The sequence below is a fragment of the Uloborus diversus genome, chromosome 7, assembly GCF_026930045.1.
Source record: "Uloborus diversus isolate 005 chromosome 7, Udiv.v.3.1, whole genome shotgun sequence".
Taxonomy (NCBI): domain Eukaryota; kingdom Metazoa; phylum Arthropoda; class Arachnida; order Araneae; family Uloboridae; genus Uloborus; species Uloborus diversus.
In genome coordinates, this window is record NC_072737.1 from 82,514,640 (window position 1) to 82,638,757 (window position 124,118).

At 33.4% G+C, this 124,118-nt stretch overlaps 1 protein-coding gene across 3 annotated transcripts; it reads right to left on the bottom strand.

Moving 5' to 3' along the window:
- Positions 1 to 38,199: 38,199 nt before the first annotated feature.
- On the bottom strand, positions 38,200 to 121,640 carry LOC129225610 (nucleolysin TIAR-like). 3 transcript variants are annotated; one of them, XM_054860076.1, is made up of 11 exons: positions 121,141 to 121,640; positions 89,067 to 89,124; positions 58,747 to 58,834; positions 58,565 to 58,640; positions 50,601 to 50,709; positions 50,362 to 50,472; positions 50,197 to 50,281; positions 48,839 to 48,965; positions 48,006 to 48,163; positions 47,348 to 47,443; positions 38,200 to 38,593 (listed from the first exon to the last, which is right to left on the bottom strand). In XM_054860076.1, exons 1-11 carry the CDS (start codon positions 121,468 to 121,470, stop codon positions 38,590 to 38,592), a joined length of 1,242 nt encoding a protein of 413 aa, XP_054716051.1. In that variant the 5' UTR covers positions 121,471 to 121,640; the 3' UTR covers positions 38,200 to 38,589. The 3 variants fall into 3 exon arrangements, with proteins under 3 accessions (XP_054716051.1, XP_054716050.1, XP_054716049.1); XM_054860075.1 differs by lacking the exon at positions 47,348 to 47,443 and having other exon boundaries at positions 50,362 to 50,457; positions 121,141 to 121,614; XM_054860074.1 differs by lacking the exon at positions 47,348 to 47,443 and having other exon boundaries at positions 121,141 to 121,614.
- Between the last annotated feature and the right edge of the window lie 2,478 nt (positions 121,641 to 124,118).

Genomic DNA, 124,118 nt, shown 5'->3' on the forward strand with positions numbered 1-124,118 from the left:
TGGTACGTAGACTCCTAGTGGGGTCTAATTGTGCACCTCCTTTTTGGTGTCATTCGGGTCTTTCTAAAGGGGTCTTTTGCCCCTTTTTGGGGGGAAATCATTGTTAATTTCAATGGATACTCAAGTGGTGTTATAATTTGGAGGAAACTTGGAGATATATCGCCAGTCTTTTGGTCGCCAAGTTTTGTCGCCAAGTTAGCGACAAATTTGGCGATTTTTTTTTTAATCTGGTTTCAATTTGGTCACAGGTGGTGATATTTAGAGAGTAAACTATTGAATCACATTAAAATTGCCAATAATGGGAAAATTACATTAAAATTGGAGTAAAAGGAACTCATGTGAGGCACACATCAACTAGTTCTCTTAATTATCTTTCAATAATAAAGTTTCATTTATGTTAGTATACAAAGCTGATGTACACTAACTATACTATTACAAATGATAAACTGGATAAGTTTTGGTAAGTGAAGTACTAATAAACACTATAACTCTTTATGATGTAATTCATTTATTAATTGATTTATGTGATTGCAACAGATAGTTGAAACTTTAAGAATATTTAAAGACTCCCTTCCAGAACTTAAAGTACACAACTTTAGTTGTCATCGTAGTGCCCTAACCACCATGCGACCCACTTATTTATTTTAGTTGGCCTTTGCCCTTTTTCTACGAAAATATTTTAATTTAGCATTTAGATAAAAATAAGCCTCTTCTTACTGATTTAATGCTTTAAGTAATTCTACTTATGAGCCAGACCATGGGAAAAGCCATTTTATCCCGCACGTGACAGATGAAAAAAAAAATGACAATAAAAGTTTTCGCCTAAGAATCATGTACTTTAAGGACTTCTTACTCAACAAAATTTTGTCCAATACCTATATGAATTATAGCTTATTAATGAAATATATTAGATGTTACACGCAGGACAAATTGTCCGTTTTCTCGTGGAGTGATCCTTAAAGTTTTTATTAAACTTACGTCAGCAGTACCTGACATCTTCATTTCTTTTTGAACGACTCTTCATGAATTTGCAGTGAACCTGGACATTGATAAATTTATATAGCAACAACAAGCAGTGCGAATCATCACATTGACTTCTGGATTCAAATGAAATGGCATTGAACTAGTATATTACACTTATTTCAAGAAACGTTTTTGAATAAAATTGAATAAAATAACACTTCTTACCCTTCTGGAATGTCCATGACTAGCTCTCACATTCCTAAAGTAAACTTTGATTGGCCCTCGAGAAACTAAGAAAGTTCGAACCGAAATATGTTCTCGATGTATACAAAGGATAGAAGACACAACAGGTATTAGTTGGTTTTATTGCAGTTTAAACCAACCGTTTTGAGAAAAGCCTTTAATAACATCAGAACCTATTTTGATCTCTATTATAGGTTCTGTTGCACTATTTGTGATTAAAATAGCAATAATGCGACTAAAAACACCGCTAGATAAATGTTCAAACTTTTTCGAACATAAATAAAAACTATTTACCGATATTAAGCAGGTTTAATGCATTTTCTGCCACCAATAATTTAATACATTTTCTACTTCTAGGAAGAGGCTGTCCATAAATGATAATACTATTTCTGTTCATCATTTTTAGCCCTCTCCTACGCCCTTTTAGTCACAAGTCACGCTATTTTTCAAACATATTCTCGTAAAAAAAGTGTGATGTCACTCTTCTTGCTACCCTCTCTCTCACAACTTCGCAAACGCCCCTCCCCCTCAAATCGAAACATCATTTGTGGACAGCCCCAAAAGTGACGCTTATTTTTCACTGCAAATATTTTACACATTACCCCGTTCATAACATAACCCTCAACAACGGCTAGGAAATTCAAAACAACTAAACCTTACTCAGAACTAGACAGGAACTATTCGAAGGAAACTCCACGCAAATTTCCCGGAAATTGCAACCTGAATACGCAGGGCGAATACATCAGAATGAATCTAATTTCATTGTGAAGATCTATTTACTGTATCATCAATTCCAGAACTCGGCCAAGATTGCGAACTAAATTTAGCCATTTCCAGAAATCCTCTTTCAGGCAGAAGATACTCCAGAACGGCTGCAACTGAACGTCTCTTTCGAAAGTTACCTTTAATTATTTCGATTGGGGCGTAAGATTATTTCAAGAGCTATGCTCTTCATTTGCAGAGTTCGTAAAAAATATTCGAAGTTTTAATCTGGTAATAATGAGCTACAATTTTGCTGAATAACCATCAGGAAAGATCGTCACAGAAATGTGTCACTTTTATTTATAAATTAATGTGTCTTTGAGCAATCACATTGCTTATTGTTCTCATTTGACTGTTTTGAAATCCTATGATTTTATTTTCCCCCTGCCTCCTTCTGCAGCACTACCGACGACCGGCCTCACGATGCTATAGCGAAAACCGTCTCCGGGTTGCGTCCATAATCTACACACACGCGCATACATACACACACATATACACACATACGCACGCATACATATACACACACATATACACGCATGCATATACACACATACACACGCATACATAAACACACACACATACACATGCATAGATATACACCTACACACACATACACCCCAACACGCACACACACATATGAACGCATACATACACACCTGCACGCACATACACACCAACACACACTCATATACACACACACATGCACACGCATACATATACAGCTACACACATACACACCAACACACACACATATACACACACACTCATGCCTGCACACACAGACACAAACACGCCTACATACACACACACTCGTGATTGCGAAAAACATAATTTGAATTCAAAGTGTCAAAATTCAAATTATTATTTTTTTTATAGAAAGAACTTTTGAAATGTGTTCTGAAAGAAAATGGAAAAAAAATATATCAAAGTAAAAACACACACACACACTGCAAAAAAAAAAAAAAAAAAAGATGAACATAATTCATTCTTTTGTGAATACTCGGCGTTGAATAATAATATCTCAGTATATAACTTTAATATACTTTGGATCTACGCAAGTACGCAGAAAATTAATTAACAGAATATAATGGCTTTGAATGCGAAACATACCAGAACTATTCAGAAACTTTCAGAATTTGTTTAGTATAGGTTATAAACAGTTCACAAAAGAAATGTTGATTTTATGTTCCTCGAACTACTTTCCTCCTATCTGTTATATATACGCTCTTTTCACTGGATTTCCATCTAAAAAAAAGCATTGAAATGTTTTTTTTTTTTTTTTTTTTTGAAGCGTATTCAATTTATATATTTTAAAGTATATTTTGAAGCGAATTTGTGTGTGTGGAAGTTTTTTTGTACACATACTATTATCTTGTTAAATCTTTAGTCGGTGGGTCATGTAGTTAATGAAAATTATATTTAGGGCTTTTTTTTCTTTAATATTTTAAGAGTATTAATTTTCAGACGCCAAAGGTTCCTTTTTAATTGATTTATACAAATGTTGCTTTCCCAAATAAAACGTTAACTATGATAATAATTTATAACGATAATAAAACGTTAACAAGCTAATTCTACGCCAAACAGTCGTGCAACGCTAATGTGCTTAATTGCTAAAATATATAAAGTATAGTTTCTAAGAAAATTAAGAAAATTAAGTCAAAAACATCAAAGCACATTATTGAATTTTTCTTTATTCGTAGCCAAAAGCATTTATGGAATTGCTTCATCACTGTTAATATAATTTCTCATTGCTTTAAAAAATATCGTCTTTTAAAAAGCTTTTTGCTTTCAGCTCTGCAAAGCAAGAGCGGGATAAAACTTTTGAAGTGAATTTTATTTTGACTGAAAAGCATCAGCAGAAACTCTTTTCTTCGGTACACGTTGTAAGAAGAGTTGCTTTCAAACTTTCAAATCACTACATTGCCTAAAGCATTGTATTGATTTTTGTAATAAAAACATTCACAGTCGTAAAAAAAAGTTGGATAGCTGAGTCAACGCTGCAAACTGAAATGGAAAGGAAAACGTATTACTGTATTCTTTTTTCAGGGGTATCTTAAATGAAAATTGATTAATAGTTTAGAAAAAATGAGAGTTGTTCATGTAAATGAGTCATTTTTAAGGCTTCTTCATTCATAAAGAGGAGTAGCATCATAATGTATGTTTATTAGTAACAATTAACGTATCATTTCTGATATACAATGCTTTTAAACAAAAGAATTTAGGCTAATTATCAATTTGTGTGAAGCAAATTGTACCCAGGAAAAAAGTAGAACGTTCATTTCAAAGCCTAAAATGTTTTGGTTTTCATCAATGCGTTAAAAACTTTCTTCTTGTTCAGATTTCACACAGGTCTAGGTTTTTTCTAACAATTAACTATTAGACGATTTTTCTTTTTTCACATTAGCTTTTTGCACAACTACAAAGTTATTGTTTTCATATGCATCATTTATACTGCGAGAACTCGAGCGGGGTTGGAAAGACCCCAGCCACTTTTTTTTTTCCTATGCATTTGAATTTCATGGGCCAAATCCAGTTGACTTTGTGTCCTTGGTTGATACTTGAGTGGGTCTGGAGTTCTCTTATTTCCTTTAGATTTCTGTTGGCCATAAATAGTGTCACACTGTTTTTCAACTTTTTTGCCCCCCGCCTCCTTCTTTTTCTCCCTTTGTCTCAAAGTGCCATACTTCACCATACCCTTGTCACATGTCACGCTATTTTTCATACACATATTCTTATTAAAAATAAGTTATGTCACACTTCTTGTTACCCCTATCCCGTGTCACAAACTCTCACAATTTCCTGAATCCCCTCCCCCCCTCAAAGTGTGATCATTTGTGGACAGCGCCTTTTGAAATCAAGCGTGCCATGTGACAAAGGGAATTTAATGCGAAATGTGACGCTTCGATAAAGGGGGTCAAAAATGTTGAAAAAAAGGTGTGATATCATTTATGGGCAGCCCCTCAGAAAACTTCAAAATTAATCCAGGTTTTTGAGGCTTTTCGCGATTTAAACATCAATTTCAAAGCACTTTTAAGTTCTACAAATAATACACTTCTACATTATTGGCACTTCTAATGCACTGTAGGAGGCACTGTGGCACCTGGCCAATGGCAGATACAAGAGGTAAAACTAAGACCGACACAATTACATCTGTTCAATGAGACATTGTCCGCTCAAAATGTAAATGTTTTGCCTCATTGGCTAATTCCTTAAATCACGGCAAGGTGGCGTATCCAAGCTCTGGTTCCACGAACTAAATAATGAGAAACATTCCTTACAATAAATCACCAGCAATCTTTGTCGAAGAATACAATCTTTTCACAGGTTCATAAATTTGCATATTCATTTTACCACTTTCTTAATTCAATCTTTCGTGACAAATTCAAATTGAATGAAAGCTTCTAATTCTTACGAGCCCCCTGTCTCGAGTATTTAAATAGACCGCGCAGATTACATTTTAATGTTGAACACGCCTTGATGAATGCGTAGGAACTGTCATTAGCACGCATTCTTTGTTCCGCAATTCACCAAGAAATTTACCGAGAGATCGCAGTGATTTCAAACAAAAGGACCACTAACAGATCCTTGAATCTTCAAAGCATTCCAACATGTGATGCACAATAGCTGGAGCTTTTGTCGAAAGCCAGATGTAAATGTCCGGAAAGATGTGTAACAGGGACCTGAATAATGGCCAAGTGTCCTTCACAGCTTAGTTAATTCAGTTGTGAACGGGTATTTGCCCCATTATAATACTCAGGCTCTGCGAGGCTTGTTGGCGAAATTACACCATATATCTTTACGCGCTTTATTCAATACAAAGTTCAGCAATATTCCCGCCATGTATTTTATACAATAGATATTAGAGTGTTTAATCAGTAATTCATATGAAATACGAAGTTACTGTACTGTGTATTCAATCTGAGTGGACTGCAGAGTGCGTCTGTTTTGATCTGATCATTCACCGAACTTAAACAGAGAAATTAATGAACTTATTAGGGATGAAATTATTTAGTTAGGTTTAGTTTTCAGTGATGCGTCCAGAACTAAAATAAAGTTTTCAAAATAGAAAGATATATAAACCAATTAAAGAAATTATTGGAATTTGTTACTGGCGAGTTGAAGGTTTTGCAATCGAGGATTTGCAGTTGTGGAAAATAGTTTTATTATTTTCTTTTTACCCGATTGCGCGTGCGGACGCAAAGGAGGGTAATGTGTTAATGAGTCTATGCATATAGTATGTTTGTTATGTCGTAGTAGAGGGTCAACGCCTTGGCAAATTTTGGTGATCCTTACGTCAATCGATTTGTCTTAACCTTGGGGGTGTCACTAAACACATGACAATAATTTTCAAACGTTCTTTTTTCACTTTTCAATTTCCTATCCTACAGTCTATAATTACAGCCTATAATTTTCCTATTCTACAGTCTATAGTACAGTCTCATGTTTGTAAAAGTTATTCTGAAATTTATGCAAAACTATCTTTCCAGATTTTTGATTCACACAACATACATGTATATCGTTCAAAAATATCACAGAACAAAGGGTTCTCAAACTTTTCCTATTCGGGGGACCCTTTGAAGAATTAGAATTTTTTCACGGCACCCTAGTCTGTTTCTATTATATGTAGTATATAGATACCATGGACCTTTTGCGGCACCTTTTGCCTCTCCTTCCGGCACCTACGAGTTCCGTGGCACCTACTTTAGGAACCTCCGCTATAAAAATCTTCCATTATATGTACATAGAGGCATCATAAACTATAATAAATTATCCAGGGCTGCGGAGTCAGAAACTAAAAGAACCGTCTCCGGGAATTTTGCAGCCTTCGATTCCGTCTCCGGAAGTTTTGCATCTTTCGATTCCGTCTACTTTACCCCAAAACCAGTCCCACTCCGACTCCAACTTTGACTCTGCAAGCACTGGCAGAGTTTCGGACTTTGAAGGAGAATGACCGGCTTTGACTCGAACTCTTGAAATTCTAAGCCTTTGACTCGCAACTCCAACTCCTTTATCCCAAAATCGGTCCAATTCGGACTCTTTGACTCCGCTTCCCATTTCGCAGCCTATGCAGTGAAAAATGTGCGCAGCTGGGAAGTTGAATAAAGTTAAACAATTAAGATAACTTACCTTTTTCAAAAAACACAAAGTGGAAATTCATTTTGAAAGTTGCAGAGTATAAAAAAGAACAATGTATTTCACAATAAAACGTGTATTGAAATATTTTGTTTCATTTTCGGCAGTGAATTTGTATGTTCAAAAAAAAAACTGGTAAATGTTTCTTTTGCCCCATTCATAGGGCAAATCGAAGAAATAAATTATTCTTCTTTCTGTTTGATTATTAAAAATGTTTTTCATCAAATGAATGAATAAATAAACAAGTAAATGAATAAATCACCAAAAAATAAAGGAACAAATGAATAAATAAATAAATTAATATATGAGAAAAATAAATGAGTGAATTAAATGGTGAATGAATAAGAAAAGAAGTGAATGATAGATGAATGAATAAATGAATTAATAAATGAAGCAGTGTTAACCGATGAATCAATTAATGAATAAGTAAATGATATTATAAAGGAATACATGAGTAAAGGAAATGAATTATTATTTCACTTTACCCCGCGTGCACTTGACAAATTGAATTTAATATTAGGCATGCTTGATTCAAATGTTAACTAAATAAGTACTGCACTATAAGTACATCAAAAGATCTCAATTCATATTTGAAATATTATTACAATAACTTTTTAATTCTGGGAATAACTATTTTTTTAAACCACATCATATTACAGTATGTGCAGCGAATTTTCAAAATGACTTGTAAATAATTTTTCTTCTAGAATCAACAAGATGTTTAGGAACATAGTAAAATTATTGCTAGATAGGTGGCGCTGAAAACTGTGAAAATATTTCTTCATTTCACTTTGGCCCGTTTTTTCACTTTCAGCCCACATTCTCCACAAAATAAAAATTGTATGAAAAATAATTAAAAGAAATAAAATGAGTAGTGGGAAAAGTTCCATTTTCGACCATCTGCACTTTTTTTTCCAAAAAGAAGCAGAGAAACAAAAACAACCGTAAATAACGTTTGCGAAAAAAAATCAAGTAGATAAGAGTAGGTTCACCGTTTACAAAATAATAATAATAATAATTAAAGAGCTGTACACAAAACAGCGACAAAATTGTTGTAATGTGGACAAAAGAAAAAGAGCATTAGTTGAGGCAAACATAACCTAGTAGCGTAGTGAAGGAGATTGTACGTAGATTCTAATCACAGCATTACGACGCCAGTGATTAGGGTAGCCTCAACTATAGTTAATGATTCGAATTGATTAATGTTTTTCAAACATTCATAAATTCAATTTTTATTAACTTAAATTACAATTTATATTCAAAACTAATTCCACCCCAAGCAGAAAAATTCACTCTTTGGATTGGCACAAAATTTTAAACACACAAGAATGTTTTTACTCCAATTTTTGTGAGAGAATGTAAATATTCATTCAGCTAATATCTCCGTTAGTTACAGTTCCTTAAAGATGGGACAACACTAAATGAAGTCCTCAGAAAAAATTACAGCCCTTATGATACCAGGATTAACTCGTAACTCCCGACCGTTCTCAAGGAGATAGTAAACAAACATGCATACGCTCGCTTGTTTAAAAGGCGGTTTTGCAAAAGTTATGGACGTCACTTCCAGGTACTAAAACAACAACAAACTATCTTTGATTGCTCACAAAATCAATTAAACTCAAACACACACACACGCAGAAATTCTTAAAATCTAAGTTTTAAGTGGAAAGATATTTTTTTTTCTTCTTATAGGAAGCAATAAGCATAGATATACTCGTATAACAAAAGCTATTGTTGGATTAAGAGAAAAATTTAGTTTAAATTATATTTTGCTGAAACAAACAATGAGCCACTTCCTTTCGACAAGCACGAGTATTACTACTTGAACAGGAACAGTTAAATTCGCTTTATTTGCCGAGCAGCATCAACCAATGGGAAACGAATCCATTAGTTCCCTTTAATTGAATGAATTTTAACAAGGGGACTACATCCAGTAATTGATTCAATTTCAAAATGATAAGGAAGCTAACTAAAATTCATCAGAATTTACTGCTATCATATTGAATCAAAAGGCTTCAGACTGTCTTTTTATTTTGCATTTATGAATAATCTCTTTTCTACTTATTAGGGAAAATTCATGCGTCATTGATCACATAATTACGTTCACATTGGATTTGTTTATAGAAAATGATTATTTGCACACATCTTAATACTCTGAAATTTTATTGCTTTCTAGCTTCGTATACGTTTTGAAGCTTTTACTTTTAATTCCATCTCTCGCATTTTGTTTTACTATTTATTCGTAAGTTTTCATTTGTGTTTGAAAATGTTTTCTTGTTCGACGTCTTAATCACAAACACAATTGAAGCTTGATATCGAAGTGACTGAAGTTCGCTTTTGTTAATAACAAGAAACTAATAATACTAATTTTGATAATTCATCATAACTACTAATTTTGATAATTCATTATTAATGTATGAAATTTTAACCTTTCGTGTTTCAGGTCTGAAAAAAATTCACTCTCAAGTAGGAAAAAATTTGTAGCCCTTTAAATTAAAAATAAACGTCGAGTTTCAAACGGAAAAAACACATGCTTGGAAAGTGAAAAATATAACATAAGGAACGTCCATTAATGATGTCACACTTTTTCAGACTTTTCGTCTTCCCTCCCCTTTTTGTCTCAGAGTGTTAACTTCACTTAACCCCCTTCCGTCCCCTTGTCGCATCTCACTCTGGTTTTCATAAACATATCGTTACAAAAACTCTTCTAGTTATCCCCTCCCCCTGATTACAAACTGTCAAAATTTCATGAACCTCTCCCCAGTCAAAGTGTGACATCACTTGTGGAGGACTCCTAATCCTAAAAGCATTTATGCAGTAAGTTACCGCCCTACAGCCAGGGCTAAGGCAGAAATATATGAAATACACTGCCAGCTCAGTCAATTCCAGCCGAGGACTGCAGTTTCATGCTTATAAGCACTCGGCATAGGAGTGACTGAGCTGGGGGTGGAAAAAGCATTCCCAAAAAGCATTATCCAAAATGGTTTTACAAATACAGTTTAGATAAATGTTTAGAAAATTAAATATACTGCAAATAATATGCATGGTGTATAAGATGGAGACGTTCTTTGCGGTCAGTAATAGCTCTCAAATGAAGCCATTCTGCGAAAAGAACCACCTATATATTATTATTTTCTTCTTCTCTACATACACTGGTGTGCAAAAATTAAGGACGAAGTCGAAAAATTAGCATATCAGCTGAACGAAGAGGCAGAGCGGACAGAAAGACCAATCAGGAGATCAAGTAAGGTGATGTACGGTAGCACATGCGCAGATATGCCGGCAGACGTAATGAGGGAGTGTCTGAGTAGTATAAAGCATGTTGTCGGTGTAAGATCAGTATTTCTGGCAAAGAGATTGCACGCCGTATAGCAGTTAAAATCATACCGAGTTGCTGCCTCAGCGAGAAATGACGAATAATCAATTTGTTAGACGACATCTGGATGCTTTTACCCGAGGTCGAATCATTGGGAAGTTGGAGGAAGGCCGCAGTGTGACAAGTGTGGCTGCAGAATTCGGAATTGCTCACAGCATCGTTTCACGACTTTGGAGACAATTTCAAACTACAGGAACAGCTATCCGGGGGTTCAGTAGTGGTCGTCCACGAGGAACCACACCCGCAGATGATCGGTATATTGTCTTACAGGCCAGAAGAAACAGGCGGCAGAGTTAAAGTCAGAAAACGAAATTTTTGTCAATTTTTTTTATAGTCTGTGAAAATTTCGAGGGGTTCTGCCCCCCCCCCCCCGCTGGCTACGGCATTGTACTTTATATAATCCAACTCAATCATTTTGAAACAACTGCGACATATTTATAAAATGAACTCCTTTTCAATTAAAGAAACTTGATCTAATAGAGAGAATCCTTTGTTTTTCCGTCTGGTTTTAACTCTTTTCTACTTCAATTTCTGCCATCAATTTCCATGTCAAAAAGGCTGCCTTTACAGCATCCATATGCTTCCTTTACTAAATTAATGTTTTTACTACTGAAAGATGAATAGCGATAACGTGGACATGTCTACAGTAGATCCACCGTCATGTGTCCACACCAGCCCCATGGAACCATTTATTTCTTTTGGCACTGAATAACGCTAGTAAATACCGTGCAGAACAAAAGTGAGTGTTCAAAACAAAACAAAAAAAAAAAAAGGAAAAAGATTGACTGACTTTATTCTTCAACAGATTATGAAACAAAGAATTTCGTTTTTACCATAAAAACCATGTTTCATAAATTGCTAATAACATAGCATTTGAAATGTATTCTTATTCAACTGCACACAGAAATATATATCAGTGTTTTAAATCTACAAAAATTTAAAAAGAAATTTGAACTGAAAAATATTGGAATTATATAAATCGTTAGATGAATGAAAATTTGATTAAATTAACGTTTCCATTTCCGTCATTTTTTAAATTCCTGTTAGATTTCTCTAAACGTAAAAGTTTGCTAATAGGGGAAAAAGTTTTATAAATTCCTACTGAACTATGAAGTATTCTTATTCAACAGCACAAATCAACAGAAATTTATTAAGTTAACTGGAAAATAATAGAATTATTCGAGTTGTTGATGATTGAACAAGTCGATCAAATGAAAATAACTATTTGGGTTGTTTCCTATTTTTCAAAAATATAGTTTTCTAAAAGAGCATGGTCGAAAATATGGGGGAGTTACTTTTTTTTCTTAATTTTGACTCATTTTCTCTCTCAAAAAAGTAATTTTAAAAGACGTTCAGTCGCTGTTTTCATTTTCGCTGGTGAAGTCACAAATGAACAAGTTGCTAGAACAAAGTTTCAGGACATTGCCAAATTTCGCTAAATTCATCTTTTATTTAACTAACAATTCTCGTTTCTCAAAAATTGCTCGTAGTAGAAATCACCAAAAGACGATATCTTGCCAGAAAAGACAACCATACGATCTGATTCAAGACGGCTATCTTCACGAGTGACGTCACACGATGACCCATCTTGTTTTAAAAATATTATGCATAATAAAAATAACGAAAATAAATGTTGGGAAAATAAAAGTATTTTCTGGCTCCATGTTATTTTTGTTTGCTTATTCTATCAACTTCAATAATTAAAAGTGGTACTTTTGATTGAAGGAAATATACCTATTGTCGAAATCATTTTTTTAGTTCATTTCAAATTTATATATCTTTCTCGAAACACAAGAATTTGCTTATTGGGAGAAAAGCCTGTTTAAATCAATGTTAGTGAGTACTTCCGTATCATTTTCAGAAATAAAGTTATTAAACTTCAAAGTTAAATCGTCCTCCTTGACAATTCCTCAGTTCGTAATATGTGTCAGAACTACTGCAATAAATCGGAATTAGAGAGGCATTAGCAGAGACGGCCATAGCTTTGAAGCGTTTCAGCTTCACCTGCACGGAAACAGGCTTTTGTGAGCGGCTGAATGTAAATGTTCTGAAACCTGTCAGAATGTAAGCATGAAGGATGGTGGAACATCATTCGGAACTCGGCTAATTCAGTTCCATCAAACAGGGTCTTGTTTGCCGAAATTATGGCTGATGTCTTGCAGGGTATTGTTACGCTATAGAAACTTCAATGTTCTCATCGTCCCGTATGCTCTGTCAAGCTATTATTAGACTAGATTGTATTTGGAGAGGGGGGGATCCTGAATGCTTTTGATTTCTGAAATGTACAACCAGGACACCAGAATGCCTCCCCCCCCCCTCGTGTCGCTGGTATTCAAAAGGATACACACCCTTGGCTAGTTTTCCGAGTTTTTTAGAGGGTAATCACTCTCAGCGCTATAAATAAATGGTTACTAGACCAAAACCAGGCAGATAAATTTAAAAGATTTTATTTTCTGCACGTTGATATTTATAAGTTACATTAGTTGGAAGAAACTCTTTGAACGAGGAATAATATTTAAATTGACTAGAACTTTTCCGGTTACGATCTTGTTGTAAAGATCTTTACAAAAGCTAACCCAATACTAGTTTTGCATGTTAATGTTACAAAGGATAAAGTAATTACTCTAAATAAATCTTCACCGTTAATTATTTTAAAACTTTCTTGGTTATCTTTTCTCCGATTTAAGTATCCCGGCCGCGACACCGGTATTTTGTCTGAAAACCGGGACCGTCCAGGGAGGTCATTCCAAACATTTTCTACTTTCGAGTTCGAGACGTTACGTCAGAGCCGATCACGTGACGAGAAATCTCGCAAAGTGGTATTCTGAGGGAAAAAAAATTCTTATTGCGATGTGGCGACGAGTCCAAGTTCCAGCCGCGATGGGGGAGGAAGAGTTTTTCGCCGATTTTGGCGGCGTGGGGGGAGGGGAGGAGGCACGTGATTTCTTCGAACCAATGGTCTTTAGGCGCAGATACTTTTTGTTTTGCTCCATCCATTGTTTTGCAAGATAAGGCGCGAATTTTGACGATTGGCACGCTAATGGCTCATGCTTCAAAGAATACGTTTTACGTTGCAAAGAATCACATCGAAATAATTTTAGATTTTCTAGAAGCAAATCCAGAATTCATAAAAATAAATTCACCGAAAATTTTACAAAATAGTACACAAAGGAAAAATGAGCCGAGGGCTCCGGTGCAAAAAGCATAGTCAAATGGCAAAAGGTAAGTAATATTTTATGCATACGAGTATTTCAATATTACAGTGTCTAAAACAAAAATCGAAGAGGGGAAAAAAGCCAATACATACATGAGAAAAAAATTAACCGTGCATTTTGTTGATTTATAATATAAAACCATCTGTAATAGTAAGAACGTCTTGTATGAAATATATTTTTCCCGAGAAACTATAATCAAAATAATGATAATAATAATAACTTTAGAAAAAATCATGATATCAAAAAATAAATAAATAAATAAATAAATAAATAAATAATAAAAAAATCCTAACTGTCATAAATGCAGACGAAGAAATATAAATAGTCCGTAATCGGGGATTGTATATTATGTTGTCGTGTCTCGTGTCGAATGCGAAAGGTTTAGCTGCATCCAAAAGTCTTGATGAAAAAATCTGCTAATTCAAATTGAATATAAAACACTAAAATGCAGGGGGGGGGTCTAGGCTATGGCGCTGACTGCGCTATTGAAATTTTTAGGGGATGGTGGTGATGTTTTGAGGGGTATTTGTTTATTGGGGGGGGGCTCTTGCTTTTGTAGGGGGAGTCTTCGCGATATTTGGGGGGAGGGGCAACCCTGCAACATGTAAAAGGTTTGTTGGGCTAATTGAGCTTTTGGGGATGAGAGCAGTCATAACAGAATATACAATCTTCCATATTAGGATTGGTTATGTAAAAACCAACCGTTCCCCCCGCTCAGTTGTAACTTGTAATTATAGCAACTATCTCAGTATCAAAGACATATTCCACAGGTTTTTTCTCTTTTCCTTTAAAATTATAATTTAATAAGCATATGCTTAAATAAAAAGTTTTATTTCTTCATTATTCCTGTTTTCAAATTCCATTTTTTCTAGGTATTGTTTTCCAAGACCCAATCTTAAGATATCTTCAAAACAGTACTGTTCTAGATTTTCTTTTTCAAAACAAGCAACTTGTAACTATGATTACATAATTTCATCTTTATCTTCAAGATTAAAAAGTCAAAACAGCAATCTTTTGGTTATAAGAGCAGTTTAAAATAAATAAATACTCTGCTTCTGTAAATGTATATTGAAAAATATTCGTAAAGGGAGTAAGATTTTTTAATCATCATTTCACTTCAGCTGATAAAGAACTTTAAACGTTCAACCCAAAGGAAAGATTCTAAATTGAAGAAGAAATGAAAAAAGGAGCAATCGGATCGAAATGGAAAATCAAATTTTGGAAACAATTCACCAGAAATTACCAGGCTTTGTACATTTTTGTTATTAGTTAATCAATATCAAATTTCAATAAAGAAAAATAAATTTTCTTACAAATTAAATTCAGTTGAAATTGAATAATGACAGTAGGTAACAAATAAAGAATTTAGGGAAAAAAAGGGGGAGGAGGATTTTACAGCAAAAGAAGACAGAAAAAAAATTGCATTCGTCAGTGGTGTACCTAGCATGGGTGACAGACGGGGCGGTAATTTGTGATGTGAACCCCCCCCCCCCTTAAACGCAAAGGGGGATTGTATATTCTGTGTAAACTTGAAATTCATACAATTTTCAGAAACAAATAGTACTTTTATGAAACAACTAAATTTTAAGTGGGATAATGTACAAATGACAAATAAAAATTATGAACGCTTTTTATATAATTTGCCCTAGACGCATTTGTGCAGGCCGTCAAGCGGTCAAAACCAGTAAAGGGCAGTAGAAAATTCATAGCTCCTTAATTTTTTCAAATGCATTATTTCTTGAAAATGAAAGTCCCTGATCCCCCCCCCCCCCACCCAACGTATTTCCTAAGTGATGGATTTGGTTAAAAGAAAACGAAATCCATGGAAATAAACAACCTTAGCCGAGAATGCATTTTTATTCATAAACTGACATCTTTTACATTGAAAAAGGAGCTCTTAATGTCTCCAAAACACGTGTCTGCAATTTAATTCGGATATTTGTGCATTATAATGTTGTGAAAGTGGGTTTAAGTCTTTTAACCATTGAAAACTTGTTGTAAAGCGAGAAATGTTGCATATATACCTATTTTATGTTTGCAGTTATAACTCTCCCCCCCCCCCCTCTCTAACCCCTGCACCATTTTTGGGGTTGGCCACATCCTAATTCGCTTCCTTCGTACCAATATCCAATTGTAGAAAAACCAACTCCCGTAGTTTTATTACGAAAATTTCACCAAAAACCACTTTGCCCCCCCCCCATCCCTTCTTCCCTGCAAAATGTTTTTGCAAAACTCCCGTTTTAGTGTCACAAAAATTGAACGGAAAACCACTTGCCCCTCAGTGCAGATATGACCCACCCCCCCTTTTCCCTGCACCATTTTCAGGGTTGGCAATATCCTAATTCGTTTTCCTCGTGCCAATACCTTTCAGAAAAACCAACTCCCGTAATTTTATCACAAAAATTCCACTAAAAACCATTTGCACCCCCTCCCCCTCGGCACCATGTTCGGTGTTCGCAACATTCAAATTAGTTTTTCTGAAATGTATTGGCAAGCGGAAAACTAACTCCCGTTTTTGCGTTACGAAAATTGAACGGAAAACCACTCCCCCTCTGTACAGTAACGACCCCCCCCCCCTCCTTGCCCCCTGCACCATTTTCGGCGTCGGCAAAATCCAAATTCCTAATTTGTTATCCTCCTGCCAATAAATACCTGTCAGAAACCTTACTCCCGCAATTGTATCACAAATTGAATAGAAAACCACTTGCTCCCCCCCCCCCGGTGCAGTTTTAACCCCCCCCCCCCCTTCCTGAACCATTTCCAAGACTAGCATCATCCAAATTCGTTTTCCTCGATCCAATACCTTTCAGAAAAACAAACTCCCATAATTGTATCACAAAAATCGCATAATCTCACCTACTTCGGGGCAGTCGAGATTTCGCTCGCAAGTAAAGGCGCGAAAAGTCACTTTTTCCCCTTCTGTTGGAGCTTAGAATACGAACTTGCGAGATTTATACTGCGAGACTGCGATTTTCCCTATAGCGCCATCTAGTGAGACGATCAGAACTAATCTCGCAAGGTGAATTTCGAGCTTGGAATAAGCACCCAGATCACCTGGACGTCTGATAAGCCTATCTTTACACCAGTTCATATTTTTAACCCCTGACTCAAAAAGGAAAGGTTATAAGTGTGACTTGTCTGTGCATTTGTGTTTATGTACATATGTGTACCTGTCTCTAGCAATGTAGCTCCTAAAGAGAGAAACAGAATTTGATATATATATATATATATATATATATATATATATATATATATATATATATATATATATATATATATATATATATATATATATATATATATATATATATATATTATGTCGATTTGTTCGAGAGTGTTCTTAGCTGGGTCTCTTCTTTGTAAACTTTAACTTCGAAAGAGATTAAATAAAAACCGAGTTAGTATTTGCTCGCAATTTTAGCAGTGAAAATACACTCGTACATTTAAAATATTAGTATCAATCGAAAGAACGAATTTTTCTACGTTTGATGGAATTTGTTTAGAGTTTTTTCAAGTTATATAGAATTCAACCTTTTTTTTTTTTTTTTTGACAGATTTTAAGTATTTCTAAACGTTCATTCACGCGATTGGTAACGCTTTCATTGTTGATTGACAAGGAGAGAAAACTCAATGATGTAAAAATTTTATCTGATGCTAATTTCTATTTGTAACAAATAAAACAATTGCAATTGATTTTGGGGTGTCCCCTACTTTTCGCCGGCACGAACTCCCCCCCCCCCCCCCCCTCCCTTACCTGTAATTCAGTTTCAATCTTGCCTTTTGATATATTTAGGAGATGGAAGATTTTAAATGTCGGCGGAAAGTAGGGTAAACCGATTTTAGTATAACGCTTTTAAAAGGATTTTCAATTTATCCTCTTGATTCTACTTTTGCGACTAACAAATTTTACTAATTATCTTTTGCTTTTCTTCTTTTCTATGTCATTCAAGTTTTGTATGTGTTCTGACCGGCGAAATGTAGCTTAAATCATCGGCAATCAGATTTTCTTTTTAGTTTTCAATATAGTATTAGTTCTTTCTTAGAATACAGTGGAACCTCGATTAACTGAAGTGATCGGGACAAGAACACCTTCCGTAAATCGAAATTTTCAGGTAAAAGAAGGATACTTAAAAAGGCTACTCATAGACCGCTGAAGTTTCAACACTGCATTTAAACGGGTACGTATTTGCATAATAACTGCTAAATGTGATGTTTAATTAAGTTCATAAAATTATAAACAATAAATTTCTTTAATAAATATCACACACGCCAAAACATACAATGTAAATTTAACAAGACATAATATACAGTAGTACCTCTTTTAAGGGACACTTCTAATTAAGAGACAATTTTCCTGGTCCCAGTACTTTTGAATTGGGACCTTCATGTATTTGCCTCTGATTGTCTTGACCAATTTGTATCCATTTTACGATGAGGTTGTGTCTCTAATTAACCAGACATTCACTTAAATAGCTTAACCAAAACTTTATTCAAACAAAATGCTCGTGCAATCTTACACCGACAGGACACACACATTTTGAACAAAAACAACTATACAGAAAACAAAATCAGCTTCCTTTACGCTGCGAAGCAGCGCCACTTAATCAAAATTTACATCTTTCGCAATACTGATTAAGAGACAGTTCCTGAGAAAATTGTAAAAATACTACAAAATATTGGATTTCCTGGAATTCAAGATTCATTTTCCGTTTAAAATTCAACTGGTGACAAGTTGGACATCAGCATGAACGTGTTGTAAAATTCTTGCTGAAATTTGCATGAATGCTAGTTAAAAAGCTTGTTTGGGGAAAAAAACGAAATTTCAGGTGCTCCTTATAGACATGTATTGAATTGCACATTTGTTAGCGGTTGGATTTTAGAAACTGTACCATTGGTATAAAGGTACTATTTTACTCAAATGCTTAAATGGAAGAATTTGATTTTTAACATTTAGAATGTTTGACATGTTATATTAAGAAAAATACTAATACGCAGCTTCAAAATTTCCAATAGCATCTTTTTATTTTTTTACCGCGAAGCTGAATTTAATTCGAAACATAAGACGTTAAATGAGTTTAACTCTATTTTTGAAAAGTTTTCCCGATATTCAATGAGTAAAATACTTGCAAATGCGTTAAAAATATCTCTGCCCATGTACGTTTTTATGAATGCAGCGAAATCCTGTTACAACGAATGCCAATACATTGAAATATACTTTTCAAAGAAATACATTTTCAGTTCCAATTTATTATTAGAGCACACTCCCGATTATCCGCTTGATGAAAATCGCCGATACCTCGAAAAAAACTTAAAATGTGGTGCAATTAAGAAGAAAAAAAAGTATTTTTAAAAAAAATTACTGTATGGTACATAAAATGTGATACAAACGTACAAAGAGTGAAAACATATACAGTATCGACATTGAAAATTAATTGCATTTTATGCAGCAAAGTATACGAAAGCAAAAAAGAACGTGTACAATAACGCCAGGTAAGCTAATTTATTCCGCCATACTATACCAAACTATTCTGAAGGACATGCAAAACAAAAGCAACAAACTTTAAAATTTACGAATTTTTGAAAAAATGTTTCACTTGTGTTTGTATTTTGCACTCGCACATAATCGGGAGTCTACTGTTTTTCATTATCTGAATTCTATTACAACGGAACTCCCGTGAAACCGAACAAAATTTGTAGATCCTTGAAATCTGTTGTAACGGGATTATATTATATAATACAGGGGTGCCCCCCTCTAAGAGCAAAGGCGCATTCCCCCCTAAATATCGCGAAGACCTACCCCCAACGAGAAAAATACCCATCAAAACAATCCCGCTACAAATTTCAATGGCGCAATCTGCGCCATGACCTCCCCCCCCCTCCAGGTGGGTACCCCAGTATAATATTTTGTAATTTTAAATTTGTCCGCATGTCCATAGGTTAATGCATTTCTTTCCGTTGCTCATCCCAAAAGTAAGAAGCTGTCTCATTGGCACAGCTATTGGTAGCATTCGAAACCATCTCTGCTCGAATCGATACGAAATCTAAATTAGCGGATGCGGGAGGTAGTAGCGGTGCATTTCAGAGAAACTCCGAACTATTAGCGGGAGGCCCAGTATCTGTGGTGAAGCACACATTAGGGCGTGATTAATTCAATTGTGAAGGATTACTCCTTCCGTCATCAATACTTGCCTCACTCGAATTGGGGGAACTTACTGCTGACGGTTTTCTGCCTTTTATTATGTGCATTCGTTTGATGATTCTGGAACGGGAAATTTTCTTTGAGAAAATTGCTGTACACCGATGACAAATTTTGAAACAGCCACAATAACAGAAAACATCTTATAAATAGTATATTTCTAGTATATAGTAAAATATGACGCATTTCCGCACCTATCTCTAACTATCACCTAATAGCAGTAAATTGTGGATAATTTTCTTAAAATTGGTACAAAATCATTTTACTTTCAATATTTTCATTTCAAATAACATGTTTATTGCATACTAGTGGTACCCGCACAGCTTTGCTCGTAGTAGAAAATTAAAAGGTCATTTGGTTCGCCTGTATATTTACAAATAATGGGTGACGAATTTCTATCAAATTTGATATGTTCATTTGCTTGTCCATGTTACGGTTCCACGTTAAGATAATTTTGTAATTTACTCGTTCACGTTGTGATAATTTACTTGAAACCAGTCATTTAACGAGAGTGTTCGAATTGCCGCCCGTTGTGGTTCAAGCACAGCTGATAACACTGGTCAATGAAATCTAAAACGTTCCTAATCGCTTTGATTGGTATTTGGATTTATTCCTTCTCAATGGCTGCACTCAACTCATTGTCTGTAACAAGTTTTGTGCTGTAAGCATTATGCTTGACATGCCCCTACAGAAAAAAAAAAGACCATTGGGGTCAAATCCACCAACCATAGGGGGAGTTTGGAGGTTGATTGTCCTGTGAAAATTTTGCATGGTTCGACTCACAAAATTCAATTCTCTCGTCAAGATCATCTTCACAAAGATTGTGTACAGATCCAGGAATAAAATGGTTCTGGTACACACGGTTCAAAATAGGCGATAGACCTTCAACTGTCTCATGAGTTGCTTGGCGACAGGGCTGTGGAGTCGGATTCAGATTGATTTTGGTAGTTAAGGAGTGAATTTGGTAGTTAAAGGCCTGTAGTCGAAGACTTTAAATTCCAAGAGTCACAGTTCCTCATTTTTCCACAAAGTCCGCAACTCTGCAAGTGCTTTCGCAGTTGAAGTCAGACTGATTTTGAAGTAAAAGAGTCAGAGTCGAAGGCTCTGAAATTCCCGGAGTCGGAGTTGGTCATTTTCACTTCGATTCCGCAACCCTTCTTGCCGAACAGATTTTCTCGGATATTGAAGGAGCATTTCAATGACTTTTCATTCTCGTGTGATGCTGTGCATTATTGTTGTCATCCGAAATGGTGCTCAACGACATTTTCAACAGTTCATTCTTCTTTAAACTTAATTCAACAGACGAATAACTGTGAGTTTCTTTGATCCATCTCATTAAAACTCTTTTCTAAACTATTTTTTACTTCCCTCACGTTCTCAGTATTCCAGCAGCACTAACGAGTGAATTTTCTTTTGTCAAAGTTTAAGTCATAGATGTAGTATTAACTAGATACACAACGAGAAACCGGTTCCATGAGCAACGAGCATTCTACTATCATCATCATCATTGGCTCGATAATCCATTGTGGGTTCTGGCTGTATCCATAAGTTGGATCTAACTTTCGTTTGACTGCTCCAATTTGGGGAATTAACAGTTTTCAAGGTTCTTTCCAAACAAGCCAGCATCGAATTTTTGGTCTTCCTCTCTGACGTTTGCCAGTTGGTCTTGCATTTAGGATCTTAAGTGTTATGGATTCAGGGGACATTCGAATTACATGTCCTGCCCATCCACACGGGCAAATGTCCGAAAAGCGCATGCGTGCGGTTTGGCGCAGGCTCGCAAACAACCTTGTGCCGTAACTTGATGGGATGCAAATAGCGTTGCATTCACGTTGGCTACAATTTTACCCTTCTATTTCAAGTTTCGCTCGTTCAATAACGGCCAACGGCTTTCGCTATATGGAGTTGTGCATCTAGTTATACTACATCCATGAGTTAAGTCTGATTTTGGCCATTATTTTAAGCCCTTGGGAAAACGGACAAAAACTGGCTGTTAAAACAATCCAAGATGGTACATATTTTTTGAGACATTTTGTAGTTGCAAAATACGCATAAATCTCATAAATAATATGTTACGCATTTAAATCTCCTTAATGACCAAAACGTTTCCAGAACGTCGTTAACAACTAATAGAATCAGTTAGAGCAAAAAATCAATTGCAGTGGAATTCTGTAAGCAAAATCTTTTTTTTTTTAATTCCAATTCTTCAAAAAACACTTAAGGTAACAAAAATCTAAAAGTCACCCTTAAATTAGCACGATGGTTTGACAGTGCACACGAAAGAAATTATTATAAAATGATTTTGAAAAAAAAACAAAAAAAAAAATGTGTATATATATATATATATATATATATATATATATATATATATATATATATATATATATATATATATATATATATATAAACGATTGCATTTAATTAGTGATTAATACTTTCATCAGCAAAACACAATAAATTAAAAAGCATTGATCGGCGAATAATTTTGTAGCTGATTTTTGGAAAGAAAATTAATCTATAATTGGATTTTATATTTAAAAAAAAGTCTTATATACTCATTAAAAAGTATTTTTCTGTCCGAATTGAACTGCCATTAGCAGAAACTTTTTTTTCCTCATCGTTTTGTAATAAAAATGTCCCGTGCACATGTGTTTTTTTCTTTTCTAATTTTATTTTATTTTTTTTATATGCATAATTAAGAAAAAAAATGATACCTAAAATGATTTTTAAAGCTAGTTTTCCAAAAGAAGAAAATATCAAAAATAGCAAAGAACTTTATCTCCATTTAAAAACTTTAACAAAAAACGTAGATCTTTAATTAATTGCTTAATTAAGTAGCTTAAAAAATGCAAATTGATCGCATGTACATTGAAATTCAAATAACACCCCCCCCCTATCACCTTCCTGGTTTTTGTCATTCATTTCTATTTTAATTAAAGTGTCCAAAACTTAGACTCGAAATGAAAAGAAATAAAGATTACCAAGATCAACAAAAGATATGAGATATTTTTTAATTCCTGGAAATTACACCATTGTGCGAATTGATGGAATCAAGCCATTTATTTCACAAAATTACCTTTATTTACATCATTTAGTTATAAAATCGAAATCACCACTTAGTATGCCCCCTCCCTTTTTGTCCAGCACCATTTTTACTGGGCATAGAGTCAACTAGAGTTTTGCACTTTTCTTTGAATTATTGATCTCTAAACCATGTTTTTAGCAAAGCACAAATCATTTTTTCTTTTGTTGTGCAATCAGATTTTCACTCATTGTCACAATGGCTTGCTTCTTCTGTGGAGAAATAGCCATGGCTAACAAAAAGATACAAAATGGCCGGATTGAGAAGAAAAAAAAGAAAAGATGTAGAAATTTATAACACTTAAACAGAACACAATATTTATGACAAAAGAACATGACGTTAAAGCGCTTAATCAACTGGTAGGTTAAACAGCTAGTTGTTATGAACAAGATTAAACAACCTAAAAAATTCGAAAATTAAAAATTCCCAACTTGATTCCATTAACTCGCACAAGGGTGTAAACGAATTGAATTCTAGAGGGCAGTGATTCTCAACTCGTGTTCCGCAAGCAATTTTCATGTGGTCCACGAACAACAATTGAAACTCAATCTCTATCATTTCTTTAATTGGCATTAAAATTATCAAGGAAAACTTTTGGATACATCTCATCAGTTCACGCAATATAATTGTTGTGAAAATATTAATTCTATCATATGTCTTCTTACGTCATACGCTATCTGTCATATGCTTCCAGAATTTGGATGTGATCTTCAGTATTGAAAATGTTGAGAACCACTGTTCTAGTGAAAAGAAATTACAGATTTAACCAAGGTTGGCCAGTTTTTGACTGTTGGAGATTTTATCTGTGTTGAATCGCAGTTTTTACTGCCACGACGAAAAACCCTTTGTGACATGGTTTTTGACATTATTGTCAAAAACCTAAATTTCTGTCTAAAATTTGACTGAAATTTACTTTAATAATAAAACTATCATAACAAATGATTCTTAGTATTTTATTTAAATTTTGATTTCATACACTAAAGGTTTTTGAACTTTTTGGACTAAAGGTTTCAAACTTTTTGACTGTTTCAGATTTTTTGCGCTATAAAAAAATCCAAAACATAATGGGTCATTACACGAAAAAGTAGCCATTTCGCCCCGCATGTGACAGTTCATATATTTCATTAAATAGTACTAATTTTATAAGGTAGTGACGAAATTTTTGCTTAAGAAATCACACACGTTAATAATTTGTTAAGCAACAAAATTTTGTTCATTACGATTTTAAAGTATTACATTTGACGAAATATATGAAGCACATCACGTGCGGGACGAAATGGTCGATTTCCGTGGAATGGCCCAATGCTGGTTCAAAAAGCTGCTTGCTGTAGAATGAAAGAGGCGAATAAAGGAACTACTATTAGAAAAAGAATAAAAAGTATTAAAAATAGTGTTATATCCTCATATAAATAATAGCCGATGATAAAGTAACCCGCGTGTTTCAATAGTGAAATTCGCGCCAGGGCATGGTAATTTGATAGTATGTTTTGGTAATGTTTAACATGCAGGGAAATGTTTTATCGTGACAAGGCTGAACTCGATCAGGTAACTTAACTGTTTTACTAGTAATATTGTCATTTTAGTAGAATAAAGAAACGTAAAAATGGTCAACAATGACGGCTATCTACTGGAGTTAATCCACTGAATTAGGGTTAAACTGTCAAATTTAACTTAAACTACCAAAATATCACCAAACAGGCAATCGCTGCATTCAAATGTACGTAGAAGCAAATTTTCACCCGTCGACGGGCGACTTTCTAATTAAATAATAATAATGACTGTATATCTTTTAAATTTTTCGAAGCTGAAAGTGCAAGGCATTGCATTTATCTTGTTTAGTTTGCTCACTTACACACTTAGGTAAAAAAAATTACATCTTTAGTTAACATTTACTCCGACTCTAAACATTTTTCCCCCCAAAGCATGCAGTAATGAAACACCATTTTTAAAGCCTTTTGTACATCAAGTCTATTTCTAAGTTCGGAATGGATCAATCCAAAACCAGAGAAGAGTCTCTTAATTGATGCTGAACAGCAGAGGCTATATTGGTTTTTCTGAAACCTTCCAAATGAAATGTAACTTCCAGGAAATGTCACATATTCAGCTTCAAAAGCGATTAGATGGTTGCATTTCAAGCAAATGTTAGTTTATTTAGGAACAGAGAATATTTATATTATGTAGTAAGGTTACAACCCTAGGCTTAGGGTTGTAACCTTACTACAAAATACCATGCCTTACCATCAATCTTATGAGTTGAACCGCACCATTGCTGCGGTCACTCATCTGGTGTGCTAATTCTACATATGCTACCAGTTTGTTTGGCTCTCTTGGTTCCCTTAAGAGGATTTTCGCCACCAGCTCATGTGATTCCTGTTCCGGGCTGATGAGTGCTAAAAAGCACGAAACTGCAGTCCTCGGATGGAATAACTGAGCTGGTGGTGTATTTTAAGAATATTTATATTAGTTCACAGAAGTTAATTTCAAATGATTTTTAAAAAAGCATCATTCAAAATATTTAGATAATAATCAACTATTAACTGTTAATTAACTTAGTTTTACTTTTACTCATAAGAAAAAGATACATTGCATAAATCCTGACACAAAAGGTATTTTAGACTGATCAAATTACTTGTAACTAATTGCTTTAGTTATTAAAAAGTTTATAACACTTTGAAAACTATATTTAAGTTTTAATATCCGTAACTATTTTTACAGCATAACAAATTACCTTAAAGGAAAATTTATAAATTGATTTTAGCTAAACTAATTAATTTAATTTTTAATTGAAGTTATTGATGTAATGTCTAAACTATAGCTATAAATAATTTTCGAGCATGTTTGTAAATATTATTAATTTTTTGTATTTATAACAATTATGAATAATCACTGTTTTGACAATATGTCAGTATTTGACAGTTTTCAACATATTTTTGGCACTTTTGAAACAGGTTTTTGCCGTCAAAAACCCAACCCTGGATTTAACCCACTCACTTAAGCAAATTGGTGAAAAAATCTAACGTAATATGGAAGAAATTTGAACGAAAATTTATACCTATTATTCTTAAAATAATAGCTTGTAAAAACATCTTATTTTATTGACTGTCACTTTTAATAATATATCATATAGCAGTGATATGAAAAGTCTTTTAGCTTGTTTAGCTTTGTAGAACTCTTTCTTGCAAATCGCAATCATATATCTTAGAGCCGCTGTATAGATAGGCCAGCGCATCAGCTTAAGTTTAGCCACTTTGGATCGGATTTTTCATTGTTGCGCTGCTGGGGTTACCACATCAAAGTTTCGGATTTCGCCAAATTTGCCGAAAATAATATTTTATTTTATAACAATTCACGTGCCGCTAATAATTGCTCACAGTGAACAGTCACCAAACGCAATAACTCGCCAGCAAAGACAACCACTTAAACACGCGCTCCGATCCAAAAAGGCTAATCTTAAGCTGATGCGTCGACTCGTATGTATAGAGGCCTTAATATATCTAAAAACAATCATTTAACAAGCTTTGTCAAAAGGCAATCATAACATCTTACTATTACCAACAATTAGTTACCGAAAATTATTGGTTCAAAACTACTATTTGGAAGTTCACCGCCTTATCCCTTAGAGATTGTCGTGTATCCCAAGGGATATGCGTACCATCGGTTGAGAACCACTGCTCTAGACATAGTCTAGGAAAATAATGACAACAACAACTATAATAATGATTAGAATAACAATAGTAATTGCAACGAAAACAACATCATTAATAATAACAATAAATGTTCTCCGCTTTTATCAGAAAACAACATATAAAATTACATCCCATTAATTTTACGCATTTCTCTAGAATGCTAAATAAAAAAAAATAATGTAATTCGATCAAGAATCAGAGAGTATAAAAGTACTAGTTATTTTTCAGAAGCATTGAACAAATAAAATAAAGCAGCAAAATAAATTAAATTCTACGGAAAAGAAATCTGGGAAATAAATTATTAATCTCCATACAAGAAAAACTCGATTAATTCCACGAATATTCTACAGAAATGATGGAATTTCGTTCATGAAGTAAATTTTAGATTTCGAAAAAAAAAAAAAAAAATGAAATGCATGTAAATAGCATGATTAAAGTAAGCTGTTACGGAATCATGTTAAAGCCCTCTTCAAAGGGAGATTTTTAATATAAAATGATTTTTAATGCAGTATTTTTTCATCCTAACTTTATAATTTGAAAGATATTTTGCTGCTTAAAATGCATAAAGCATTAAAATTTATGCAAAGAATTGATAAGAATAGAAAATGAATTTATTTAATAGAGTAAGTGTAATGAATAGATATTTCAAAACTCCTGATCAAATATTCTCAAAGTAATGAATTTTCTAAATCTAAGCGGAAATAAAGCAACGTTTATTACAAATAGATTCTTTTTAAGAAACGGTTTTAAGTGGTTTATTCTTAGAACATTTCCCATTTAACTTCATGGAAAAAAGAAATACAAAGAGATAAAGACAGTAGAAATATTCTCGTAGGTAAAAGGAATTGTGGTTCTAGAACAAGCACTGAGAGAACTGAATTATTTTTGCGACGGTTAATTTAATCAGAAGTGAAATTCTATATCTCTGTATTATCTCATATTTAGTCATAAAACTCAACTAACGTTGAAGAAAATTAAATGTAAAGAAGGAAAAATTTATTTAGACTCAAATCAAATTCATGTGTGATGTTTTATTTACAGCTAGGCTGAATTAATTTCAGAGAAAACAATTTTGTATGCTCTTGATGCAAATTCGTTCGCATTTAATTGGCAACACTAAAAGTTAAAACTTTATTCAATTCATGGAAAGAAAAAAAAAAAAAAGGAGCTACACGGTGTACTTTAGATCTTTCAATGTTTCCTGCAATGCTCAACAAGACGATCAGAGTTGTGATTTGACTACAAACTAATTAATAAGGGGTCACAGTACCTTTCAAAACATTTTTTTTTTAAATTTAAATAAATTTTATATTTCTTTGAAACCATAACATGCATACTTATTTCGTAATCAATAATTTATTTTCAAAATTAAAAAATATTGCCTACTTTTTTAAGAATTAAAAAAATTGAGAAATTTTCAATTTTTTAAAATCCCTAAGGCTGTTTTATTTTTGCACTAATTTAAAAAAGATTTTTGCTAAACGATCATTATAATCATCTCTAAAAATCTGTGCATTCATTTGCTTATAAGTTTATTGGAAAATTTTCGGTCATTAATTATGTAAAAAAATCAAAGTTTTTTTTTTTTAAAGGTTTAACATGCTCTAAACATTTGAGTAATTTATGAAATGCTTATCCAATGCACACTTTTGTCAAATATGTTATCCCAATTGCAAAAACAGGGTTCATACCCTTTAGGCAAAAAAAAATTCAAGCACTTTTCAAGTACTTTTCAAGGCAAAAAATTTTGTTTTCAAGGCAATATCATAAATTTGTACTAAAAATATTGTATGCAGATTTCATTTAGTACAAACACATAGAAATAAGGCAATAATACAAAAAAGTATAGGAAAACAAAACTGTTCTTTCTACAACAAGAGACGCTTTGATGAAAGACCTACTGCGTTGAAAGTCTTTCTGAAAATGTTTGAAAAGTTCGGTCATAAAGAGAAGCAGATACCAAGAGGTTTAATTTTGAGGTTTTTCAAAGGTTGCAGCAGTCAGAGGTTTGTATATTTTCTAGAATCAGCAAATTAATACTTAAAAAAAAAACCCTTTCATAAGTGCTTTTAACTTTAATGGGAAGAAACTAAAATACCCAAGTTCAATGGCATTGCCAGAGAGGAGTTTTTGAAGTCACTCCCCCCCCCCCCCCGGTTTCAACATTTATTTCCAGTACCATACAGTGGTTTATTACAATATAAGGGTGGTTAGGACAAAAACACTACCCAGAAAGTTATTTCAGTTTGCACTATTAAGTTCTAAAAATATTAGGTTTGCAAATCATTTATAAGTATGCAAATCAATTATTCGTATGTATTTATTAGCTGTTCAGCCAATAAGGCATTTCAACTGTCCTCGAGTACATTTTAAAATTAGGAAGTAAGAAAAGTTTATGAAAATCCACAGTCCAGTCTCTACACCTCAAAATATACAAAAGCAGCTTAAGCAGTGATAAATACTCTGAATGCAAACTTGAGCCTATTCAGCTTTCATTGATTAACTTGCAATAGACAATAAATGTGCAAGTTCAGATTTATAGAGCCATATTTCGGAATCGAAAAGATTTAAAAGAAGTTGACATGTATTATGACAAAAGTAGTTTTATTTTGGGAAAAAAAAGGTTATTGTTGAAATTAGAATTTAAATTTAGAAAGGCAATAATATTCAGGTGTAATTGTGATTTGTGAGTTCATAAAAAATTACCCGAAAGTTTCAAAGAGCAAAATGGGGCGGGGGGGGGGAATAATTTTTAAAACTAAGACCCCTATTACTTGAATATACATATGTACAACAATAACTTTTGCTATGCATACAATTCATAAAATAGTTTATTAAGTCAAAATATTCTGCATAGAAATACCATGCCCAGTGCCTGTTGATAACCAGCAACAGGCACTGGGCCTAGCTAGGCTGGTACTGGTCAATTTATTAGATCCAAATGAAGATGAAAGACCCTCCTTAAGCTATCTACCCCTTTGCTGATTAAAGCCTCTTTCAGTAAGCTCCAAGTACCCGCAGTAAAGTAGTAATTTTGAACATTTGAGGAAAAGGGGAAAATTGGAGATATAAGGAGGTAAAAGCATAAAAACGAACACTACTGGATTTCAAGTGAATAATCATAACACAACCACCCCTGTTATACACCTTATTTATTTTAGAAGACATAAAAAAATGATGTACTTATAAATAAAATTATATAAATCAACTTTATATTTAAAATACAAACTTTAAGTTAATTTGTTAGGTGCTCAACTGCTGAAATTTAAATTTAAAAAAAAAAATCTGTTATGACCAAAAATTAGGTAAAGATAATCATTCAAAATTGCAAAAATAAATAAGCAAATAATTAAACAAGACCAAGGTAATAAATTCTTTAACTCTTTAGTTATTAAAATAAAAAAATAAAATAAGCTAATCTGATGTAGCAGTGTCAAAATACCTACTAATTGCCAAAAATATAAAAATATTTACAAAATGCAAAAGGATTGAAATCTCAAACAAGGGAAGCAAATTTTCGCGAATTAAGTTTAATGTTGTCATGTTTCCCATAAAATAAACTTATATTTTACTGAAATTGAACATAAAATATGCTAATCTACGGTAGCAAATATGAAAATAACATCCGATTAGTGAATATATTTAAATATTTGCAAGATGCAAAAAGATTGAAATTTCAAACACGAGAAGCAATTTTTCGCAAAGTCTGAGTTCGTTCGACGTGGCATGTTTCCCATGAAATAAATTTATTTGTTTTTCATTAAAATTAAACAAAAAATATACTAATCTAAGGTAGCATATGCGAAACTAACATTTGATTAGCCAAAATATTTAAATATTTGCAAAAAGATTGAAATTTCAAACACAAGAGCAATTTTCCACGAAACCCGAGTAAGTTCAATGTTGTCATGGTTTCGAAATTAATTTCTTTGTTAATTAATGAAATTAAACAAAAAATAAACTAATCTAAGGTACCATATGTCAAAATATCTTTCGGTTGTAAAAAACATCAAAATATTTACAAGATGCAAAAGGATTGAAATCCCAAACACGAAAGCAATTTTTCGCGATGTTGCATACTGAACACATGTTCAGAAAATTGCATTGGTGAAATACTTTTTTAAAACTTCCAAGCACAATTCGTTGATTTTTGAGAGAATTTAAGCACTAAGAAACTTTTTCAAGGTTTTAAAACTTTTTCAAGGTTTTCAAGCACTTGAAAATGAACTTTCTTTTTTCAAGCACTTTTCAAGGCTTTCCAAGGGCGTACGAACCCTGAAAAAGTATTACTTTAAAGCTGTATCTTCAATAGAAAAAAAATCCTTAGGGATTCTAATGACATGAAAACACAAAAAAACCATCATCGAGAAAAAGCAATTTAAAGTTTTACTTTTGCATAAGAACACATAGCGAGCATGGCCTAAAACCTCTCATAACTTTTTAAATATTTGAACTAAAGCAATGAAACTTTTCCCATGTTCAGAATAGTTTTTAGATTTGAAATAAGCAATAAAAAAATTTTTTTTGATCGTTTCATCACTTTTGAGGTACTGTAACCCATTAAAATATCCATTAAAATTGCAAACTGAATTTCTCAAAGTGTGTTTTCAAATTTTCTCCATGATAATTTATTCCGAATATTGAGCAAGTTAGCAGGCATCCTGATTGTTTTATTTATTTGTTATTTTTCATTTTATTTATTTATTTTTTTGTTTTGCTCTTTGAAGATGGACGATCTCAAAACGACTGCATGCGACCTAAACGTATGCAAGTGTTTTTGTGACCTTGTCAGGGGTGCCCACCTAGGGAGCGACTGAGCCATTGAAATTTTTAGGGGGGTGATTAAAGGGTATTTTCTCTTTTTTGGGGGGGTGCGCCCTTGCTCTTAGAGGGCGGGCACTCCTGCCTAAGTATGGGCACAACAGAGGGGGACGGGTGACGACTCCCCTAGGGCTCTCCAGGTCTATCATTTAGGGGGGCAGGAGGGGGCAGTTGACCCCCCCCCCCCATCACCGGCTTTGAGAAATCAACGAATTTACCCAAGCAGGTGCAGCTTTTGTTGTTCTTCAATAAAATATGCATTAAATACATAAACTTTGCTTCCCCCCGCTTGGTAGACAGTGTGAAATTTTCGGAAGCAATGAGGGGCTCGACCCCCCCCCCCCTTTCTGTAAAAGTTCTTTAAATACGCATACAAAAATCGTTAAAAAGAAGGTTTTTTTTTTTTTTTTTAAATAATTTTTCAGTTTTAAGAATGTAATGTCATTATAAAATTTTCGGAAATTTCGGATCCTAAACACCTGTGGAATGCCGTCAATTTTTGAATTGGATACACATTTTGAAACTGATGGTGAAAAAAAGGAAGGGAAAATATTTCAGTTTTAAACAGAAATGAAAACTTCATGTCAAATTGGGGGTAGGAAGGAAGGGGGTCTTAAAATGCTCCTGACCTTGTATGTACCATGTGATTTGAGAATTTCTCATTGCAAAGCGGGCTAAATTTCAGAACAGCAGATGATGGGTTATGATTAATTTCCAGAGGAGAGAAATGACTTCTTCCATCATAAACAGCTGGACATCAAGGAAGATCGTTAGTGAAACTCACGAACCAAGGTCAACATGATAGATGTGCGTATTCCCAGGATTCCCTGCAGCTGGCAGAAGTATGGAATACGAAGAACGCAGTGAATAACATAACGAAAATAAAATAAATATTACTCTAAATGTGTTTATAGTTCATTTTTCGATGGAATCTGCCAAACACTTTGAGGGAGAATTTAAAATTGAAACATATATGCGTTTCAACTAAAGAGGGGTGCAAGTGAACTCAAGTAAAATTTTCTGAAGACAATGCGAAATTTTCGGAAGCTCGACCCCTACCTCTACATCGCAAAAACTTTTCAAATATGCATGCCAAAATCATTTTAAAAAACCATTTGAAATGTTTTTTTTTAATATAATTTTTAGAATGTAGCCAGATCAAAATTTTCGGAAATGACAACGCACATTTTTCAGATCACAAACAGCCCTGCAACTAAAGAAAAGGAGTATTTGGCATAATTTGCAGTCGGTGTCATGCGATTATTATTTCAAAATCGATGTTGATGCATAGAAAAATAACAGACACATTTAGTTCGGTCGCCCTGCAATATATAAAATATAGTACCAATAAAAAAAGTACGGTTCTTTTGGGACTTTCTCCTGCCGTGTTTCCCCGAAAATACGACCGAATGAAAAAAAAGAAGCCCCAGCACGGTTTTTATGAATACTGCTTATAATTCTCATAGTAGAATTTTTGCAGCACTCTGCGACGGTAATTAAAAGACCAAAAATAGTCAGCAGGGTAGACTAGCATTAGATTAGTCGTAACAATGGCTATGAATTTGCAAAAAGGAATGATATTGAAAATAAGATGTTAAATTTAAAAGTTGCGAGTAAAACGAAGACTTGATACAAAAGCTTAAACAGCTTCACATACGTACATAGAGGACTGCGTACAAAACGCCTTGCCAGGAAAGAGATTTACAACACCAGAGAAAGAAACAACACCCGCGACCACGAAGACGAAGTTTCTACCACAGAACCCCCTAAACGAAGACTAAAAGGTTTCAAAATAAAATGGAAAAATGAGGCACAAGTAGCTGCAGGACCAAGTGATTGTGACCCCTTAGCCACTGAGGACTTTTGCATAGATTTGGGCACGCTTCTTTCTTTTTTTTCCCCCCTTTCACGTTGAACTGTATTTTTCTGCTTAAATTTGAGAAATTCTTACACAAAAAGTAAAAAAAAAAAAAAAAAAAAAAAAGACTTCAAATTCAGAAATAGTCTGCAGATTTCCTCAAAAATCTATAACGTGTATCGCCTTCTTGTTCCTGTACTTGTCTTATAGTGCAACTCCTACCCCAAAAATAAGCCCTAGTTAAGATCGTCTATTAAAAGTGCTTTGCTCCTATATGACCAGGCGCAAATGTATCTGCACATTTGAAACGAAATAAGCGGATGTGCTAGTGGCAAACTGAAATTTAAAGTTTTTTTTTTTTTTTTTTTCAATATGTCGCGGTGCAAACATGCAGGGTAGTGTACAAGGGGGAGGGGGGGGGGGAGAACACCTGTTAGCCCGTTCATCGAGTCTGCAAGGGGACCCAGGTTTCAAGAATAATTCATAACTCGTAAACTTCTCTTTATATTAAAAAAAAAAGCGGGAGTTATTTGCGTTTTTAGCTCGAATTTTTTTAGGCTTAGCTGAAATTTAGGCACTACTTTCTTCAATAAATCTGTCAGTAAAAAGTGAAGGAATTGTCCCAGTTTTCTTTTTGACACCACTGGAAAGAGCGTTTTTTTTTTAACTCCAGATCTAACTCGACCTATGGTCGAAAAACTTACCTTTCATCTCCAAAGGAAAAAAAGTTATAAGCCGTTTTAATCAAATTCGAAAAATCTCATATCTATTCAAATGATTGATGTTTTATTTGGCGTTACCATAGTTACGTCTTTTAGAGATTCGTTTTTTCCATCTTTCTTAATCCCAAATTTTAAGGGTTTCGATTTTAACGGAAAATCTTAGGCTCAACTCAATTCAAGCCCCGAGTGAAAGAGCAAAATATATTACTAGAGACCACGAATGTGAAAGCGACTTTTCAAACGTGCAAAACTGCAGTTTTGGAATGTCCAGAAGCCCCTTAGCCCTTACGGCTCTGCAAGTTGGTACAAATTATTTGAAATCCGGGGAAGGGGTGCTTTTGTTCCAAAGGGAACTCATAATGCGTTTTTAATCTGTTTCTTTTTAATTGACGATTTAAATCTTTGCGAATCAAATAAGACTGCGAAGCAATCTTCGGGGGTTGGTGAGTGCCTGCGAAAAAGAATGAAGACTTGAGATTTTCTAATTTATCCCTTTTTTCCTCTATTTACTTTAAGTACAGGATGCTTTGCATCCCAAATTTTTTTGAGAATATTTGAACACTTAGAAGGCGGCCCTCCCGTTCCCTCGTGAATGTTTGTGTTTGTACGATTTGACTACACAGGGATTAAAGATTTAATAATTTAATTGTTATGGGCAAGAAGTTTTTGCCTATTTTTAAGATCCTTAGTGCAAAAGTAAATAGGAATTTTTGCCTAGGAGTTCCGGGCTGCTAAGATCAAATCCTTTGCAAATATCTGGATTGGAGCTACTTTCCATCAGTCTCGTCTCATTAACAAGCCCAGCAATCTTAAACTCCAGACCCTACTTCTTGGTATTTGATCTTTCAAGTTTCTACTCTTAAGTAGAGAATTCAAAAGCGCTTTTTAACACTTGTAGAAGCATAAAACCACTATTTTCCTATACATGGTGCTTGACATCAGTTAAAGAATTAATTGTCTGCAGCGCCATCATCTATCTCCCTCTAAGAACTGACGAGGATTTTCAACATACAACAACCCAAGTTCTCAACACTACTGATATAACTTTTCGAAGCGAGTTAAGGTTTAGCGAGAAAGGGGGGGGGGGTAATCTTTGGCCCCTATTACTTGAGTGCACCTATGCCATAGTATTAAATAGTTCAATAGTCAGAGTCAAAATAGTGTGTGTACATTTGATTAAAATTTTAATGGGTTACAAAGTTACTTTTGAGCTGATGTTATACAAAATTATCTTGACATTTGTCCATCTTAAGGGATAGGTGTCCATCTTAAGGCTATTGCAGGTATATTTGATGAGTATTATATAATTTTTTAAAAATTGCGGAGGTAGGGAGATAAAAGCATAACAAAAAAAAACATAATTCCGGTATTTTTGGACAGAAAAATACCGGAAATACGTCCGAAAATACTGGAAATTCGGTAAAATACCGGAACACAATCACCCCTGCGTCACACTAATCATGCCTTTCCGCCCTAGGTTTAGAACAAAATGACTCTCCCACTCCAACCAGAATTAAGAGTTTTTTTCTTTCAAACAATATTTAAATCCTATTCTCACCCGAAGGAAAAAGAACTTGATGAAAATACGCATTACAAATTAAAAAAAAAAAAAACCGCTATGAAGAGCAACTCTTTCAAGAGAACCAAACTAACTTGTACCCATGGAGTCTTATCTCCATGCTTGTACCGAATTTCACAGCTACAGGGGCTAATGATATCGTAGCAGAACGGCAGTTTTGTCCGTTTGAAAAGTCTTTTTTAAATTTGTACTCTTCAGTTACATTCAGAGCTGCTACGAAAAAATCGTAGTTTCTATGAATTACAGCTTCAAACTACGACGCTGCGAAAACGGGTCCAAAAATTAAGATTTTCTGTTTTTTTAATTTGTAATCCCAAGAACGCAAAAACAACTGCATGAAAACTAAGCCGCTAAGTTCAGCAAAACAAACTTCTACACCTGTGTTCGAAAGTTGCATGGATCGGTTTTTAGATCGCGATGCTGATCCAATCATTGAATCTTCGGCAAAAAGGGGAAAAACTGTCAAAAACTCCTTGAAGTATGTAATTTTTTTTATACCTTATTAATATTTTCTGTACGATATTTAAAATTTGTTAAGTATCGTTTTTGTTGTTTATACTGTTGAAAATTCCATCGCTTTAAATCTGCGGCAGCGCCCCCCCCCCCCCTACTGCAAACTGCTGCTACGATTTTGGATTTTCAAAAGTTGGCAGCTCTGGTTACATTTAACACCACGACTGGAATAATTTTAGCCAAGGATTTTCGCTATGAGAACCCTTATATATCATACTCAAATAAATTGAGACTTGCCATAAAACCGTTAAGGTGTATGAGAAATCTTTCATCCTCTAAATAGGCAATTTCATTGAAATTTTAATAAAAAAAAATAAACAAAATTTATTCTATAGGGTATCTTGCACGTGGGACAGTCAAAGACATCCTTTCAATTTCATTGATGTTTTTTTTTTAATTCACAGAGATAAAACAATCATTAAATAAAAACAAAATAACCCAACTTAAACTAGCATAGATCAAAATACCTGAAAAATGCGCAGGATGCAAAGGGATCGAAACTTTCGGCAAGAGGAAAATGGTTGTTTTAACCCCCATCTTATGCTTATTTTTGTCTTTCAATCGCAATGAGATGGGCGGTTTTGGTTGATAAAATCGCGCTTTCGGCGATTTTAATATCAGAATGAATTTGCGATTGAAAATTGCAGCTTTTCCGCAGTGAGTTATGCCAATTGGGGCAAACACAGCCCATCTCTGGACTATACTTATGAAATTTAAGAGCCCCCACCCCCATAACTACCTTATGTTACCTAAATATACAAATAGCGTTCTTACAACTTCAGCTGTGAAAAAAAAACATGTGATGAGCACAACTCCCACCCCTAAATTCTCCTAATACAATCGAACCCTGATAAGCAAACCCGGGATATAACGATCCCCCGGTTGTAACGAATTTTCCAAGTGGTCCGAACTGAAAACCTATGCCATTAATGCAATTTCAAATGCTTGTAACGATCCACGAGCACTAGATAGTCGGCTATAGCAATTCAAAAACTGCTAAAATTTCAAGATTTTCTTATCAATTGTTCTTTTAGTAAACAGTCCTACAACGACCCTCACTCAAACCATATTCCTCACCTATTGCTCCTTTAATTATAATAACCATTTGTCCAAAGGGTCCTTTTTCAAGCTCCTCAATTTTCATTTGGTTTTAGATCTGGTTGTTGGTTGTGTTTTCTGGAACGAGGAGGACATTCACGTGTTTTCCGCTGACTTTTGATTTTATTGTTGATAATTCTGTGAACTCAGCAGTAACCTGCAGGTAAACGAAAAGCTTTTTCTGCAGAGGAAAAAGTTCCAATTTATTCCGAAATTAGAAAATGGCGAAAGCCACTGCATAATTTACATCGAATTCTCCCTTTGTAAGTCTACAGGAGCGAATGCTAATCTGGTAGAATCGTAATTATATCATTATTTACGAAAAAAAAACCCTATACTTTATAGTCTACTAATTATTGAATACAAAAAGGGGTTGGTACTAATATTAGACTTTGTTGCCTGTTCGTTATAGCTGGGTTTGACTGTATAGTCAAAATTTGAGTTTTTAATATTCACTTTTCCTTGAGAATCCCTCCTCTCCTATACATCATTAAAAATGGCAAGTCTGCAGTTAGAAATTCAGGAGAAACCCCCTAATCCCTACATTCAAGCTTAAAATCTCGCGCATTTCTGCATTTTAAAATACCAGTTTCGGGCATTTTTCTAAGCAGGAAACCATCTTAGTCCTCAGTGTAAAATATAACAAATATAACATGACAGTTTTTCTCCATCATCCACAGATTTTCTGCGACATACACTTAATGAAGTTTCCAAGTATTGTTAAAATTCATATGAATGATCAACACCAAGGAAATAATCCAAAATTAAATGATTCATTTTTCTTCTGCATCTGGTATTAAGAAATAGAAACATCCCTTTTAAACTGTACAGCGATAGTTGGCAAGCATTTCTTTATTTGAACAGGGGTTGGAGAACTAGATCCTGCAAAGATGCCTTCTTTAACTTAGCAGAGTGTAAAAAAAGGTAAAGAAAAAGACTTGACACACTTACATATCAGATACATTAATTTTTATTAATATCTATGAGCCAGAATTGATGAGAAACTACATCGCTTTACAGTCTACACCAATGAAAAATTTTCATACATTAAAATTAAAATATTTTTGTTTCTTTAACTTTTCATTTTCTCTTTTTTCCCTTTCGAACTCTTCTGCGATATGGAGTTTTTTGATGTATTATATGATGTAGCTTGCTTAGTAATAATGCTGTTTAACAGTCTCACAGGAAGAAAGGAACAAATATACACATATTTAATGAATGTTTACATGTTGAATGCAAATCAGGCCATAAAAGAAATATTTGGTGTAGGACACATTCGCTGCAAGGATAATTGCTATTTCAAAAGTCAATCTACATCATATAATATGGCTGGCATTTCAAATCACCTATAAATGAAAAATAACACATTATAAGCATGTATATCAATGCACAAGAAAATATTACGTACTGTAATGACAAAAGACATAAACCCTTTTCTAAGTTTAAAACACAAACATGCTGACAGCAGGATACTGAGTCCCAGTAGGCTTGAGACTTGAAAGTTGAAGGTAGCAATAATGTTTGTAAAAAGAGGTTTTTATTGGTAAAACCAAATGGACCAGTTGTCAAAATTAATAAACATAGTAAACTCAATGGGCCATGCAGGGCATAGCATGAAGGGTAAATAACATGAAATTTATATGACAGATACTCTACACTTAATAATTTAAAAAGCTTAAGTACAAATAGTGATTAATGGGCAGCACGAAAGCAAAAGAAAAAAAAAAGTTCTTGGTCACGATTATACCAGGGAATGATGAAAGCCTTTGACATCCCAGATCCCATAATTGCAAAAACATAACCACCTTTCATGTAAGACACCCCATACGCATGTTGGCAATCACACATAATACATAAATTTCAGCGATTGGTGATCAGTTGTAGCTTGGTTTTCTTGCACACTTCTTTACAGCCTTTGTCAATTTAGCGAATGGAAATTTATAGTAAATGATCGGTTCTCGAGAAAATCCACAACATTATCATAGTTCAAGCTTTGGGGTAGACTAGGACAGTTTGCAATGTTATCAAAAGAAAAAGGTTAAAACTTCTTTCAACTTTTTATTGCTAATTTTAAGATCAGTGATAACATAAAATACTATTTCTACACAATTAAAATTTATAAAATAAATTTTGAACATAAGGGACACATTAGCAAAAAAAAAAAAAAAAAAAAAATATTTTGAGCGTGTTTTGAGATTATGAACTGATCTTTCACACCAACAGTTTAAGAAAGAATTTTTAAGGGGAAAATATACTAAATTCTTTGAATGCAGATTTGCCGAATGTGAGAAAAATAAAATTCAGAACAAAAAAGCATTACTTGGTGAATTTGCATCTGGTTTGGGAAACACCAGTGTGTCCATATCTTCCGATAGCTTTTGGAATTTTTTGTTTCTTCAACTTAGCATACATGACAAGAAAAATAAAAAAAGAAAATTAATTTGAATTCTGAAATTTTGAATTCAAATTATGTTTTTCGCAATCACGAACTGAGACAGGACCCTACTCATTGGAGTTACTGTTTCTAGAAACGGCTCCTGTCCCCCCCCCCAAGTCTGCCTCTCCTCCTGGGCGGTTACTTGTGCATAGTTGTGTGTGTGCGTAGACCTGTGGTATGCACGTAGGCGTGTGTGAGTGTATGTGTGTGAACTTGCGTGTGTGCAGGACATGGACGCCTCCGACCAGGAGAAGCGGATAGCTCAAAACCGGAGCAGCCGCGCCGCGCCGCCAGCAGAGGACGGTGGGCGGTGGTGCAGCAAAGGCTTCTGGTCCAAGTTGAAAAAGGCACGGACACCAAAAACGGTCAAATGAGAACAATAAGCAATCGTGATTGCTCAATAAGTGAAACAAAACATTTTTTTCTGAAACAGTTTTATTACTTCAGGAAACAAAATATATTATAATTAAACAAAATTTATGTAAACAAAAGAACAGATCCATCTTTTTTTTCTGCTTGCTTTTCGTACCAATTTCGTAAAAAGCAAAATATTTTGCAAGGTTTTTTTTTTTTTTTGAAAAATAAAGAAAAAAAAAATTATATATGGTGCTTTTTTTTTTTTACTATAATACCGAAAAACCCCTTTGGTCGTTAAGACCATTTTGAGTGAGAATAACTTTAAAAACTTGGGAGATATGATTTAGAAGTGTTTTTTCATGTGAGTTTATTGAACTAAAAAGTTGTGAAAGTGTTGTTATTACAAACAAAAGTTTGAGAATGGACCCTTTTTAAACCCATTAATGCCGGTTTCGAAAAAAACAATAACTGTGATAATTTTATTAGTATTTATTTATTTTATGTCCAGTAAGTGCATTATATACAAATTTAATTTTTCCCGTTAAATTTTCTATTTTTATTTTTATGGTAGATTTTTCTACCAACCGGCGTTTGTATGGTGTGAGCACATTTTGTTTGCAAATTTTACATTTATTGTTTGATTGCAATAATTGCATTGATTACCACTTATAATTATTTATAATTGTAGAATATTACTTACACTTACATAAAAAGAGTTTTCAAATTACAATTTCATTTATTTCAAAAGAAAAAAGAAATGTGTTCATTTTGTAAAATAAAATTTTATGAAATATGAACTTGAAAAAATTGATACTAAAAATGTAGTAAAATTTCGAATTGAATATATTTTTAACCGAATATTTATGCATCACAATCTTCTCGGAATGAATAGCGAATCTTCTTTTCAAAAAGTCTGGAACATTCGCCATTCTTTTACAGCACTTTGCAGAAATTGCCCCCCCCCCCCCCAAAAAAAGTGACCTCCATATATTTTTTTTTTTTTGCAACAATTTCTAATACCGTATTCTTCTACGGATCAAAAAGGTCTATCCGACAGATGCACTTGCTATGTGTTTCAATAACTACGATATTGGAATAATAAAATTATTTTTCTCAAAAGCATCTCATTTACTGCTTGATTCACATCATGTCCTGAATACTTTATTGCTTGTAATTGCTACTGCAGTACTGCCGTTCCATTTTACAGCATCATCTTTATTGCAGCATTACCACATGCTGTTCTTGGTTGATTGTGTGTGTATTTCTGCATTTCCTTTCTTGAACCCAATGGAACATACATTTGTATACTCTTTCAATGTATAAGTTGAAAGAATATCATTTAGCACAGGAATAAAAGTAAAAAATTGCCCATAATGGCATGCGTTTCCTCTGGTACTTAGGTTCTTATTATTTTTCCATACTATACCAATATACTATACAAATACTATACCAATACTAATATTTTATGCTATACCAATTCGTCTAGGTGACGCAATATGTCCGTATTACGAGAATAACACCCACATCTTATATTCAAATCTAATCGAATTTCCTCTTATCAGCTTTTTGCGTCTATGACGTCCATAATAAATTAACAACACTACTAAAATACTTAAAAACTCTTTTAAAAATATCACTTATTTGTACAAATGTTAGATGAAACACTTCATTTGCCCGAAGCAAGACAGTGACTACATATTCGCCGGTTGGTACAATTTTCTACCATTGAAAGTAAAAGTGAATTCATAACACGAAACAAAGGTAAAAACAACGTTTTAAAAGTATATCTGAATCAAATACACTGTTACAATTATGGTACAATTTTTAAACCTTATTGAAATTACTAAAATACATGCAAAACTTGCATTTTACTTTTTGACGGAAGACGAATGCTTTTGGAGTTATGATTTATTCAAGTTTTAAGCCTACTGTTACGACCGTTTTTAACAAAGATACAGTAAACATATTTTTTTCCCTTTTTGTGATTATTTACTATGTAAAATGTACAGCTATTGGGGAGATAGCATCATGTGAGGACGAATTATAATTTTTTTCCCGGTTGGTATATTTTTGTACCAACCGGCATGAATGGGTTAAGATACAGAGCTCTAAGAAAGGGCCACAAAGCAGCTCCAATCTGTGTTGGTATCTCCCTCAAGAAAGATTTGAAAATTTGTTCCACATAACAAATAGTAACTCCTTTGAGAGAACAGTTTTGAGTATGCAAGTTTTTTCACACCCTTTTTAGTTTGTTTGGGTTTTTTTTTTTGGGGGGGGGGGGGGGGAATAAATCATTTTGATAAACTTAGGAAGGCATAGTCGACACCAGAAAGTGGCACCGTTGACAGCCAAATGCAATTCAGGACTCAATATAACTGTTTCAAAACACACAGTTCCAACAGATCCAGTGGGCTGCCAGGAACAGCACAGCTGTTGTCTCAGTCTTGCATCTTTATAGATCAGAAGGGTCATATTGTGTTGGAATGGTCAGAGAAGCATAATGATGAATACCAGTTAATGTCCTGGTTACTTGACTCACCAAATCTAATCCGACAGAGGACATTTGGGCTTTGAAATAAATGCAGCCCTATGAACAAAATCTACCCTATGAGAATATTTCTCTGCTTTGACATTTAGAACAACCTATCTTCAAACACCGATCAAGAACTGGTGACAAAGCAATTTGCAGCTGTTTTGAAGGAAAAAGACGATGCAACACGTTATTGAATAGATGGTAATACTGTTCTTCCTTGTGTTAGGGTTACTACAAATGATTCATTTGTCTTCAAAATGCAATATATACATCAGTACTGCACATAAAACTATACGGAATACATGAAAACAACCAGTCATCACTGCTGCATTAATGCTGTTCACCATCTTTTTCAAACGCTTTCCTCCCAAGTACTGTAAGAACAGATGAACATAATGTTGTAGTACACACACACACGCAAAATGCTCTACTTGTTTTGTTGCCATCTTAAAAATACAGTAAAATCCCTCTAATGCGGACACTAACGGAACAAATTTTTTTGTCCGCAATAGAGAGGTGTCGTTAGGAGGGGTTTTCCAAATCTTGATGAGTATGCATTTATTTTTTTGTATTCCCCTCATTGTTGTGTGTGCAATACTTTTAGATACATAGTGTTTCAAAAAGGAATGAATCATTTGTAATAAAACCTATACGTTAAAAGAATAGTTAAATATTTCAAAAAAAAAAAATAATAATAATAATAATAAAATAAGAGTTTGCTTAAGGATGGGGTTTTTACTCCAACACCTTCTGACAGAAGTATACTCATATAAACACGCAAACACACAGCACCCTAGCTTATCATAATGCAGCCAACCCCCATTATACCACTCTTATGGACGTATTTCCTCTGCCTCCTAAAGAATTAAAGGTAATAAAATTCTTATTTAAGTCAAAATAATCAACTGTTAAAAACTTTTTAAAAGGAAAATAACTTTTTTTTGCAATTTATAAAACAGGAATGTTTTGTTTTCAATTAATCTGAAAAATCTGCAGTTTGAGTTTTAACTAAATTACTATTTCACCATCTGATTTTTTTTTTAGAATTAATATTTCTCAATCTTACATGATGCTCTGTAATACTAAAAAGTGGAATTCGTAAGATAATTTTTTTTTGTTTCTAATTCAAAAGCCGTCCTGATATAACAGTAAACTAAGTTTATTGAAGATGCACTTAACGATCACTTGAATAAAACAACTGAAACTAATAAAAATAATGATGATTATTTTTAATAAACTTTTTCTATTGATAAGCGTGATATAAAGAGAAGTGACAGTAAACACACAAATATTTATCAGACTTGATAAAAGAAAATTATTTTCTCTACTTTGTGGTAATCCAAAAATATCCCACGTGAGGGGGGAATGAGCAGGTTTATAAAATAGTGAGTTAGTAACAAAGGGAAGAAAGTAAAAAAAAGTAAGACATTACACATTTAGGTTGAAACGAAAAATTTCATAACAAGATTAAATGTAATATAAGGTGACATGAGACAGGGTGAAGGGACGATAACTTGGTGAAAAAGTGGGGAGGGGGTCCAAATACGCTGAAATGAAAGTGACATTATTTATGAAGTTCTATTAACACAAGAGAAAGACGAATCTTTTCCAACTAAGGAAGATTATACAGTGAAACCTCATTGACTTAAACATGATCAAAACAAATTATTGCTAGAAAAAAATTGCCTTTATGATTCATCTTAAAACTATTGTGTTCACAAATAACAAGTTTCTTGCTTTTCCGTCACTGGTAAAGACAAATTAATTTTAATGACTTCTTTGGGTTCGTCTGAAAGAGGTTTAACTGTCTTCACACTGTCAATTAAATTTTTATCGTGTTAATTTAATGTAAATTAATTCAAAAATTCACTACAAATTGTACACAAAACTTTTGCACAAATTATATGTAATAAAAAAAGGTACATCACACTTTCTGGAGAAATTGTATGAATGTATTTTTTAAAAAAGAAACTTAATTTGGGCAGGTTAAAATAGGGACCAGTCTACTTTGAGAATTCTTTTACCGCAATATAGTTTGACTCTTGCAAACAACAATACAAGTGCATAATTACTGAATTATTTAAACAAATAGGGTTTTGAGAAAGTTAAATCAAATATTTCGTTGCTGTACACATTCATGAGAAAAATAGCCTGAAATGTCGAACTTGACCATATTATGTTTTGATCTCTTTGATGCACCAAAAATAGTAATTGAAGCCATAATAATTTTACCCAAGTATGTACATTACTTCAGCTTTAAGATCTAATATTGACACTTTTCCTCATAAGGACTATTGATAATCAAATACAGTTTATTAAACACAATCAATCTTTCTAATTACTCTGAAATGTTGCAGCTGAGAACTTTCAAAATTATGATATAGAAAATAATACATTTAAAACAGCAATACAAATATCAATATTCATAAAAAAATATTTTTTAAATTGCATGAGAGCAATTGAATAATCCATGAATAAATTGCCTAACAAATGTTTAAAAGAAACAAAAAAGTTTAAAATACATTTTCAATTATAATTTAAATTGCTATACAAATATGACTTTTAGCACAAAAACAGCAACCGTAAAAAGACATTTAACATGAATAAACAAATGCAAAATAAAACAAAATAAATAAATGTAAAAAAACTTCAAGCACAGGATATTTAATTTGAATTGCAGGCAGAGAGTTTAAAGGTAGGGAGAAAATGTGCAAGAAGCCATCGATGAGACAATTAAAAATGAAAGGAAAACTATTTCTAATGGGAATAGAAGCAAATCTTTTTTTTTTCGTTATCAAAAATGCAAGCACATTATGCAAAAACAAAATTCTACAAAATAATTTTACTGGAAAAACTAAAATATGGCCATGAGAAAAACTGAAAAATTCAAAAAGACGCCCACCTCGAACATTCAATAAATAGTAGGAAAGTCAAGACTCAAGACGAAGAGACAAAGGAATTTTTTACCTTAAATTATGCAAAAGTAATAAATGCATGCATACAAAACAACGGTTAAAGGTAAATTAGTGATAGATGGGGAAAAAAGGAACTACTTTATTCTTTTTCTCCCCCTACAAACTTCCATCGTGTAAAATTCTGAAAATAAGACTTTTTTTTTTAACATTACTAAACTCTCCCAAAATAGTATCCTTACTGATTCCAAGTTGTCTACTTGAGTCAAAAAATTTCACAGAATTTCAGCAAAACAAAATAACTCTTAAGTTTATATTCTAAAGCTAAAAACTTGTTAAATAGTCTGTTGAAAACAGCAGAGCGTAATTCAGCTTTTTTTTTTTAAATAAAAATCACTCTCTCTCGCAAAAAATCAAAATGAAATTAAATGATAGAATATTAAAATTCAAAAATGCAAATTTAATTAGATTTTCCAACATGAAAGTGCAAATACATGAGAAAATTCCAACTTCTACTAGAGGAAAAAATAATTATTTTTTCATTCCCTTTTTAGAGCAAAGATAAACCAAAACTAGGCGAACATATTGCATTGAAAATATGGTCTATTATCATGCTACATGTAAAAGCCGAAAATTATCCAGTTGACTAGGAAAGAATGAACATGTAAAATTCAAGTATCAAAATTTTATCTTCCCCTTTTAAGTTAATTACATAGAGTTTATGTTTCTATAGTATTCTGAAAGGTTAAAAAATAATTTTTTCAGTTTGCAAAATGGTGAATGAGAAGTGATCAATCGTCTACTGCAGGACAAAAAATGGAATAAATTCATGAGTATTAAATCTAACAATAAATGCTGTTTTTCATCTTGATCCCCTGCTTTATATCTTAAATGCAAACGTCACAGGAAGTGTTAACACAAGTGCAGAATAATTTTAAAGGATTTTCCATAACCCATATCTACTTTGTAATGAGAGAAAGATGTCAAAATAGTCAATTTTTTTAAATCTTATTTCTCAAAACATTGTCTAAAGTGCAAGGGTTCAAACTCCTGACCATCCAATTTTGAGAAACAAATACGTATAAGTCAGGTTTATAAAAAATAAATGAAAAAAGTTTTTTTTAAAAAAAGGCTTTCTTTATAAAATAAAGCAGAAAATTTCCACCGAGAAATATAATAGTTGGAACATAACATTATCACTTCTGCAGTTAGAACTGTTTCCTTTAAGCTTTCTTGTACCAAACATGCTTTCAAGAAAACAAGATACAAATGTTGTGAAGTAACACAGGAGTTTTGATCATATCCACTTTTATCCCTAACACTTTAAATTGCTTTAAAAAGCAGCACAGATGTAAAGAAAAACTTTCAAATAAGACTGAATTTATATCCGAGCAAAGAAAACTGGAAGAGTACGAGAAAAATCTAGAAGTTCTTAAGAAATATAAACAAGTTATATGTTCAGGAAATACACTAGAAGAGGGGAAACAACCATGACTAACACATGCTAAATTGGATCATAATTAGATACAAATAAATGGAATAAATTTTCAAAAAATAGTACCTTTCGCTCTTTGAATTGCAACTGTTACAAGATCCAAGAGTTTTTCAAAGCAGACAGTATAAGTAAAAGAAAGTGAGGTTCATTTGAAAATTATTAACAATTACGGTTAGTGGCTGCTTACACAGAATTTAAAGGGCTGCATCTTTGAACTCTCTGCCTTTTAAGGACCACTAGGCCAGAGGCAAAGGCAGAAAAGAAAAATGAGAAAGCATTAACTACAGTAAAACCTTGTTATCAAATGCCTGTCATTTTTCCTTTATAAAAATTCGTTTACATCTTGCGCTTGAAGTCCGAATTTACCTGTAAGTTGATGTTTTTGTTTCTCCCCGCACAACATATGGTGCGGCAGTTTCCCTTATAGGCTGTTTAGGTTGCTCATCGCGTCTTCTCATAGGGCTATGTAGCAAAAAAGTTAATAAATCAAAAACTATGAATGCGAATTTTTATTTAACTCAATTCGAGTTAAACAAGATAAAGTTTTCAAACAGCAGAATATAGCCGAAGCACAAGTGAGCCAATCAATTTAAAACTGACACAAAAGTGTCTATTTTTTTAGAAATGTATTTTTTTTTTAAATTTTTGCTGCAATTTTCAAAAATATAAAGTCAAGGTTTTACAGTAGTAGTAGGACATTAACTTTAATGACTTCTTTTAAAATAATCAATGATTGAGACTTACATTTAAAGCAACAAAATGTCCGACTTTTAAAAAACATAAGTAGAATATAAAATGAAATTAATAGCTTACTTGCATTCTTCAGCATAAACAATAGAAAAGGATTAATTTTGATCTAACTAATATATAAGATTACGAGACAATTAAGCTTAAAATAAAAAGCATTTCCAAAAAAAAAAATCTTATACTTAAAAGATATCAAATCACGAACATCTACATGCTTAGTTTGATTTTTTTTTTAATACACAAAATAACCAAACAAAATAATACATCAAAAACTTACCCAAAACCTTGTCCATAGTACTGTCCATAAGGATATTGCATACTCTGCATGAATTGGCCAGCTTGCATTTGAGGATAGCCTTGTGGATACCAATAGCTCATTTGTTGGTAAGGATAAGTGTATTGTGCAGCTATGTTTTGAAATGCTTCATGATTGTCCTAAAAACAATGTTCACTTTGTAAAATATAATAAATAACCACAAAAGTATAAATTTTGAAATCAAACCTATGTGGAACATCAAATTAAGGAAGATCATAAAACAAGAATGCCAGTGACAAATGTAGAGGGAGGAATGGATAAAAAGGATGAAATAGAATTTTAAGCTTGGTATCACATTTACTATAAACACACATTAATATTAAGCCTTTCAGTAACTACTTCACTTTTTTTTGATGTTGAATTTTAATTAAATCAAAAATATTCTTTAAAACTGAAAAGGAAATTTAACTTAAAGCTACAATTCAACATCTGGCACTAAAAAAGGTTTAGATAGTCAATACAGAATAACTTTTATAGGAAAATATAATACACCAGGATAGGAAACATCAATTTTCCATTGCCTATATACACATTTAATACGAAATCCCCGACTCTAACAACTTAAGATTTCCAATAATTTTCTTGACCTACAATTTCACTTATTTTCAAGGTTCGAGGGAACTCGGAAGAAAGCTTTGATGCTTTAGAAAGTCTTTTTATTTTTTAAAGCAAGGGAGAAGTGTACTCCTTTTAGATTTTTCTACATTGAATAAATTTTATATTTGCTACCATTAATAATAATACTGTTAAAAACCTTCAATCGGAAGACATTCTAGGATTTAATATAAAAATACCTGTTGCTGCTGCTGGTTATTAGGATCACCAGCTTCTTTCCCCCAAGAACATTTCACTGTTTGTCCATTTATTTCTGTATTATGAGAAGCTACTATTGCATGTGTTGCGGCTTCTTTTGTAGCAAACCTGAAAAGTAAAGTGAAAATGGAATTGAAAAATACAAAGTAAAACTGGGGGAGGGGGGGGGGGAAATGCACACACACAATGCTCTGATTTTGCAATTTATTTAGGAAGAGGGACATTTGATAAGCTTTGCATGATGATTATGAAGCACAAAAGGAAAATTTGGAAATTGTGAAGAAAATATTTAAGTTAAAACATAAATTTAATTATAATCTCTGAAACCCTTAAAAAATCCTTTAAAACAGGGTTGTTAACTTTTTTTTTTTTTTTTGGAAAAGCCCAGCTCACCTTGGTTTCTGATGAAATACCCATTTTTTCCCCCCAGAGGGGTTAACTTGAGAACCCGAAGTTTTCAGAGTTTTCTCAAGGACTTTTTAAAATCTTGATTTCTATTTGAATATTGTAAAAAACAATTCATAGAACTGCAGCTAATTTAATCAGTTTTTCAATTAAAATATAAGTACAAAATATCAAAGTGTGCTTTGTTATCTCAAAATACATTATATGATCTACTTTCCAACAGCTTGTTTTTCACAATGCGGTTCTTCAACAATTTATGATGAAGTTATAAAATTTTCTTGACTTCAGAAGTTAGGAGGAAAAAAAAATAGAGCAGTATAAAACCAATAGTATTAAATCACATAATAAATCTTGCACACAAAACACTAGGAGTATGTTATAATTATATAAGTTAAAATTAAAGAACTGCATAGAAATTTTGTACTGTGTAATTATCACACAGGTTGGCTATTATTGTATTCTAAATATATTTAAGTAACCTTGTACTTAAGTATTTTGCTATTAATAAAAAGATCCTGTGCCACAGAATAGTTTACACATGAGCACAAAAAAAAAAAAAAAAAAAAAAAAAAAAAAAAAAGCTTAAATATAATGAAATACAAAACACATCTTTAGGTATATTCAAAGTTTATCCACAAAAGAGCTAAATTAATCAAAAATATTGATGAGGATTTCAACTCTTGGTGTCAAGTATTGCAAATTAGAATATGCCTTTTGTATCTGATCTTCAAAACAATTCAATTTTCTTGTTTAAAATTTAAACAGCCCTATTTAATAACTACCTGTTTGATATGCAATGGAAAACTAAGAATATTATTAATAAAATATGAAATAAAAATTTTCAATATTTTTCATAGATTATTTGCCTTCTTTTGGAAACAATGAAATAAAACTGAATGTTCTGAGAAAAATAAGAAAAAGGGCAAAAACTTACCTAATAAATGCATAGCCTTTATCTTTAAATACTCTTATTTCTTGAATTGCTCCAAAAGCACTAAATGTTTTTTGCATTAAATCATCTGCAAATGAATTTCAAATTTATCATAGAATCAAGTTAGGAACTAAAAAAATGTAAATGCGCAAAAACATTTTAACTTACCAGTTAGTCCTTGAGCTATTCCTCCACAATATACAGTACAATTTGTTGGGCTTGACTGGTTATATACTTCATCAAATTGAAGTGGTTTGGCAGAAGCTTTAAAAAGATGAACTAAAATTTAAAAATAGTTCATCGAATGAAACTTATTAGGTGTATTTTTCAACATAGCACATGCATTTAAAAATAATAAAATAGAAACAAAAATGAATAACATATCAATTCAGATTGATTTTACTTACATTCATTTTGAGACCTATTGGCTGGTGGTTTTCGGGTGGCCCAATTTGTTCGAATAGCCCGACTACCTAACCATTGCCCATTCATTGTGGTAATAGCATTTTCAGCATCCTGAAATTAAAATAGTTTTAATTATTTTGAAATCTAATCATTTCTTATCAAAAAAAAAAAAAAAAGCAAATTAAAAAATTATAAATTAATAACTGATACAAAATCCTGCTGAATTAGTACCATTGGTTTTATACTAAGTATTACAGTGAAATACATTTAACATGAAATGATTAACTGGTCAGTTTTTCCAGAATAGTAGAGAATACAAGACTACAAAAATACATTGCTATTTTTCCGAATTTTGTTTTTCTTTTAACATGTTCTGAAAAAATGATTATTTCTTTTGCTCAATGAAAGAAAATTGCAGCAACAACTAAAAAGATTAGCCGATTTGAACACTGTAAACTATAATTTTCCCTGATATTAGGAGAATATTTTAAAATCGCCCTATAATTAACCATTTAAAAAAAATTTCCTTGAGAATTTATTTTTTCCAGATTGTGTTACCACCCTGTATTAGTAGTTAATCTAGAAATCGAAATAAAATTTGACAACATTGAAAATATTGATGAGTTTTCCTTTTTTTTTTCAGACTTGAATCTTTCAACACAAATTAATATTTTGATCCCTTAGTTTCCAGTTAAACATATTTCATTATACATAGGAAAACTAATACTACCCTGTCTTCCTATAATTTTCTACCCACTTTCACTCCGAAATAGACATGTGTGAATGCAAACACACATTTGCAAAACTTTATTCAAACTAGGGCCAAAATTTTAACCTTCAAACAAAACTGAGATAACTTGACTTCAAACAAAAAAAATGTGTTAATTGAATGATCAAGATAGTGCAGCAATAGACATCAGATAAATAACAAATAATCAATAAAGTTTCATATTAGGCACGTTTGCCTTCTTTTCAATGTTATATTCATTTTTAAAAGTTTCTCGAAAAAGCTTAGAAATAGTAAATTAACAGCTAAAAGACTCCCCCCCCCCCCTTTAAAAAAAAGTCTTTTAAAAATCTTTACGATTGAGACAGATTTTAGACTTATCACATATAGTATAACCTTGAATTAACAATAGTCAAGGGACTGGAAAATTTATCAACGAATCAAGGAACTTGTTAAATCAAGGAGCATAGACATTCAATGCAGGCAATCCAGACCAGTGAAATGTATCATTAAATCCAGGAAATCATTAAATCGGGTATCGTTAAATCAAGCTATACTGTAATTCAAATAAATAAAAAAACAATAAAGCATGCATTTGTATTGTAAGTACAGTATAACCCTGATTTAACGACATGGGAGGGACTGGAAAAAGTCATCGGTAAATCAAGGACATGGTTATATCGAGGAGCATATACAGTAAAACCTCTTTAATGCAGACACTAACAGGACAAATTGTTTTGTCTACAATAGAGGGGTGTCCACAGGACAGCGGTTTAATAATGTTATTTACCTTGGAATTGGGGAATTAAAAATTGTCCGCATAAGAAGGGAGTCCGTGCAGTTAAATCTGGACCAGTGAAATGTTATCATTGAATAGAGGGAATTGTTAAATTGGATATCGTTAAATCAAAGTTAAACTGTATATATTTATCATATGAGGCAGTGAGAAGCAAAGGGATGTAAGTGGCAAAATGAAAAATTTGGAGATAACAGGTACAAATAGTAGGGGAACCTCTCCTCTGTCTTAGGGCAAGAGATAGTATTAGTAGCCCCGTTAGGTGCTGCTATACAGCATGATTTAGAAAAAAAATTCGATGAAAGCCTACGTAAGACGTTATCTTTATATATTGTTACAAATTCTGTAAATAGTAATTATTGTAGTAACGTAACCTGTAAATAGTTTCCCGTAATGAATATACAGCCCCTATACATTCGGCTGAAGTATACGATCCCCCTATTTCTTTTTTTTCATTGATAAAATTTGATAACGGTCTACGCATTTCGAGAAACGTTTCGAATCTTGTGGAATATTCGAGAGCTCTCTTTTCGGCGTTTATAAAAAGCGTCCCGCATGATAAAAGTTTGTTTTGATTGAGAATTCGAACTGAGAGTGTATTAGCTCTGTTTATTGCGAGGCATTTCGCTGTGTTGTTTTTCGTATTTGGAAGTAAATACGTGTGTAACCGTTGAGTTTACGGTGTTGAGTGATATTTGTTTAATTGCTGATGATTAATTTAGCAGTTGTTAACGATTTCTCCTGTACATAGTGTAAATAAAGCTCCTGTGTTTTTATCAAGAACTGTGTCGTCCTTTCTAGAAAGATGGAAGTCGGGCCGGATCCGTTACAATATGTTTTACTCAAAACTTTGAAATGTTCACTTACATCCGTTTGCTTCTCACTGCCTCATACGTATTTTAAAGCATCACAAATTTCATATTAAAAATGCTCAAAGCATTATTAGATAAAAATACAGTAATCTCTCAATTATATATCACCTTTTCTATGTTTTATGCTTCATAGCACAATTATTTTCTAAAATGATACACTAAAATATTTTTTTCCAAGAACAATGCGATTTATCTTTTTTTTAATGCATTATAAAGTCAAGAGTATCTTCCAGTTATGCATGCTTTTCAATGCACTTATTTTTCAAAAACAATTTGTAGAGGACAACGTCAGTATTCCCAAACAATACTGGTTGGGCCTAGTCAATACGGAAAGGTCACTAAAAACCATGTAAAATTAAGTATTTTCGCTAAATATGTGTTGAAAGTAATTCAGAATCTGATCTCTGATCATCAATGAAATAAATGCATGCATAAATAGTTGAGAGAATAAGGATTCAAAAGTGTCATTAAAAAAAAATAAAAGAAATCAAAATTGTAGTATATTTTTAAATTACAGAATAACAAAAAGAGATGAATTTTGAAGAACTAGGAAAGACTTCAGAACAAAGAATACAATTTTTAAACAAAGATAATAAACTACCAAATTTTCTACATTTAACCTCTACAGCTTTTTTAATCTGAAAGAAATGAATATGTATCTCTTTAGAAATTTTTTTATGGTTTGCAATTTTGAGTCAACATACAAACAAGAGATTACAGTATTTTCTATCATCCACATTATATATATATATATATGTCACTAACAATGTTATAGAACATACAGAGCAGTCCAGAAAAAATGCATATGCTATTCAGTAGACCACAGAAGAATTATACAGCATGCCCCTGTTTAACCTGCAAGACCTCTATTTTGGTAACTGCTAATCCCAAGATACATTCTTTCAATTGCAAAACAGGTCAAAATGAGATGCAGAGTTAAGATATTGAAACTTTATAGTAATTACATAAAGTGACAAAATAGGAACTAATTTTTTATATAGCCCAAATCCCTAAAGTTACATTAAAGAAAATCAAATATGCATGTTTCAACACTCAAAGCTGGATAATGATAAGAAATTCTCTTCATGACTTGAGCCACACTTTTCTTCGTTTGTGATGTCATTTTCTTTGAATTTTTGAAAATTACAAGAATACTTAAATTGTTATTTTTGACCCAGAAAAGTTATTTTGTCCTTTTGAGTGCATTATGAAAAGTGTTTAGTATTTTTATTTTTTTTTAATTCTGTTATTTTATTCTTTTTAGTGTAAATGTATTTCAGAAATAGAATAATGTTATTATCATGAAACTTTGCCTTATTTTTTCATATAAACACTCCGGACTAAATAGAAAAAACCTATATACAGGTCTAAAACTTAATTAAAGCAGTTGGTACTAAAAAAGAATCCTTGTTCCTCTCAATAATTTATTTGTTTGCTAATTTAATCAAAACCATTTAAATATTAAAGGTTTCCCAAACAAATTTATGTTTCAAAACATACAAGTTACTTGTGATAAAGATCCTAATCCGTCTCTTTACTTAGACCTGTTATTAAATTAATGGAATAGATGCAAGCAATGACAATGAGTACAATTCGTGCTTGCTTCAGAGAAGTTTTGTTTCAAAATTTTCATTATGATTACTACTAACATAATTGTTGCAAGGCAACAAAACTTGTAACAATTAGTTTATATTTAATGGGGATATTACATGAAATTTGCTTTTTTTCATCCTAACAGAAATAATAATTTAAGTTTAAAATTTTTCAGCATTAAGTTGCACCTTAAGTTAAGGCAAATCATTTAGTGAAATCCTGTAGTCTTTAAGTGGTCTAGTTGCTGAGATATAAGCAAAAGCAAGCCTCAGTTTTTTCCGTAACAATCGGTCAAGTATAATTAAAGAGCTTAAAAAAATAATTAAAAAAAATCATTACCCCATGTGCCCACATTTGTGGGCCGTATGTTGGGCACTACTGTTTTCCAGTATTAGAATTCCCCTATTTCTGTATTCTAACCCCTAATTAAAGACCCTCATTTTCTAAAACCTTCATCAAGTTGAGATGAACTCTGATGAATTCCGTAATAAAGTTTTTATGAAGAATGAACTTGAATCAGGCCTGTGTCTAGATTTTCATTAAGGGAGGGGTTTTAAAGCTTCTAAATCCTTACTCAGGAAGGGGGAGGGGATTTAAATTCTTCACAAACTTCATGTTTTTTACTTGAAATACTGAACTAACTATGGCATTTCAATACCTGAAGGACTGCTGTGACCCCTGCCCGCCCTCCAAGAATAATTCTGGCTGCAAAAGTGACAGCAGCATACTTTATTTCACAACTTCTTTTTAATCAAACCCTGTTTGTTTCTTTTAAAAAAAACTATGATTTTTTCAATTAAATTTATTTGTTTACTATGTGGCATATTGCAATTTGTATGAAAAACTGTCTACAGATTCTTTTATGATGCAGCATGTATATCAGGTTTTATTTTCTGAAATAATGCTTGATAAGCGGAAACAATAAAGAGCTTATCGCAGATGCATATCACATTGAAATATTCTTCCACAAAAGTTTTTCCAGAATTTTATTCTAGTTGGTAAAGCTCTAAGAGTCCTAAATTGCAGAAAGACTTCAGAGAAAATTTTTTGTAAGAAAACTAAATTTTAAAATTGAAAAATTCATAAAATTCTAATATACATTTTCTTTTTTGGCTTATCATTTTAGCCACAATAAGAGGGGTTTAACCCCTAAAACTCCCTATCCCCCCTCGGACACGGCCCTGAATTGAATTGCGTTTTTATAGTGTGTGGAATCAAGAAATTGTAGATTTGCTACTACAGAATATAAAATTAGACAAGTGTTGAAAAATAATGGTAAATTCAAAATGAGCGATGTCCAATCACATTGCAAAACTAGTATGTTGTGGCCATCACGAAACTTTCTTCTATATTTTTCTTTTTTATCTGATCCCTCCCCATGCTTGATGAGGAAGCAATATTCCAAAAAAAAAAAAAATTACATATGCAAAAACTTGACGACCATCCCAATGTCTGAATTATTGCAAAAGCAAAGCAAAGAGCGAAAATTGAAAGTTATTTTAAAAGCCTTGCTTGAATAAATTACAAATATTTCACTTGTTAACAAACATAAGATGGCAACAGTTAAAAATTTTAAATCATTGAGAAAATATTTCCGATCATTTCCATACAATTAAAATCACGAGAAATATGCAGACGACAATCTATTACGATTTATCTTTCTTATTGTTGCATTAATAAAGCTATTTTTATTCGCAAAAAAAAAAAAAATCAACACCTCTTGGAGCGATTGGCGTCAAAATTGAACCAAAGCCTGTTTACATATGGATTCACATATATTCCAAATTTCAACCAGAACGCAGCATTACTTCTTGAGATAGGGCACTCACAATGGAAAAAAAGAACGGGTGATTGCGCAACCCCCTTTTTAGCTGTTGACACAAAAATAAAATCAGTTCTTATACCCACTAAGGGCTACTTGCCGATAAATTTTTCTTTCATTCCGTTCATTATTTCTTGAGATACAGCAGTCACAATGGACGACAAAAAACGTTCTATAGCTCAACCCCCGTCTGACTTATTGACACCAAAATTGAATCAGCACCTGTTCCTGTTAATGGCAACATATGGACCAATTTTTGTTTGATTCCGCCAGTTACTTCCTGAGGAATAGCAAGCACGCGTAACTCAAAAAACGTCCCACTGGTCCACACCCCTTGGAGGGATTCGCGCCAAAAACCAATGGGCACAAGTTCACATAGCGGCACATATGTGTACCAAATTTCGTTCGATTTCATGCGGTAGTTTTTGCTATAGAGCGGCCACAAAAAACTGGTCACACACAGATGTGACACACACATACACATACATACAGACACACAGACAGACATTTTCCAAAAATAGTCGAAATGGACTCAGCAAACCTCAAAACCTGTATGAATCCGTCAAAATTCGAAATTCGAAAATTTGCACGAATCCAATACTTTCTTCTATATATTAGATATAGAAGAAAGTAAAAAGACGAGAGGCTGCTACAGAAGTGGATGCAATGAGATTTCAAAATTCAGATTTGTTTCGGTGATCGTTCAATTTTTCAGTTTTCAAAGCTTTTATGTGCAATACTATTAAATCACTTAAGATTTCCAATGCTCTTTTCGTTACTATTACTTTCTCTTTGCCCAAGACATTTTTTCATGACTTTAAATAGATTTTCATGACTTTGAATTTTTCATGACTTTTCCAGGTCTGAATTTTACTTATTTTTTCACAAGTTTCCAGGATTTTCATGACTCGAGCAAACCCTGCGAAGTGCAACATCTCCTTTCATTTTTCAATAGCACTTAAAAGGTTAAATATATGCTGCTTTTTTGTTGCAATAGTTACCAAAATCCTTGTTCTTTTGGTAGAGCGATATTTTACCATCTCACTTTCAGCACAGTCCCTCAAAGTTTTGAGCTTGAATTTTGATCTTTTTTTTCTTCCTGCTTATGTTTGTGATTTTCCAAAATGTAACTTGAAAAGGGGCTAGATGAAATATTAGATTGTGTTTTTAGTTTTTTTTTTTCACATCAAACTTGTAATATCTTAACTCTGCACCTTCTTTTGCCCAGTTTTGCAATTGGAAGTATGTATCTAAGACAACAAGTTAAGTAAATATGAGGTATTGCAGATTAAATGTGGACATGCTGTATGGAAAGATTGTATAGGCAATTCCAGGGCACAGACATTCTGTAGAATGTACAGCATGAGATACCAACTTTCTATAAAGGTCGAAGCATTTTAAAGAAAGCTAGATTTGGTATGCTGCTGAACCATTTATATATACAGTTGCGCCCATTTACAGCAAGTCAAAGGGAAAAAAATGAAAATTTTGTTACTGCCATAATCTCCTTACAAAAAGTAATTAATACGTAGTAAAACGTGAAAGAAAACTGAAGCTATTATGTTATAGAGTCATAAATGCATTATGTACAGCTTTGCTAGAAGCAGGCTCGACTGTACATTAATCAAAAGCAAGTATACAAGGTTTCCAAAAAATGTATACACAAAAGATTAACAAAATTGAAAATAAATATACATTGTAGTTTCATCTTAATAAACTACACTAGGTCTAGAAATGTCATGGATGCAGTCAATATATTGTTCATAGTTAAAACTATTTAGAAGAAATGATAGTTATATGCAAAACAAGTTAATAAAAAAAAAGTACTAGGTTATAAAAGAAAATGAACTGAAAAAAAAAAAAACTAACAGTTAATTTGGATGTAGTATGTTATAAAAAGCCAATCCTATTAGTTATTTGCAATTAAAAAAAAAGGCTTTAAAAAATCCAACTTCTAAAATTTTAATAATTTTGAACAAAGCTTTATTTCTCTCTTAATTTCATCAAAATTTTGAAAAATGTTGCAAATAACCTTTGCAGTCATGGTTAAAAAAAAAAAAAAACACCATGAGCTAAGGTACAAGTGAAATGGCTTGTATACCCTAACTCAACGCAGCTGCAAGCTTGGCTACTGGCTACTCTCTTAGAACACGTACCCCTTTTTTAACAAATGAAACAAACCCATAGCCTTTCGACTTGAGCGTCTGTGGATCTCTTACAACTCTGCAATCCCTGAAAATAAAATAAAAAATAATTGTAAATAATAAAAAAAAATAAAACATTTAAATACATTTTTTTTTAATGTATCAAAAAGGAGGTTATAGTACACAATACTTACGATACTTCTCCAAATGGTCCAAAGGCGTCTCTTAATTGTGCAGTTTCAATTTCAGGACTAAGATCTCCAACAAAAATATGATAATGTTCTGAAATAAAACATGGTTTTTAAGAACTGATATAGGAAAATAAAACTTAATACCCTTCTAGTAGCAGGACTACAGCCACTCAATGTTGAATGCTGTATAGCTTGACAAGAGAGATGACAAATGATATCATTTGTAATAGAACTTAATATAATATTCAAATAATAGAAGTAGTATTATAAATAATATTCAAATAATAGACTTTGAAATAGAACACGCCTGTGCACTTTCTGGTTGGTTCTACTTATTACAAATGATACAGTATGTGATATTTCCGCTTCGAGGTCATCCACCATATCTCTGTGGAAAGCTTTAGAACAACACGAGTGTACCAAGGCTTGCCACCAGGAGAGTTAATAAATCATTTTATAAAAATTGTAAGAAATAATATCACTTGCTGGTTATAACAGGACTAGAAAAATCCTGCATAAACTTTTACATGCTCAGCTTTTTTTTTTAATTGTATAATAATAAAAATATTTGAGTTTGTTGTCTAGGATTAATCACACAAAAAATTAATTTCACAGCTTTATATCTGAATCAAAAATTATTTCAATATACAAAATAAAAAAGTTTAAATAAATAGTACATAATAAGTCATTAAATTAAAAATTTTCAATATAAAAATTGTAATAATTATGCCCAGCTGGGCATGTAAGGGTTAAAGATTCATGCCCGATCGGAATTTTTACGTGCCCCGGGCATGTTGGGCAATATAATTTTCAAGCCCTGGGTTACAAATCATGAAAATCACTAATGTAGATGCATATAAATTACCACAAGCAATCAAACATTTTCTTGTAACCAAACAACAAGTTTGTATAGCCACTTGTAGATAAAAGCAAACTCCTTGAGATTTTGCAGCTGAAAATTTCTGAAATTCACTGTACTCATGGGTGCAAGTTTAGCGATGTGTTGTTCAATGCAGAAAATGGAGTATTTTGCAGTTAATTTTGAAAGCAAACGTTACAAAAAGGAGGAAAATGAGATGTAATGAATATTTTTATGTTAAAATACGTCCGATTTTTATTCTTTAACACCAAAAGAGTTCACTTTTGCGATCGCGATTTTTGTCAAACGTTCGATTTAGTTGTTACGATTTTTTTCACTTGTCGCTTTTATTTTGATTTTATATCAATACAATTAGCCATATTACATTATTTTTAAAAATCAGTATTAATTAGGGACTATCGAAAAAAATCGCAAATACGGCGATAGCACTTACTCCTTAGTCGGCCGCGTGCGCGTTTACTGTTGTTACATTTAGTCTTTAATTTCACAGCCAGACAATGTAAAATTGTAGCAGAATGTTTAAGTATTGACTTCTTTAGCATCTGCTTAAAACGGATGGACTAAAATCAGGAAAATATTCACGTTTCCAAGGGTTCCCCCCCCCCCTAAGAATTGTGCTCGCGAGTGTATACGGTATGTCAGTTTTGGAATTTGTCCTTTGAGTTTTAACTTTTGATTTTTGTACCAGTATGAACCCAGTTTTAAGCAGTATTCATGTGCCCCCCCCCCTCCCCCCCATGTGTGTCTCCTACGCACTTTTACCTTGCTACCTAAATCGTAGTTCCGAAAACTTTAAACACCTGCTCTGAAGGTGGGGTGGGGCGTGGCCCCCGGGAACTTAGGAGGCCAGCCGGCTTCGCTTCTCCCTACTGTATGGTGGGGGGAGTCTAGGGGGCTTTCCCAGGGAGATTTTCCCGGAAAAGAACTTCCAAAAACCTTCCTCTATGTCCCCCACAAATGCCCTAAATTCGCGCTTTTAAAGCTTCAGTTTCTAAAATCTTTCTAGGAACAGTACTCCCATTACCAAAACATCAGAAAGGATGTCTAAAAGTCTTAAAGATTTCAATTTCAGAAACTTTTCGGAAGAAGATACCGACCCCCATCCCCGTCCGCCTTCAGTCATTCAAAGATAGCCAAAAACATCCGCCTTCAGTCATCCAAAGATAGCCAAAAACAAAGTTCTTAAAGCTTCAGAAACTGAAGTTTTTCGGGCGTGGTGACGGACAAGCCCCCCCCCCCCCATGTTTACCAAAGACAGTAAGTTTGTGTTTTTGATTTTTTTTTATAGAAAAATTTTGCTAAACACAATCAATTTCGAAAATTTTTCGAGCGAGACCCCTGAATCCAACTCGCCCAAGGAGGCCTGAAAGCATTTCAACACTTCAGCAAGGAGAATTTTTCGAGGGCGAACCACCCCGAACTATTTTTCCTAAGTTAGCGAAATTTATCTTAAACTAGCAACATCTGCACGTCGTTGCTCGTGCTAAGAGTTTAAAGGAAGTCCGTTGAATAAAAAAATCTACGCCCTCCCCCCTTCCGATGTGAAATGATCATTTTTCTTTAACTAAAATGCGTACACACCTTTTCAAAAAAAAAAAAAAAAACTATTAGAGTCTCTTTGGATTTTTTACTATTTTCCAAAACACACAAAAAAATAGCCGCCTGCTTCGACCACCTGGTTCGTCTTTCTACGCAAGCAGCCCCAAAGGAGGGAGGGGGGGGGGGGGGAGGTGTACTCTCAATGTCTATTTTGTCGGAAAATAACAAAAAGTTCGTCCACTTTTGTGCGAATGTTCTATTTTTACAAAGTCGGGGGGGGGGGGGGGGGGGATCATTGATTTCACGTTGAAGTTCCGTAATTGTGGGCCTATATATTTCTTACTGACCTACTGACCATCTACCTATCTCGACCTCTATTTATCTATCGATATATCTATACGATCTATGCATATCTACATCTGATGGTAATAAACAATATTTTTCTATGTATATAAACAAAGATCATGCAAAAAACCGCGCGCTTTATTTAAATACTATTGGGCCAAAAAACGGTTTCCCGTAGTGTGCAAAAGATTTAAAAAAAAAAATCACTGCTTTTATTGAATCAAATGCGCACATATGTAACCTTAAATAACAGTATAACGTCGGGGGGGGGGGGGGGTGAATCAAATTCCTAAATGGAAATAAAAAAAAGCAAAAGTAAGCGCTGCAGTTTAATTCACGTGCCCATGACGCTATTTCAATGACGTAATGACGGCAAATAGGGGCAATATAGGGCGGCAAATAGGGGGTTCAAGAGGGGGCGGTCGGACCCCCAAATTTTTTGAGCAGAATGATAGAAAATGGGTGAATTCAATTTATGTGAGTCGCAAATCAATGTTCATTTAAAAAAAATCTCGCTGGTTCTCAGTAACTATTTGATGAAACTCGACTTATTTTCAGACTGGAAAAAGTGTTTTTCGTTATTTGTATGATGACTTAGACATTCATGAAGTCTTTTCAGAACACAAAAAACTGATAGAGAACCATGGTTAATTTTAACTAAAGAAGACATTTCCTCATATAGGCTAAATATTTTATACTTCTGTGCCCAGTATGGTGTGTCCAATATGAGAGGCTCTTGCAAAGTGGTGTGGTTGCAAGGTTTTTGCAAGAAAATTCCTTGATATTTTACATTCATATTTACGCTCATTTTTTAAGTGTATATTTATTTAATGAGTGTTCATCGCTTTCTTCTGCTAGAAACACGTTTCAGCTGCTCAGTGCATTATATGCTTTCATAGAAACTTCTTAAAAATGTATGTGATTATTGAAAAAAATATATATATCAACAAATACCTTTTATTGGGCTCTATAATTATGCAATCTCGAAGTGACACAAGATGCTCTTCAAGAGTTAAAACCATAAGAACATTTCTTTATAACTTCAAAGCAGTGATTTGACGACTGGAAGAATGATTGCGTAACGATTCTTTCAATGGTGAAAAACCTCATGCCCTTTTTCATGTATGACTTCGTTTGAATTTTTATTCAATTTGTTTGTATTGAAGAAAGTTTTTGAGAAATGTTTTACTCTATCAAAACATCTTGAATCCGCTACGCTTAATTTTCGGACTATTCAAAACACAGTTCAATCTACAATTGATCTGTGCACCATACTACTCTAGTTCAATCTACAATTAAAACTGAAAATGGATTTTACATAGATGTATACTTCAATCAATCGTGAAACTTTTCGAAAAAATTCTTCCTCCAAGCCACTTTTAAAAAGGCGCAAAAAAAAAGAAAAAAAAAAAAAAAAAAGGACAAAAATCCACATGATGATGTGAAGTCAAACATTGATTTTTCAATATTTTGTATGAAGTAATAGATTCAGTTTCGAATGAAATTAACACAAGATTTGATGATAATTATTTTTCTGTATGGTTGGCTCGATTTTTTGACCACTTCCTGTTAGCTAATGTATGTTTGGAACCGCACTGTGGTAATACATCAAGAAACTCGACCCCCCAAATGAAATGCTGAAATGTCGCCCCTGGTAATGACCATCTTAAATTGAAGATTGACAAAACTTCGGCTATGCTTGGAAGTAGTGCCATGCTCCGCATAAAAAAAAATTGTAAAAAAAAATATTGCGTATTTTTGAAGCCTTTTTTTTTTCTTTTGTGTGTATGAAGAAGGTGAAATGGGTTTACTATTACATAGTTAAATTTCAGAAAAGAGGCCTTTATACTTCTTTGCGAGATGAGTTTAGAAAACATTTAACTCAGGAAAAAAAAAAATGCGAAAAGAAGCTGTTTTTCAACAATTCATTAAAAATACAAAAATTGCTCGATCTGCAAATACTTTTTTTTTTCATCATACAGTGTAACCTGTGTATAACGATAACCTGTCTATAACACTTTTTTTTTTTTTGGCCCCAGCAAAATGTCAGCATGAATAATCAAACTGTCTATGACGATAACCTGTCTATTACAATACTTTTTTTAGGTCTAACAGTATCGTTGTAGACAGGTTTTACTGTACTTAATAAGAAATTTATTACATTTTAGAAGAAAAAATATTTATCTGGAGCAATAGGTTCGGGATCTGTAGGTAAAAAGTAATAAAAACTGCTAAAAATTGCAGAAAACATTGAATAACTTTTTTCTAATTAAAATATCAACGCCTATAGCCTTCCTCAATAAAAGGATGAAAGGACTACTCAGCACAAAATAATTTTTCAATTCGAACTAGTAGTTTCTGAGATTAGCGCATTCAAACTCTTCAGCTTTATATTATGTATTAGTATAGATTTGCGGTTAGCGACTACAGTTTCAGAAATGTTTATACTAGTCGTCTTCCCCCGACCCCCTCACACCTTTAGAACACCAAAGACAACCTTAAGACGTCAATACTAAAATTTATCGGAAAAACCTACAAATAATATTTTTCCAAGTTCTCCAAAGATTGCCGAAAACAGTTCTCAATGCTACAGATTTGAAAATTTTTCGAAGACAGTTTTGGAATTTCGCCTAAAGAGAGCCCCCCCCCCCCCTTCCCGACATTACCAAAGATAGCCTAAAAGCTATTAAGACTTCAGTTACAAACATTTTTCGGGATAGGGACCGGCCCACCCTCTCTTACGTAATCTAAATTTAGTTTGAAATCGAGTTTTTAAGACTAACCAGCCGGAAACCCTTTCTCATAAATTCAAAGTTTGCCTAGTGTTTTTAAGACTCCAATTTACGAATTTTTTTTACCCTCCCTTCCACCATGTTTTTAAATCACTCAAGAAGTTTCCAAGGATTTACAAAGGAAAAATCCCGAACCACCCCTAAACTTCAAAAACGCTCATCGCAAGAGCAGTTTTTTTTTTCTTCTTTCGCAAGTCTGTACTGCCTCCCCCCTCCCCCATCGTTTCCTTATTCCCCCTGTTTCCATTCTAGCGAGTCTTAGATTGAAAGACACCACAAATTTACTGTAACGTGTCAAAAATACAGGAACAGTTGCCCATCTTTGTTTCAAACCGGCTTGAGCTTTTCCTTGTCTCTTTACATTAATTCCGATTTTAATCGAATCTTCAAAATCTCTAGACAGATCCTATTTTTTCCGGTCTGTGGCCGCTTTTTTCCGCATAAAGGCATTACATTAGTGTAAACAATTCATCTCGTCAGCAATCACACTCAGCGTAGTATATGATTTTCATTTATGCGTAAGGTTCACAAAGAAAAAAAAAACCGCAAATGAATAAGAACAAGAAGTTCTGTCTAGAACTAGACGAGCCTACTTTCCCGTATACCCATACTACTTTCTAGTACTTGATCAATATTCTCAAAAATAGCTAAAATCGTAAATTTTTTCAAACATATTTTTAAAACACTTTAAGCTGATTTCTAGGAATAAAATATTCCTCACTCATCTAAAAAAATTAAATGCGTAAAAAAAAATAGCAGCAACTTTTAAACAAAGCAGCTAATACACTTTTTTTCCATTAAAAAAATCTTTAACAGCTTTCAAAACGAAAAAATAATAATTAAAATTAATAAGCTCATTAAAATAAATACATCATATCAAAAAAAAAAAAAATCGTTTCTTTTTACCCTGTAGCTAAAAACAATTTTTTAAATGAATTAATGCACTTACCAAAATAAATAAAAAAAAATTAAATGTCAACTTAAAGAAATAATTTTCATTGTCAAAAAAAAAAAAAAAAAAAAAATCGTCTGCGCATATCTTTATGTAGAAACATAAATGACTTCGAGTTTATTCGCCAAAAACTGAATACCTAAATTAAAACTTTAGCGTAAAAATAAAACAAGTCAAATCAATAATAATTATTTCACAGTCAAAACCATAGCTGCGGAGTCGGAGTCAATCTCATTTTGAGGTAAAGGAGTCGAGTCGAATATCTAAGAATCGGAGTCAGTCATTTGTCCTCCGTGTATAAATTTTTGCCAAAGCTACGAAGTCTGAGTCGAAGTCGGGGAGACGGAGTCCGAATAAGTGTCGGGCATAGGAGTCGGAGTCAAGTGCCCCTAAATTCTCGGAGTCAAAGTCTGTAGTTTGGCGTCAAGAGCTATTTCCAACAAAATTTGTTTGAAAAAAATCCGTCTTCAAGCACGGAATCTACATTGACTCTCAGATTCCCCGTAGGCGCTAATGTTAAGGGATTTGAACTGTTCAAAATTGAACGAAAATTGTTCAAATCAAAAAGATATTTTATATACAAGTTTTTCATCAAAAGCTTTTTCCTACAAAGTTTGTTCGAAGCAAATTCGCCTCACAGTTCGGAATTGCCTTGAATTTCCCCGTAGGCGCTAATGTTAAGTTTTTTTGAACTGTTCAAAATTTAACAAAGAATAGTTCAAATTAAAAAGTGAAATATGGGAATGAGGTGTCCTCGCCGAGATCTTTCGAACAAAAAAAAGTTTGTTCGAATCGGACTATTCATTCAAAAGTTATTAGGGGGGGGGGAGACAGACAGACAGACATTTTCCCCCATCTCAATACCCTACTTTCCAATTTTTAATTTTTCAATATTTATTTTAATTATTTTATTTATTTTCGACTTTTTTTTGTTTTTTGCGATATTTTTAAGATGCATTAAGCCTTCTTTCATGCTTTTTTTCTTCTTTTTCTGACTTTTACTGGGAAAGTAGGCTAAAAAGGGAAAATGTGATCGAAAACAGCGAGAAAAAAAGTTTCAAATAGACACAAAAGGAGATTAATTGAAGGGCTCGGGCTGGGGTGCAAGTGGACTCAAGTCAAATCTTCTGAAAACAGTGTGAAACATTTGGAAGCTCGATTCCCCGACCCTCCCCCGTAACAACTCTTCAAATATGCATACAAAAATCACTGAAAAAAAAATCATGAATTAATTTTTTTTTTTAGACAATTTTTCAGTTTTAGAATGTTGCCAGAGCAAAATTTTTGGAAACGGCAACCCTAAATTTTAGCAAATGTCGGAAACTTCGGATCAAACGCCCCTGGCTCGGAGCAAGAATATGGTATGCCGCATGATGCAAATTTTTCAGTAGGCCAATTCCCAACTTATGAACTTATATTTGTAGAATGTTTCAAAGGTATTATACATTCTATGTTCTGCAATACTAAATCCAGATATGTTTTTCTCCAAATCCATTGTCATGTTTATTTCAATTATAGTTATGAGAAACAAAAAACATGATCGAAAAATCACTCCTTGTGGCTTGTCACATTTCTGGTCCGCGCCCTTCAACTCAAAATCAGCGAGAATATTGAGCAACTTTGCCATCTGTAAACAGGGGCGCGCACACAAATTAGGGGGCCCGTCACAAATGACTTTTCCGCCCCGCGCCCACCCCTCCATATTGTTTACACCTGTCCTATATTTCAAGCCCAGTTTTTAAAATATTAGGCCCCCTTCATGCTCGGGCCCAGGCCTACAGGTGACCCTAACTCCCCCCCCCCACGTGCACGCCCCTGTCTGTAATACAGTGAGTAACAGTAATAGAGAGCTACTTAAAAAAAAGGCAAGCGTTGCGTGTCTAAAAGCCACGCATTCAAAAGCACATTGCAAACAAAACAAGACCATGGCGGAAAATCGAGATGATGTAAATGTCGATGTAAAAGCATGGTGTGTGGTTATGAAACGGGATAATAATAAAAAAAAATTTTCAAACACGCAACTTTTCTTTTTAGAAAATAAAAATTGAAGGAAAATCACATCGAATTTCTTTCCGTCTTCCCGTCCTCCGTCTCGGCAATTTCGTCAAGACGGAAGGTCTTGCACCCATGAAGTTACAGTGGACCCTCGTTTTAAGCGAGTTTATTTTACGCGGATTTGATTGTACGCAATTTACTATTCGACACCTTTAATTTACTTTACACTAGTGGTACCGGCACGGCTTTGCATGTAGTTGAAAATTAAAAGGTCATTCGGTTCGCCTGTATATTTACAAGTAATGGATGACGAATTTCTCGCCAATTGGTTATGTTCATTCACTCTCCCATTCCACGTCATGATAATTTCGTAATTTACTCGTCCATCTTATGATAATTTTGCTCCGGAAAATGTTCTTAGAATTGAAATAGAAGAAAAACAAAAATGAATTTTCGAAAAATCGCTTCGAAGTGCACACCCCCATGCTGCAAACTAACTTTGTACCAAATTTCATGAAAATCGGCCGAACGGTCTATGCAAATCGACTTGGTTTAGCCAAACCAACGCCCCCTCAAAATTTTCTCTCGTCGTATCTGGACGAAAGTTGCGGCCGCGCTTGTCAGGGGGGGGGGGGGACCACCGCTGTTGTCGCCACTCTGTTCTCAAGGCGCTCTAATTTGGGCCGGTATGACACCAGCCTTCTTGTCTCTCACTAATTGTCAAGGCCCGAGTATCAATACAAAAGAAATAATTCAAGAAGCTTACTAACGATCTTAAACTGAAATATTCTGCGGGGAGGTACATCTGGATGACAGGAATTGCCGCTGCTTTTCCAGCAAATTTAGAAGAATAGAAGCATTTCCATTTTGTTCAATGACAAAACAAAGAAGAGATATTTTCTGAGTGTAATACCCATATGTTTTCAAAAATGGTTTCACAAGGTTTTTTTTTTTCTTTCTTTTTGCTTCAATATTTCGGCAGACAGAACAAAAGAGCGAAATATCCGAATGAGCGATATAATGAGGGGCTACTGTAATTAAAAAATAAAAAATGCTCATGAAACTACAGTGGGGTCATTTCCAAAATTTTAAAAGTATTTATTTCTGAAAGAGCATGCTTAAAAACATAGGATCTGACCATTATTAAAATAATTTGTTTAAGTTTAATATTTTTAAAAAATACCTAAATCGGAGCTCTTTCATTGTTTACGGCTTCTGTCGATGACATCACAAATGATGCGTGTATTGGCTGCGATATAGTTAAAAGAAAGTGTAGAGCGCAATATTTAATTCGCTTATCATAACGTGGTAGAAAGATGCGGCAAAGTGCATCATTTGTGACGTCATCAAGACCACTCCTTGTTTGAAAAATCAGACATTTTACAAAATTAAAGAAAAATTGTTGGGAAAATGCAAGTATTTTCTGGGTCCATACATACATATATATATATATATATATATATATATATAATAAATTTTATATTTTTTTGAAACCATAACAAGCATACTTATTTCTTAATCAATAATTTATTTTCAAAATTTAAAATTTTTTCTTTGCTAAACGATCACTATAATCATCTCTAAAAATCTGCATTTATTTGCTTATGAGTTTATTAGAAAATTTTCTGTGATTATGTAAAAAATTAAAGTTTTTTTTTTAAATTGGTTTTTAAAGGTTTATCATTCTCTAAACATTTGAGTAATTTATAAAATGCTTATCCAATGCACAGATTTGTCAAATATGTTATCCCAATTGCAAAAAGTATTACTTTAAAGCTGTATCTTTAATCGAAAAAAATCCTTAGGGATTCTAATGACATGAAAACACAATAACACCATCATCGAGAAAAAGCAGTTTAAAGTTTCTCTTTTGCATAAAAACACATAGGGAGCATGGCCTAAAACCACTCATAACTTTTTCAATATTTGAACTAAAGCAATGAAACTTTTCCCCTGTGTTCCAAATAGTTTTTAGTTTTGAAATAAGCAATAAATTTTTTTTTTTTTTTTTTTTTTTTTTTTTTTTTTTTTTTTTTTTTTTTTTTTTTTTTTTTTTTTGATCGTTTCATCATTTTTGAGGTACTGTTACCCCTTAAGCAACAAAATTTTGTTCATCATCCTTTTAAATTATTATTTTTTATGAAATATATAAAGCGTCACGTGCGGGACAAAATTACAGTTTTCCATGGAATGGCCCCTTACATGCTCGCCCCCCTTTCTCCCATATACTAGGGAGGTCAAATTTAAAATATCATGTCATTTTCATATCATTTAGAATTTCTTCTTCAGTTTTATTCAAATGACATTACAACCTTATAGAGAAGTTTATTTCCTGACATTCTAGTTTATTTTATTCACGAACTCTTAGCTGCTACCCTCCAGGTTCAACAAATAAGAGACTAAAAGAAACAAATAGGAGTACCAAATGGGGGCTGAAACAGAATCAGAAAAATTAAAAAAATTTCCCTGAGATTTACAGGTTTTCTAGGAGTATTTAAAAATTCCGTTTTCAAGGTTTAAATTTCTCAATAAAACAAATTAAAATATTAAATATATATATTTGCGGCACATTTTGCGTTGTTTTCATTAGTTTGCAAATAATAATAATAATAATACTAAACAAAATAAACATCCAGTTCTGTCTTGATCTTCTAAACTTCGGTACTTAAGCATCGTGGTGTCTGATTCCATTTTATAAATGATCAAATATAGCGACTTGTGGAAGTATCTAAGAAGCATTCGGGTTAAAAAAAAAAAAAAAAAGATCTTCCCAGATTGATCCGATGTTATATCACATTAAGTTCGCCGCGACACGGCGACATCGTCGCGGACAGTTCTGTCCGCGCTATTTAAGAAAAAAAAAAGTTGTCCGCCAAAAAAAAGGTTGTCCGCAGAGATGAAAAAAAGAAAGAAAAAGAACGGATCCTTTTCAAATTGTTTACTGAAAAAGCACATCTAATCAAAACAACGCCTATTTCTGTGGGAAGGGGGGGGGGAGCACACTTTTGTGATGCAAGCGATAAATAACTAACAGTGAAAAATTTTGCTAGTTTGTTTTTATCATATCGTTAACCGTGGTGTTATTAAGTTCTCTGAAAATGCAGTGTAAGGACATTTTCTTCCGGCTAATGACTTAAAACAAAAAAAGCATTATCAGCGAATTGATATGTTACTGCTTCAAATAGGAGTACGAGCTTTAAAATTATCGCCATTCTTAGCGTCTGGTGTTAAACCTTTACTCACTTCATCGCCCCCTCTTGACTTCGAATTTTCGATGAATGTCAGTGATAACATTAATATTCATCATGCAGACCTGTAAAATGGCGATTATAAGATTATTTTACTTTAATAAACTTTATTTACCGTTTTTATACTTTTAGGTCTTCATTTTGAAAAATGTTATCTGTTTGATTCCGATATGAGAATCGAATTTTTATTCTCTTTTTTTCAAGATAACTTTACTTTATACACCAGAGGCAAGTAAATGAAAAGTCTATTAAAACCATCATTTCAAGATTTTAAAACAAAATTCCGTTTTTGTTTGAGTCAAAAATTTAAATGCTGAATAGATGGTTTAACTTTTTGATGCAACTGTGTCGATAGATATAAATATGTTTATCATAAGCCTTAAAATGCAACTCTAAAATTTAAAAAAAAAAAAAAAATCTTTTATGAGCCGTTTTTACACTTTTAGAGCCGTCACTTTGAGAATTGCAATCTCTTTGCATCCGCTTTGAGAATCGGATTTTCAGAATTTTTGATGTTTAGTAAGCATTGTTAAGAGGCAAACAAATTCTCCTTTTATTTTTATTGAAATCACGAAATTTAGAAGTTTGTAACCAGGGTTGGCAGGTTTCCGCCGAGGCGGTAAAAACCACTGGTAGAAACCGGTTAAAACCGGCACGGCAAAAACCCCTTTCTGCCACATTTATGGCAGAAACTGGCTGAAACTCAAAAAATGACATAAATGCAATTCCTGACATACAATAGAAAATGTATGAGAAAAATAATTAAATATTAACCCAAATACAATTTATTTACAATACTATCACCATTCAAAATCAAATTTTACATTGTTTTCACACTGCAGCAGCCTGTAACAAAATATAAGTTTTGACGCTGTTTCTAAACCTAAACAATTTCTCAATTTGTTGTTCCCAAAGGAGAAATTTGAGAAGATTCTTTCAATCCCAGCAAAACTAGCTGGCATTATGATCAAAGAACAAGCAAGATTCACAAAACTTTCATCTATAGCACATTTTTTCAAATTGAACCACCATGCGGTAGTTGGCGTAGTTGTTATAACTTGATTGGGAAAATAGGTTTCAGGAAAAGGGACGATTTTGTTTTGTAATGCTATGGTATAAGATACATAATCAGGGTTAATATTTGTGAGTAAAGTTCGGGCACTTTCTTCTTGATTACATGATAAATTTACTCCCAAATACTTTGGATGGAGCATATAGGCTAGTAAATGGTTATCAGTAACTGCTTGGTTAAATCTGTGCATCACTTCTTTCTCAAAAGCACACATAAGAGCGTCTTTTGTTAAATGAATCCAAACATCGCAAGCATCTGTAATTGAGCAGCTCTTTTTTTGAACTGAATCCAGAGCAATAGTAACAGGTTTTATCTGCAGCAGCAAGTGTTTAACTTCTTTGTGAATCATCTGATTATTTATAATCTGAACAATATCTTTGTCATGAATATCATCTTCATATTCTTCTAGTATTTGTAAATAATATGGGCAATTCTTCATAAACGACTCTAAGCAGTCCACCTGGCTATTCCACCGTGTATTACAAGGTGTATGTGGTTTCACAGCTTTTGGGTACTCTTTTAGTCAAGCTCCTTGCCTGTGATGGTTTCTGAAATATTGCTGGACTGAAACCACATGTTTAATAAGAGAATCTGATGTGATATCCAGTCCAAGAAGATTTAAGTAATGAGCTGAACACCCATAAGTTGTAACAGATGGTATTTCTTCTTCAATAATTTTCCTCATTAACTCCATCTTGTGTTCATTATCAGTTACTAAAGATAATACTTTGCAGTCATATTTCGTTTCAAGCTCTATTATTGCATTTTTCGCTAAATCAGCACAGTAAGTTGCAGCAGCAGGAGCTCTTTGAGATTAGCTTTATTCAGTTATATAAAGTGTAAAATGACAAGTTCCTGAATTTTAGAGTTTAATGAAATAAAAAAAATCTGTATTTATTTAAATATTTGATATATTACACTTTATATCTTGAATGCAAACAAAATAATTATAAACAAACTGAAAAATTTGTTACTTATAACATTACAAGGCTAAAATTTCTAACACATAGCAATTTCAACCATGATACATTTTACTTTGCTTTGGAAATGTCAGTCTTGTTATTTTACATATTTTTACACTAATTATTTATAACTATTATATTAAGTTTTTGAAATGACGAATTGGGGTTATATTTTTTATTTTACTTAATTGCCTGTCATTAAGTAATTACTAGAGCTATTAAAAACGTTTTCTAGTTTTTGCCAGTTTCTACCAGTTTCTGCCGGTTTTTACCGGTTATAACCAGTTTCTGCCACTGGCAGGGCAAAAACCAGTTTCTGCCGGCAAAAAGCCAACTCTGTTTGTAACGAGAGTGAGATTTTTTTAGAGTTTCAAAGAGCTAAAAGTTCAACCACTGCTTGAAGTTTATTTCGTTGTTTCGATTATTTTAAATATGAGGCAGTGAGAAGCAAAGGGATGTAAGTGGACAATTTCAAGTTTTGAGTAAAACGCATATAAAGATTACGTCCTAGTAGGCTTTCATTATTTTTTTTTCTAAATCATACTATACAGCAGCACCTACCAAGGCTACTAGTACTATCTCGTGCCCCAAGACAGAGGAGGGGTCCACCTACCAGTTGTATTGGTTATCTCCAATTTTTTAATTTTGCCACTTGCATCCCTTTGCTTCTCACTACCTCATATGTGCATACAAAATTTGCAATTAACATTTATAGCATAATTTAATGTAATGTCGAATTGTGTATAGGTATTAATATACTTAAGGGGTTCCCATCTCCCAGAGAGTGATGCCGCTGAGCCCCCCCCCCCCCCCGAAAACCTATAAGAATGATATCATCAACGGAAAGAAAAAAAAAAACACATAAATATCCACTTTGAAACTTTGTATTACTATTCATTCCCCCTCCCTCCGCTCCCCACACACAAAATTATTTGATTTTTCATAAAATTAATTGATTTTTCAAATAAAAACCTGTCCTCCTGATAGATTACTCTTTTCTTTGTACCCTGGTTTTTCAGATTTTTTAAGAAATATTTCTTTACTTCATGGACTTTTAAATGTCCTCAGTTGTTCACATGTGTCCCTACAGAAGGGCACCTGTGAACAAGCCTGGGGCACATATGAACGCGATTGAAAAATGTAGGACAAGCATCATATTTCAACGAAAAACTTTTTTAATATTAATGTTCCGTTTTAACCTGCAAGACCTTTATTTTCGCAACCGTTAGTCCTAGATGTATACTTCCAATTGCAAAAATGTTTAAAACCGTATGCAGAGTTAAGATATTGAAAGTTTGAAGTGAAAAGAAAAATGAATCAAATAATGCATAATTTAACTTTTTATATGGTCCCCAAACTTATATTTAGAGAAATAATCTCCATTGAAATATAATTGCAACACAAAAAGTTTGACATTGGTACGATTACGATCAATATTCAGAGATATGAAAAGCAGCGTTTTGTGATTTACATCACTTTACACTCGCCGTCAATAACACCTTTCGGGGGGAAAGTATAAAGGTAAAAAAAGTGTTTAAAATTATATGTGTGCACATAGTGTGGTTCAATTACCTCTCTATATACTGAACATGTTCACAATTGGTACTCGGGAATTTCTAGAAATCAAATTGTAAAACCTGAAATACCAGTAGCGTACCTAGATTTTGGTGCGCCACTCCCCATTCTATCTTAGATTTATGGCAAAAAATTAAAAACTATAATAAGAAGCCAAAAGAGAGTGGAGGAGTAAGTTATGTATCATGTGACGTATTGGTGCAGATTTCATTCCGAAAGCCTGGAAGTTACATTGAATTAGGGAAAAATTAACACTAAAAAAATTATATATTTCACATAGTGTCATTTTTTGAAGTACGCCCCCCCCCCCCCTGCCGCAGCGGTTTCGAAGGTGCTATGTACGCATCCCTCATATTTTTTTCCTTTTACATCAAAATCGTTGCAAAAAACGTTTCATGCAATTTGAAGCACCGTAACCAGTGCCGACTTCAGCCTAAACGTGTTAATACCATGTGTATTCCTAAGCAAGCGAACGCTGGCGACGTGATACTTTACGAAGCTCAAAACAGCTGTAAATGATGCACTGAAAACAAATCAAAACAGATGTTGGGGGCTTATCGGTGGCAATGTGCAAACCGTCAAACGCGTCAGTACGAATACATTCCGGTCAGCGAGCGCAGTATAGTTCTTCCATAGTGAACGAAACATGGCAGTGGAATTGAGTAGTTCGAAAAAAGATTTTTTTTAATAAGAGTTGTAAGACATCAAATTACAAGCTCAAAACTTCCCTCTAACGAACAACTTCTGTCTGTTTTGTTTCATAGCATTTGAGAAGCAAATTTAACCGTCAGTGAAAGTGCGAATCTTGCTATTCGGGAATGTATCATCTTTTGGGAAAAAGTACGCATTCCTATCAAATCTTTGCCAAATTGTGTGAATAAACTTAAAAACCTGTATCAAATTTAGAGAGACTTACAAAATAATGCAAAGAATTTGCAAGAAGTATTCAGGCAGCGCCAACAAGAATAGGGAAGTTTTCGATTTTTCAATTTTATTTTTATACGATAGAGTAACATGTATGAACATCATAGGTGAAAAAAATTTTGCGATAGAATAAGTAGTTTTTTTAAATTAATTTTTAAAGTTCAAGCGCTTGTGACGTCAAATGGCATAGGAAGTGACGTCATGCGATCTTCCGATAGGGGAGAAACCGAAGGACGTGCATTCGACTTTGAAGACGAGACGTAAAAGGCTTATCTCCTCGCATTTAACCGAGGCCTTCGAGATAGGAAGGCCATCCAACTAGCAAATGACGTCATCGTTTGTCGATCCACAATGATATTGGGAAGTGAACACTTCGATTAATATTTTGGTTAAATAAAACTATTTGGTTTATTTATTATTGACTTCTGTTATTTTAGTAGCATTACAAGTTCTACTTTTTCATTTGAAAACATAAAAAGGAACCGATAATCATACATTAAAAAATACACTGAGCTTAATTCATAGTATTTGACATAAAAACATTTATAAGTATTACAAAGTATTCAAATAACTAACCACGATTTTATTTTACAATCATGTTAAAACAAAGTGATAAATAAACACAGTTTTATTTTTCATTGGAAATTGTTTTTTAACTAATCGCATTTTAACTACTCGTATATTGTATTGAAACATTAAGTCTTAAGAAGTATTCAAATAAATAAATGAACTTTCATTTTACAATTACATCAAAACAAAAAATAATATTACTATTGTATTTGAATAAGAATTAAATGAAATTTTAAAAAATAAATAAACATTTTTACTTAAGAAAACGGGAAACATGACTGCAATATGTTTCAAAGACATAACATCAAATTAAAGTACATAATACCATATTATTAATGTTAACTTAGCTGAGCAAATTTATGCTTTTCAAAAGACGTGAATGCTTGGGTGCCATCCCCCAAAGTAGACGGTGCCCTACCCCACAGGAATTCAACTTGAAGAACGTTAATTAAAGAATGTATAATACAACATCATGAATACTGTATGTTGTACATCCAAAAAATGTATTCAATATCTAAACAGCCTTTTTTTTTGGAATTCGGCTACTTTTCCATTTTTAGCTTTTTCTGCTGCTAATGATTCTTGTGTGTGGGGGGGGGGGGCTTTAATAGTTCATCATTTTAGGCTTTTGAAAAATTATTTTAAAAAGCATTAATTGATGACAAAGTAACCTTTTTCAAAAAACTTTTCATAGAATGACCATTTTAGCAACTTTCTTTAATACTTAAAACCTCATACTATATGTTAAATTTAGATCAACATTTTGCTGAGTATGCTCTTTTAGGAAATCAATGTGACAGTTTTGTGACAGGGGGAAGGGAGGGGATAACAAGAAGTGTGACGTCACGCGTTGTTTATAACAATATGCTCATGTTGAACAGCGTTACATGTAACAAGGAGGAGGGGGGGGGGGAATTTGTTCAAAAGTTTGCATAATACTTTATAGACAGCCCCTTAATACAATTTATGTTACAGTTTCAGAGTTCCTGAAAGCTTATTAACAGAAAACCCAAAGAGTTCAAAAAATATGTAGTTCAAGATATTTTGCCCTTTTTAAGCATAAACAAACAAGCACAGAGCATTTGGCAAAAACACGTTGTGTATCCACTGCTCAAAACTAATTTTTCGCAAGCCCAGAAATTATGAATACCGTTAACTTAACCACAATGTGTGCATAAATATCATAAAACTTAAAGACAACAGTGAAAAAAAAACCGTATATATTTTTTTAATTTACGCACAGAACCAGCTTGTTTGAATAACATTGCAGGGGCGTAGTTGGGGGGAAATGTTTGAGTATCGGACCCACGACCTCCGGCGTTCAAATCTAATCTTCTATCTCAAAACTACGGAAGCCCATCAAGGAATGTTTTTTGATCAAAATAACACATGCTACCGTATGAAACAATTTAATCCAAACGGAAAATATAAGATTAGTTCAGTTAAAAGCCTGTTTCAATAAACTTGTTTACATATTAACTGAATATCAACACCAAGTTACGTTGCTTCTGATAGCAACAAGTATATTTGCAGAAAATTTTGACATATGTATATTGTCAGCTTGTAAAATCCATTTCGAATAAATGCGTGTACAAAGTTGAAAAAATAAAGAAATAAAAAGTTGCAAGTTAACCGTTTCAAATATTAAAGCATTATACTAAAGTTACAAATTACAGACAAAGATATCAGAAAGGAAACTGACAATTGTTCGTGTAATGGAGGAAAACTTAAGTAATCTTAACTGCATAAAATGTAAATTTGTTTATCTGAGAAAAGTACTTACCTCCGAACTTTAAAATTTATTCCATGAGACACCCAGCTTTTTTCTTCACATGCAGGTTGTTCGGAAGCGGAAATCGCTGACTCAAATTCACTCATCAGACACTTATATTATATATATATTTTTTAATTGCCTCTACATTCCGGTACGTGGAAAGGATGAGAAAAATCCAACAGTATTGTATTCAAAAAGTGCAGCCGAAGTTAATATTTCCTATTTCATCTATTTCAACCAGACCAAGAAGCACTATTGTTTAACTGGTAGATTGCACTGCTTTCAAAGTTTCGCGCCAAGTTCAAAGATCGACTACTGATGGCGTAACGAAGCGGGGGGGAGGGGAGTTGTCTGGCCTGTTATCACGTGGGTCTCGATTTAACTCCTCGCGTTTTTGGAACATTAAACCTCTCATCCTCTCGGAAACATTCGAATATCATCATTGATGTTACTTGAGGAAGATTATTTAGATTGTGCTTTAACGAATCCGGCCTCCATAGTGTGTTCAAAAGGATTATTGAATTTCTAAAAAATATAATTATCAGCGCGCTCAAAATGTCCCTAGCGAAAACAAGGGATCTTCGGCGGAAGGCTGCCCATTAGTGCCCTGTGACGTAAGCTCGTAACGTTTCAGAAGAACGCACTTTTGCAAGTGAATTTTTTAAAAATTCATTAAAAATCAATCACGGTGTTTTAAAATTCGGCAATGGTGAATTTTTTAGTTTTGAGGGTGACTTAACAATATCCAGTAGCCAAAATATGAACATTTAATAGGTTGCAACTTCCCTATTTGTAAGTAATTTAAACAATTTATTCGATATTGCACATGCTGATGCTTTTCAGTTAATCAAAATAGAGGAATATAGGATTTTCACGCAACTCCAAAGAGAGCCCGACCGACACGGTCAGTAGAGTGAATAAAAAACTGGCTCGACTCTCTCTTTGAGCTGTCAGAGAAGAAAATAGGCGCATGAAATACGATTCCTCTTCAATATCCTTGGAATTGTATGAACCAGTACAAGATTATTCTTCGAGTTCTAATAAAAACATATAGAGAAGATTTCCCTGAAACATCAAAATTGGAACAAATATATCAGAACCTGGAGCAAGTCATATCGAGCAAGTATACCAGAACCTGGAACAAGTATATCAGAACGTGGAGCAAGCAAACCAGAACCTGGAACAAGTATATCGGAACCTGGAACAAGTGTATCGGAACCTGGAAAAGTAAATCAGAACCTAGAAAAAGTAAATATGTAATGAGGAGCGATTTTATTACTCCAAAGTTAGTTGCTGCATTGGATAGGTGTCAGTTAAGTATAAGAGATTCTGTGTTTATTCTTGAAGCTACTATTGATGCACTTGGGTGTAACATTGATGAATTTCCGATAAGTAAATCTTCAGTTCAAAAAATTCGAACCAAAAAGCGAAAGGAACGTGAGGAAAAAATAAAAATTGATTTTCAATACGAGGTACCGGATGTAGTATTTTTACATTAGAAGGGGAAACGTTGCCTGCTTTGAATGCTCAAAATCAAAAGATCGCTTACCTATAGTTATTTCATATGGATGTAAGGAACAACTCGATGCTGTGCCTAAACTGGATAATTCTACAGGAAAAGAACAGGCACAGACTATTTGGAAGGCTGTTTTAGATTGGAATCTCGAAGAATCTCTAAGTTCAAATTCTCTATTGTAATACTACAGCTTCCAATACCCGTCGTTTTAATGGTGCTTGCGCCCTTCTTGAGCAAAAATTTGATGAAATGCTTTCCTTTGATTGCCGCCATCGTATATATGAACTGCTATATTAAAGGCAGTATTCGAAGAGAAAATTAAGCAAGTCACAACAAGCTCTGATATTCCACTTCTCAGAAATCTCAGAAAGTCTTGGAAAAACATCGATCCCACTAAAATACAATGCTTTACAGGAGGTGCGGAGTTGTTCCGAACTGTACTCGAAATCGAAAATTTATTTGGCTTTTACCGTGCTGAACTACTAATGTTACGTCAAGGATGACATGCGAGAGTTGATAGAACTATCATATTTTTAAGTGGAGATACAGAAAATAAATTTGAAATAAGACCACCGGGAGCCATGCATCTAGCTCGATGGATGGCTCGAGCGATTTACTCCCTAAAACTATTACTATTTAGTTCACAACTAAAATTAGATACAAAGGAAAATGAAGCATTGTTAGATGTCTGCTTGTTTGTAGTGAAAATATACGTGAAATCATGGCTTCAATGCATTTTGGCAGTCAAAGCACCCAACAAAGATTTGTGCTTTTTGAAATCTTTGAAAGCGTGCGAAAATGTGGACCCAATTATCTCAAACTGCTCTGCAAAAATTCATCCAGCATTTATGGTATTTGTCTGACGAAATAGCAGTCTTAGCACTTTTTGATGATGAGGTAGAAGAAGAAATAAAACCAAAAATGGTGAGAATTTACGAAGAGAAGACTTCTCGACCCATGAGAAATGATACATTCCGTCGAAGAAAGATCTTTGCGGCTCATTGTATGGTAAGTTTTGCACATTGATTTTATCTAGTTTAATTAATTATTCCTTCATTACGTGCATTTGTTACCGGTTATTTTATTATTTTGCAGAGAAAACAATTTATGATTTCATATCAGCCAAAAGCCAGTCATTGTTTACCAGACTTAAAATTGATGATAGTTTTCTCAACGAGAGTCCCTCTTTATTAGTACAGTAAAAATAGGGGTCGGACCCAAGCATAAAAAAAAAGCTAAACCTGGTGCAAATTGTTTATTACCCTCCCAATAAGAACAGGTAAAAAGTCCCACTCCATTGTGAGCCGGGTTTCGGAATAGGGGGGGGGGGCATCTAAAAATTGCTGTTTTGGGTATTTTTCCGGAATTTTTAGAGTAAATTTAAAGTGAGAATATTATGTCATACTAAATTTAAAAGCACAAAATTAAAAATGTTTGCCCCCCCCCCAAGAGGGATGACATAACCCACCAATGTTACAGAGTCCCCCTATCCCCGTAAAACGAAGCAGTACCCCCGAACCCCCCTCCATACATTTTATATAGCAATATTAATTTATGCAAAGTTAAAAAATCAAGTGTGTCCATCCTCCAAGCGCGATGGTGCACGTCCTCCCAAAGCTACAGCTAACCCCCTCTGCCAAATAAAATAATACCTCACCCTCCCTTACAATTTCAAGTAGAAGTATTATTTCATGCAAATATATTATGCATTAAATCAGGACTGTCCACCCCATAAGAACAGTAGCTCACATCCTAAAACGAAATTATATACTAATAGATCCCCCCCCCCCTCTGATGGCACATTTGATTAAATGGTCAGAAATAATACGCTGAACTGTTTTTTGCTTTCAAATGATTTCTCCTAAGCTTGTAACAAAAAGTCTTCGTTCTCAAAATCTTTTTTGGAATCTAGGTCCTCAACAAAATCGTTATTGTTGCAGCTATGTCTAACACAGTTTGTGCTTATAGTTGAGCACTTCAGTCCACTTTCAGACTTTTCAAACATTCACTTTATCCAATGAACCCCTCAGAGCAAGCACAAGATTTGAGGCGCAGAAAGTCTTCTAGAGCAGATGGCTTGGTTGTGGTAACAGGACGCAGATGATATTTTTGTGGTGCTTTCTCCTTCTTTGTACCCATCAAAAATGTCACTAACTTTCCCATATTTACATCTGGCACATTTCCTTGAATCTTGCAAATCATTACCGAAAAAAACCTGCTGGAGAAAGTATTTTCCATCTATAACATAAATGACACCAGCTGTTTGATTTGTGATGGTGGATGGATCTTTTGCTTTAGGTAATAACACTTTAAAAATTCAGGATTTCTTTTCTTATAAGACCTGATTCATCGAATACTGATATAGGATCAGCGCATAACTCGTACTGAAAGTTTTTAGCAATTTGTTATTCCATCCTTACTGTACATACCATTCGGTGTAAAAGATGGTTTGGGTTAACACATCTTTACATATAGTAACTACTCTCGTAACAAAAGCTAGCGACTTAACTGCACACTTCCTTTACAAAGAAATGCCACTAAATTTTTTGCCTTCAATATCATTTTATGTTACTACCTCAACGTTAAAGGCCTCATCACAACTTGCGTTATTGTCATCGGCCGAGTCAATAACCCATAGAGAGGGAAGAAACTTCTGGTGTCTTTAAAAACGGATTGTGATCTCCAAACTGGGAGACAAAAAGATGTAAATATTTAGAATTCTACTGTTGTATTGCTCATTGCTCTCATCAAGATTTGTTCCATCGTTAGATCACTACAGGTTCTGGACCAACAAAATTTGTCACAGCGTTGGATCGTTGGATAGCTGATGTTATCAATTTTTTTTTATCGCATAATGTTCTCAAAAGTTTCAGATAGTGCTGCAAGTATATGTGCGCATATTTAGCATAGTTTACATAACCAGTTGCGTAAAGAGAGGCAGCTTGGTATTTGCAAATGATAACCCCCACCGACTTAGAGGGTGCAGAATTGCAGCATTGCCCGTCTCAGTATTGGCAATTTCGGTTTATCCCCCCTTACGGTGATGGCAAAAGATTGTAGAAAACATGAAGTAAATTAAGACGAAGGAGGGAAATTTCAGTCAATTGACTTTTTTTTTATGCTGTTTTGTTTTCGAAAGCACTCCAGCGCTCTAAACAGTTTAATAACTCCAGTCACAAATAAATTGGTCACTGCGCTCGCTTCGATTTTTTAGAATTATCCTTCTGACATTACTATATCATTGTGGGGCATTTTGTACTTCGGAAAAGTTTAAAATCAGTGAATATTTTTCGAGGACTTCACTGCAACCGTTGATTTTAGAATGCAAATTCAGCGTCCCCCCTCCCCCCAAGTGATGGCGCACCCCTTAAGTGAGACGGAGTACCCATCCAGAATTAAGGCCCTCGAAAAAGAAATACCCCTTGAGCAAACTGCATTAAAAATTCCAATGACGCAATTTGCGCCATGGACACCCCCCCCCCCCCCCAGCCTGTGCTCTCCAGTTAATTAGAAATTTTTTCTGTGAGAGTTTATTATTTTACTATTATAGAGTGGTTTCTGAGAGTTTTGAGTATTTTTTTAAGTAATAGAAATTATTTGTATTGAGGAAGAGGATTATTTCGCCCCCCCCCCCCCTTTCCCCAAAAACCCGACGCGCAAAGTGCTGGGACTTTTTACCCCTTATTGCTGGAAGGTTAAGAAATAATTTGCAACAAGTTTTAACTTTTTTTTTGGGGGGGGGGGGGGAGGATTTTTCGGTTTAGCCATCTTTTGGCCTAATTTTACTGTATACATGGGTCAAAAATATTTCATTCCTTGGTGCAAAATAGGCGGTCTCAATGATTAGAGCGGCAAACGATGCAGCTGAAAGAGCTATAAAAATGATGCCAGGACTTTCATGCTTTGCTAACGGCTGATGAGAAACAAAGAACAATATGTGTTACGTTGGGTTCAAAAGCACCGGAAGATCTATCCTGACTACAAAAGGCAAACATTGAAATGAAAATATGTACAGTAACGTTTCTTGTAGTATAATATTGCTGTAAATATCTGCTTTGAATAAATTGATGTCGCGTGTAGTAAGGAATTATACAGTTAGCAATCTTTCCACTGTAGTCGCTGTACAGGATTTCAGGTCCAACTTTGATCTCAAGTCGGCAGGGGTTCCCGTTATTTTATTGCAATAAATTTTTTTTCTCATGTTTCTGAGGTGAAATGGAAAAAATATAGTGGGTATGCGTATTTGATTTCACAAAAAAAAAAAAAAATTTTCGCCATTATATCTTGGGACACCTTAATGTACAGCCACTGTGAAACACCTCAAGTTTATCACAATAATTGAAACATTAAGAAGGTGAATTATGAGGAATTAAGAAAGATTATTTTCGGGAAATATTGCTGTATTTCAAAAAATCATTCAGATGAGCAGTATGAGCTTGATGTTCTGCCACTGAACTACTTCAAGAATCCAACCATTCAAGACCTTTTAAGTACGATTACCTACAAGCAGGGTTGCCAACATTGGAGGAACAATTTGAGGAGCATCTGTGGTTATTTTAAGGAGCAATTTAAAATTTTGCGGAGCAGTTCAGTGTTTTGTATAAAAATCAATGAAGATAATTTAAAACCTCTTATCTAAAATTGTTTTTGAGCTTTAATAATCGTTTTGAGCACTAGTTAGGAATAATAATTTTTAAATTAATACAACAGCCTTAAACAATGTTTCAATCTTTGAGTATAAGCATCTTTAATTTCTCATATTTACATGCTTGTCATGATAAAATAGCAAAATATAAGCTTGAAAACGTTCGTGCTGGAAACGCGGAGCAAAATAACTGCTTTGCGGAGCCGCGGAGTTTTGCCATTTTTGAGGAGCAACTCCGAAAAATGCGGAGCGGTTGGCATAACTGTACAAGCAATATGCGGTTGAGAATCACCCGAAAATCTTTTCACTTCAAACAACTGGATGATAACACGTACTTTGCACGAGAATACACAATGAAAAACATATTAAAATTATACTTTTTTTAGAGGTAGTGTACCGACAACAATATTGCAATATTTTATAAATGTTTGTCACGTAAAACTTTTTAAATTGAAAAAGAAAAAATATGCAAGAGTTATATGTCTACTGAGTTTTAATCAGACATTATACTAGTCGCCAATCCAAAATTCAGCACCCCCATCTCAATAACTGGTATAGATCACTTGGCAAACTACGTCTATCAACGCAATAGAATACATATGCATGCATTTCCAGTCTCCCTCTATAATAAACACCCCCATAATCTGAACACTTTTGTTCGGTCCCATGAGTGTTCAGAATAGAGAGAGTCCACTGTACTTCCTTTACTAGGTAAAAAAAAGTAAAAACAAACATTTCTTCTTGAAATCGTGATTATAGTACACTAATAACTTTGAGACAATGAGTAGAAGCAAGGACACTAAGGCAGTAATGACAACTTCCTCTTCGCCTGTAGGGTTGCTTATTTTACGTAGCATGGAACGTGAGAAAAGAAAATTCATGCTGCGTATAACAAAAATCCCTACAAGCGCATAGCAGTCTTGAAAAGTGAATCCTGATTTATTTGCTAAGGTTCGGTGCTTCGACGTTGAGGAAAAAGGATGCACAAATAAGCGGTATTGTACAATCCGGACCTCATTAATGTTTCTTTCTTTAAACAGATAGTCTGCAGAAAATGGGCAAGGAGTTACAGTGTTTCATTTTGCGAAAGAATTTATTTTTTGATTGACTGATTTATTTATTTTTTTACATTCATTCAGACAATTTTTCCTGAATTTTTTTTCGAAAGTTCGACATTTCCCTGATTTTCACCCGATCAATAAAATTCCCCGATTTTTACCTGATTAATAAAATTTCTTGACTCTTCCCTGATTTCCCGGTTCCGTAGCCACCCTGCATTTTTTTAAATAAATAAAACAACAACTTTTCTATGAACAATGCTAAGCTGTGTTTTTAGATTCGTATATTTGTAAGTTTCTTTTTGCGATGTTCCGATGCCCTGGCCATACTGCGTCTTTCGTCGGTGCTGAAGTTTTTTTGTACGCTACGGGGGAACACACTTCACTTTTTTTTTTTTTTTTTTTTGGAGGCCGTGGGAGCATTTTAATTAAATAAAACACGGGGCTTTGCATGATTCTTGTTAAGGAATAGGTTTAATGGTAAGGTTTAAAAAAAAAAAAGGCGCATAAGGCGGCAATCTTGGCGACTAAAGGTGAATGCCATAAAAAGCAAAATGCGCATTTAGCCGCTTGCGGCTAGAAAAAAAAAAACATTTCGGAATGCGTGAAAAACGGGAAAGACGCGTGAAAAAATCATGAAATGGCTAAGATACGTAAATTTTGCACTTAATCTATAAAATTTATTGAAATATGTATGCATAAGAACCCAAAATCCACGACTAATTATCAGTTTCCGTGATTTATAAGCATTTCCTGCTGAAAATAAAGATTTTTCATGACCCTTTTTGCTCAGGGTCGAAAATTATGAATTTCCATAATTTTCCAGTTGTCCGGATGCGCTGCATGAACAACGTATCACTTGTTAACGACAGCTCAAATGACAAAGAGGAAGGGGAGGCATATAGCTTTTGCCTTATCAATCTTAGGAGAGAGAGAACTCTTCTCGTCTAAAAATAATTTCATTCCACGTGTTTTCTCTTGGTATCCAATCTTGAAATACAAAGTACGTAATCCAGTTTTGCAGTTCTGCTGATTAAGCCACAATTATTACAACTTTAAATTAGTTCATGATTTTGTAATGGTCAATCATTATTGGTCTAAACTCAGTAATTAAAACCACATACAGTTGAACTCTCTTAATACAAGCACGTTTAATACGAAATCACTGTTAAAACGAAGATTTTATTCGTTTAGCTTCTTTTGTTATTTAGTGACAAAAACACTTTCACGCCGAGCAAAAGTTGGAAGTCTCGACTAAAACGAACAAAAATTTCTTACCCCCTTCAATGAAAATGTTCGTAGTTAAACATAGAGAATAACTCCCATACACGTGTTTACCTGTGAAAATTTTAATATGCTTGGACAGAAATGTCTATCTTCCAGCGTGGATTACAATCTGCCTCGCATTTTTCCCCAAAAACATTCAATTCTAACAAGTTATGAACGCACTACTACTAATTAAGATTACATTGCTTGCGTTCGACGAGCACGACCGGTTAGTTAATCACGTGACAGCTAATGATCACGTGCTCCAATCAACAGCTTAGAATAGTAACTGGTGCGGTAACCGGTTGATTTTAGAACGCTGCGGTTAGTTACCGGTTACTCACCGGTGAGGTTCGTCGAACGCAACCAATGTGTATTGCCAATTACAATTAATAGTCAGTAAATTACCGCCCAATAGCCAGGGCTAAAGCAGAAATACAAGGAATACACCGCCACACAGTGGAGTATTTGACTGAAAATCCTGGCCAAAACTAGTTTGAAATTTTCACCCTTCTGAAGGCGACATCCTTGTGTGCGTTTGTGCGCTGTACGGCGAAGCTATCCCACTTATAGACATGAAACTTGGTATACAAGTTGTCTGAAATGTCTAATGTTACAATTTGAAACTCGATTTTTAAAATTTGAATTAGAAAATGAAATATTTAATATTTTATCCACGGTTTAGACTTTTGCATGTTTACGACCGTAAAAACGATCCTAGTAAACGTAGAAAAAAACCCAATGCATCACTAGATAGGAAAAATAATTTTCTTCAAGATTATGGTTTGTTTGAAGATCTAACGTAATTAACCGAATTTCTAAGAATTTACAAAGGGAGGTCACTTTTTTCGACTTTTTTCAATTATTCAATCCATGTAAACTAAAATTCTTGCATCCAATATTCTAATAATGTTATGGCTCTGAAACTTTTTAAGGAAATAATATAAACACCTTACCTTCATTTACAGCGAAAACGGTGAAGTTATGTTCTTTCACTGATTTATAATGAATTTTTTTTCAATGAGTTGAAATAAAAATTTTCAATAATTTTCACTCGATCCGAAATGAATGCCACGGTTGGCTCTTTGCCAATAAAGCTTAGACAAGTGATTAGTAAACAGGTTCGATGCGAATTGCTGTTTTCCTTTGAAGATATGTAATTAAGTGCACTGTTCGAGGGGGGAAAAGAGCAAAAAGCGGTTAAAAAAATCCTAGTATTCTGTACAAAACACTAATTTGAAACCAAAAAAAAATAATCAATTTTATTCTTTTCGTTTGGTTTCAATTATTAAAACCCTGAGTTAATCATGCACAAAAAGAATTAAAGACAAGGGTTTCGGGGTTACAAAGAACCTTTTTTCTATTGAAAAAATAAATAAATAAATAAATGAACTAGGATATTATAACTGTAAAAACACTCGAAAATGGATATTCAAAAGCTCTTTGTTTTTGAATTGTATATATTGTACTCGTACCTTGGGTCGATCCTTAGTTTTACATCGTGTGATGTGTCCCGCTAAAAATTGTACAAACAAATTTGGAACTAAAATTTTATATAACTTTAATTTCACAATGAGTAGGTAAAATGTCTTAAATATGGATAGCTCGCTAGCGTAGGAACGTTAGGAGACAATTACAATTGTCTCCTAACGCTAGCAAGTGTGTGTGTGGGGGGGTATTTCCCCCCTTTTGCTACGTATAAGGGGGAAAGACCCCCCTCCCCCGGCACATTATTTGCAGCAATGATCTGAAAAAATATAAATATTTATTTATTTTATCTAAAATCTATCTCAATTTTAAGGAAGAGCAAATTTTCTTAGCGAGATCACAAAATAATTTAATTTATTAACTCATTAACGTACATGAGAAAATTAACATAGCTGAACGCAAACACATGTTTTAGGGGTGCAGTGAATCTCTTTAGCGATGCATAAAGGTAAGCGTTTTCGAAATTAATCGGATGATTCTCATTCCATAACTTATATCTTTACACATTGATGAAGCGGTTTCTCATAACCATGAAACTCGTGTCTGAAATTTTATTGTTGTTTGTGCGCTCAAATATGTCGATATTTTCATTCAGTAGTACTTATGATAACTTTTTTGCAAATTTATTAAATCTTCGTAGGTAAATTCAGTTTAAAATCATGACTTGTCACAAAAAGATCGGATTATGCACTTTTTTTTAAAAAAATCATTTTAAAAAAGGGCAGTTGTAGGCGGAAGATTTTTTTGCTGAAATTAGCACTAGAGACTTTGCCAAATACGATGCAACTTTCAAAACAGCCCGACCAAGCCCGACACCCATTTAAAAAGCTTTCTCTAGTTATAAATTAAGGCGAAAAGCCTTTAAAAATCTCACGTACCAAGTTTTCTTTATTTTTTTCACTAAAAGAAAATAAAAATATTTACTTTGATTTATAATTAGCACTAAGCCCTGACATTTCTTTATACCGTAAAATTAGTTTGGTTCAATTCCATTCATTTAGAAAGCCACAAAAAAATCTACATTGAAACGTAATAATTAAGCTGAAACGTAACAAAAAAGGAAAATTCTTATAGAAATCTCATCTTTCACTGAGGCTATGAGCAATTGTATGTGACTCAAGTTTCCAAAACAGGTGCCGATCGATGCACCAGTTAGTCAACTATCATGGAATAAATTTTCATAAAAATCGGGTAAATTTTTAATTTTGGACTTTTGGCCAGGATTTTCAGTCAAATACTCCACTGTGCGCCAGCTCAGTCATTTCCAGCCGAGGACTGCAGTTTCGTGCTTATTAGCACTCACTTATTACCTTGCCTCGCGTTCAATCTTCGAGTTGAACCGAACCATTGCTTCGGTCACTCGTCTGGTCTGCTAATCCTGTATTAGCTACCAGTTTGTTTCGCACTCTTGGCTTCCTTAAGAGGTTTCCCATCTCCAGCTCAGTCACTTTCCTATGCCGGGCTGTTGAGTGCTAATAAGCACGAAACTGCAGTCCTCGGCTGGAAATGACTGAGCTGGCGGTGTATTCCATGTACAATTAATAGTGTTTGTTTAAATATAAGCAAAAATTTCTTCATTCTTTTCACGATACCACGGTTGTAACGAATAACGGCTAATAAGAACGAATTCGTGGATTTTTAACATTTTGTATTAACCGAATTCAACTGTATATTTAAATTAAAACATTTATATATTTTTTAAATATATAAAATAGAACTTACTACTTGTATCTTGTTTAGGAGTGTTGCTAGGTGATGTTGCCCAATTGACTTTCATTTCCTGAAAGTAAAAATGTTTTGTCAGAACACGCAAACAACCTTTTACAAATTCACAACTATAAACAAATGCATGATACAATAATCCGACTTAGTTTATTGTGATACTTACCATCGAGTCTACAAAAATTTCTAGGACACCAATTAGCTTAAGTTATGGAACAGTAATTTATTACTCAAGTTTTGCGTATCCTGAACGCCATTTATAAATTGTACATATTAAACGAAGAGAATTCTCGGTGTACATAAAAGTAAGCATACGTTATCTTTGAGAAATCTCGCTATTTTTCACAACTTTTTTTAAACCTCTCTAAGAAACTTGACTGGTTAACGATCTTATGTTTGGAGAGAAAAAAAAAAATTGAAGATAGTTTTGAATTAAAAAAAAAAGTTTATTTGGGTTCGAAGAAGAATCTTCAATTTTTGGAAAATACGAACAAGAAAGGGAAAACTAGATAAATATTTCAAGCGAGGAATAATAATATTTTTCTGCAATACATGCGTTTTTCGCTGGATGGACTTTTTTAAAATATTATTATTATTAACTCCTGACGGCAAACTGCTTACGTGGGCCTTAAACTTTAAAAAACTACCTATTTAATAATCTCAGCGATATGAACCAAATGCAAATATTGATTTAATAATAGAACAAATGAATATGACAGACAGTCATATTATTAAACTAAAGTTAACGCACTACAAAAGAGATCTTATTCTATGTAACTATGTGTTGACGTAAAATGCTAGATATTGTCCGTTCTATAAAACAAAGACTACCACTCGGGATAGATTGCATTTTTAAAAAGGGGCGATAGGTTGAGGATGGGCACTTTCCGTTCGCACTAGGTATCTCAAACTTTTTCAAACGCTACTTTTGAAGAACTACTGAACGCGTTACTTAGCATTTCTTACTTCCGGGTTTCCCTCCCTATTTTGATAAAATCAGAGCAGACCTGACGCATGCGCAAAATTGGCGCTAGGTCTCAGCGAAGGGAAGCAGGCAGTATTTAGATGTGATGCTGAAATGAGATTGTAAACCAAACCATCTCGAAAGCAAAATCCTAAGTTCAAATTGAAATAATTATATCATGATTGAACACAATGCATTATACCTGAAAGTACAGTGGCGATAGCTATATCGCTCGAAGCCATTTTAAACAAAAAAGTTTACTCTTATTCTTTTCTTAACTCTGGTTTAATAGATAATAACGTTATTTAAATAGAACAAATATAAGGTTCTTCTTTCAAATATTTTAATTTAAAACATATGTTTGATTTAGTGAAGAACGGAGCAGAGGTAGGAGGTAAAAGTCTACTACTAACAGAAATATTAAGTATAATATGGGGGACTATTATGATAAACAGATTTTTTTTTAAAAATATATTATTTTATGACTTCCATCAACCCTTTACGCGAATCCAAACACAGAACGACGATGGAAAGAAACTAAGAAAAGAATTTACACACACTTCAAATTACATGTAACTGATGTTTTACACTCTTTATTTTTACTTACCTGTGAGAGAATATCTTTTAATATCTACTAGTAGGGAACATAGCTATGTTATTCATTATCCCACTAACATTTAGTTTAAGCCAATAGAGGAATTTTCCTTAAATTACGGAGCCCCTAAAGCCAAATCTCCCAGCCTAGTATTCATTTGGAAACCTTTTCCTTTCTTACTAAATTAATACATAGCAGATTGTGTTGAAAAATAAATTTAAAAAAAAAAATGCGGCAAAAAGAAGATTCAAAATGAAATCAAACCTGTTTCAGCAGCGTAAGCATTCAGGCAGGCCCAACAACAGCAGCAAATAATGGAATGCTGAAATAATCTCACAAGATAACTAATAATGTCTAACATTTTTATGCAAAAATATACGCATTCCCATTTTTTAATTTTAAAAGTTATTAAAGGAAATAAACGATTGTAACAGTTAGAGTAACGGTTTTGTTTTAAGACTAAAAAAAGGATTTGAAAGAATTCTAAATAGCAAGCTACTTTATAAATAAGGAAAGCAAAAATAGCACTGCTTATCGAATATTATTTAAAAAAATTTAAATAAAGAGGAAATGAGTAAAAAGTTGTGAAAAGGATGCATTTAAACCTTACGTTTTTGAAATCTACAAACTTGTTAATCCCAATAATTGGACGTGTCCATTCGTATTTCTTCCTGAAAGGAAGAGGTTACCATTAGTTAGTTTAATTCTCATTTCTATTCATACTAGTCCAAAATAAATGAAAGAAGAGATACGGAGGACCCCTACTTACCATATCCTTTTTGAAAATTAAGGCCCATTTAATATGTACAAAAATATTTTAAGACATCTTATTAAAATATTTTGGGAAAACTAGTAAACATAAGAAAAAATTATATTTTTACCGTCTTAGAGTATAAATAGTCTTGACTGATACCTAACTTTTAATAAAACAGTATGTATGAATGTATATACGCGTCAGTGTTATTAATATTGGCTACAAGTTGATAATCGTTTCTAAAAGATAAACCTGACAATTGTTTTTGTTGCATAAAATGGTTTAGGACATTTTTAGACATAAATAAAATTAAAAGCATACACGCATGCCTAATCAAGAAACGGCCATAAAAATTGCGCTGATTAGTAGCGCGGCAAATATGGGGGGAAAAATCAATTTATAAAATTTTCAAACAAACAAGCTAGCGAATGGCAGGGTAGAAAAAATAAGCGAGAGCAAACGAGATTTTAAACATAGAATAAAAATTTTAACAAGAGACAACAGGAATAACAATGAACTTGCGCAGTTTTTTTGCTTTTCAAAACATACCTTTCAAAATTCGTGCATTGTGCGGCCAAACCGTAAAAAGTGGCAAATAAGCAACAACTCCCATCCCTTAAATAAGGTAAGTATTTAAAAACCAAAAAAAAAAAAAAAAAAAAAAACCATATCTGAAGCAGTATTAACTAGAAAATAAAAAAGAATCTTTGTATGTAAACCATAATAAGAAGCTACAGAAGTTTCCACATACAACTACATATAACTTAATTTTTTGAATAAGCTTAAAATACAGTGCAACCTTGAATCTCTTGGGATGGTAAAATTTTTTCGAGATAAGAGTTTTCGAGTTATCAAGGTTTTTAAAAAATTACACTAGTAGCTCTCACATTTACACACACGTACGGTATATTCATTTATATATGTACTATCGGACCACTTCAAATTACGATCAATAAAGTAGTCTTCAATATTTCACTAGATTTGAAATTTTCTAATTGTCGAAAGTGCACAGGATGAGATTTTGAAATGAACAACAATTTCAACTTGGTTTTTTCACCTAAAACTTTAAAAATTCTAATTTTATCTTTAACCAGTAACCTCACATTCAAAAAGTTCTCAGCAGCTATTTTATAGGAGTTAAAAAACTGAATGATGAAAATGAGGAACGCATTTTCCGTTTTTGCTTGAAAACTGACGGACGAAAAATCGAACCCCTTTCTTCAAAATGGACAACATGTTAGAGAGAAATGAACAAAGATTCTAAACTCTGGGGAAAAACACAGCACCTCCTTCATACCAACACTCCCCTATTATCTTGCCCCAATCCCCTATTCACAAAATTTCCAAGAAAAGGGACGAAAAACGTTAAGCAATTGTCCCTGGAACTGGTTTTACTACAAAAACTGCCAAGGCAAAACGACAATTGAAACTTGCTTCTGTGCAAACATCTCGACATATCAAGGGTTTCAAAAAATAAAATTTCGAGATAACTATGGAAAATAAATAGGGGTTTCTATAGAAAACGCTGGGGAACTCCAGACATCAAGGGTTTCGAGGTAAGGAGGTTCGAGATATCAAGGTTTGACTGTAGTGGGGAATAAAATACTTGATCAAACAATGAAACTTTTATGTAATTAAAAAAACTAAAAAAAACACGCTTTCGTAGCAAAATGAACTAAAAAGTGAAAAAATAATCTTTGGATGATAGTAGTTGAATAATCACTTAATTTTAATGTAATACAAAAAACCGTGGGGGTGCTGTCTATTTACATTTTTGCATAGACAACAAATGGAAGAAAATCTTTTATACTCATGAAATTTTCACAAAAAAAGCGATCTCGGGAGGCATTCGAAACGTGGTCTCTCGAACTCCAAAAAGAGCAACTGTACCCCATTAAAGTGTAATAGCTGAGCTCTAAAAACATTAAACTTCGCTGATAAATTGCCTGTGGAGTAATTGTCTAATCCATCTCAGTCATCGATGTATGTGTGCAGAAATCATATCTATATTACTTTGAAAATTTCAGATGCATTTGGATAAAAGTTTTGTTCAACAATAGTCTGATCAGCAATGAATTTCCGATTGAAGGCTCACCTAAATTTTGGCATTAAATTAGTTAAAAACAATTATATTTCGTGTTCTAATTACCTTGGAACATTGGAACAAATTTTGTCGGATTCAGAAAAATTAAAGGTTTTTTGTAGATATTTTTAAATAATGTTTGCGAGCATTTTTGAATGTATTTTTTCAAATTTTTCCTTTTTCACATTGTTGGATTTATGCCAAAATATTGATTAAAATTGGAGGAAAACTAACAATTAAAAGAGTTAATTAATTTGATTATAGAATATTGCATTGTCATCGGGGTCTGGGGTCGCGTGCCAAATTTCAAAAGAATCCGATCGCAGGGAGTGGGCGAAATTTGAGCTGCAAGATTCTGTTACAAGATACATACATACATGCAGGTGAAGCTAATAAAAGCGTGTTAAAAATGAAGTGGGGTGGCTTCCTGTTTACAAGTTCATTCAGCGTCAACGCTAGCTAGAGATGATAAATTTAAGGCAACTAGTATACCTACCCCCCCCCGCCCCCCAAAAAAAAACTATTTTTTAACATTAAATTTAATTGTTTAGTCGATTATTTCATTCCTATTATTTTAAGTTCATTCAAAAATTAAGGTATACTTAGTTGTTGGACATTCTGTAGCTGCTGATTATACTTACATTCGAAGATTTTTTTTTATATTTTTCAGCTCATATTGCTACAAAAAAATATTTTTTTATTTTTTAAAGCGATTATTTATTTATTTATTTAATTTATTGTTTATGCTTCACTTGTTTTATGAAAAACATATTTTACTTAAGCCGAATTACAGAAGATCTAATTCATGAAAGACTGTAAAAGGGCTCGAGGCAACCTTCAAAAAACTGGGACCTCTCGATTACTATGAAAAAAAACGTTAACACCGGTCAGTCGCATTTCGAGGGACTATCAGTAAATTAGCGACTGTTCCCATTAAGGGGGGTCCGGGACACAAAAATCCTCAAATTTTGCAAATTTTTTTTTATAATTTGAAAAATTGCTCCGTTTTTTTTCTGCTTAAGAGGACGTTTGAATCTTGTTTCTACCTTAAATAGAACGAAAGTTATAGTTATTTTTGTTGCATGCATCTAACGAATGTGTACATAACTTTAAAACTTTAAGCGCGTTTTTTCTCCATGATGCAATTTTTTCCCGATTTCCTGCATTCAAACTCTTATAAGTCAGGAACCGATAGAGATAAAGTAATGAAACTTGGAGCATATCTTTTTCAAGCAATTTACTTTAATTTTTATTCGGCGAATTTGAAAGAAACGTTTACTGCAAAAATTATGATTTTTTTAAAAAAAAAGTATCTTCGAATTTTTCGAAATTTTTCTTCAAATATTTTTTTATTTTTTATTGAATCAATATTTTTAAAATCGCCGAATAAAAATTAAAGCTTAGATATTTGTGCATACTTTTTTGAAAAAAAAATTGAAAATTGACCAACAATATTTTTGAGTTATAGCAATTTAAAGCAACCCCATTTTTTTGAAAAAAAACTAATTAAATTTAAATAAGAAAATAATTTTTTTTTCATATTTATGTTATGATTTTGCTTATTAAATAAATGATGAATCAGTTCAAAAAATTTCAAAACTCTAAAGTACATAATAAAAATTTTTTCAAAATGTGTCCCCGGACCCCCTTAAGGGCACATTAGTGTACCTTTTTTTTTTTCTTCTTTCTTTGCAGTCCTGGGTCATTCCGTGTCAAATCAACACAGTGATCAGACCTCACCCTCTCAGATTTTGATGAAATTTGGTACAGAGTTTGTCTTTATGTAGACATAATAAAATATAAAAAATTTTTTGAAAAATATGAAACTGTTTTGAAAATATAGCGCTGTAAAACTACCAAAAAGGGGTCGAAAAACGTGAAAGAACCAATTTTCAAAATGACCTATAATCTTTTCTAATTAAGATAGAGAGTTGAAACAAGTTTCATTTGAGAGCATTTTTAATGACCTTTTCAATGATATGCAACATGATTAGGTCTAAGAACAAAATATTTTAGTTAAATTTGAATTAAATTTTAAACTTTAAATTTCTCAAAATGCGCGTCTTTAATTTTTTTCAAAATTTTTTAAAAAAATGCTTATACACTACTCAAATGGCTGTAGAAGTTTCAAGATGGGCTTATAATGGGTTCATGTTTAAAAAAATCATTGAATAAACAACTGTTGGATCAACAACACAATTATAACATATAATATAACATAGTTTTAGTGTTAATAAAATATTTATGCATAAAAAATAAATAAATTATTATAAATGTTTATTCAGTGCTGACTAAAATGCCTGAATGATTTTGAAAGTGGGCTTATAAGTGGTTCATATTAAAATAAATCATTGAATAAAGCAGTGATAGCACAAAATAGGTATTAGATGACATGCTATAGGCTCTAAGAAATAGAAGGAAAAAATTAATAAAGCCTATTGTAATTATTTTTCTAGCAAATAATTTATTTTGTATTAATTTTAAATATAATTATGACCACAGCATACCTTTACTTGAAAGTTTTGAATATTTCAATAACTTGTAGAGTTTCAATTTCTGGCAGTGTGTATGCTCTACCTGTTGGAGTCATTGGGTTTACTTTACATAATATTTGAGTGACTGATACCCATAGTGTATCTGGCTGTGTTGGAAAAGAAAAAGAAGATGAAGGTCCTGCTGGATGAAGGAAAGTTACTTTGACTTCATCAGTATCTTCATTTTTCTCAAGCACATATGCAAGCCGCCAGTTATGTTCATATATTACACATACATAACCTTGTATTTCTGAAAGTTTGAGCCTATCTTCTGAAGAACTTACTCTCTCAATAACAAATTCTGCTGAATGAGAAAATGTTTTGACTTTGACTTTTGATGTACTAGATGCTACGGGAATAAATCCATGTAACTTCTGTGTTCCTTTAATGGTTATTGACTTATTGAAACGATTTGCAAGGAATTTTTCAGTGTTCATGCATTCATTTGGAGTGACATAAACGAAATTGACAGGTGGAACATTTTGTACAGCCCATTCATACAATTGTACTGGTGTTGTAATTTGATTATCATAAGGTCTCTGTAGGCTTGCCTTTGCTGCTAACCTCTTTACTGTACCACCAATACCATCACATGGTCCCTTACCATGTGCAGTGGCTGAAAAGTGCCACTCAGCTTCTATATTAAAATCCTCTTTGTGGAAACACAGGTTGGAAAAAGTTCTTCTTGTTTTTGTACTGAGCTGCTGAACCGTCTGAAAAGTAAAAAATCTTCCTAATCTTGTCATCAAATTTTCCTTTCAGAAAATCAATCAACTTTTTCTGAAAGCAATACACTGCCACTGTATTATGTTCTAAACATTCAGTTATAACAACTAAACTCATGTGTTCAAGTTTTCCTGCACTAATATAATAAATTATGAATGGGTGAATTGTGGTTTGTTCACTTGCTCAGTGGTAACTTTGAGCTTCATCTTGTAGGACAAATTTATAGTTTTCAGAAAAGTCGCATATTACTATAAATTCTGCATCTACTAATTTACTCTTAATTTCATTCAAAAATGAACTTTGCTGCTTTGCAATAAAATCATGCCGAGCAAGAACAAAAAGCTTTTCACAAAATAAATCTGTGAAGTCTTGCAGATTTCTCTTTAGTTTCCAGGTTGCCACGATCAACTGATATCCATTGACGAAAAGTTATTTTTTCCTTCATGTTTTCATCAAACGAATATTCCAGCATGTCTTTGATTTCTTTAGTTCCTGGACAAAAAGAGCATTTTCCCAAATAACATTCTATCGATGCAGGATTACATATAGTAATTTTAGCTATGCAATGTTTATAAGTCTTCAGCTTACCATCAGTTAACAAATCAAATTTTGCATTCTCAATCATCAGCTTTACGTTTTGTTGGGGGTGCATACACAAACCGTATGAGTTCCACTTTGGCCAGCAAGTACACAATTTTTCGGCCTTAGTTCAGCAAATTTGGAGAAACTTATCTTAAAGTTCGGATATTTATCTTCATAAGATCTATACGCCTCCATCAAATTACAGAGAATCAACCGTTTGGATATTTTTATTTTATCCCCATTTTCGGTGCGAATAGATATACAATCTTTCATTCCTGGTAATATTCTACTAATTTCCACTTTCGTAGAAAGCTCTTATATGATCTGCAATTTTAGGAGGAAGACTTTTCCCTGATTTTTGATTCGGGCTGGCCAGGATACCTTTATCTTGTAAGAGTTTTTTTGATTTTCTTACCATGTAATTAGGAGCATTGAATTCCTGCATAATTTTTCGTATACTCCATGACTCAGGCAGGCAGGTAAGTATCATCAATTTGTTAACATTAGAAGAAGAATTTGTGAATTTAGTTTTCAAATTATTTAAAAGTGTTTCTTCAGCTGTTTCAGGCTCACTCTCAGAAGATGTTTCAATATTAGTAAACAGTTTGCATTTTAATGCAGTACTAATCTTTTTCATCTTATTTGCTGAATAACCTTTGTTTTCTGATTTCCTTTTATCAATCGGAGACTCTCCCAATTCTTGTAAAGACACATTTAAGGTTTCAACAATTTCTGACTTAGGGGCAAAATTTGGATCACAACTTTCAGGACATCCACTGTCTTCAATATGCTGGCTTGAGTCTTCATTTTTCCTTAAAAGAGACAATTCTTTCCTGCAAGTATGGCAAATTTTAGCATTTTCTGGAACTCCACTCAAGTATTCTGTCATCCAGCCTGCAACTTCACGTAATTTCTTTTTGTCTCTAACGCAGTGATTATCCTTTTTAAATGGATTAAAACACTGTGCAGTCCAGTATCTTTGATCAGCCATAGCTTACATTTTACATAATAATTTACATTTTACCCTATATTTACAAAAACTTAATACTTAAACAACTTTTGTGATTACTAAATACATTAAATCTGGTATGTACAAAATAATAAGAATATGAAAATAATAAGAATTTTAAATTAAAATTTCCTTGTATTCACTATAATACTGCAGTTAACAAAAACTCAATATATTCCCTATCTCTTTAACACACTCCAATAAAACACACATCTGACTTGGGGCTGATCAGAATTGACACTGAGCTTAAAACAAGGAACTCTGGTGATATACAAAATCTATCCAGACATGCACATTATAATGAAGCCCATATGTCAGACCTACATATGCCAGATGTAGCTTAATATAAACAAAGTTCTATTCCTTCTTGCTTGGTTATGCCTAATGAAACCTTATGGAGATCTGGTAACTAAATTTATTACTTTTTTCATCTTTCTTTCTCAACTATGTGAGGTCATCTTAATGACTACCAAATAGCTCACACACTCCCCCCCCCCCTTTTTAAATCTAGCAAGTTAACCATTCAAATAATTGATAACTTGGTTTTAATCAGTTGTATATATATTTTTTTAAATAATAAGCAAGCATGCCTCAAAATTAATTCCATTACATTTCATAAGGTTTATTAATATTTAAAAAAATTTAAAAGCATAAAAAATACTAGAACAAAATATTTATTGTCTAAATTTCTTACATTAATTTATTTTAAAAAATGAAGTAATGATAGATTTAAAATTTTAGGTTATGCGACTGACAAACTTTTACCCACATTTACCAGTTCAAGTATGTTTCAACAGGCAGTCCTGCCATTTAAGGAAGGTCGGGGTGGGGTGATATTCCTGAAATAGGAAGATTAACCAACTTACATGAAAATGGATGTGGTTTTTTGCTGTTTCTTGGTGTAATTTACATTGAGTATCAAAATGAAGAACCTGACAAGTAACTAAATAAAAAAAATACAATTAAATGGACTGCAAAAACTCTTAGAATCAGCTACTTGGCATTTAACTAGCAAGTAAAACGAATTAGTTTCATCCCTTTAATAAATATTTTCTGGTACTAAAACCATACTATATTATACGGTGTAATTGTGATGTAGATCCAGCAGCGGTTTATTCAAATATTTTTTTCAACATGAACCCATTGTAAGCCCATCTTGAAACTTCTACAGCCATTTGAGTAGTGTATAAGCATTTTTAAAAAAAATTTTTGAAAGAAATTGAGGACGCGCATTTTGAGAAATTCAAATTTTAAATTTTAATTCAAATTTAATTAAAATAATTTTTTTTTTCAAACCTAACCATGTTGTCTATCATTGAAAAAGTCATTAAAAGTGCTGTCAGATGAAACTCACCACAACTCTTTATCTTAATTAGAAAAGATTCTAGGTCATTTTGAAAATTGAGTCTTTCACGTTTTTTGACCCCTTTTTGGTAGCTTTACAGCGCTGTATCTTCAAAACCGTTTCATATTTTTCAAAAAATAAATTATATTTTATTATGTCTACATTAACACTACCTCTGTACCAAATTTCATCAAAATCTGAGAGGGTGAGGTAAAATTTTGTCAAAAATTGTGTTGATTTGATGTGGAATGACCCTCCTTCCATCACCTTTTAAGATATTGTAGTTGTGCTAAACGAGAAAATCCAGGGCTCCCAACACATTTTAGCTTCAGAAAAGGGTAAAAGAGGACCATTTTCAATCAAAAAGGGGACTAAAGAGGACCAGTTAGGATCAAAAAGAGGACCTTGGGAGGACCACTCAGAGTTAAATCCATGGAAGCACCAAAAGGCAAATTAGTTGCCAGCTGCTAAATTCGTGAAGATAATTCGTTAATTAACTATAATAATGAGAGATACAATTCTTTTATCACCTGTGAAACTGATCTCTTTATCCACTGATAGAGTGCATAACATTGGGGGGGGGGGCACTTAGTTCAGCATTTAAAGCAGCCTCTTTAGAACTAAATAGGCATAATGATACATTTTGACTTGAACCAGGGATGCTGGTAGTCTCACTAAAGGATAGGTGATGCTGCTCAGCATCTTTAATTAGTTTTAAATTATTTTTATGTTTTTCTGTCTTTTAATGCTTCTTAATATAGTGTTATCACACACCAAACAAAAAACTTTATTCTCTTGTTGTTTTCCCCAGTCTTTAATTTTGTTCCCATTGTCATCAGTTTCATCTAACTATTTGTTGAGAAATTTGCACTTCCTCATGACTTACACTGAAATCTAAGAAATATTGTTTTGATTTTCAACAAAGTTACAACTGAGTTTATAGTAAAATTATTTTATATTTTAAATTTAATCTCTTATCACAGGGTTCATACCCTTTAGGGAGAAAAAAATTTAAGCACTTTTCCAAGAGTAAAAAAATATTTTTCAAGGTACTACCCTAAATTTGCACTATATACATGCAGATTTCATTTAATGCTAACATATAAATAAAAGAAAGTAATATAAAAAGTATAGGAAAACAAACTGCTTTTTCTACAAGAGACACTTTGATAAAAGATCTACTGTATTGAAAGTTTTCCTAAAAATGTCTGAAATACTTAATCACAAAGAGAAGCAGATCACATGAGGCTTAGTTTTGCAATTTTCATATTCAAAGTATATTTTCAAGAATCATAAAACTTAGATTTAAAAAAAAACTCCATGATTGCAAGGCCATCAGTGCTTTGAACTTTTATGGGGGGGGGGGACTAATTCCCCTCTTTAGCAGGCATCATGACAATGAAAAAAAAATGTACAAAAATTCACCTTTATAAAATTTTATAATTCAACTTTGTTTTAAATACAAACACTAAGTTAAAATGTTATGCACTCAATTGTTTACATTTAATATCCCCCCCCCCTATTAAAACAGTAATAACCGAAAATAAGCTAATAATAATTAAAATTAAGTTTGCAAGTTAAGGTTGAAAAACTAAAAATTTGAATTTGAAAAAATATATCAATTTTTTTAATTATTTAAATAAAAATTAAAAGGAGTTAATCTAATGCAGCATGTCAAAACAACTTCAAATTGCCAAATATATAAAAATATTTACTAGATGCAAAACGATTGAAAGCTCAGATAAGCAAATTTTCACGAACCAAGTTCAATTTTGGCATATTTCCCATAAAATTAATTTGTTTATTTTCTACTAAATTAAACATAAGACATGCTAATCTCAGATAGCAAGTGGGAAAATAACAATCGATTGGGCAAAATATTTTAATATTTTCATGATGCAAAAAGATTGAAATTTCAAACACTAAAACTCATTTTTCGCGAAGTCCGAGTAAGTTCAATGTTGCCATGATTTCCAAAATAATTACTTTGTTAATTATTGAAATTAAACGAAAAATAAGTTAATCTAAAATAGTATACGTCAAAATAACTTCCTATTGTCATAAACATCAAAATATTTACAAGATGCAAAAGGATTGAAATTTCCAACGCGAGAAGCAGTTTTCCGCGAAGTTCGAGTAAGTTCAATGTTGTCATGGTTTCCAAACTAATTCCTTCGTTAATTATTGAAATTAAATGAGAAATAAGCTAATGTAAGGTAGCACATGTCAAAATAACTTCCAATTGTAAAAAACATCAAAATATTTACAAGATGCAAAAGGATTGAAACCTCAAACACGAAAGCAATTTTTCGCGATACTGCATATCGAACCTACGTTGAGAAAATTGCACTGATGAAATATTTTCAAAAGAATTACAAGCAAAAGTATGCTTTAGATTGCTTGTAATGATTTTTTAAAAGAATTCAAGCAATAAAGATACTTTTTATACTTTTTCAAGGCTTTCAAGCACTTGGAAAATAAACTTTTTTTTTTCATGAACTTTTCAAGGCGTAAAATTTACGAGCATATGCACCTGTAAAAAAAAAATGGCGCATACGCCACGAGATTACTTCCGAATTTATTTGCAAAAGGGGGTGGTTCATAGCAGCGTTACTATTACAGTCAACGATTGACATAAGTCCCAAGGGACCGGCTAAAACGTTCCGAGTTATGGGAAGTTTCCACAACAGTCTCAAGAGCTTGGGGTCCAATGAAAACTTTGAGATAAAGGAATATTCGAGTTTCGAGATGGGAAAGTTCGTTCGTTATTGCAATCGTAAGGCTGAAATTCCGAGAAATATCGGTAGCACCCTGCTTCGCGATTCGACGTCATAACTCCTCCCAAAACCTCTTTTTTATGAATTTCCATGCTGCAGCGGTTGAAGAAGGAGTAATGACGTCAATCTAAAGCGAAATAATACGGGAAAGTCAGGTTAAGGCGCCGCGGACGCGTGTTTGGGTGTACAGTATCTTTTAACACAATGGAAAACTTTTAAAATCTGATATTTAAGTAAAAACAATATAAAAGCGGACTAATCGGACCAAAATGTTAAAAAGCGGTCTAAAACGGACTTAACCCGAAAAAGCGGACTTTGGCGGGAAAAGCGGACCATTTGGGAGCCCTGGAAAATCATTCAATTGCAACATCCCCTTAGAAGCTGATTTATGCTAAAAAGTTAATTATTGAATATTCATCGGCTTTTGGTATGTGGGAAAATTTCAAACATGAACGTCTGGTATAAATGAGTAAATATTCCGTTCCAGTCAAAAATTGAGGTATGAAATAAAAGCTTTTTTTTAAATTAAATTTTTATGCTATTTAATCAACGAAAACGGCCACGAAACGTTTCCAGAAGGTATGGGCAAGTGTACATACTCAATGCATACTACATAAAATTTAAAAAACAAAAATCCAAACCCACGCCTGTATTTATTTTACTGTACCTTAATTTTTTGAATCCAGGGGAGCAATTGTCCTCTTAAATCTTCTAAAATAACAGACCTGATTAACGGAAGTTGAATGTTTTTTTACATTATTTTTTACTTTCAACTATTGTGTGTGGAGAGGGGCGTGCATAGCAATTTTGGGGCGCGTCACAAATGACTTTTACGGGCCCCCATCCATACTGTTTAACCCTACGTCTCTACGTATACTTCACCTCTGATTTTAAAAATCTCGGGCTAACAAGTCACCCTTCTCCCCCCCCCGTACACGCCTCTGTGTGTAATGTCATTTCTAATTTCTATCCTCCCCCCCCCCCCCCAAAAAAAAAAAAAAAGGTTTTGAAATTTTGCCATCCCAATGGCGACTAGGAAAAGTGTTTTAGGCACCTCGACTTTTCCTTTTGATCTATGTTTCGAATTTCATTCTCAGGGGTCGATCCAGCGCCAAATTGGGGCCGCTTTGCGGCCCCTTCACCAAAATTCCGCATGGCAAAAGCGGCCCCATTCACAAAATTCCGCGTCGCAGAAGCGGCCCCCATTCACAAAATTCCCCATCGCAAAAGCGGCCCCATTCACAAAATTCCGCGTCGTAAAAGCAGCCCCTTCACAAAAATGTATAAAAAGGCAGCCTTTTCACAATATTTTTTAACCGCAAATGTGTACGCATCTACGCGGGAGCCTCTTCCAACCTTCCCCCATCTTATCTTTTTGCTTGCTGCGTGAGGTGTTTTTGCTTGAGAGCGTCAGACGGGGGACGGGAGAGGGGACACTTGTGATTGGTAGCTTGTTTTCAGGAAAATCCTAATATTTTACTTTGATTACGCAATATATATTTAGTATTAATTTGTGTTGAGTTTCAAAATCCAATTCTAAAATAACGTTACTTAAAATAAAATTATTTTACATGCTGTTTTTATATTTTTATTTGTTTTGAAGATCTTGATTTCCTTACATCGGCCATGGTAAACGAATTTTTTCGCATTTTTGATGTTTACTGTACCTTGTTACGAGGCAAACAAATAAAATTTCTTATATATTTATTAACATCATTAAATTGCAAAGTTTTTAAACGAAATACCTACTCTGTAAGAACGTCAAAAATCAAAAAATTAAACGCTGAATGCTGGTGCAGTATTATTTTGGGTTTTAATTACTTTTAAGTTTTTCAAACACATACATGGAATCTTTAATGAGTATTTCACTTCTGTGTTAAGAAATATGTGATATCTTTGAGTCTGTTCATATTGTATTTATTAGGAGTTATCATTACGTTCAGCAGCATGTGCAATTTTCGTTGCTCTTAAAGTATTTGAGAGGGGCAAACAGGAAATCTGTTGTGAGACTTTCACCTTAAGAAAGGTGTGCCTTGCATATGTATATTTGTAAAAAGCAATAAATGTAATGTATGTGTCAAATTACGAATAAAATGTTAAGAGTCTTACTTCCACCCTCCCCCCAGCGCATTTTCTCTTGACAGCTTTCAGGTATTCATCAAGAACTTGCAATCACCCCTGAAACCTGTCTAGGGCTTTTCTATAACGATACGACAGCTAAAAATTGCTTTAATATAATCTTTTCCAAGAAAAAAATCACGAGCAGGTCTTTCTTACAAAAATAAAGGAATTTCACAAAAATATTTTGCCTTTTCACAAAATGGGGACCCAAAAAATAAAACCTGGATCGACCCCTGATTCTACATAATAATTAAATGACGAATGACAATTTACATTGAATACTACAATTACAATTTACATGATAACCGATTCGAATTTTCCCAAGTACTAGAAAAAAGGCTAACTAAAGCAAAAGGAGAGACAAGAACGACAAAGAAAAATCGAATATAAGATGGGAGAAAAAAAAAACAAAAGTAATATTCTTTAGTCAGATAACGCACTGAAAGGAGAAAAATCGTGCAGAAGTAATATCAGATCTTTTCTACACTGTCATCCATTCTGCAATCAGAAAAAGGAATTTTCATCTATACCCTTCGCCATCACAGACAGCTAATTGCCTGTGTTACGCTTCGTTTGCTTGCATCCAATGTTTTAGTGACAGATCAATTTTCTTGTCAGTTAGTTACCAGTATGTCCTAGCCACGGCAACAATTATGGAACATGGTAAAGTTCGGGAGGGGAAGGGGGAATAGGTGATGATCTTTCTTATTCGATAGAAATATCAGGGAGGATTTGTTATTGCACAAACTGCAGCGTTGCATTAATGGTTAGTTACACAGATGATGGTAAAAAAAAAAGGATTTCAGTCGACAATAACAATATTTCTGTGATATTAAATTTCTTGATAGAAGCAATAAATTATAGTTTGAGTTCAACAATGCACAAAACTAAATATATTGCATTAATGCCCAAAAACAATCCCGACAAAACATTCGATACGAAGAAATAAAAAAAAAAAAATGTTAGCATGATACTTGAAATAGGGACTGATGATATACAGGGTTCATACTCTATTTGGATGAAAAAATTCCAAGACTTTTTCTGAAAATTTTCATGACCTCGTTACACGAAGAGAATAGCACTATTTAATCTCAAACCTGGTAATATTTGGAAATGAGCATTAGCAAAACGTCTATATGAATTCCACAGCCTCATTGAAGCACTTACTAGTAATGGAAAAAATATAAGTGCACACTTAATAAACTAAAATATTCTTATTCGTACATGAAATACACCGCCAGCTCAGTCACTTCCAGCCGGGGACTGCAATTTGTGCTTATTAGCACTCATCAGCCCGGCATAGGAGTGACTGAGCTGGAGGTAGAAAACCTCTTAAGGAAGACAAGAGTGCCAAACAAACTGGTAGCTAATACAGAATTAGCACTGACCAGACGAGTGACCGAAACAATGGTTTGGTTCAACTCGAATTTTGAGGGCAAGAGACTCGAATTTTGAGGGCAAAATATTCAGTAAGTTACCGCCCTATAGCCAGGGCTAAAGCAGAAATACATGAAATCATGTATTTCTGCCTTAGCCCTGGCTATAGGGCAGTAACTTACTGAATATTCTTATTTGTCTTCACCATATAAATTTAAGTAAAGTAAAAATGCAGTGAAGCGAATATAATGATGCTTAAATGTCTGATATATTTTTTTAAAAACAGGCAGAATGATATTGAATGGGACAAAGGTTGAATGAGTCATCACTAAGTTTCAATAAATTTACTTCAAAAGTTACCTTTTAGTGTCAACAGTGCCTTTAATCATCCACGTAACTTGAAAGTATTTTGGTTCTTTGAAATAAAGTCACATAGTTTAGTTCTTTATGTTTCTAAACCAAATTTTTTTTGAAAAAAAACCATTCAGTAATGATTCAAAAGTATATTTATTTTGTTTACAAATTTGCATATTTTCAAATGCATATAAATTAATAGGTTCAGAAATTCCAGAACACGTTTAATTACCGACATTGAACGTAGCAGTGGGTCGCATGGATTAGTTTTGCGTGCCGTATGTTGGGCACTACTGTTTTAGAGCATTAGAATTCCTCTTTTTCTGTATTCTATCGCCTGACTTAAGATCTTTATTTTCTAAAACATTCAACAAATTAAGATAAACTCTGATAAATTTAATAATCAAGTCCTTACGAGTGATGGAATCGAACTCGCATGCAACTGAATTGCTTTTTTTTTTTTGAGTGGGCGTGGCAAAACTGAGAACGTGAAATTTTGTTACTACAGAATATGAAACATAAGAAGTGTTGAAAATTACAGAAAATTCAAAATAAGTGATGACCAGGCCATAAAATCACATCGCAAAAAATGCCAAGCGGCTGCGACAGAAGTGGATGCAATGAGATTTCAAAATTCAGATTTGATTTTTGGATCGTTCAATTTTCCACTTTTAATAGCTTTTATGTGCTATACTGTTAAATCACTCAAGATTTCTAATGCTCTTTTAGCTACTGTTCTTTTCTCTTTGTCCAGGACATTTTTCCATGACTTGAAATAAATTTCCGTGACTTTCAATGAAAGTTTCAATTTTTCATGACTTTTCCAGGTCTGAAATTCTGTTTTTTTTTTCCCATGACTTTCCAGGATTTCCATGACCCGTACGAACCCTGGATATAAGTTAAATTTAGCAAGAAATACCCCCCCCCCTTTGAAAACAATATTCTCTGCAAAATTTGAAATTCGCGACAAGTAACCTTTGCTCTTCATAAATACTATTGTACTCGTTTTTAAGTTAATTACGTCAACGGTGCACTTTGAGAAGGGACACCGGTTGGCCCGGGCCTGATCTTGAAGGGGGCTCAATATTTTTAAAACTAGGCGTGAAATATAGGGGTAAACAATAAGGATAAGGGTCGGGAAAATCATTAGTGTTTTTAATTCGTTTTCCCCAAAAATTTCTGTGCACGCCTCTTCAGCGGTTCAAAGCCTTTTTTTTTTTTTTTTAAACCCGAGGGTCGCAATTTACTAAGATGATTCGTGTGGTTCAAAAAACGTACAAAAGTTAAATATACTTTTTTTCTAACTATCATCAAAATATATGAATACAGGAAAGAAAAATACTAACTAAAGACTAGTTATTTTTACTTGATGCTTACTTTATTAATTTAAAGTTTGCATTTGCTTTCAAAAAGCAAATTTCTGAACATGATTGCGAGTTTTCAGTAAGTTACCGCCCTACGGCCAAGGCTAAGGCAGAAATACATGAAATACACCGCCAGCTCAGTCATTCCAGCCCTGGACTGCAGTTTCGTGCAGGTTTTCCACCTCCAGTTCAGTCACTTCCTATGCCGGGCTGATGAGTGCTAATATGCACGTAACTGCAGCACTCGGCTGGAATGACTGATCTGGCGGTGTATTTCATGTATGAATGTGAGTATTCAATTTTTTAACACGTTTTAAACCGCTTTATAAATTAGGCACTTTTATATGCTGCAGACACCCAGAAACAACCTAAGACTACCACCCCGCAGGTCTCCCAACATTATGAATAAGTAAATAGCAAAATATTTTTTTTCATGCCGTTTCATAAAATAACAATAATAATAAACACAAGCAAAGTGAAAACGCTAATTACGTTACAAAAGCAACTCATTGAGACGTTTAGTCAATGCGTCCAGGTACACACACACAAATTGCGTTCCATACATTACTTTTGAGTTCATGCATGATTACTTTACAAATAAAAATGCATGTACATAAAGATTGCATAATATCACTTTCTGGTAAGCGTAAATAACTAAGAATACTATTATTTTCACTAAAATCAGAACGCACCAAAAAAAAAAAAAAAAGACTGAACTACTGAACTCTAGTAAAACTTATAACTACTAATCGCTAGCAAGCTTTTTCTTAAAGATACTCGCATTCACTCAAGAAGAGGAAAAGAATACTTAACCGTATAAAACGAATATAAGCATCTTTTAGGATGGTAAAAAGAAAAACTGTTTTAGTAAAATAATTTCGTATCCTCAGGTGAAGAAAGAACTCCAGCCGTTCCAATAGTGCTTTAGTTCCCTAGAGTAATGGGGAAGACGTAAGGTGAAGGCAATGAAAGGAAAAGTTTTAGTAACCCATGTCCCTTAGGAAAGTACTTGACCATATCAAAAATTTACGGCCGCGTGGGGAACCAGGTAAACTTATCTACCACATTCTATCTTAACTTAATGGCAATCTTATGACGTTGGGCCAAGAAACATGTCGATATATGTTCCTGCCCTACCAGTCACCAGGGATAAGGCATTTTCTGCGCGTTTAAGTACGGAGTCGGGCAACAATCTGAAACGAAACGGTCACAAAGGGACTAACTAAGAAAGAATTGCATTAATGTAAAAAACTATAGGGGGCTCTGCCCCCTGCTCGCTAAAGCTTACCATTTTCTTTTCTTGCTCTGACAACTATTTAGCAAACTTGCATAACCTTACAAAATATAAGTTTCTAAATTTATTAAATCTAATTTACCTATAATTTGCTAGTTACTTTGTATTTATTAGATTTTACTCTTCCCAAGAAAATGTAAAATTTATGAAAACATTCGGGGAAAAACAAATAATGCGGGGGAAAATGAACGTTAAAAAAAAAAAAAAAAACATTTTAGAACGAGCAGATGCGTGTGCATCACATGACTTCCTTTTACACCAATTTAATGTTATTTCCCCATTACTGCAATTTTAATGTGATTCAATAGTTAACTCTCTAAATATCACCAATCATCGCAAGGAAACAAATTTTGCGCCACGTTCTAAAATTTGGAGCTTTTTTTTTTAATTTCGGCAGATTTTAAGGCCTTATATCTCAATAACAGGGGGACAAGGGTACATAATTTTTGCGTCAAAAAATGTCTTGTACTCTTTCGATTGCTAACCATTTGAACTTTCTTATTACTTATTCGTGTGGTTCCCTAGTATTTTTAAAATGAAAAACGACTCAAACGTTTCTTGACTTTTATTTGTTGATTGATCTTGTTCCATAAGCAAGTTTTACTTCTTTTATTAAATGAGCCGGATGGAATAGGAGCATAAACCAAAATTTGATATCGCTAGAAATCTGTCAAAAAAAAAAAAAAAAAAAAATCCCGTCAGTGCTGGTACTAAAAAGTAACCGTGTACTAAAATCAAAAGCGTTTTTTAAATTAGGAGAAGATCATTTCTCACTGTTACGCTTTCCCTCTCCGGCAGGGAGAGGTTCCCCTACTATTTGTACTGGTCATCTCCAATCCCCTTTTTTTCCCCTTCAACTCAATACAGAAAATTTTATACAGCATCGGATACCAATATATATATATATATATATATATATATATATATATATATATATATATATATATATATATATATATATATATATATATATATTATATTACTGTTCATTTTCCTAAGTCGAGACTTAGCGCCAATTTGCGCATGCGTCGGGTCTGCTGTGATTTTATCAAAATAGGGAGGGAAACCCGGAAGTAAAAGTTTCAAAATAACGTGTTCAAAGACCACAAACGCGAGCGGTAAGTGCCCATCCTCAACCTATCGCCCCTTTTTGAAATGGAATCTGTCCTGAGTGGTAGGTGGTCTTTCTTTCGAGAACGGACAGTATATATATATATTAGACATCATAATTTTAATAATTAAAAACTTCAATATATGTACTTCAGAGCTAATGGTTCTCAAGGGTCAATGTAGAAAGAACGATTAATTTATAAAGCATCATAACGAAAGGGGGTGGGGGAGCAAGTAAGAAAACAGTTTTTAAAACTACGGAGTTGATCCCAAACAAATTTGACTTAATGTATTTAAAAAAAACTTAGAACTGAAAAAATAGTGGCCAGGTAATTAAAATAAAATTTTACATTAAATGTTCCAAGGAAAAATTATACAAATGGTCTCAGCCGAGTTCGGAAAACTTTGAGTCTTACAAAGGGAGCTATATTTCAAGTCCAAGTGTTAGAAAAAGCATCGCATTGAGAGAATGCTCTCTCTTGTATGATAAATAGCAAATAAAAGAGACGACAGACAAATAACTTTGGACTAAATATATTAACCAATAGGGTTCGGCATAAATCTTTGGGACGATCGACGAAAAGTAAAGGAAAATATCGTTCGCTCCGGCTCATCGATCACGACGTAATCAATCACATCATCGGCAATGCCGCCGGTCACTGATTACTTTCGTGGAAAATATTTCTTTCAGTGGCGACGATCAATGAATACACTAAATGAGACATCGATCAGTCGAAATGATCGCGCTGTGAAGGCATGATATGCAGAAATTCCTTCACTTATCTCTCGAATTTCCAAATGAAATTGTTAATTTCCAATTTAAGTGAATTTCATTCGCTTTGAAGCTTTCTGAAAACAATCTGCATTTTCTCCCTCCTTTAAATTATTTTCCGGACAAAACGAATGTGTAATTTGTAAATAAATTTTGACAGTAAAAGAAATGTTTATAAAGTAAACAATGGGGTTGTTTCCTTTAGTCAAAAGTTCTACTTTTAGTCACTGAAATTGATAGAATAAGCAAAAAAAAAAAAAAAAAACCGTGAACCGAGAAAAAACTTTCATTTTCCCAACACTTCATTTTTAATTAGTTTTTTAAAATGCCCGATTTTGAAAAAAAAAAAAAAGAGGAGGGGGGGGGGCATGGTTTTTATGACGTCACAAATGATGTAGTTTGGCACATCTTTCTACCACGTTTCCACATTAGAATTATCAAGAAGCGAATTAAATATTGCGCCCTTCCTTGCTATCAACCATATCGTTGCCAGTACACGTGAGTAAAGATGCGAATTAAATATTGGGGCATTCCAAGGTATTTTTGACATTTATGTAGAGTCCGTAACGTGACCTTTTTTGCCATAACTTTTTAATTTACTGTTTGATTAGCATATAATTTTATTTTGATCTTTTCCTAACAACACACCAGCGCAAATTAAAATAATTTGCAAATCAAACGGTAAATTAAAAAGTTATGGCAAAAAAAGGTCACGTTACGGACTCTACATAATGTCAAAAATACTGTGGAATGCCCCTATTGCGTTCAATGAATGGCATTTCATCATTTGTGATGTCATCGGCAGAAGCGTAAACAATGAAAGCGCACCGATTAAAATTTTTTTTTTTTTAATATTAAACTTAATCAAAATATTTAAAAAATGGTCAGATCTTATGTTTTTAAGCATGCTCTTTCAGAAAAATACTTTTAAAATTTCGGAAACGACCCCATAATTTGTGCACAGGAAGGTATTTCACCGTGAGCAGGTAAACGCAGTTTCTGCAGAAATGAATTTTCGAGATAATTTGAAGAAATGTGTGTTGGATGCAATATAGGAAAATCTGGGAATTAGATGTTTTTTTCGCGTCTTTTTTCACCGAAAACCAAATAAGCAAGCTTGTACAATAAAGCTAACGTGCAACAGATGACAAAAAAAAAAAAGGGCGAAAGAAAAAAAAAAAAAGAAAAACTTGCAGTTACTGCCCTTTACCTGCCCATGGCCGTATTAAACGGAAACGTTTTCTAACATTATGAGCATTAATAGTTTTCTGGAATGTAAAGTTTGAGATGACAGGTCGCCCATTTATATTATCTTTACTAATAATAAAGCTGAAAGTCTCTCTGTCCGGAGGATGTCTGGATCTCTGTGCCGCGCATAGCGCCTAGATCGTTCTGCCGATTTTCATGAAATTTGGCAAAATTAGTTGTAGCATGAGGGTGTGCACGTGTGCACCTCGAAGCGATTTTTCGAAAATTCGATGTGGTTCTTTTTCTATTCCTATTTTAAGAACAAAAATATCATAAGATGGACAAGTAAATTACGAAATTATCATAACGTGGAATCATAACATGGGTACAAGCCAATTGGCGAGAAAATTTACCATACATTATTTGTGAATATACAGGCGAACCAAAAGACCTTCTAATTTTTTCTATTACGGGCAAAGCCGAGCGGGTACAACTAGTTTTTAATAAAGAGTCGCTTTTTTTTTAATCGGCTCAAAACAATGTAAAACATGTTGTTCGTTTAAACAATCAACCAGAAAGAGAAAAAAAATGGTTGAACGCAAGTTCAATAATTCTGAATGTAAAACCAATCCTTCCAATACGCTCATAGTACATGTCAAATTAATATTCAAAAAAATTGGAACGATCTGAAACGCTTATCTTGATTGCATTTTTTACCAATGGGAATGTCCAACTTACGTAGCTTGAATTTCGCTTCTTACGCATCTTTTATTTCAGCGTCTGTTTATTTTTCTGTGGAGGACCCAAGAACTCTATTTTCCTACTGTTACGTAAACAAAAATCAAACGGTATAATTTATGTTCGTAAAAATGTTCGTAAAATAGCTCTTTTGAGAACAAAAAGCTGCAGGTCATTAAAATAATTTTCATATAAATACGGCGATCATGTTCGAGAAATGTATTTGTTTGCTTAAAGGAATATTAGATTTTTAGGAAGATAGAATATAATCCATTTGATTCACAAGAAATAATTGCTAGCTTACTTTGCGCGGTAATACTTGGAAAAAAAAATCATGATTTAAAAAAATTCAAATTTGCTAACTTAAATTTTATTTTTGCAGGAATTTCAGATTTGGACTACAGAAAACATTGACAAGAAAGCAGGGTTTGTGTGTGTGGGGGGGGGGGGCATTTTTTTAAAAATAAAATATCAGTTTTTTTAAATTTAAATATGATTTGTTTGATATTATTTTTAAATCTTCAAAAATGTATAAATATTAATTACTTTACATTAACAAATATAATATATTTCCTACACTAGATGAATCCATTAAGTTTACTTTTAAAATTAGGTTGAGTTTTATAAATATTCAATAAACTAAAGATTTATAAATACGTTATAATGTTTAAATAAAATTTACATCATATACGTTTTTAAAGTAAAATAATATGTTGAACGACTACTATTTTGAACTATATTAGTCATGGCGTATAAGAAAAACTACAAAATGCTCTGAACTAATTTTGGAGTAAAAGCAATATTGCAAGAGTACCTTACACAGATAGAGGGATCTATGAATTGTATAATGTAGTGTGGTTATATTTAGAGCAACACATTCAAATAAAATGCAACATTAATTTATAAGTATAAAATCAACTGATTTTAATCAAGTGATTTTCTTTTTTTAAATCACTTGATTTAATAAAGTTCATTCAAATCAAAGAACTCTGCGAAAAAGCCCCTCCCCCCCGCACATCCTTAAAAAAAATTATATGCAAAATTGATTTACATTAAGTAACAGTCGAAGCTATATTGATGTTCTTAAAACAAATTTGAGACTTAAAAGCCAAAAAATTCACTTCATCATTGGTTCAGAAAAACGTGACAAAAAATTGTAAAACTTTAGATTTAATAGCAGATTATGCACAGTAGTACAGCAAAGTACCGTATTGTACGTTCATTTACACTTAAGAATTATGATCCATTTTAGCCACGTTCTAGTACAGGACGTGTGAAAAGCATAATATGTTCTGTAATCCAAACGATTTGGTAGTCCGAAATCGCCCCTGGTCACAATTAAATAGGATTAAAGAGGTTCTACAGTATTTCCCTTTTATGTTAGTATTTTTGTGTTTGATAAGATTGTCGACAATATGATCAAGGCCAAAATACAAACTGTTCCAATACATCAATTACAAATGTTACTGAGAGAGTCATGGACAAAACAAAAAGGTAATTCATGTGACCTACTTTAAAATAAGACTGAAAAAAAAAAAAAAAAAAAAAGCATGGGGGGGGGTGTCTTAAGCAAACGTCAATGTTTCAATGTATCTCATAATTCTTTGTTTTTTGTTGTTATTCCTAAAAAAAGAAAAAAGATAAACACAAAAATAAAAAAAGGTTTCATTTATTGTACAAATAGTCTAAGTAATAATAATTATATTAAAAATATTTTTTTAATAAAAAAATATATATATTTTAATATACCGACTTGCCGTTGATTCGTTTATAGATTTTTGGTGAAAATCTATAAACTAAAAGTTTCATTACGTTATATATATATATGTTACTATGAAAAACTAAAACCTGGAGAATGCTGAAATTCGCCAGTGAGTGTCAACATTCGCATAGCAAAGATATCGAGTAACACATGTACTTTGAGGATAAAAAAAAGACGACTAACAATCAACATTTTAATGTTCAGCAATGCTACATTTTTCTTCCAAAGAGCAATATTCAACGATTTCTAAAGTCATGCTATGTTTTATTCTTAATGCAAATTACCAATTAAAAAATAAAAACTATTAAAACGGTAGTTTAAACTACCAAATTTAAATCTATTACACTCAGAATTACTACTCTAATAACTATTCAGTATATCAGTTCTAATCATTTTATTTAACGTTCATTTTAATACAGTGACAAAGCCTAAACGTTCATAACGAAACGCATGAATTTTTAAATAAATGGCGAAATAAAAATAGAAACTGCAATAAGGCTATTAAATTAATAATATTTAATCGAATGCATTTGGTATGTATATTCCATAATGAAACAATGTCTAAAACTTTTAAAAAATCCCGGGGAGGGAGTAAAAAGTAGTCTAACATCACAACAACAGCGAACGATCCTTACGTTAAAATTAATGAGAACATTTAAATGGAAACAAATAAGGCTGGCACAATTTTAACAATCGCATAGATAAATTCATTCTATATAAAACGAACCCCATATGTTTATATTTTATTATTTAAGAAAGACATAGTAAATTATGGGTATTTCAAAAACCTGTTACAAAAAATATTATAGGGGAATGAATCGCCGATTTGAAAACCTAAGATATACAAATACACGTAGTATAAGTGCTGAAATATATGTAAAATTCTAGAAAATTAATAAATTAGATACCCTTCCCTACAAATTCCTTTAATTATTTGAATTTTAAAATAAGTGAAGCTAATATAGGTTTCTGCTATACACATCATTTTGAAAAACAAAAGAAAGATTCTAATCCGCTATTCCTAAAGCGATAATATCAATTACAATAAAAATTCGAGGATGCAGTTATGTAAATGCAGAAGAAAAAAAAATTCTTCATTTGCACCATGAAATAAAATGATCACTAAAGGTCATTCTTTAATTTTATTTTCGAATGAAAACGCTATCAGAGTGGGTCATATTTCTCCGAGTATCTTTTATCCGAAATCCAGTGTGGCAGACACTTAAATTTTTCCTATGGAGGGTTGAAGGTCCCATTATCGTGATTAGGGAATGCCATACCGGTATTTCGAGCAAATTTTGCAATTTCGAAATAACGGTATTCGCTGAAGTAAAATACCGGTATTTTCGGTATTAGCTAAAAATAATACATAGTTTCAATTAAAGAATTTTCAAATTGAGTTATTTCATTTCTTCTTATATTTTAAATGCATATCTCTTCCATGACACAGAACCAAAATTAATCTATTGCTGTGAAAATTTAGCTTCAAAAGTACTAACTAATAAAATATCATTGAACAAAAGCAGCGGAAATATTGCAAAATGATATTGTCATTACTAAACGGCGAGATGAATTGCATTTTTGTGCGCTTTTGTACACCATGTTTTATTATTTCTATTTCCCCGATCGCTCACTTTAGAATGTGATTTTTCGAATAGTTCGAGGTTTAACTTTTTTACTCTTTGACTCATTTTTATTTTCACTTCAAACTTTCAATATCTTAAATCAGCCATCTGATTTTGAAAATTTTTGCAATAGAACGTATGCATCTAGGACTAACCGTTGCGAAAATGGAGATCTTTCAGTTTAAATCGGAACACCCTCTATATATAGTGTCTTGAAAATTTGCATAGAAGTAAAAGCATACTGGATTGAAATATTTTCAGATATGTTCATTATTATAATTGTAAAGAATTTTGAAAAGAAAGCGAAAACAAATAACATAAACTTACAAGATCAAATTTAGTCAAGATTATCGTAAATGTGAAACCAAAGGGCTAATCAAGAGCAAACACAAACTCTCCTGGTCAAGAGAAAATGATGTTAACATTGGAAAAGTATCGTCTCTCGAAGAGAAATTACAACTAGCTATAAAGTCAAAAAATAAATAAATGAATGAATAAATAAAATAATAATATTGTACGCAATACACAACAAGCACACACACTCGAAAGGATTTATCCAAAAATAACACGCAAGAGACCGAATTATTTGAAGGACTTCCTGATATTTGGAGGTGTATCGCACATTGTTAACAATATCACCGACCTCCGTGAATTCAGAAAGAGTATTTTCAACCAGGGCTGTGGAGTCGGAGTCGAAGAGTCGGAGTCGGACTGATTTTGGGGTAAAGGAGTCGGAGTCATTCAAAAAGATGCCGACTCCGGGTTTCTTTTTTTTTCTTTAATTTTCACTGACTCTCCTTGCATTAAAAAAAAACTGACTACCAATTGGTTTGATTACATGTATTAAGGCCCAATAATAACAAAAAACCTGTCATCGGCAACCAACCGGCTTGCTTGTTTATCGAACCCTATGTAACAGACTGTCTACGCAATCACCTTGTTTGCTTGTTTTTTCACTTATAAAATCTGCTAGCAAACGGATTTGTTTCTTAAAATTTTCTAAGTAATCACTTTCAAATCAAAATAATAATATATTTTTTACCTCGATCTCAGTTATAAAATATTAAAAGGAATGTATGAATCGCTTGAGCAAGTTGGGAAACTTCTGAGGGTGTTTGGTAAATTCAAATAAGTGTTGGCTGGCCCGAAAGCGCATATCCAAAAGATCCAATATATTTTTTTTAATCTAAAGCCTTTATCTAAGAAAGCTTAGTTCTCACTTACTAAAAAGTTCAAAATAAAATCAGTACATGATTTCTTGGTTACAACACTCAATAATTGTAGTTAATCCAAAAATCTTCTTAAGGTTAATTTTAAAGCTGCCAATAAAACTGAAATTAAAATTTGAGCCAAGAATTGAAGGTATAATAAAAGCTATTTGTACAAAGCTGTATACCGCCGCATTTTAAGTGAAATTTGCTCCAGACGTACATGTACCCGACCTCTCCCCACAATATAGTGCAATATTTTTGTTGAAATTTTTAAGATGAAATTTGAGATTTATTTTTCGGGAAATTTTTCAGAATTAAAGTATATCAATTTTTACAGACTCTGAAATTAAGTTGAGGTGTTACCCACAAGATGTCACACAGGACGGGGAGGGGGCACCTCCCTCTAAGAAAACTTTTTTGACTTAGCAAAAAAGTTTTTTTTCTCTCTCACAAGTTAACAGCTTTCAAAAATTGAAAGCACAGGATTTGATCAACATCTATTTGTTGAAAATTAAAGGGGAGCATATTAATCCTTTCCCGGTCAAAAAAAAAAAAAAAAAGGATTTTTAAGTAATCTCACTTAATCGCAACTATTGGATAATTTGATTTTCAAATTGAATTTCTAACTTTGTATGCATCTTAAGTTTATAGTAAAATACAACGCGAAAATTTCATAAAAAGGAATTAATATTTCAATCTCTGTTTAGTGGTTTTACCCCCTTCTTATGAGGGTGGGGATTTGAAAAACAAAATAAATAAATAAGTAATTAAGCCGGAGTCAGCTATTTCTCTTCCGACTCCGCAGCCCTGTATTTCAACTGTAGGAAAGTTACGCACTAAAATTAGTTCCAGGCTTAGGGACAATTCAATACATGCACTATGTTTTTTACTAACATGCACTATGTTTTTTACTATTATTGATTTTTTTTTATTATGACATTTGTTCCTTTATTTCATATTTGTTCACAAAACGTTTTCATGAATTATACAATTTTTGCTCAAAATTATGAAATGTGACAACGAAACAATATGTTTTCAAGCATTTTTTGAGAAATTTCAATTACCGTATTAATTCCGATATCAAATTTTTAAAATACCGAATACCAGTATTGAATTTTTGGTCCGGTATTGCAATCCCTAATCATGATATACCCCAACACGCCGCCAAATATTCTTTTGGTTTTATCGATTGCCGGAAACCTAATTAAATTCCAGAAAGCACAAGGAATTACATCATAATTCAAAAATGAAAACAGCAAAGAAAACTCATGAAAGAGTCATGAAAGTAAATACTTGAAATATTACTTCTTTTCATTGTTTACAAAATTAATTTGTAATGTTTATGCCTCTTAGTGGCCTTATTCCCGGCCGATTTGTTGACTTCTTTTTGACACTCAAGCAGTTTCTGAAATTTTTCGTGCCTAAAAACGGGGGCTCGTTCATGGACGGGGGTCATTGTTTGGCATGACCCCCCACCCCCCAAATGGTAGTCTGTATCCACCCCTGGCTCACACAGGGAATATTTAAATCATATCTGACCATTCCTAGGTCAAATAAGCTGTAAAAGCCTTTGAGTCTCAATCAGCTATTTTTATTACACTTTCTCCCAATTTCATTGTTAAAACGAGTGATGCACAAATATTGTTGAGATGGGGGGAAAAAAAAAACTTTAAAAAAGTATGTAAGCATTGGCTGCAAATAGCCGTGTTCAAGATAATTGAAAAATAGATGCTTTAAGGAAGTTAAGTTGTTGTATTAACAATCTGCGGGAGAAACAAACTCACACGATTCGAATCTAGTATTATTCAAATGGACACTAAAAACCGAAATTTTCCAGAAACATCCATTAAAATTATGACGGTATTAAGTAAATCAAAATGCAATCGATCTCGATTTTTAACAGGTATACTTCCAAAACGTTCATTTTGAATATTTGTGGTTTTTCTTTAATGTTCCCAGCTATCTGCACTTGGAATAAAAACACAATAGAACTCGAACTTGATTTAATGGTATCGACCATTGTGTCTCGCTTTCAAGGAAGGAGGAAGTAAGAAATACCTTAAAAAAAGGTGACCTGCCTACTTGTATCAATGTTTTTATATTTAATTCATGTCCAAAAGAAATACTCTTCCAAATAAATCCAGGCTTAAAAATAATTTAAAACATTTTCATCCATTTCCCTAACAAAAGTTGATTTTAGACATGAGATACTGAAACAAAGAGAAATACGGATGGAATTGAGAACAGATGAACACGATCGAACTCAGCAATTAAATAGAATTGAGCATGCAAAAAATCTTCTTCAAAAAGAAACACTTAGTCATAGGAAAGCTGACGGGGCTGAAATCTTATTCGTCGTGCAATGATAAACAAGGCAGAAAATGAATAAATATTCCAAGCAATAGCAAAACTAATCTTCGGTGCGCGACAAGAAAACTACATTCGTTGACACCAATGACGAAAATAAGAATCGAAACTTTTCATTTTACTTAAAAGTTTTCATAGAACCTTTTTCCTTCGCGTATCTATTTAACCTCATCACTCACTGAGCTACGGGATATTTAACACATTGTGGACGGATTACAGAGTAAAGAAATTACATAAAGAGGCCACGCTATACTAAGAAATTAATGCCGGAAGTTGCACCGTTGTATCCCAAGATTCTTAGCTTCCTGCTAAGTATCTTGAGATACATCTCGATTCAAAACATTCCATTACTGAATTTCAATTGGGTGTTAATTTAAACATAGATATCGTTGCAAGTTTATGAAACACGTTTTTGAAATTGCATTAAAACATGAATTAAAATGCAAACCAATCCACCAGCTACTTTATACGGTCTCTTTGCGAGATTGGTTTAAACTATTTTCGCGAAGCGATCATGTTATCATAACTTCGCTCATCATTGCACCGCTGTATCCCATAATTCCGGCTTCAATTTCATCTCCTTTTTACCATAGACGGGGTCTCTCTGTGACATTTCTTTACTCTATGACGGGTTACGAGAATCCTCGTAATTTTCACGTTCTGTCAAATGAACGTTCACGCGACTTACCGAGTTAAGCTAGGTATAGTCGCATAGGCAGCAGATATCTCTCATAGGAAGCCTTCACGACATTTGTTCTAGCGTTTTGTAAACTTCTTGTGAGTTCTAAATCTCCGTAGCTTTTGCCGCTCGACTGAATTTTCTCCAATGCAGTACCCAGGGGAAGGTTTATGGGTCCGCAATCCTCATATAAGTAATAGCCGATGATCGAGTAACCCGCGTGTTTTAACAATGAAACACGCGCCACGGCATGATCTTTTGATAATATGTTTTGGTAATGCAGGGAAAGGCTTTATTGGGACGAGGCTGAACTCGATCCGGCAACTTATCAGTTTCACTGGTAAGACTGTAATTTCAAGGGAATGAAAAAATGGTCAACAATGAACGCTACTTGCTGGAGTTTAGGGTTCATCCACTGGAAGGCTTACAATTTCAACTATCAAAATATTACCAAACAGGCAATGGCTTCGTTCAAGTGTAGAAGCGATTTTCACTCGTCATACCTTGACGCGCGGCCTTCTAGTTGTACAAAATAATACCTCAGAGAGGTTATATCGACAGCCCTTATGTACTTGGTCCAGCTTATTTCCAAAAGAGGACCCCCATTCAAAAATATTTTCGGACACGCCCTCTTGGTGTTCTCCGAACTTTTTCCACAGCTGGGGAATGCCAACTCAAAATTCTACCGGTCCACAATGTGTCAAGATCCGAAGAAGGGATTCCAACTCGAGAGAGGTACTTACAATGGGCGTCTGTGTGGTCATTTCCATCTTCATAAGCACCTGCTGGTGAAGGAGGGACGCGGCCCGCAGGGCGTGGATCGAGGTGGCCGCGGGGCGGAACAGTGCAGTCTGCTGCTGCTGCTGTGGTGTGACCACGGCCGGCACGGCGGTTGCGGCGGCGGCGTAGGGGTTGCCGGCGGTGGCCGGGGCGGCGGCGCCCACCAGCGAGGAGGGCGCCCAGGGCGTGAACAGAGTCAGGGCCGCATCGGCGGACGAGGCCGGATCCGGGCAGAGGGCGGCCCCAAGCTGCGGATGCGGTCGGACGGCCGTAGCGTACGGTTCGATCAGCATGGAATTCCCGACACCGCCACCACCGGCAGCAGCGCAACGAGTGTACGGCGCGCACAGCACAGCCAGCTTTTCGCTCTCCTCCGCTGCCGATACTCCACGATCCTCGAAATCCACACAACAGCGAGAGCAAGAGTCGGTGGCCGTCCTCCCGCCGAACCAAGGAACGAGTGGAGGAAGCAGGGGGCGCCGCCCGACGCAGTCGCACTGCGCCCGGCGCGCATGCCATCGCGCCCCGCTTTCGCACGGAGAAAACGCTACAAAATAGCCTAATTCGAGAATCACCCCTGCAATCAATACGGCATCGCAACATGAATCGGCAGCCCGAAAATTAATGATAAACAATGGATCGCCCGATAGATTTTGACATCATTATCAGACGCACGCTTCTCCTACGGGGTGGGAGGCGGGATCCGCTCAATGAGGGGCGTCAGACAGGAAGAATGGAAGAGTTTTTGTTTTGGTCATGAATGACTAGTCCACTGAAAACAAATATGCTTCAATATCTGCCGAAATTCAAACACTTCATCAATAAATGTTTAGAATTTTTATACAAAATATCTAATCCAGCTTCTGGCTAGCATAAAAATAGTTCCTTCGAATTCGAGTTAACTATTTGAAAGTACTTTAAATAATAAAAAAGACAGAAGGATTTAAAATTGGTGCATTTCTTTAATTCATAAAAATACAATTATTATATAAAAACAAAACAAAAAAAAAAACATAAAAAGTCCAAAACTGACAGCCAGAACGTATTTTCTGCTCTTGCCTTAGCAAGATTTTTTTTCCCCATGAAAAAAAAAAGAAAAGAAATTGAATTCCTAAAACATATTTTCAATCAGAAGGCAAATCGTGAGTGATCCGCGGAAGCACTTTCACATTTAAAGGCCGATTCACATGGCGACCGATCCGTCCGCCCGTTCCGATTTATCGGACGTGACGGACAGGTGTGAAAACATTGCAACATTCATACTAGCTCCGTCCGATAGCCAAGTGAAGGTGTTCCCCCGCTAGGGATGAAGAGCACGCATCTAATGCCGTTCTTTTGTCGCTCTCCTAATCAAAATAAATTTAACAAGAAGTTATAAGCGCTGCTGCTGTGATTGCAATAAGCCTTTTAAAAATACATTATTGTTTGTCACGAACGTCAAGCAAGCGGTTAGTAGGATCACTTTGAACGTTCAGAAGAATTTTGGGCAGTAGAAATTAAAATGGCCGAACGATAAGGGTAAGCAAGTAGTGTAACAGAATTTTTTCAAATTTTTGTCTACAACATTTCTGTCAAAAACGTGTCTACACACCTCCCTCACCCTCTTATATTTAATAGAATTTATGAGGGAAATATTATTATTATTATTATATTATACTTTTTTTTCTGAAAAACTTGTTGGTTGAAGTTTTAGCAAAAAAAGTAAAAATTGAATGAGAGTTGTACATAAAAAAACATCTGTACCACATTCCAGTCCTCCCTCCCTCCCCCCCCCCTTGATCTTCAATAGAATATATGAAAGAAATATTAAATGTTCAAATATTTTGAAAAAATTTGCTGGTTGAAATTTTCGCAAAAAAGTAAAAATTTAATGACAACTTATACATAAAAAAAAATCTATTTAGTCTGAAAGGAATCTAGGCATGCAACAGTTGAAACTTTGACTCGATGCTACTACAATAGGTGTTGATATTTCATATAAGTTCAAGCTAGAGCACTCTTCGTCTCTTAAAACATTGAAAAAAAATTTGGTCTAACATTTCAATCGTTTAGTAATAACTGAGCGTTATATGATTAGGTCCCGAACTTTGATGGCCTAAAAAATCTTTAAAAATGCTCTTAAGAACTGAAAAAATGTTGTTAAAAATAGCAAAAAAATATCCTTAAATATATAAACATTGTCCTTTAAATAAAGGAGTTTTCTCTATATTTAAACATGGATTTTCACTTGAATTACTATTTATTTCTTAAATTTACAAACAATGTTCTTAAAATATTTATATTGAGATAAATTTGGGTACAAATTTCCTCTTTTTACGATTCAGGATAATCGATAAAACACTTTGGCTTCTTCAATTTGTTGTTGGATTCTTAAACATGTTGCGTAACTAAATTTTTACTGGGAAGTGAGCTAAAGCATACTCTTAAAATGACAAAAGTTACAAAAGAATTCGATTATTATATTTATCCAGAAATCCGAAAAAGTGACAATTTTTGAAAAAAATCAGGATATTTCTGGCAAAATAGCACATATTATATTCATGAATAAGTTCGTGGCAAAGCCTATTTATTCAAAATTTTGAAAAGTCCAGCAAATGTTTAAGACAGTTTAATATCATTAGAATCTGACGACTTTTGAAACTAAGTGCCATAATATAGCAGGATTAAACTGAATTTTAACGCGTAACCATAAAAGATTTAACTTGTATGATTATTTTTATTTTTTTTTTTTTTTTTTTTTTTTTTTTTTGCTTGGTTAAAATATGATTTGCTTCATCACATTTCGAAACAATGACTATTCAAACAAAGATTCAAAAACTTATACTGACTAATTTAAAAAATAATAATAATGGATTTCGTCAATGGTCTCACGGCCAATGTTTAGCGTTAGAAGCTGGTTTTGCAAGTTACTATGAGCAGTAGAATTATTTTTGAACGAAAA

What these genes read in the sequence shown, in the direction of transcription:
- LOC129225610 (XM_054860076.1), bottom strand. Translation starts at nt 121,470, where the DNA reads ATGCTGATCGAACCGTACGCTACGGCCGTCCGACCGCATCCGCAGCTT. An exon ending in TCCTAAACAAGATACAAGTA is followed by an intron (nt 58,835 to 89,066) that starts GTAAGTTCTATT and finishes GTTTTATTTCAG; the next exon opens with AACATTATCATATTTTTGTT. An exon ending in ATAACCAGCAGCAGCAACAG is followed by an intron (nt 48,164 to 48,838) that starts GTATTTTTATAT and finishes CATTGTTTTTAG; the next exon opens with GACAATCATGAAGCATTTCA.